The 127,302-nt window shown below is 35.5% G+C and overlaps 6 protein-coding genes, 1 long non-coding RNA gene and 1 pseudogene across 17 annotated transcripts; 4 read left to right on the forward strand and 4 right to left on the reverse strand.

Moving 5' to 3' along the window:
* Positions 1–23,224: 23,224 nt before the first annotated feature.
* Positions 23,225–30,278, reverse strand: LOC145604567 (protein trichome birefringence-like 41). The gene is made up of 5 exons (XM_081660456.1): positions 29,748–30,278; positions 24,744–24,915; positions 24,417–24,592; positions 24,098–24,256; positions 23,225–23,783 (listed from the first exon to the last, which is right to left on the reverse strand). Exons 1-5 carry the CDS (start codon positions 30,077–30,079, stop codon positions 23,498–23,500), a joined length of 1,125 nt encoding a protein of 374 aa, XP_081516582.1. The 5' UTR covers positions 30,080–30,278; the 3' UTR covers positions 23,225–23,497.
* A 19,401-nt stretch (positions 30,279–49,679) lies between these two features.
* On the forward strand, positions 49,680–61,364 carry LOC145605269 (putative LRR receptor-like serine/threonine-protein kinase At1g53440). 2 transcript variants are annotated; one of them, XM_081661317.1, is made up of 24 exons: positions 49,680–49,984; positions 53,459–53,654; positions 54,585–54,656; positions 54,790–54,858; positions 55,009–55,080; positions 55,176–55,247; positions 55,961–56,032; positions 56,111–56,182; positions 56,300–56,371; positions 56,569–56,640; positions 56,741–56,812; positions 56,947–57,018; positions 57,100–57,165; positions 57,292–57,351; positions 57,443–57,481; positions 57,584–57,633; positions 57,799–58,160; positions 58,282–58,477; positions 58,573–58,707; positions 58,937–59,049; positions 59,182–59,392; positions 59,497–59,734; positions 60,563–60,713; positions 60,836–61,364. In XM_081661317.1, exons 1-24 carry the CDS (start codon positions 49,888–49,890, stop codon positions 61,253–61,255), a joined length of 3,051 nt encoding a protein of 1,016 aa, XP_081517443.1. In that variant the 5' UTR covers positions 49,680–49,887; the 3' UTR covers positions 61,256–61,364. The 2 variants fall into 2 exon arrangements, with proteins under 2 accessions (XP_081517443.1, XP_081517444.1); XM_081661318.1 differs by lacking the exons at positions 49,680–49,984; positions 53,459–53,654; positions 54,585–54,656 and having other exon boundaries at positions 55,009–55,055.
* A 233-nt stretch (positions 61,365–61,597) lies between these two features.
* Positions 61,598–73,350, forward strand: LOC145605270 (putative LRR receptor-like serine/threonine-protein kinase At1g53440; annotated as a pseudogene). Its single transcript, XR_014105021.1, has 21 exons — positions 61,598–61,853; positions 67,148–67,343; positions 67,511–67,582; positions 67,716–67,784; positions 67,926–67,997; positions 68,092–68,163; positions 68,674–68,745; positions 68,822–68,893; positions 68,999–69,156; positions 69,241–69,306; positions 69,405–69,464; positions 69,551–69,589; positions 69,692–69,741; positions 69,926–70,287; positions 70,379–70,574; positions 70,657–70,791; positions 70,969–71,081; positions 71,217–71,431; positions 71,535–71,768; positions 72,469–72,619; positions 72,753–73,350. The product of XR_014105021.1 is annotated as a putative LRR receptor-like serine/threonine-protein kinase At1g53440 (transcript).
* A 7,283-nt stretch (positions 73,351–80,633) lies between these two features.
* On the reverse strand, positions 80,634–81,062 carry LOC145604187 (uncharacterized). Its single transcript, XM_081660129.1, has one exon. It carries the CDS (start codon positions 81,060–81,062, stop codon positions 80,634–80,636), a length of 429 nt encoding a protein of 142 aa, XP_081516255.1.
* Positions 81,063–81,656: 594 nt separating this feature from the next.
* LOC145604188 (wall-associated receptor kinase 2-like) lies at positions 81,657–86,163 on the reverse strand. The gene is made up of 2 exons (XM_081660130.1): positions 85,518–86,163; positions 81,657–83,050 (listed from the first exon to the last, which is right to left on the reverse strand). The coding sequence occupies exons 1-2, from the start codon at positions 86,161–86,163 to the stop codon at positions 81,657–81,659; spliced, it is 2,040 nt and encodes a 679-aa protein (XP_081516256.1).
* Positions 86,164–94,732: 8,569 nt separating this feature from the next.
* On the reverse strand, positions 94,733–99,738 carry LOC145604190 (subtilisin-like protease SBT5.4). Its single transcript, XM_081660131.1, has 10 exons — positions 99,690–99,738; positions 97,762–97,873; positions 97,166–97,652; positions 96,933–97,027; positions 96,729–96,814; positions 96,583–96,637; positions 96,377–96,482; positions 96,073–96,274; positions 95,514–95,979; positions 94,733–94,856 (listed from the first exon to the last, which is right to left on the reverse strand). The coding sequence occupies exons 1-10, from the start codon at positions 99,736–99,738 to the stop codon at positions 94,733–94,735; spliced, it is 1,782 nt and encodes a 593-aa protein (XP_081516257.1).
* A 2,588-nt stretch (positions 99,739–102,326) lies between these two features.
* Positions 102,327–107,048, forward strand: LOC145605593 (uncharacterized). Its single transcript, XM_081661665.1, has 2 exons — positions 102,327–102,510; positions 106,388–107,048. Exon 2 carries the CDS (start codon positions 106,397–106,399, stop codon positions 106,847–106,849), a length of 453 nt encoding a protein of 150 aa, XP_081517791.1. The 5' UTR covers positions 102,327–102,510; positions 106,388–106,396; the 3' UTR covers positions 106,850–107,048.
* A 3,278-nt stretch (positions 107,049–110,326) lies between these two features.
* Positions 110,327–117,800, forward strand: LOC145604884 (uncharacterized). Of its 9 annotated transcripts, none has more exons than XR_014104974.1 (7): positions 110,327–110,632; positions 110,753–110,801; positions 111,930–112,071; positions 112,846–112,951; positions 113,727–114,052; positions 115,394–115,606; positions 115,894–117,800. It is a non-coding gene; the product is annotated as an uncharacterized LOC145604884 (long non-coding RNA). The 9 variants fall into 9 exon arrangements; XR_014104971.1 differs by lacking the exon at positions 110,753–110,801 and having other exon boundaries at positions 115,894–116,017; positions 117,483–117,800; XR_014104968.1 differs by lacking the exon at positions 110,753–110,801 and having other exon boundaries at positions 113,727–113,803; positions 113,889–114,052.
* The last annotated feature ends 9,502 nt before the right edge of the window (positions 117,801–127,302 follow it).

The raw sequence follows: 127,302 nt of genomic DNA on the forward strand, positions 1-127,302 counted from the left end.
TGGAGTAAGTAGTCATAATTCACACACTGTGAATTTTGACATCATGGCAACCAATCCCAAAACCCTAATCCTCTCTCACATTCACGGCTCTCACTCCTCCCCCCTTTGGACTCACGGCCGGCCACCCCTTGGTGGCGCGTGTGGTGGTTCGTGGTGGTTCTTGGTTCGTATGTCGCTCTTCTCCATAGAAGGTCAATTGAAGGTTCAATTGCAACTAACTAGCATTAGTGGAGGTCTTAACTTGTGCCCGTGGATCAAGTAGAGGAATCACGCTTGGGGTTCTTTATCTCCCTTTGTTCTTGCTCGATCGCATGTGGAATCACGCTTCACAAGTACAATTATTTGTTCTTTATGTGTTATGCATTAGATCCTTGGATTAGGTACTGTATGAATATGATTCATGTTTATTTCCGCTGCGTAGTACCTATAAACTCCTACACTTTCCCCCTAACCCCAACCTCCTCTTTCCCCCCGTCGACCTCCCTTTCCCCCGTCGCCACATCTAGCAGGCCAAACCCTAACCCCCTTTCTTTTCGAACCACAAAAAAAACACTCGAATCCACGCAGCCACCATAGAACCCACCAAAACACCACTAAACTCACCCTTTTCCCATTACCAGACCCCGATAACAACCTCCCTACATCGGCGTGTTGTCCGTGTCATGGTGAGGCTTGTGTGTCGGGGGAAGGAAGCTCAGCCGTAAAGGTTGGTCGACCGTCGCAGGGGGGTGGGTAGAGGTTGTTCGCCAGGGAAGGGCGGGCTGTCGTGGTGGACTGATGGTTGTCGGGGGTTAAAAGGGGTTTTTTTCTTTTTTCTTTTTAAATCTAAAATTAATCATTTAAATAAAAAAAATTAAAATTTAATATTTAGACCAATTACTTGATGACACGTGCCATGGGTAACCGGTTTTAAAGGTTACAAGTTTTTGTCTTGTTTAAAATTGATCCCCCCCCCCCCAAAGGTTAAATTATTAAAAAATAATCCAAAGTTGTATTATTAAACAAAAATCGGCCAAAGGTTGTATTACCTCCGTTTTTTTATTAGTTGACACGTTTTGACTTTAGCACTATTCACACACTTCCCTTTGACCATGTTTTGTTATTTATATATAATGAAAAATATATTCATATGGGGTCTTGTTAGATTCGTCACGGTATATATTTTCAAAATATCAACTTTTTATAATTTTACTTATTGGTAACTAAAGATATTTACGTTTTGATTTGTGCATTGGCAAACGTGACTAAAGAAACGTGTCAACTAAAAAGAAACAGAGGAAGTATTATTTTTGAAAAATTTTCTTAAAGAATAAATTTTACTATACTTAATTAGCTATACTCGTATCTTCTATTTTTCAAGCAACTGTATTACATACCTGTTTTGTGTCTGTACATGACCCCGTACCCGTAGTATTTCATTTTCCATGGGTACCTCTAATTTCATCGTACCCGTACCCCGTACCGAACATGCAATACACACCCGTGTCCTTATGGGTACTAACTACTAAGTACATTGATACATAGTTTAATTATATTTGGGATTAAAATAATTTGGTTAAAACTTTGCTTTAAATTTGATGAATTTTTGAATGATTTTTTTTGTCCTCTTAAAATGAACATCATATAAAGAAAATTTCATCAAATATTATTGAAGATTTTATGAAATATTTTTTTACAGAATATATAATACCATACTTAATTAGTCGTACTCGTATCCTCTATTTTTTAAGCAATAGTATTACGTACCCGTTTTGTGTTCGTACTCGATCACATACCCGTTCTAGTACAACCTAGTATTTCATTTCTCAATTACATGTGTAATGAAAATACCGATCCAATTCTTGGTAAAGTAAGTATTTTCTCTTTGAAATTTCTTAGTATTGAATTGAGATTTTAAAATGATAAATATGTTATTTATGTTTTTATCATTTTTTTTCTTAATTTTGAACTAATGCATTAGATAATTATCAACTTCTATTATTTACTTAGAGGCATTATATTAAAAAAAATGAAACAAAAAATGTCAAAAGATTCACGTTTTATTTATTTTTTTATTTTTTTTTATTTTTTTTTTTGATAAGATGAAAAAGGATTCACTTACTATGACTTGTATCAAAGTAGTATTACTTACATATTCGACGTATTAAATTTCACCCTAAGTATTTGGTAAATTATAAAAAGTACTCCCTCCGTCCCTTAATACAATGCCTCTTTCTCTTCATTATGTGAGGAATAAATGCTCAAAAGAGGCATTGTATTAAGGGACGGAGTGAGTATAAAATATATTTATATTATCTCATTACATATAATTTTTGATTTTGTTGATATATATAGGGGCGGAAAATTAAGCGTAGAAAATTTTAGTTGACTAATATTCTTAATTATATTTTTTTAGTCATATATAGTGATGGCCTACATTTAATATACAATCAATAATATCTTTTACTAAAATGTAATATAACCTTGACTAAAATAAGTAGGATATAACTTAATTGATACATTTATGGGTAAAAACTTAAGTGGAAAATTTTAATCACATAGTGGCACGTATCTAGGTGTAGCTTGCTTACTCTCTATTTCAGTATAATAATAGATAGATAGATAGATATAATAGTAGTTCTATACATAGTAAATATAAATGAAAAGAACAGAGCCTAGTTGTAAAAAGATAACCACAAAAATCATTTAAAATAGAAGTAACACCAAAAAATTTACTATCTTAATAATGTAGTAATATTGGTAGATTAGCGTATAAGATCTTGGTAGATTCTCTTTAATGTAAACTCTCCAATTATCAAGTTTTTTACTAGTATAATTTTCATTTACACATCCTAAAATAGTCATGGTCAAGATGCACCTTGGAGATTGTGCAAATACAAAGTAAATCAAACTTTGAAAACTGGAAAAATACTTAAATATAAAATGATAACATGTATATATATAATAAATATATATACATATAATATAAAACATATACATATATACATACGTATATATATATATATATATATATATATATATATATATATATATATATATATATATATATATATACATATATATATACATATACATATATATACATATATATACATATATATATATACATATATATATACATATACATATATATACATATATACATATATATATATATATACATATACATATATATACATATATATACATATATATATATACATATATATATACATATACATATATATATATATACATATATATATATATACATATGGTTTAAATAAGAGTATTATATTAAATGTGATTATATATTATTGTCAAGTATGATAGTAATTTATTTAGGTAAATATCAATTATTGAACCAAAATATATTTTCTTAAGATTTATAGGAAAAAAAAATAGATGTAAGATAAATACACTATTAACATTTCTTTATTTATGATTAAAATTACGTGAAAATTTCTAAATTAACAAATTACATGAAATTGAACATAAATATTTATGTTTTCGAACAAAAACTAATTTAGGCTGTGAGGATTTGTTAAGAGGGACTTTGGAATTCTTTGGTTTGCATGAGAAGAAAGCGGATATGGAGCATTTAATGTATCATTTTGAAGATTTTTTTTATGTTGCCGACACACTTCTACCTCAGAAGCTTAAACATCTTAATGTTAACCTTTCATCTCCCACCAGCGTTAACCCGGATTCACAACTTCATTTTGATCAACTTGAGTTGGCAGAGACTAGTACCAAAGCTGCTATTGACACATTTTCCAGGTATAACGATGTGGTTTTTCCGGCATGTCTTACGAGTTGCATTCGGGAATCTTACAACGTTACTGGGGATGGACATTGTGGGTTTCGGTCCATTTCATTTTTTGTGTTTGGCCGTGAAGACAAATGGGCAAAAGTTAGAAGTGATTTGCTACATGAGATGAATACACATGCAGATCAGTACACTAATGTACTTGGTCTTCCCAATTTTAACAAGCAGCGTGAGAAAGTGAATTATTTTGAGGAATTTACTGATGAAAAACACCATTTGGAAATTGATGCTCTAAGGTTTGTCGTTGCCACTTTATATCATAGAATTGTAGTTGTTTTGAGCACTTTCGGATGCCTTACCTTTTTACCCTTATGGCTGACCTCGTCATCATCGTTGTCTTCTATAACAAATGCAGAAAAGGTCATCATGTTGCTGAAAGGAAACCACTTCTACGCTGTGCGGATGGATGATGATACCCCTTTGCCTACACTACACCCCTCTTGGAATACATATAGAGATGACAAACTTGCACCTTTGAAAGATCATTATACAGAATATTTTGAGAAGTTTAGTATGAGTACATCTAAGTAGAAGATGTAGTTCTCAATTTGAAGTTGTAATAGTGTGTGAACGTATGAAGTTGGAGTTGTTTATTATCTCACTTATCTGCTTTCTTCTTTTTGTTATGTGTTTATTGTTCATATAATTGAAAGATTGATGTGCTCAACAAAAAATTTGGTTTATTTTCAATCAATGATGCTAGATGAGTAGATAGATACTTTTGGTGATGTGTTTTCTTGTGCTAAAACTTTTTTAGAGGGTTTGATCAAGGAAGGAATATGTGTAGATGTCAGTATCATTTATGGATGGATTTTATGTGGTTGGTCTCTAATTGGGTTTTTCCGTCCCTTTGGCCTGTGTGACTTGTGGAAAAAGGAAATATGGATGTCTTTGAGTATGCATTAAAAATTAAGGTATTATTTAAATTTGTAAGAAATATCACCCTGTACAATCCATATTTCATAATTATTTCAGAGTGATGATGGTAACCATACACCTTGAACAACATATTAGCAACAGGTCTCCCTGGGATATATATCCAATTATGTATTCCATGATGATATTCAACCACGGTTGCTGTTTAAGACAATGTACTAGCTTCATTACAACAAATTTTTCCAGGGATCATACTTGATTTAAGGTTCATAAGGAAATACTAGCAATTATACCTGATTTTTAGTGGCCTGTATAATGCCCACAGGAAGGGACTGCTAAATGATTACAAATAATTAACAATCCTTTGTTATAATTCAGGAGAGTAATTGAACAATTCCTGTTGTCTTTAAACTCAATTTGTGATGAATTTTGACCATTTAAAAGGAAAAATGATGATTGACCTCTTTCTTCTACAAGGGAGGGCTAATCTCTGAAGACTTGTAGATAGTAGGTTGCATTTTGAATTTGAGGCACGCATTGCAACTACGTTATTAGTTCTGCTCTTATTTGGTGAAAGTGACTCCCTAATACAAGCAGTTCTAACAGACCCTGGATCGACTTCTTCAAGGTCTCTTTCTTTCTCCCCTCCTGGGCTGGGGCCGGTTAAGCACCCTTGTTTAGGGTAAAAATACCCCAGGTACGTGGCCCAATCTCATAGTGACACGTGGCCCAATAAACAGGTGACACGTGGCCCTATAAGAATGTGACACGTGTCCACTGGTCATAGTGACACATGTCAGCCATCTCTAAATGCCCCAATACAAGAATCAGAAAGAGAAAAGGGCCCTGATGACCTCAGGCCCAAATCCCGAGAAAACCTTGAAAGCCGTAAAACGGCGCCCTTTACGACACGTGGCGACTTCTGATTGCGCAGCCAATCATATCACGAAATTCTAGGGTATAAACCCTAGAGGGGTACATGTTCTCACCCCTATAAATACCCCAATCATTTATGATGGGAGGGGGATTTTTGCGACATAACATAAATATAGAGCATTAAAAAGCTCCAACTTCTCTCTACTTTCTCTCTCTAGCCTTTTACGTTTCCGTTCACTAACTTGAGCGTCGGAGGCGAATATTCCGTACACCGGAATATTCGTTATTTTGCAGGTGTCCGAGTCTCATTGCCAGCAGAGCGTGACCAGTATCCGAGGGAATCACAAAAAACCCCGAAACATTTGGCGCCGTCTGTGGGGATACTCGTCCGTTATGGCAATAGATGGTCAGACACCTAATTCTGGACCTCGTCCAGGCGAAGATGGATATGTAGAGGACATACATACTACCATACACTCAAGCAATCCTTTGACTGCCTCATTTGAAGAGGCCGAACAACCTTCCCCAGCTGCCTTAATGGCCGAGCTGACTAAGCTTCGCAAGGAGTTAGCGGCTGTCCAGCAAAAAGGGGGAGGAAGTACCTCTAAGAAAGCCAACAACAAGACCAATGCAACCGATGCTGGTAATACCCCATTCCGTCGTCCGCACGGAAGGTCTCCCCGAGTCCCTCGGACCAATTTCTCTGACCTGCTGGCGAAAACACAGTCGGCTGGGGGGAAGGGCAGACAGCCAAAAAGAGTAGAGGCTGAACCGTCCCAGCGTTTTAAGGATGCAAGGGACTACATTCGGCACAAACAAAGGGAGAGGGCCGCATACTCTGACACGGCCTCTACCCCAACCATGCCGGAGGGAGTCTCCAACCAATCTTTCTCCCAATACACCAACACGGCTGCTTCTAGCAAGAGTCATACTATTACTCCCCGACCAATTCAGCCGTTGCCATATCAGCCCCCTCAGGTACTCAATGGGTGGATGCAACCAACTCCCCAAGTATTTGGGCAAAATGGGCCGTATGGTCAGATGTTCGGCCAGACTCCCTACCTGGCTGGAACGTCCGTTCAGCCTCAGCCCATTGATTGGCAGATGCGTTTGTTGAATTTGGGAGATAAGCCGCCTCCGTTTTCGCAAGACATATTAGCATCTCCTCAACCAGCAAAAGTCAAGAGTGTACTAGTGGGTGCCTATGATGGTACGGGCAACCCAGAAGAGCATGTTACCTCGTACAGGAATCTGATGTACTTGCAAAGTGTAGATGATGCTACATGGTGTAGATGCTTTCCGGCCACTCTCAAAGGGGTAGCTCAGGATTGGTTTAACAGCCTCCCAGCCGGATGCATCAATTGCTTTACCACCCTCAGTTTGTTGTTTGTGGGAAACTTCTCATACAACATCCCACCAAGAAAGACAAGTCTCAACTTGGCTACGATTGTCCAAGAAAAGAATGAAGGACTACGCTCGTACGTCCAAAGGTTTAACCAAGAAAAAGCCCAAATTCATAATCTTCCGGACGAAATGGCTTACTCAGAATTTCTCCGGGGATTAAGGCATAATGGTTTTAAGTTTGATTTGGTAAGGAAAAAGATTCGGTCATACGCAGGTGTATTGCGGGAAGCCGAAGCCTATATTGAGGCCGCGGATTTTTGTTCGCTCACCAAATCAGAACAGCCGGCCAAGGGGGCTGAGAAGAAACAATCTTCTCGGCAAGACTCGGCCGGCCGAAAGAAAGAAAGAAACAAAAGAAAAGAAATCTGGGTAGCTGATGACCAGCAACCCAAGTCAAAGAAAACCAAGACATACGAGCCTCAGCATGAGTTCAACAAGGATGGGTACTCTATTTTGATGGAGATAAAAGAAAAGTTTGAGTTTGAGAAGCCTCAGCCTTTGAGAGGCTCAGCCCAATACAGAAACAAAAACAAGTATTGTCATTACCACAAGGATGTGGGTCATGACACGAATGAGTGTATTAACTTGAAGAGACTGTTGGATAAGTTGGCCGACAAGGGTCTGCTGAAACCCTATGTGACCAAGTCCAAATTCACCTTCAAGCGGACAGACAACACGTCCGAGAAAAAGCAACAAAGCGAAAAGAAGAATGACAAGGAAGATGATGGGAATAGCACTGATTCAGGTTTTGTGGCCGTCATATCAGGAGGCTTTGCTTCAGGCGGCCCTACCATGAAAGGAATCAAGCAGGACGCCCGAAACCTGTCAAATGTGATGCAAACGGACGTTGTTAAAGCCGAGCCATTTCCTGAAGTTATCATAAGTGAGGCTGACCGTGGTGAGGTCAGAGCTTTGCACAATGATCCCATGGTCTTTGTAATGAAAATAGCAAATTTGAAGGTGGGACGGATATTGATTGATACGGGCAGTTCGGCCGATATCATAAGTCTCTCTGCCTTGAGGAATTTAAGCTTCCCAGAGGATGCCCTCCAAGATATAACTCACCCCTTAGTAGGATTTGGGGGGAATATCATTCATCCAGTCGGACGGATTGACCTTCCCATCCGTTTCGGGCAGAAGGGGGAGGGAAGAGACATGGTCGTCCGTTTCCTTGTGGTAAAAGAATTGACTGGGTACAACGTAATCCTTGGCCGCCCTACTCTCAATGCAGCCAAGGCGGTCATAGTGCCCCACTTGATGTTGCTAAAGTTTGAAAGGTCAGACGGAAAAATCGGAACAATTCAAGGAAGTCAGAAAATGGCCAAGGAATGTAATCAGCTGGCCGTGAAGCCAACCGCACGCGGCCCAAAGTTGTCCGAGGTAAAGGAGGAAGGAACCTCACTCCCAGCATACCAGGTCGGCCAGAAGCGTAAGGCGACCAGGACAGAGGAAGCCTAGCAACTAATGACTGTCGGCCGGCCAGATGAGTTGAGGCCCCAGCCGGCCGGCAGCCACCAGGATATAGTGCTTGACTCCAACCACCCAGAACGGACGGTTAGTGTCGGCACTATAGCCTTGGAATTGCTTGGGGATGAGTTAGTGCGGCTGTTAAGAAAATTCAAAGATGTGTTTGCATTTGAAGTTGGTGAAATGCCAGGAATAAGTCCTGACCTGGCCGTGCACAAGTTGGCCGTGAATCCTTTGATAAAGCCCGTCCGCCAGAAGAAGAGAAATCACGGGCAAGAGAGGAATCAGGCGGCCGAAGCAGAGGTAAAAAGGCTGCTGGACGCCGGTTTCATTCGGCAATGCTTTTACCCAGATTGGGTAGCCAATGTAGTTCTTGTGAAAAAGCCGAATGGGACTTGGAGGATGTGCGTAGATTACACGGACATGAACAAGGCGTGTCCAAAGGATAGCTTCCCCTTGCCTAAGATCGACCGTTTGGTTGACTCTACGGCCGGACACGCCCTTATGAGCTTCATGGACGCATACTCCGGATTCCACCAAATTCCTTTGTGGGAAGAAGATCAAGAGAAAACAGCGTTTGTGACCGAGCAGGGGTTGTACTGTTACAAGGTTATGCCATTCGGCCTCAAGAATGCCCCTGCTACATTTCAGAGGCTTGTTAATACAGTCTTCAGAGACCAGCTCGGCCGGAACATGGAGGCATATATTGACGACATGATTGTCAAGTCAAAAGAGCCGGCCGACCATCTCAAGGATCTACGAGAAACGTTTGACGAACTCAGGCGGCACAAGATGATGTTAAATCCAAAGAAATGTGTATTTGGTGTTGAGTCCGGCAAGTTTCTCGGATTTTTGATTGACCAACGTGGAATTGAGGCCAACCCTGAAAAAATTCAAGCCGTCCTTGACATGAAGTCTCCAAGAACAGTCAAGGAAGTTCAAAGACTGACCGGCTGTTTAGCAGCCCTTGGAAGATTTTTGTCAAGGTCAGGGGATAAGTGCCGTTACTTTTTTCAAACCATAAAGAAGAAAGCCATGTTCGAGTGGACAGAGGAGGCCGAGAAAGCATTCGTACAGTTGAAAAATCACTTGCATACATTGCCTCGCCTCGTCAGTCCGCTCAAGAATGAAAAGTTATATATCTATCTTGCCATCTCCGAACACTCTCTGAGTGCCGTCCTTCTTGCTGAAAGGGACGGCCATCAGGTCCCGGTGTATTTTATCAGTCACGTACTTCACAATGCTGAGCTGAAGTACCCCCCAATTGAAAAATTTGGCCTGGCCTTGTACATGGCATCAAAGAAGCTGCGGCCATACTTTTTAGCACATTCAATCGTGGTCTACACGGACCAACCCTTGAAGAAGCCGTTCTCAACTTTGGAGGCAAGTGGCCGCATGCTCAAGTGGGCCTTAGAGCTCAGAGGTTTTGACCTTGTGTTTGAACCAAGGAAGGCAATCAAGGGGCAAGCCTTTGCGGATTTTTTGGCTGAAATGACACGGCCTGATCTTCAGCCGGCCGGGGACCAAGTTTGGAAAGTGTTTGTAGATGGTAGTGCAACAGCGACCGGGTGTGGCGCTGGTATTATATGTCAATCTCCTGAGGGAGACAAGTATGAGTACGCGCTGAGGTTTCAGTTCCAAGCGTCAAACAATGAAGCTGAGTACGAAGCATTGTTGGCCGGCCTAAGGATGTGTAAAGCGGCCGGGGCAACCAAAATTGAAGTATGCTCGGACTCCCGGCTGATAGTCCATCAGGTCAATGGTGGCTTTGAGGCCAGGGAGCCGGCCATGATGAAGTACATGCAGCTAGTTAAGAATGAGGCCGAAGGCCTAGAGCTTTTCTCCCTCAAGCAAGTTCCCCGTTCAGAGAATCATCAAGCGGACGCCCTCTCCAAATTGGCTTCCTCGGCATCATGTGATACTCCAAGATCAGTGTTTTGGGAAGTAAAGGAAAAAAGGAGCATTGATGCCGAGCCCGTTCATATAATAGATAGAAGTTCAACCTGGATGGACGGAATTATTTCCTACTTAAGGGATGGAATACTTCCGGACGATCCGAAAGAGAGTTGGCTATTGAAGAGAAAGGCGGCCTGGTTTGAGATGAAGGACGGAGAGCTATTCAAAAGAGCCTTTGTGAAGCCTTACCTTAAATGTATAACTCCCGAAAGAGGGCATGATGTGTTGGATGACCTTCATCAGGGGCATTGTGGTTCGCATATTGGAGGCCGAGCCTTAGCTGAAAAGGCGACACGGTTGGGATATTACTGGCCGAGCCTAAAATCGGACGCCATGAAAATGGTGAAAAAATGTGACAAGTGCCAGAGATTTTCAACCCTTATTCATCGTCCAGCAAATAGCCTATCAGCCATCAGTAGTCCACTTCCCTTTGCCAAATGGGGCATGGACATTTTGGGACCGTATACTCCTGCATCCGGCCAGAGACGGTATGTATTGGTGGCAGTAGACTACTTCACCAAATGGGTTGAAGCTGAGGCCGTCCGGGGCATTAAATGGACGGATGTGTCAGCCTTCATTTGGAAAAGCATTATCACTCGGTATGGGGTGCCTCAGTCAATGGTGTTCGACAATGGACCCCAATTTGAGACACGTCAACTCAAAGAATGGCTGGGCGACCAAGGCATTACCCATTGCTTTGCCTCGGTCGGCCGACCACAAGCCAATGGTCAAGTTGAGGCCTATAACAAGTTGATTGCAAATGGGATCAAGCGCAAGCTTGAAAAAGCAGGCGGCCTATGGGCAGACGAGCTGGTCAATGTGCTATGGTCCATACGGACAACAGCAAAGAGTTCTACAGGGGAGACTCCATTCTTTTTGGTCTATGGAGCTGAGGCCGTACTCCCAATTGAAATGTATGAGCCCACTTTGCGGGTAATGCTTTATGATGAATCGGCCAATTGGGAGGCCATGAAGACCGCCCTAGATTTCCTTCCGGAAGCTAGGGGCAATGCGGCGCTTAGGCATGAAATTTATCGCCTAAGGATGACAAGGGCATATAACCGCCGAGTGTCTAAGCGGCCGCTCAAGATGGGGGATCTAGTGTTGAGAAAAATGGAAGCTGTTGGCCGTGCCAATGAGGACGGCAAGTTGACTCCAAACTGGGAAGGACCGTACAGAATCAGGGAAGAAGTCCGAGACGGCACATATCGCCTTGAGGCAATTGATGGCCGACAGATCCCACGGACTTGGAACACTGATAACCTGAAGAAGTATCATGTTTGAGCTTAGTTTCTTTAAATACTTAGCCAAAAAGCTGTTTATACAGCTAGGTCTACTGACCGAGCCTTGTAATTAAAGCCGTACGGCCACAACAATGTACTTTTGACAAAAATTAATGAAGTCAGGCATTGTTGAATTATTTGTTGTTTTTATGATTAAAGGCCGAGTTAATAAGGAAGCAAGGTTGCTTCCAATATAGTAACACGGCCCACCATTCTTTTTGAATGGCCGAGTTAAAAAGGAAGCAAGGTTGCTCCCAATATAGCAACTCGGCCACACACAAAAAAAAAAAAAAAAGAGCTGATTTAATTCAGAGATCAATGCGTCCGCCCAAATCTAGGCGGACGATTGAGGCAAGGTATCTCGAACTTGTGTAGAGAACAAGTGTCCTTTATAAATAGGGCAAGGGCATACCTAGGCATTTAGCCCGGCCAATCAAGGAATCTCTGAGTTGAGATAATACTCAGGATTTCCAGGGTACGTCCGAGCGATAGATTCAACGGACCACTCGTACAATGATAGCCGAACGGCCGATTAAATTAATTCGGTGCTTCACCTAGCCCAAGGGCAATCATTACTATGATTTGATTAACCTGCTAGCCGTCATGCCCTTTTAAGGCATAAAAACTACCAAGTTAATCAAACCACTTAGAAAATGGACTAGGCGAACACCGAATAAAGGGGCATACCCCTAGGAACGTACGAAAGGGCATAATACTGAGACGTACGGAAAACTTGCAAAAAGCATAAAATTTGCAAAAAAATTGCCAAGTATGAAACAGAAGTAAGAGCCGCCATAAGGCGGACAAAGCTTTCATTAATAAGACCGCACAAAGGCGGCCGAAATGCTTACATAACCGCTTGTACAGGCGGCCTCAAAAAAAAAAAAAAAAAAAAAAAAAAAAAACTAAGTACACAGTAAGCTGAAAAGAAAAGGAAAGCTGAGCAGACGGCTGCTGGAGGACCTGAGCTCTACTTAGCCGTGTTATCTGTGGCAGGCTCCTCCGCTATCTTGGCGTCCTTGGCCGGGACAGCCTTTTTGTCCGCCTCCTCCTCCTCCTCATCCCCGTCCTCTCCGGACTCGGGGGAAGTAACTACTAGTTCTGGAGGAGGCATGCCGGCCTTCCTTGCCTCTTCTTTAAGGCAGACGTACTGAAGCCGCTTTTTGAAGCGTTCCTCGTAGTAGGCGGCTTCACCTTCGTCCACCATCAAGTTGAAGGCATCATAGAAGTATGCCTTAAGCCTGTCTTCTGCATTTTGCTCGATGCGGATGACTTCTTCAACGCTGATCGGCCGAGGAGTTTTAAGTTGCTCCTCATAGTCCGCAAGGGACTTCTTTAGGGTTTCCACCTCGGCCTTCAGCGCGTCCGCTTCATCTAGCGCAGACTTAAGGTTGGCTTGTGCCATCTTCAGTTCGCTCTTCAGGGCCTCGGACGCCTCGAAGCCCAACCGCCATTTTTCCTTTTCCAGGACGGCCTCGTCCCTCTCAACCCTCATGGCCTCCCTGGCCAAGGACTCCTGTTCGAGTGCCTGGCCCAGTTTGACCAGGTCCTCCGTTTGCCGCGCCGCTTTGTCGGACAGCGCGGTTATTTGGGTCTCAAAGTGTACCCTTTGGACGGCGGCCGTCCCAGTTACAGCGTCCTCAGCTTTCCTGATTTCAATCCAAGCGTTCTTCAACCGTTCATTCTCCTTGTCCTTCCAATCTAGGAAGGCGTTCAAACGGAGGAAGAGCTGCGGACAGAAGGAAGAAACTCAGTCAAAAACATAAAAAGTTGGCTAAGTGTTGGAGAGCAAAAACATAAGGGGATAGAAGTATACCTCGGCACTGCAGTTCAGCATGGGGCCGAGGAAGCCTTCGTTGATCCCCCGCAGCTTATCACGCTGCGCTTGTGGGACCGCGCGAACCATGGCCTCGCGCATGGCCTTCCTGTCCGCGCCAGTCAGTGACTGGCCGGGTACCTTCAACTGCATCTCCTCTGATATATCTGCGGACGACCGTGTAAGAGAAGTTAGCTGAATTTTACAACAGACTTATAAAAAGTGAGGAAAAAGATGGCTAACCAGTGGAGAAGGTTGGAGGAGAAAGGTTGGTGGGAGGAGGCGGTAAAGGAGCTTCCTCCTCCTCCGGACGGCTCCCTTCAGCGTCGCTGGACGGCGGGTTGACCAGCACCGTCCCGATCCAGCGACCGGTCATTTGTTCTGGGGTTAACCTATCCCCACCGTCCGAAGGGACGGACTCCTCACGGACCTGACCAGCAACAGGTTCCGTGGGCTTGGAGGCCCCGCTTTGTGTCAGCCGGGGTTGTTCTCCTTTAGACTGCGTTGTAGCAGTCTGCGACTTTGCCATGGCCGCTGCTTGAGAAGACGTCTTGGAAGCAACCGTCTTTCTCCTCTTGGATGTGTTCGCATCTGGAGTGGACGTGGCCGGCTGCTTCCGCCTGGCCTTCGGGGTGGAAGAGGAGGTCTGCAAAAACACCAAATTAGAACAATTTGATGGCGTCCGTGTGATTTGGGAAAGGGGCTCCCTGCCAGCATGCATGAACGGACATAGAGCGTCCGTGCAAACTCAGGAAGTAGGCTCCTTCCAATATAGCAGAACGGACGCATTAAGAAATGAGAAATTCAAAAAATAAGCTAAGTGTTTACCTCTTTGAGTTGCTCGTACATCTTGAAGCGAGCCTTGTATCTGGCCAAGTCCACCTCGGACATCTCAACCTCCGCTTTTTGGGCCGAGTCAAGCATGGCGTACGCCTCCGCTGCAAAAACAGAAAGCAAAAGTGTTAGAATATTTCTCTGAAGAATTCTATGTGCGTACAGAAAAGTTTATATATCTAGGTGCCCACCTTGGGGCATGTTCTGGTATAGGCCGTACGCAGACATGAAGATAGGGTCCCTAAGCCAATTGGCAAGTGGAACCCAATGGCTAGGAACCCGTTCAGTTTTGTTGCCCCGCCTGACTCGATTAACTTTGAAGTACTCGAGCTGGTGTTCGTGGCTTGGGTGGATGGGCGGCTTGTCAGGCTTGAGGTCTCCGCGTCCGAGTTGAATAGGCTCTAGACGGCACCTGTTCATGCGGAGGTTGAACTCCGCGTCCTGAGTTTTGATACGGTAGAAACGGTGCTTCCAGTCCCTCCACTTACTGACACGGTCGACCACGACCATGTAATCCCTGGTTGCGCTCAAGATAAGCCAACCATCCACCTCCTTTTCCAGCCGAGTGAGTGAGTGCATCTCACAAAAGACCGCAAAGTCTGGTGTAAATTTCTTAGCGATGCACGTCACTAAGTACCCAAAGATGTTCAACCAACTGTTTGGCGTCAGTTGGAAGAGGCCGATGTCATACTCGTCCAGGACAGTCCGGACGAATGGGTGAAGAGGGAAGCGGAGCCCCACATCAAAGGCGGCCCGGTAAACGCAAAACGCTCGTTTACGCGGCTTCTCCTCATCCCAGATAGCCACAGCAATGGCCTTCCTGGGGACTTGAATCTCGAATCCCTCCCCCAAATGGAGGGACTCCTTATACTTCTCAAAATCCTTCTTTAAAAACTTTAGGGCTGTCTCCCCAACCGTACAGGCGTACGGGTCCCTAAAGTTATCGATGTTGGCGACGGTCTCTTCGGCCGCCTCCTCGCCCTCGGCCGTCTCACCCACGGCCTCTTTTTCAACTTCCTCCTCTTCCACCTGGTGAGAAGGGGCACTCCCAAACTCTGAAGACAGCACTCTGTCCAAATCTGCTGCCTCGGCCGAGCTTCGGCCCCTTGAGCTTAGGACGCCCATTGAAGAAGGAACGTCCTCCTCGACCATTGGACGCTTGCCTTTATCCTTGGCAGCGTCCGCCCCATTTCCCGAAGGAGGGGCGTTGCGAATAGGCAGAGCGGACGGTTCTCGGATTGAAATTCCTGTTAAGGGTCTGTCCGCCCCACCCAGTTGAGGCCGAGGTTGAGAAGAAGGGACGGACGAACCAGAAGCGTCCGCCCCCGGGTTGGAAGGGTTGTCCATACAGGCTACCAGTTCAGCCCCATCCATGACTGAATTGGCAAATTGAGGGAACCTAAGTTCCGGAGCGGGTGCGGACGAGGCGCCTTCAGCTCTAAGGCGTTCCTCGAAGGAAGAAGTGACCTCCACGGCCAAGTGATGAGAGCCAGTGGAGGCGGTCGTTGTTTGGGCGGTGGAGTCAGTCTCCACCATTGTACTTGGATCACTAGGGTCATAAGGGACCCTAGGATGAACCAGACTTCCGTCTGGGTTCCTGGCCGCGTTAAGCTCATGCGTACGCATGGTTCTCGCCATTGCCTGTTGGGACAGAGAAAAATAAGTGGGGGTGAGTATGTACGCATCAGACATAGACTCACTCCAGGGAGGAGACAACTCTTCTCCGTCCACTCTAGATTCCTCAGTCCCAGGCGAACGGCCGGCCTCATGAGAAGAGTCGGACGAAGCCGAGTATGGATCCAGAATTGAAGTAAAAGAAAAAGAAAACGAGTAAAAGAGAAAATATAGACGGTCTACCTCTGTACGTTCTGAAAGTTCTGAAGGTGGTGGTGAAGTTCTTGAAGATTGACCGGAAAGCTCAAAAATGCCCGGAAAACTCAAACTCACGGCGGCGCTCTTGAAGATTAAGGGAAAAATAACTTTCTCTCACTAGAACGCTCTGACTTCTCTCTAGAATTCACAATTGGGTAAAGTGTGAAAATGAGAATTCACCTCCCATATTTATAGAGTGAATTCAGGAGGGCAAAATGGTAAAACCATCTTTCCCGCCTAAACACTCAAACGGTAATTTCTTAAGAAATCACTCGAAGAAAGGGCCAGGACGACGTTAGGGTTCTGTTAACTTGTGAAAGAGACCAGATGAACAATTAACACCTTCAGCACTTAGTCTCCAAAAATTGAGAAAATCTAAGAGGAAAAGCGTCCGCCCAGTTCTCAGACGTACAAAGCATGATTAGAAAGCCAGGAAGTACATCTGAAATCATGGAAGCCCAGATTACCCCAAGGAAGATAAGTGGCCGTTCTGGTCAGTTAGGAGATCAACTCCTCCCAGAGTACCAGAACGTCCAGTCCCATTAAAGTGGCCGTTCTGGTCAGTTAGGAGATCAACTCCTCCCAGAGTACCAGAACGTCCAGTTCCATTAAAGTGGCCGTTCTGGGTGGTTAGGAGATAAGCTCCTCCCAGAGTACCAGAACGTCCAGTTCCATTAAAGTGGCCGTTCTGGTCAGTTAGGAGATCAACTCCTCCCAGAGTACCAGAACGTCCAGTTCCATTAAAGTGGCCGTTCTGGTCAGTTAGGAGATCAACTCCTCCCAGAGTACCAGAACGTCCAGTCCCATTAAAGTGGCCGTTCTGGTCAGTTAGGAGATTAACTCCTCCCAGAGTACCAGGACGTCCAGTCCCATTAAAGTGGCCGTTCTGGTCAGTTAGGAGATCAACTCCTCCCAGAGTACCAGAACGTCCAGTCCCATTAAAGTGGCCGTTCTGGTCAGTTAGGAGATCAACTCCTCCCAGAGTACCAGGACGTCCAGAGTGCAAGATCAGAGGAGGCGGCCAGTAAGTGTACGAGCCACCCCCTCTGAGGGGCAAATGTTTAGGGTAAAAATACCCCAGGTACGTGGCCCAATCTCATAGTGACACGTGGCCCAATAAACAGGTGACACGTGGCCCTATAAGAATGTGACACGTGTCCACTGGTCATAGTGACACATGTCAGCCATCTCTAAATGCCCCAATACAAGAATCAGAAAGAGAAAAGGGCCCTGATGACCTCAGGCCCAAATCCCGAGAAAACCTTGAAAGCCGTAAAACGGCGCCCTTTACGACACGTGGCGACTTCTGATTGCGCAGCCAATCATATCACGAAATTCTAGGGTATAAACCCTAGAGGGGTACATGTTCTCACCCCTATAAATACCCCAATCATTTATGATGGGAGGGGGATTTTTGCGACATAACATAAATATAGAGCATTAAAAAGCTCCAACTTCTCTCTACTTTCTCTCTCTAGCCTTTTACGTTTCCGTTCACTAACTTGAGCGTCGGAGGCGAATATTCCGTACACCGGAATATTCGTTATTTTGCAGGTGTCCGAGTCTCATTGCCAGCAGAGCGTGACCAGTATCCGAGGGAATCACAAAAAACCCCGAAACAACCCTGGTTCTCTTTCCTCAGTCAATAACAGACCCTGGATCGACTTCTTCAAGGTCTCTTTCTTTCTCCCTAATACAAAATAAGTACGGTTTTTAAGGAGTATGGAAAAAGTAGAGGAATATTGTATGAAAAAGATAAAAAGTGAAGAATGTTGTATGGGGATAATAAAAAGTAGAGAATATTGTATGGAAAAGTTAAAAAGTAAGTAATGATTCTTTGGGTATGTGTGTATTTTGTATGAAAAAGAGAAAAAGTAAGTAATGAAATTTTAGGTATGTGTGTAATTTGTATGGAAAAGATAAAAAGTAAGTAATGATAAGGTGTTATTTTTAGTAATAGGAGGAACATTTTGAGACACCCAAAATAGTGTATTTGTCTGTAATTATGGGACAGAGGGAGTACTACATTGTGATTTTTGTAATCTATTGTTTGTGTTTTAGGCATTCATCTATATATACTTTGGTCATTTTTTGTAGACTGGAGTTTATCGGTTTTTGCAAATAGCTATATATAATTTTGGACATTGCCAAAATTTCAACTTTTAGATTATGTTGCATTTGTTTTTCTTTATTTTCTTAAAAGTAATTAAAGTCAATAGGATTAAACACAAAAACCCAGGCCATTACTTATTTGTTGTACATATGTTCTAGGATTTTCATATTAATTTTATTTGAAATTAAATGAAAATCTCTATTAAACTTCATTAGATTTTTATATTATTTGCTAGATTGGATGTATATGACGCATAAGATTTATAGCTCGGTATATTTTTATCTACTATGCGCCCCACTAATTGTTTGTTATTAAAATGAACCTCAATTACTTTAAGTTAAAATGTTTGTAATTAATTTAATATATAGTTAGGTAATATCCTGTTATTATTATTGGTTATATCCAAATTTAGTTACTCCCTTCGTCCCTAAATTGCATTCCTCTTTCTAGCATTTATTCCTCACATAATAGAGAGAAAGAGGAATGTAATTTAGGGACGGAGGGAGTACCAGATACAAAAATATGAATGGTTTTCACTACTTATATTAGTATATGCTTGAAAAAGTAAATAATGGAAGCTCATTGTCAAACCATACATATATATATGGAAAATTTTTCAGAAAGGTCCTTAAGTAGGTCTTGTAAAGGTCCTTTTATAAAAATAAAAAATAAAAATAAAATTAAAAAAAAAAGTGGCACAAAAGGTCTTTTATCACACTTAGGTTGTGGAGAGGATCCTTTGAACGGATTCCGACCATTGAATTTTTTTCTGGCCAAAACAAGTCATGGCCAAAACAAAATGCAGATATAGTAGAATATACTTTTGTGGTTTAACTTTTCGTATTGATCTACTTTGAATTGAACACAATCTCTATTAAACTTACTTAGATCAATTCTTTGTTACTTTAAATTCAGATGAATGTAATCAATAAAAATTGTAGGTAATAATCTATTATATTATTGGTTATATCCGAATTTATTATATACTTAATTTTGTTATTTGATTTTTTATATTGATTTTGTCAACATATCCTATGATTTTGTAAATTATTGATGTTTTTATCACGCCTAGCATTATGGTAATGTTTATCTTTAATAATGCAACTAGTGTGTAGCCCGGGTGTTGCACTGGGTTGCTACTTTAACTATTCTTTGTGATTATATGTATTTGATATTTATATATTTTTTTAATTAGATCTTGTAATAATCAATTAATACATCTATTTTCATGTTATAACATAGTGGATGATTGGCTTAGATGGTTAGATAACCATCCTTTCTATAAGAGGTTGGGTGTTCGATTCCCCTTATCATCATCTTTTTATATGAAGCAATATAGGATGATGTGGCATGAAGATTCAAGTTGATTGAGTTGTGATGATGTGGCATAATGAGAGATTGAATAAGTGACGTGACGTGGTCTACGTGGCATATAGACGTTCTTAGTAATGCCTTTTAATATATAAGTATAGATAAACATGGTATGTTTGATCAATAATCGTGTAAAATAAATTTAAAAAGAGGATAAATTTGGTAAATTGAATATTAATAGAGTCTTTGGATAATAACTGATTTACTTTCCCTCAAATTTTAGTTTAACCTGAGATTTTGTTTACTTTTTCATGCAATTTGGTAATATTAATAAAAGCTTAGGATAATAACTCACATACTTTCCCTCAAAAAATGATAAAATTTGGAAAAATACCATAATTTAATTAGTGTTTATGATTTTAAATCTATGTTTTTTAAGGAAATATTTTAAGTCTTTTTTTTCTAAAATAAGATCAGATTCGTTCAAAATTTTTCTTGACATGCTTATCGTAAAATAAAATCAAAATGTTGGTTTCCTGGCCTCCACGTCGAAAAAATCATAAAGTTGGAATTTTTACAATACTCAAATAACATATGGTCATTCGTCAAACACATTAAACTTTATTATTTAGGTAATAACAAAAGTACACATAAGCTAATTCCTGAGCTATAAACAGATCAAAAAATTTACACTTGTGTTCTACGGATCAAACAAGGTCTATGAGAAGAATTTTTTTAAAAAAAAAATGTATCTTCTTCCTTTGACCGATTTGCTCATTATATATCTTTGTACCTTAAAATTGCGTCTTCTTCCTCTGAACGATTTGCTCATTATATAGGTTTGGACAATAATTTTTTGTTTTTTGGTTTGTGTAATTTGAAATTCAATCCAGCTTTCTACAAGGTAAAAAAATCTTATATTTAAAACAACCAATAATCAAAATTGAAATTTAGATTAACAATGGAAGGTGTTTGATTTAAGATCTATTTGAAGAATATTGCCTATATGATGGCTGTTGATTGCTTATTTTTAGGAAATATTGTTACTAAATGATACATAAGTTATCCCATATAAATTATCGTCCAAATCTTTTCAAATATTCTATTATGATATCTAACGTATTGTTTAGGAAATAAATCAATTATATACAATATATAGTGTTTTTATCAGTTATTTTTTATAAATTTAAATTAAAAATAAGACTATACTAATTAAAAAACGATAGTCGTAGAGTCGTAATACCTAACCATTGGGTAAAATACTAGATACAATGAAATCACATTTAACATTATCTTGAGGAAAAAGAATATTTTTGATTCTCATTAATATAGCTAGATTACGTGTATATATAAAACAGAAGCATGATATGTCCTCATACAACTAGCAATAGTAACATAAATTAAGCCTAGATATAAGGATTAAAATATTAGCTTTCCCTATTTTATAAATACAAAAATATATTTACTATATTTAACAATTTTCCATTGTATTCTTTCAAAAAAAAAAACAAAAAAAAAATAAATAAATAAAAGAGTTTGCCGTGTAATTGATCTATCTCCACATTTTTTTTCATTTGGTTATTATATAGGTTTCGTCCGATATTAATTAGGATATGACATTACTTATATATTTAGAATTGGTCTCAATATAATCTCCTTAATTATTGTAAAGGTATAATAATAAACAAAGACGGTTCATTATTTTCATTAATAACAAACAAGTATCCAAGTAATCCAACCATTGGGTCACACGATAGATAAGAATAATCATCTAATTTGACAATTAGGTTGCCATTAGAATATCTCTAAAGGTGGTTTGATTGAGAGTTAGGGCTTGTTATCTTCAGCTTATTTTCAGTCCAATTCAGTTCAGTTCAGCTCCAATCAATTCAAATCAGTTTAATTCAGTTCAGTTCCTAATTTCCTTCTCTCATAAAATATTCAGTTCAGTTTAGTTTAATTCAGCTCAGTTTAGTAAATGAGAACATGCCCTTAATTTAATTTTGAGGAATATGCATACAGAAATCAAACCACAATAGCAAATATATAAGTGAACATTCATATCAAACTTGGTATATATACATTGTGACTTAGCTAGTGAATGAGGATTAAGGACCACGATCCTATCCGCTATCAATTAAGAAAAATATTATGATATCAATGCATGCGCAATATGACTAATAATTAGCAATGTCCAAAATAACGTATGGTCGTAGACAAAATAAACAATAATACTGTATTTTATAGGTAATGTCCTATTAGAATTTTGGTTAATGCCTTATATGCAAACATAATTGAAAACTATATCTTCTTTTTATCGGATCAAACAAGTATTCCAAAACAAAAATCGTTGTCTTCTCCAATTTGCCTCACAAACCCAGATTTCGAAAAATTGTTAATTTTTTTTTTATTATTTTTGCATACACATAATGACCGATTTTGCATTCTTTGTTTGCAATTATCCAATTAACATATATTATTTTAGGATTACAAACAATCCCAGATTCACACATGAATCCAAATTTCGAATGAATTCAAACTTCACATATAATATGTAGATCGATGCATATTTTCAATTTTCATTGATGTGCAAGTGTATTTACAGGACAAAGATTACCATAATGGTGGCTTATTTCATCCATAGATGAAGAACCTTGAGGAACTTTGAAGAACGGTGAAGAACATTGAAGAACAATTTTTTTTATTTACTTAATTTTACATTTTTGATTTAATTAATAATTGACTTAAATTAAATAATTTTGCAAATTAAAAAAGAATTTTCGGAAAATCAAAAATTATTTTTGGAAAAATGAAAAAGAAATAAAATTGGAAAATACTAAAAATAAGGTTTGACCAAGATTTTAAGAAAAAACATAAATCAGCCAATAATAATTATGTATAGTCATGGTAATGAAATATTATATATCATGATTGATATTATCGTATCTTCTATTTATGTGAGGATATATTTAGCAAATTAAATATCATCTTGAGCTATTTAGTTAATATCCTATTATTCTAGGATTTCTTTTGATTCTAGAGGAAATGATTACAAACAATATATATTCATATTGACATTAATTAGAAGGATGAGCTATTCGATTCTATTTTCCTCTCTAATTTATCACATGGTCATAGTGAGAGTGACCATACTAGAATTTTTATTCTTTTTTTTTTTTGTTTTTTTTTAATGTTATTCACTTTTTTGAATTGCTTCATAGAATGTCAAACTATCTTATGATAGTAACTAATAGCCTAATACTTTGTATAAAATTTTTAAAAATAGTAAAATTTTACACACAAGTATTCAACGCTATAGAACTAATAATTAAGTAAGAGAAGATGGATAATGAATTAAACTTTTAATTGTTGATTCCATGTAATGACTTAAACTATTATTACCCAATATCAAATGCTAGTTTGTTTTTTTTTTTTTTTTGGTGTTTAGAGAGCCACAAGGACGGGAGATGAGAGTGGATTCCAAGATCTTTTAAAACCGGGAGTGAAGCTCTAACCACTTGAACTATACTCCACTCTCAATACCAAATACTAGTTAATTAGTCAAACAAATGTGCAATACAAAAATAGTGTAAAATTAAAATAACAAATGAGAAGCAAAGAGAAAATGAGCTACAATTTATTGCTTGGATATCCAGAAAATAGAACTGTCTAGAATATATCTCAATCAAAATGATTTTAACTACTACAATGTCTACAAAAGTACAAAGTATATATATTCTGGATATGAAAACCAAAAAATGCAAATTACAAATGTAATAATTGAGTGTAAATATAGTCTAAGATAGTGGTATAGATCAAATGGCCGATAATCACCTCACCTAATAACAAGAATAATGTGTTGGGTATAAATGGGGTTTTTGTTAAAGAATGTAATTGTAAAGAATTTGGTTCCAAACATCAGGAACTCCAGGCAAACACCAATGACTGCAATCCATTGAAAAGAGCCCATAAATAGAAGGGTGTGCATCTTTTCTTAACAATGATAGTTGTGTAACATCAAGCAATGTCACCGGCGTCTTGATCTTGCTTAAGGCTCGCTTCACAACTGTCACGGCCTCAGGCATCGGTCCGGGGTAGTTGTACCCTATCACTGGTTGTGTTTGTCTTAAACAGTTTATAGCCCCTGGCTCATTCCAGTCACTCCCACTGGTTTTTACAAAGTTCATATTCCAACATTCATGGTCAGTTAGAAATGCTTAATTAGGAAAACTATGAAATGAATATACCAAGTACGTAGTATATTTCAATTGACAATCATTTAAGCTTATACACGAGAAAATACGTACAGAACATTGTTTTCTTTACCTAAATATTGTTATAAATATAAGTTTGCTTTTATGGGTTAAAAGTTGATTAACATATTATGAATTGTTTTTGTTGATTTCACTAGTGCTAGGTTTTAATTAAATGTACATAAACTATATAGTATTAATTTAGAGAGGGTTGATATAAATGCTTACTTGTAATGAGAGGGAGAAATTCCTTGAAAGAAGACTTTAGTTTTTGAAGGGTTGATGTTGGTATCTAACCAATGACCCCATGTACCAAGTGCTCTTTCAAAGGCAACCATGCGATTCATGTCTTTAAGCGTTACGTTTCCGATTCGGATAAAGTCCCATCTACACAACCCAAACATTTCACACATAAGAAAGTCCATACTAAAAAATGTCGTAAAACTCGTGACCTTGATTTATCTATTTAGCAGTGAATATTGCCTTGGAAAAATCGTTAGAACTTAAAACATAACGTAAAAAGTTAGGATCGAGTGGAGGGACTAACGGTTGTGTGGGTCCACGACGACCCCACCAATGCCAAGTGTTGAAGATGAGCATGTCCATGCCTCTCCATAATCTACCTCCAGTGATGGAATCCAAATCTAGAACTCTTCCAAATCTTCTCCTTACAACATCTACCAAATACACACTTCGGTCTATCATCACTCTAACTCCATAATCCTGTATCAATATTAGAAATTATAGACTATAGTCTAAACCACATTACATCTTTATGTGGCATATTACACCTATAATGCAAGAAATTTTTTAAAATAAAATCATATGTTGTAAATGTGTTATAAACATAATGAAATTGAAATAATAGACTTACCGTAAAAGTGAATGTAGAAATCATGTCTTGTCGTGTGAGAGTATATCTAGCTGTAGGTACACCCGAGACTAATAGGCATGAAAGAGATTGCCATTGATTTAGACTTAGTGAATCTCCCACAAACATTATGCTCTTCCCTCTGAATTTTTCTAAGAAATCTCTAGCATTGAATCTGCAACATCAAATATTTTTACACAAACTTGATTAGCTTGAAATTCCAAGCATTAGGTTTTTTTTTTTTTTTTTTTTTTTTTTTTTTTTTTAAAAAAAAAAATTATATTTATTTTAACGCAAACATTAGCTAGTCATTTTATAGGAGTACTAAAACTAGATAATAAAATGATACGTTTCTTTCATAATATAATCTTATTAAGATTTACGGATTTCTTACAATAATCAAATGCGGCCTAGGCGAATATAAACTATAACACTTGAGGGTGGAGGATGCTAACACAATTTCTGTTTCCATGACCTAAAACTAAATCATAGCTATAGGAAAAGCTCCTCCCGCTAGACTAAGGCAAGCTTGGTTAGGATGGGCATGTAGAATGCCTAATTTTGAGCTTTTGACTATTGGCATCCTTCTCAAATGATGCAATGCCATATCGACATACATAGAAATAGAATTAATAATACGAGTGACATATAAATCTTATGCACAATTTTTGCAATTGTAATAATTAAGTTCGGTTACCCCATACATCCATCAAGATCTGAAAAATCCAGATTAAAAGAGACTAGATTTTAAATCAATAAATAAAATTGACTCATTATTACTTAATTAAGAAGAAGATCACAAAGATTTTTGGGTTTTTTTATTGACCTAACACAATTATGTATAGATCTAATGTAAGGCACACACATAAAAGATTAGATTATAATGTGTTACATTAAAGTACAAAAAGAGAGGCCCATGAAATGGGAGACACGAAATAAGACATAGAAACACGGTTCCCAGCGTATAGCCCGTGAAAATGTAGCTCACATCTATGTTGGGCGTCGGTGGACTAAATTACATAAAAGAATCTCTGTCCTATCCAATCTATAATATCATATGATATGGTCCATTACCCAATGTGCCAGTTAACATCTACGACGTGTGATTTATGTAATTTTCTAACCTTGTTAAACTTTTTATCTGTCGGTGCATTATGCATATCATATGTTCTACTAATGTCTAATCTTTATGCTCCTAACACCCATGTCACTTTTTTTAATTAACTCCTTACGCTTAAAGTGTAATCTAATAACTCAGGCTGAATTGACTCATAAAGAGTGTTTTTCCGATAAGATTGTTATTTTACGTGTTGTGTCACACCATGACATATCACTACTCTCCGCACACATTATATACTACCTCCGTTACACATTATTTGCAACGATTTGACATAAAGTAGAGAGGAAAAATGTCCAATCATTGCAAATAATATGTAACGGAGGTAGTATTAACAATAATGAGAGCTCTAATCGTACGAATAAGGAAATTCCACCCCAAGCGCCCTCACTCGATCAGTCCCTCACTTGGCAAAATGCAAAGCTCATAACTTAAGGATCTACGGTAATACTGTAATAGATTTACCACATGAGCCAAACATTTCCTTTTTCTAAAATCTAATCTAATATAGATATATATATATAAAGGGGAGTTTTTTCCCGAGTTTTTAAAGAACCACGTAGGATTTAATTTTCTTAGAGCGTCACGTAGGATTATAAGTTTTAATCGTAGCCAATCAAATAAGAGATTAATATATTATTTTAGAATTAAATAATTCAAATAACACGTAAGTAAAATTGGCGAATGGGATTTTTAAGTTTAATCTAATTAAATATAAATTATTATCTTTTGATATAAAGAACTTTATCTAAATATGTAACAAATTTTAGCATATAAGTTAAAAAAAATATTTTAAAAATTTCAAACAAACCGTGTATCGCATGAGCTTCATCTAGTGAATATATATTTAGATGAATAATATACCGATAGATTACCCAGTCAAGAAAATAAGCTAAACCACTAATTTTTGGATGGAAGACTAATGACAACAACAAGATCCAACTTTTTCTTGTTTATAATAAGAATCATAAACTAAGACCAAAATTTATTTATTTATAACACATACGGAGTAAATAGTATAGAGGGAGTAACTATCAACTAACATTAATAAAGGTACAAATTTAATTATAGGGGAGTAAGGCCGTTAGGAGGCACAGGAAATTAATACAACAAAGTACATGTTAGATGAAGGGATTATAAAGGCAAACAAAGCATGGATAAAACTGCTTGGCATATTCTATGGCTAAATGATAGGGAAAAATATTCAAAATGTATAGGAGTAATCACTAACTGCACACCATTCTTACTGCTTGGAATGTTTTACCCGCCAAATCTTACTTAAAGAGTCTAAATGTCTAAGTATGTAGTAACTCTATCTATATGAATTTTTAACGTGCATGCATAACACACGTCGACACATATATAACACGCATTGCACACACCACTTTACATGTTCGTGAAATAATTTATTTGATAGGTATTATGTATTTTGTTATCTCAATTTGAGTAGCTTGTATGTTTTGGCATCGGTCTTCTCGTCTTTGAGCTTATTTTTTTCTATGTAATACACTTATCTTAGAGGGGACCAAGATGGACCCGATCTTGACCCGGTCTGATTTTGGGTGGCTATGGAGTATGGACATAATTACATAAACATTCAGCCGCCTCATGATCACCTCTATCTTATCAGTCATTCTCATTAAAATTTAATTTGAATAGCTTATTTATGTGAAGCAAACTGAGTAATTCTTAATGTCAGTCTACAATACTCTTTGAACAATGAAGACAATTGACTTTATTCTGTAATCAAAGAATATATTGTGATATTAGTACTTCATGAGTCCCATTTAAAAACAACACTTTAAACTAAATTCAGAAATTTCATTTTTATAATAAAAAGTTTAAAAATGACAAGATTGGGATGCATGTTCATAAAATGATTAAAATCAATTTTAAAAAAGTTACTGTAATTATAAAGAGTGGGTTGCAGAGTTTGTGTGATCTAATTGATTAATTGGTCACGTATAAATTGTTGCTACTTGTCAAAATCCTAGCTGCTCCTCTATTCTATTTCATTTTTACTGTAAAAGAATATTGTCAGGAGCACTTCATTCAAGGGTAAAACCCAAACAAAAAAAAATAAAAAAAAAAAAAAAAAAAAAAAAAATTCAATCAGTAATCAAATGTTCAATGTTAAGGAGCTCCTTTATGATGGAATTAATTTATACGAAAATTCAAATTGAGCTACTATGTATTTGGTTTGATTTATTTGTCGCTTACAACTTCACTTTCAAAACAGGATTAAATCGATTGGCTTCAATCTAAATTGACTCAAACAAGTCATACTCATCACCTCAATACTATCCAAACCGCAACCAATCACAACGACCCATTAGCACCTCTACTTATAACCCATTATGGTTTAGAACTCGTTTGAAAGTTAGGGGCGAAAAAAAGACTTGAAGAAAACGATATTGATAGTTAAAATAATTCATTGGGGTCAATTGTAGTTGGGTCTTGCTTGTTGTAAATTGTAAGCCATAATGGCTGAATGAATAAATTGTCATTTGCCAGTCTTTTTCTCAATTGGGGTACCAATACAACACAACACAACAATGCTGGTATTAACTGTCTATTGGTGTGCCCACTTCAATTTTATTTATTTCTCTTCAATTTAAAATCACTTTTCATCTTAGCCCAAAATTCATCATTTAATAAATTCTACAAAAGGTTTTGTGTGAGACCTGACTCACGTGAGACCGGGCTCAATAACAAAAGTCCAATAAAAAGGCGCGGGCTAACTAAAGCCGATCGTGAGGCCCGCAACACCAAAAACATGATAATGGACTCACGTGAGTCCATCTCACCCAAAACTTTACCTAAATTCTATGTCACTTTGTACTAATATTAAAAATTAAATAATTTTATTAAAACATATTGTCAACTTAGCCTATAAATCATCATTTAATAAATTCTACTCTATGTCACTTGGTACTAATATTAAAAATTAATTAATTTTATTAAAACATACTCGTATTATCAACTTAGCCTATAAATCATCATTTAATAAATTCTATGTCACTTTGTACTAATATAAAAAATTAAATAATTTTAGCTGTAAAGTTTAACTTCTTTTTCAATAGGTGTGAGTATGTGACCGACAAAAAGCCCGTGCTATATTCACCCAATCGCCGCACGCTAATTTACCAAAAAAGTGATCAATTGTTAAAATTAAATTAATAAAATAACAAATATTCCTCAACTTTGATGCGTAATTTTCCCTTCATCATAAGATGTTGAATCCTAAATACACCACGACATAGATTTGCCTTCATTAACCCCAATAAAAAAATTACAATCTCCAATGCCAAATTGCCAATCTTATTGGCATACGTGTTCTTAAGAGTGCACGTTAATTACTTTGTCACTTTGCACAATTATCGTCTTTTCGAGTTTATATTATCTGACCACTAAACTAATTTTTTATTCTACTCCATACAATATTTATCACTTAATAACACTTCAAATTAGTAGCTTTAGTTTAGTATAGTGTACTTATTGTTAATGTATTCCCATTTTAGAAACCCAATTGAAAGAAAATGATTTATGGTGGTATGATATTATTGATATAAGTTCATATGATTGATAAAGTTGATAATTACACTTACACCCACCAACTTTATATTCCAATAAATAAAGTAATTCCTTTAATATACTTTCTTGTTCATTAGCTAGATCAAGAAAGAATTTCAAAATGAACCTTTCAACAATGAAACAAAGTTCAACCTAACTTTGGCTTTCCAACAATATTCACATTAATTTTGGAATAATATCCAAATCTACATTACCCGCGTGTTCTGTTCACCTGATTTTTTTTTTCATCGAAACCAATTTTTACTACGAAATACATAAAAAGCAAGAACTTGCATCAAAAAAATCAGAAAAATTACCTGGCTAAATTGCAAGAAAGAGGCTTCCAACCATAATGAAGATAAAGTTGATCTCTTCTACCATTTTTGAGGCAATTGAATTCCTTCTGAATAAAAGGGCAAGCAGAGAAATTGTAAAGAGGAAAAGAGAAATCAGCAACCCATCTTCCTTTGAAATAATCACATCTATTTCTATTAATATTGTTGCTATTATTATTATTGTTACTAATAATAGTATTTCTTTTACTAGTATTGTGTTTACTACTATTTCTTCTGCTGCTACTTCCTCCTTCTGCTATCATGATTCCACCAATCAAGAGGAGAGAGATTATGCATTTCGCCCATAATCCCATTTCTTTCTCTCTCAACAACTAGAGAGAGAAAGAGTGTTTTTTTTTTCCTCTCTATTTTTGCTCCTATTATATTTGAGTTTGTTATCTTTAATTTGATGCGGGTGTATTTTGCATATATAGTGTGCTTAGGTTCGGAAGTTTGGTTTTTAAATTGTGTGTTTATTTTTTTATTGTAGAAATTGAATAAGGTAAGTGTGTGTGACAGTGTTTGTGTTCTGTTTGTGTTGGTGTGGACTGTGAGTCTGTGACCTTTTTACATTGTGGCCAACATATGTTTAGTCTTGTCGTTTAATCGATATAAGATAAATTTAACCATTATTTTAGTATAAGTTATTGTAAGTCTAAGTGTCTATTCTTTTCACCGTAATTTCATTTCAGTTCAGTTCAACTCCAATTAGTTTCTTTTAGTTATAAGTATTCAACAAGTAATGCTATCAAAACTTATCGCATTAGTTATTTACATTAAAATCAAGGGTATCGGGTTTAAAGTTACTCTCAATTTATAAGAATGGAACGTACTTCGAAATGGTTGAATGAAGAAATCTGGACTCGGATATGAAAAATGATAAAAGCCTTTTTAAAAGAAAGATTACATGGCCTATTATGATTGACTAAACTAACTTGAACTGGCCTGAATTGAACTGGACTTATTGGAACTTAACTTAACTTAACTAAATTGAATATTTTATGAGAGAAGAAAACTATGAATTGAACTGAACTAAACTTATTGGAATTGAACTGAAAATAAGCTGAAGAGAACAAGTCCTAAGAGCATGCACAATTCAAGGCAAATTTGTCAAAAAAAAAAAAAAAAAAAAAAAAAAACCCCTTTAGATACACCATTTTGTGGAAAAAAAAACATTTTAAAAGCTTTATCGGCACAAAAAAAAAAAAAAAAAAAAAGCTAAGTTAAAATTTTTTTGTTCAAAGAAACCTAGTATCTAACACTAATTAACTTAACTAACCTCTAATCTCTTCTAATTACTCCCTAACCCTCACTTAACTATTTAATAATAAAATTAATTTATAAATAATAACAATAATAATAATAATAATAATAATAATAAAACACACCACTCTTACCACCAGCCACCCTCCTTCCTTTCCCCCACCCCTGGCGGCAGCCCCTTCCCCCAACTTAGTCGCGCGCCTTAAGCCCTCCACCTCCGGCTAACCCCCTTCCAAAACCCTAAACCTAACAGCCCACCTTAAGCTTATCAAAACCTAAAGCAAAAAAGGAGAAAATCAACAACGAATTCCACAAATTAAGCGAGGAAACTTTGGGTTTTTTTTACGATAAAACTTTTAAAAGGTATTTTTTCACAAAATGGAGCATTTAATAGTTTTTTTTTGACAAATTTGTCCACAATTCAATTTACACATTAATCACTCTACTTTGATTTAACATGACACAATATTGCAATTCAATAACAACAATTATTTTTGAAATTAACAATAAAAGGAACACATCTATCTATCTACAACTAAGGGCCTGTTCATATTTACTGAACTGAGCTGAACTGAACTGAACTGAACTGATTGGAGCTGAACTGAACTGAACTGAACTGATTGGAACTGAACTGAACTGAACTGAACTGAATTGAGCTGAAATGAATATTTTATGTGACAGGGAAATTAAGAGCTGAACTGAACTGATTGGAACTGAACTGAACTGATTGGAACTGAACTGAACTGAACTGATTGGAGCTGAACTGAACTGAAATTAAGTAAATATGAACAGGCCCTAATACTAAAGTAGAAACCGCTGCATCATTAATTTATCCACATTGTACACATGTCAGCTTCTCCTTTAATTTTTCCCGCCTAAACTTTTATTCTCTTTCACATTTTTTTTATGGAAAAACTAAATATTAACTACAAAATACCCTTTTTTTTTTGAGAAAAAGCAGGGGAATTAAATATCACTCATGAGATGACAAATTGTCCATAAGTACATAAGGAGTTATGCCACTTGGACAACAGTTAGCCCAAAGTTGTTTACACCATATGGAATAATACGAGCTGTGCGCTACAAAATTCCCTTCCCACTTAACATGAGACCATGAAATATAATACTGTACATTAAACTCTTCACAATTTTTTTAATAAACCTTTTGGCAACCATTTACTTAATTACCCAATGAAACATTAGTGTTTAAATATTGTTTTCTATAGCTCTTTTTTTTTTTTTTTTTTTATTATATCCGTGTATCACACGGGAGCTAATCTAGTAAGAATATGAAAGTATATATATATACACACACGTTAGCATATATAAAACATTAAAAACACATAAAACTAATATTGTACTTCCTCCCCCCCCCCCCCCCCCCCCTTTTTTAGTCCATCACTTTCTGAAAATGGAAACCTCAAATTTAATGAATCACTTTCTGTTATAGTTAATAAAATCTCTATCTCTCCACTTATTTATTTCTTTCCATCTCTGTCATCTCCAAAATTTGTTTAAGAGTCCGCAATTTTGAAAGTGATGAATCCAAAAAATGGAGAGGTTGTTACATACACTCGGGTGTACCGTATACCCATAAGTATTTGTTCTCATTTTGATGATTGTTTTTCATTTGATCATTAAATGAAGAACATAAACTAAACTTAGGTTAGTTGGGTCACTTGGGTGTACGTACACCCGGGTGTACATAACAAATTCCATAAAAATGGAGGAAGTATTTAATGATAGAGTATTAAAACTTATTCATGGGCCTCAACCATTAGCTTAACTTTTTGGTTGAGATTGTCCACTAGCATGGTATCGGAGCCAGCATGACACAAAGGTCATAGGGTCGAATCTCATCCGTCCACCCCTCACTTTCAAGTGAAATATTAAGCGCATGGTATAAGGAAGACCCATGCTGCATCCACGCTTTAAAGCCCAAAATGCTCTCGTGTAAGGGGACGTGATAGAGTATAAAAACATATTCTTGGGTCTCAATCATTAGCTTAAGGTTGAGATGGTCCACTAACATTTAAGTGTTTATTTTAATTATACAATGTTGAGCCCAATAACAACCCACATGTGAGCATTCTCTTGCCCCACACTAATTCACTAAAAAGGGGGAGTGTAGTGGTAATGGAATCCCACATTAAAAGAATTCAAGAGTTACCATCACAATATAAGGCTAAGGGGCTACTCCCCTCATTGCCATATGGTTTTGAGGTGGAACCTCCTTAGTCTTGTGAAGTGGTGGACTTACACTCTCCTGTGACCGGTGCAGCCCGGACCTGTATTTAACATGGTATTAGAGCCAGACCCACAATCTCACAGTTGGGGCCTTAATGGCTAAACTATATTGGGCCAAAAATTATGGACAGTTCACATGTGATGGGAAGTGTTGAGCCCAAGAACAACCCACATGTGAGCATTCTCTTGTCCCACATTAATTCACTAAGAAGGGGAGTGTAGTGGTAATGGAATCCCACATTGAAAGAATTCAAGAGTTACCACCACATTATAAAGCTAAGGGGCTACTCCCCTCATCGCCATATGGTTTTGAGGTGGAACCTCCTTGGTCTTGTGAAGTGGTGGACTTACACTCTCTTGTGACGGGTACGGCCAGACCCGTATTTAACATATATACAACAATGTTATTGAGGGATCACAACTAGTTGTTGAAATTTTCTTATTAAACATGAGTGTAATACATTTGTCTTAGTTAATTAACAAATATAATAATTTAATAAGGTGATCATAGATAAGCCAAAAAGATTATATAAAAGGAAAAGATACATGTTGCATATAAGAAGCTTAATCAAAATGGAAACAATAGACAATAAATAAACATTTATTACATAGCTTCACTCGTAAATTATTGGTAAATTTTCAATTTAATACTAAAAAGGAAGTTGTAGTGAATATATCAAGCATTACCCCAAATGTGAACCCCACTGTGATCATACACTTAAGTACGGTGGCATCCAAAGGGAAAGAAGATAGAGCAAAAGAGTCGACAACAAGTTTTAGGAACTTGTAAACCGTTCACGAGATGAAGGTTACACCCCTTAACGATCCAGGAGATCGTTAACTCCAATAGGTCTGGAACCATGACTGGTAGTTCGGGGATGAGGGTACAAATCCAACCTAAAAGAGATTGAACCTGCCCTAATAATATGCCTCTACTTTATTCTGATCGTATTCATGTGCGCTTTCTGACTAACATGCAATCAATAGGTTTACCCTAAACCTGTTTATCTTTGTTGGTTGAATATAAATGCACAAATAAATCTATTATTGGCGATCACTTGAATTATAATCATATTACCCTAAACAAGATTATTAATCATCTTATTAAGCGCGATTACAAGTACAAATTTCCTTTAAACATACATAAAAGGCGTGATCTAGCAATAACAATAAATATATATCAAGCAACATAATAATAATCATAATTAAAATAATCATAATCATAATAATAATTATCATGTTAAAGCATAATAATAGTAAGATCCTAGGCATGATACTAACAAGATTAATAATAAACCCTAGCATGTCACTAAGCAATAAAAACCAAAGCTTAACCCTAACATGATATTAGGAAAGACAATAAAAGGCATCATAGAAATCACAATTGTCATATTTGATATTAGAAATTAAAGTTATTACCGTAAACATGGTACTAGGAAGATCAAAACATCCTAACATGACATTAGGAATCAAAATAACAATCTAAACATGATTTCTAAATCATAATATCAATAAATCAATTAAAGCACTTACTTGGATGCCTCGTATCTCTTTCTAATAGCAAAATACACACATTAGTAACTTCAAGGACAATAATAAAATTAAAGAATTAAATTAAATAATTGAAAGAGAGATTTGGGACCAAACCCTCAAAAATTAAAACCTTTCACGTCTAGGGCGAAGGCAACTTCGAACTTGGCTAGGTGTGTCTAGATCTTGTGAATGCGGAATTTTGTATGCAAAAAGGCTAGTATAGAAAAGAGAGAGAGAGAGAGAGTAATCAAGAACTTCTTGATGAAAGTTGGTGAGAAAAGAGAATTAAAAAATTGATGAAAAAGTTAATGATAGAAGTTTTAACGATTGAAAACAGAGGTTTTAGGAGGCTATTTATGGAGAAAATCAGCCGGATATGATAAAAAACGAATTAGAATTTCGAAAAGAATAAAACACGACCGCAGCGCCAAACACGCGCGTGTCGCCAGAGACGCTGGAGTGCAGCGCCAAACGCCAGGTCTGTCTCCATGCTCCAGGTCTGTCGCCAGACGCTGGTCCTGTCGCTTGACGCTGAAAATAAATTTTCACGCATTTTCTTAATTGATAAAATTTAGCCGTACGAGAGGGCAAAATCATATTTTTCTTAAAAACACTTCTTTTATTCTATCAAAACTCTTAAAAGTCAACTAAAGTCAATTTATCAATGCTAATTAAATTAGGATTCAAAAGAACCTTCTAGAAGAATCTAGAAGACTATAATCAATTCTAATCACGTTAGGAATGATAAATTAATATTAGGCCCTTCTCTAGATCATTGGGCCGCATATAAATATCAAGACGGGCCCAGTTTAGTAATTTGGCCATAACTTCCTCATTATTCATCGGAATTGGGCTTATAATATATCGTTGTAAAGCTTTTTTTGAACCCGACCCAACTACACTATTATTGAACCCTTGCCATGGACCAAACCAAACTGGATTGGCTATTTTCTTAAAATAGGTTTTCAAAAACAGAGAGAAAGAAAAGAAATTAAAACTAACCACAACTCTAGACTTTCCACACTTTCACTTCATTCGATTATGATTTGACGTGAAAGGTACTCATCAATGGGTTTGGTTTTGGGGAGACACAAATGGGTGTCTACAGAAGCTCCCACTTTGACTGAGTTTGTAGAAACGCAAGTTTCGAAAACAAAACTCAAAGTAGCGATAGGGACGGAGTGATTCAGAACGTTCTGCGATCCTAAATCATTCTTGTAACGCCAATACCTGCAAAACTAGTATTAGTTTAATAGATAAAAGAGTTAAGAAACGCGTATCTTGCACCGTCGAGCGCACGTCTCTGAATGTAACCGATTTGTTGTTGTATTGTTGTTGTTTGTGACAACCTTCCGCAAGCTAGGGAATGCTATCCTCCTGTTTTAACAATCTTCCCCAAGCTAGAGGATACCGCCTGAAGACTTTTATGCTTGTAACTGCCTCCAATTTTCGCCGTGATAGTCTTCTACAAGCTAGAGAACACTATCGAAGATTGCTTCTCTTGAAACGATCTTCTACCGCCTTGTGACCATCTTCCGCAAGCCAAGGAATATGATCAAAGATAACTTCGCTTAAAATCACCTTCAGTTGTTTGTGACAACCCTCTACAAGCCAGGGAATGTTATCGAAGATATCTTCGCTTGAAGTTATCTCTAGTGGTTGCGATAATATTCCGAAGAAAATTACCGAAGATCAACGCTTGTCAATCCTTAAAAGCTCGCTTGAACTTTGCTTCCGCTATGCTAGCACGTCGGTGCTTTTTTTGCTTGTGAACCATTATGTCGGTGCCTCTGCTGTTTATGAACCATTATATCGGTGCCTCCGATGAGCCAATGCTTAGGCGCTTTAAGCTAAGTGAGATGATCATTTATCAGGTCAATCACTTAATGCGATTGTAATCGAGTTGATTACTAGATCATATCAAGTTGCTTAGAGGGGCTAAATAGCGTACCAAGGAACCCAAACTGCTGCACGAGGTCCAAATAACCATATTACAGGGCCACAAACTTTGTCGCCGTACTAGCGCCTGCTGGAAGGACTTGTCGCCGTGCTTTTTGCTTGTCGCCAGGCGACAATTTCGTCATCAGGCATTGCACTCGAGATTTTTAGATAAATCCTCTTTCCTTATGCTGCTGCTGTTCATTGCCTGGTTTCGCTCCGAACCTTTAAGTTGGTTGTTTCCTTTCAACCAAATCTGCTTAAATTAAAGCTCTTCATCTCTAATTTGTAAGTTTTGCTTAATCCCCTCTTATCCTTTAAGGAATCTCATGCATTTATATTCGCGGTTTTTCGAAAAAAATCCGGGAATATTCTTACTCGTTTGCTCTTTGGATTGTGCCTGTATTTATACTTTTTACTATAGGAATTTGCTCATCTCTTTAATTATCTTAGGACTGTCCTAAGGCTCAATTAAGACTTAATGTGTTTTTAGCACATATGAATTGTCATGACTCGACTCAAAGTGTTTAACACATGCGTTAGAAAAAACTCGAGATGATATGACACAACATGACTCAACGTACATGACTCGTGTGTATGCACAAAAAAGCAAAAAATTTCCGTCATTTTTTGTGGAGGGTACCGACTTTTAAAAAAAGAAAGACATAAAAAGTAAGAAGTTTTTGAAGGTGCATGTTAAATGAGCTTAGCCAAGTATATGAACTTGATGTTGTCTCTCAAGGTGCAAAGGTTAACTCATCCTAGGCTATCCTAGTTGACTCAATAATGAAACTATAAATCAACCAAGGTGGCAAAATATTTTGAGCTTCCATAGCTCAAAATTTCGGACCCTTATGTAGAATTTTAGGAAATTATTTTGCTAGATTTAAGGATTAAAAATAATTGCGTAAATAATATATTTTGTATAAAATAAATAATTAGGAAAATACAAATTATTCACTATTTAATTTCACTAAGAAAATCAGATTTCCTTTACCAAGAAAATCCAAAAATTCCTAGTTAATTATTTAGGGAATTTGGCTCTTTTAATTAAATAATAAAATACAATTTTGTTTAATTAAAATATCCAAAAATATATAAATAATCCAGCTTTTAAATAAAATTAATGGATAATAAATATTTTCCAAAATAATAATTGGGTTTTAAAATACTTTTGGCGCCAAAATTTTAATATATATCATTTTGGCTCCAAAATTTAAATAGTAAAATAAATTTTTAAAATACCCTTTTAAGAGAATACTAATTAATTAATTAATTAGAAATACGTTTCAAAAATACGAGGTATTACACTACCAGCCCACCTAACTTGTAATACCACCCCATCAAATGCCTAACACCACCCACAACCCGACCTCAACACCCACCAAAGCCTGTAAACCACCACCATACACCACCACCAGCACCCACCTCACATTATCAACCCAAAACCTCAACACACCCACGCCCAAACAGACAAACCACAAATTGGAAAAAAACACCCAAAACGTACCCAACCCCACCAACCAGAAATCAGAAATAAACACCCAAATCGCACTGAAACGCCGCACAACTAGAAAAATTAAACTGAACAAAAAAAAAGAAATCAGGTCGATCCCCAATTAGATCCACTCAAACCACACCCAACTAAATCCACTACGACAACACAATAATTACTACAACAACAACAACAACAACAACAACAACAACAACAACAACAACAACAACAACAACAACAACAACAAAAAAAATAGCTTAAAACAAAAAATATTAAAAGCAAAATGAAAAAAATACCTTAATAGAAACTTGTTTGAATTCTATCTTGAATTTGGTTTACTAAGGCCAAATTCTACCATGAAAAGTCTAGATCTAGAGTTTTCATGGTCGAATTTAACTTTGAAACCCTTGAAAACAAAAATAAAAGGCTAATAAACCATGTGCACATAATTTGGGGTTAAAACTATATAAAATTAGGAAAGGAGAAGAAGAAGAGAAGGGAAATGAGAAGAGGAGATAGAGATTTCGACGAGAAAAGAACGAGAAGAGGAGATGGAGTTGAGAACAGAGGTGATAGGAACGAAAGAGAGGAGGAAAGGTGAGAAGAGGAGAGAGAAAGAGGAAGAGAAAAAGAAAAAAGAGGCGGAGTGAAAGAGGGATGAGGTAGGTTAAAATAAAGTTTAGGGTTTTGTTTTTCCATTTTTTTTTTAAATTTTATATCGACGGAATATTCTATCCAAAATTTCTGACGGATTTCCGACAGATTATTTACATTCATCGAAAATATTCGACGGAATATAAATCCGTCAGAAATTTCGGGTTTTCCACCGGAATTATTTGTCCGTTGGAAGCTGTCCGTCGTAATTTTACCCGATTCTAGTAGTGACCATATGAGATGTGATACATTCGATACTTTGGATTATATCACTCCCATAGGGAAGCTCTAATCACAACACTCATAGGAGCAAATAATGAAGTGTGTGGGTTATGGGACAATGACTTTAAAAACCTATAAGTCTCTTAATATGCCTCCATCCCACCTCCACCTTGTCTCCAAAACAAAATAAGTGGAACGCTTGATTGGGATCATTTCTCTAATGAATGCTCTAAGTACTTTGTCTGTAAGTACGGACACAACTCCACAGGATCTCGTTAGATTGCTTACTAGCGAAAAATCCGACAATTTAATCATCTTTACTAATGATGACTTTGTAGGAGTTTATAGGTACGGATTGGGAAAACATGAATCACATTCATATAGCACCTAATCCCAAGATCATGCATAAAACATAAAGAATTAGAATTAATACCTTTGTAGCGTGATTCCACGTATGATCGAACAAGAACAATAAGGAGAATAAGAACCCCACGTGTGATTCCTCTACTAAGTCCACGAGCACAGATCAAACCTCCATTAATGCTAGTTAGTTGTATTCAAACACTTCAATCAACCTTTGACGGAGATTTGAGTCATGAGCACACCACGACCCACCCAAACAACCACCACACGTGCCACCCAAGTGGGCCGACCATACGGACAAGGAGGAGAGAGAGAGAATTAGGGTTTTAGGAGTTTGTTGCTTGATTCACAATTAACTGTTAATTGTTATGTCTTACAACCCTAGTCCCTAGGCATGGATTATATTTATAGATCACATCTCTATATAAATCCATGTCAAGCACAAAACACTCTAAGCTCTTCTAACTATTCTAGCCCAACAACCAATGTGGCATGTCATAAACTCATGAGGCCCAATAATGGGCCTCTAACTTGTTTAACCCAAATACTCTTGTGTGTGACCTCATAGGATCCATTCTATAAGGATTTGGACTACTCAACTAGCCCAAAGATCAATTGTCATATCTAGCACCAAACATTGACGACCCTATAGAATGAAATAATTATCTCCATAATTGTGATCCTTGATATATCTAGTAATTGCACTTATCGAAGACAGATCTGCTTCAATCTCCCACTTGTCCGAGACAAGTGCGCAATATTCAAATTCCTTAAGTCAATGTGTGTAGACAAGTGTAGATTTGATAATATGATTGCATCTCATGTCGTGATCATATTAATCTACAAATATTTTCTTGAAAACTGAGTTAGAATTACAACACAAATGATTACTATGTAATCCATTTGAGCACGACCATGTATTTTCTGAATTCTCCCTCCTCAAGGGCCAAGACACTTTCATAATTATATAGATAGACTCAATCCAATCTTGTGGCAACCAAAGCTCCCACTCAACTCATGAAGTAACCGGGAAACATACTTTATAATCTCCAGTTACAGGAAGATATTTGAGTGTACCATAAATTGAATGGAATCAGTGTCCCACTTATATCAAAGGAATAAACTAATATATCCGGAACTTCTATACTTGAACTTCAAAGTAGATCTATAGTTCGATCATGCATCATTTATGCATACCCATGTGATTAACCGAGCATCATCACTATGCTCCTATAGCCCATGAAATTGCGCTATCCAAACAATCTTACATGCATGCGAGTCCATTTATTGAAATCATTTATGTCCACTTTAATGCTTCCGAACTAGGAACTCAAATAATTTTTTTGACATCTCCTCTGCCAACGAATTCTCGAATGAGATTATACTTCCTGTCAACATGTTTGGATTTGAAGTGTGACCTAGGATCCTTTGATTGAGCAATGGTGCCAGTGTTTTCACAATACAACTCGATTCCCTTTTGAGCACTTGGTAAAATGTCCATCTCAATAAGGAATTTCTCTGTCTGTTTGGAAAATCACATCCGTATAACCTTTAACAACCAACTCATCTTCGCCGCCACATACTAGAAACACTCATTTAGTCCTTCTCAAGTACTTAAGGATGTTCTTGGCAGCTGTCCAGTGTGCTTCTCCTGAATTTGCCTGAAATCTGCTACACATGGTTAGATCATATGAAACATCCGGCCTTGTACATATCATAGCATACATGATTGACCCTTTTGCCGAAATATAAGGTTTATCAACAATACGTCTCATCTTTTCTAGCGTTTTAGGGCACTGAGATTTACTGAGCGTAATGCCATGAGACATGGGGAAAAATCCTCTCTTAGAGTCTTTCATCGAAAATCTGTCAAGAACCTTATCAACATAAGTCTCTTGACTCAATCCAATCATCCTTCAAGACCTATCTTGATGGATCTTGATTCCCAATATGTACTCTGCGTCACCCAAGTCTTTCATGGAGAAACAACTCTTCAACCACTCCTTGACTGACTTAAGCATTGGTATGTCGTTTCCCATGAGCAGTATGTCATCTACATATAAGACTAAGAAAACAATGCTGCTACCACTAGACTTCTTGTATACAAAAGGTTCCTCTTCTCTTTTGAGAAAATCAAACTGTTTGATTGCTTCATCAAAACGAAGTTCCAACTAACTTCTTGATGCTTGCTTCAATCCATAAATGGATTTCTGAAGCTTGCACACCTTTCCAGGATTTTCTGGATCTTCAAAACCCTCAGGTTTTGTCATATACACTATAGACACCTAATTTTGGCCTCTTGCCCCGAAAGGAAGTGCGATGATGTTACAAAAATTCGTTCTTCATGTTAGATCAAAATTAAAATGTTTATGGACTATGAAAAGAATTATGAAGTAAGTTAAAACCCATATTTGAGACCAAGTTATCTTAGAGCCTTGTTTGAGTACTAATTGGGCCTAAAACATGTTAATACATGTTTAAATTTGATTAATAACGGACCCAAATGCGTCAAATGCAATGATTGGATCCAATGGAACCTACATTGTTGAAAACCGAGCCAAACAGATAAATCAACCATCAAATTCCCATGCAAGGCCTATACAGATGGATAGCCCTTTCAAGTAGCTTTCCAACGGTATATTATAAGCCCAATTCCGAGCCAAAACGTAGAAGTTATGATCAAAACACTAAACCAGGCCCAAAACCAACACCCTTGCACTCCAACGGCCATAACTTTTGGTCCATAACATATTTTAACCTAATTCTAGCTGAATAGGAAAGTAGGCATTCAGATATTTCCAATGATATCTCACACGCCTTAATCTGTCTTTTGAATCAAAAGTTATAGACGTTTTAAAAACGCATTTTTGTATAAGGCCAGCCTTAAACCAGCGCTACTCAATCAGGCGCGCACAACTTATTGAGATGCGCGCGGCACCCAGCGCGACTCAGAGAGTTGCGCGTGCCATATGACGGCGCGGCTCTAAAACCCTAAACCTAGATCCCTACGCCTATAAATAGAGGTCTTCGTTCAGCATTACAAGGGCCGAAAAAATTCAGAATTAAAACCCTATTATTCTCAAAACCCTAATCTCTCTACTTCTCTTACTATCATACTACTTTTCCTTCTTTCTTCCCAACTACTCTTCAACTATAATACATCCATACATTGAATCTCTTGAAGGTACGAAGAAGAAATAAAGTCCATAAACACATTAAACGGAGATTTAACATAACAGAAGAACGGTTAGTTTCCTGAGCACTTAGATAAATCACTTTTCTTTTATTGTTTAAATAACTTTAATTGATTAATTAGTGTTATTTGTTCACTTTAAACAAACTTTTTATTAATTAATTCACATAGTACTTTTTCGTTAAATAACCCTTGATGATTCCTCATAGTCTGCTTCCCCCGGTCCACCCTACAAATAAATATAGCCTTAATTAATAACCCTTGATGATTCCTCATAGTCTGCTTCCCCCGGTCCACATAGAAATCCGAAAAGAATCCTCAAGTAGCTTGATAAAAAACACCCTACAAATAAATATAACCTTAATTAATATAAGGTTAACAAATAATCACAAATAATTAAATTAAAACCTCCCAACTATATGTACATGAACCTTTTGAATTAATTCAACATAAACAATACTAAAATCTGATTTTATATAATTAAAGCTACTCATAATAATTTTTATATAAATCTCCCATAATAATAATAATAATTGAATAAGAGAAAAAGGAGAAGAAAGATAAGAAACCAAGGAGGAGTGGAAGGAGGACGTGTTGGCAAGGGTGGCTGCCGGTGGTGGCTGGTGGCAGCAGGTGGCGCCGGTGGTGGTGGCTGGTGGCGGCAGGTGGTGCCGGTGGTGGAAGATGGTGCATGGTGGTGGTGGTTGGCGCAAGAAGAAAAGAAAGAGAACAAGAAATTAATTAGAGAATTTGAGAGAAAATTATGAGAATTTTGTGTGAGGTTTGATCATGAATTAAAGGGGTATTTATAGGCTAGTATGAGCATGAATTATGGCAGGAAAAATGTAGGAAGAATTATGGTAAGTAGGGTTTAAGGGATTACTTGGAGAAGTGAGTAAAAGAATTAAGGAAAGTTTTGATATTAAGGCGATTGTGTATAATAATCTGGAAGGTATGTATGTCATGAAAAATATTAAGGAAATTGGAATTACTTGGGGAATAATTAAGAAGAATGAATGGCAAGAAAATATGATGATTAGATATTAAAAAGATGTAGAATTAGAATTAAGAAAATAAGAGATTTTGGGAGATAATTAAAAATATAATTTTACCAAATAAATTCCCCCAAAATAATTCATGAAGGCCAAAAATATTGAGTTTACCATTGCTCAAATTTTCGGATTCCTCTAGATGTATTTAGGAAGATTTTGCTCGATTTTTAAGGAATAAAATAATTGTAAAAAAAATATAGAATAATTAATTAATTAATTAAATACCAATAAATAACCAATAAAAATCAGATTTTCCATTCATGGAAAATCCGAAATCCTAGCTAGTTATTAGGTAATTTTGTCCATAATAATTAATTAATTAAAATATTATTTTTTCTTTAATAAAAATATCAGAAATATGTAAATAATCCGGTTTTTATAATTAGATAAATGGATAATAAATCTTATCCAAAATAATGATTAGTTTTCAAAATACTTTTGGTGCCAAAATTCATATATTATTTTGGCTCCAAATAATAAATTTACTAAAATACCCTTTTTACAAATTAATTCCTAATTAATTAATTAGGAAAATACGGGGTATTATAACGCAGTGCAGCCTCCAGTGATGCGCCCATGGGAGATTTAGAATTTAACGAAAATACTGAATCGAATCTTACCATAATACCACTCGCATGAACATCAGTTGCGCTGCAAGGGGCAGCGCATCCAAACTACTTCCGCACAGGCGCGTGTGACCATTTGTGATGTGTGCGCCACCTGTAGCGACAAAATGCTCAAAACTCTAAACGCATCCATTCCCTATAAATAGGGGCTTAATACGAAGCTTAAACACATAGAAATTAACCCAGAAAAACTAGCAGGAACTTTTGTGAACCTGTGTACTATCAACCTTCTTGTCCTAAACACTCACCCCTCTTATTACTTGTCCTTACGGTGGAGGTTCTCGAACAAGAAGGAGTCCATAAGGGTTCTAAACGAAGATCTAGCAAAGAAAAGTGGTTAGTTTCCCAAACACTTAGATAAATTACCTTTCTTTTTATTGTTTAAATAACTTTAAATCAATTATTTAGTGTTGTTTGAACACTTTAAATAAACTTTTAATTTATTTATTTCACATAGCATTCTTGCGTTAATCAATGATTAGAATTGGAATAATTAATTGTTGTTTTATCACCTAAGAAAAGACGAATCTTGTTTATTTATTGTTCCTTTTCACGAATTTGAATTAAATAAAGAATAACGACTTTGGAATGTAAGTCCTACATGATTAATGCTTGTAAATAAAATCAACTAACTTAGTTTTAGGTATCATGTGCATATATTGTTTGGTGATGAAATTGTGAAAAAGAAAGAGTTAGTAGAGGCTGCAGTAGGGCTAGAATAGGGATTGCCCCCTAAAGGAAGCGTTATTTTAGTACCCTCGCTCCCGAACTCATTTCTGGTACTAGTAGACCAATTTGGGCATGGGTAAACTTATGATTCGTGCTAAATATCCCTTGAACTCTACTTGGGAGAAAGGCATGAACGAAGTTTATGAGTTTTCAAAAAACTCATTGGCGACTCCTTACTAGTTTCTTACAAAAATGCATAATGATAAGATGAACTCTAATTCAAGGTCCCCAAAACAGTCAGGAATTCAAATCCTAATACACTATAACAAGTGTATAATCCTAGGCTTTTAGAGGGCTATGAGTATAAAGGAGAAGGATCCCCTACGATGGGCATACCCTCCTTACAGTGGTGCACCTAATTCTGTGCACCATGGTGTATATAATTGGGCGTCCCCAAGTTGCTCTTCTTGAGAAACAAGAAGTGTTTCTCTAGTGGCAGTTGTGTAATATTTGTGCTTTAGGAATTGTAAACAAATATTATCCTCTGCTGACTGTAATAAACACTGAAGTTCCTGATGTGGGCATTGGGAAGACGAATTTAACTCGTAGCAAAAACTTCCGTCAGTTCTGTTTTTCCAACAACACCACGATCGGCAGCCTAACAATACAATTACATTATTTTTCTTCTTCCTCCTTTTCTCAAATTAAGCTCCATTAATGGAGCTTGAACTTTCATCTTCACCCATCCCCCACCACACCGCCATTTTCGGCGGCGAAGCCGCCGAATTAAAAGAAAACCCTAATATAAAGGGGAGAAAATTAGGGCAAGATCAACCCCGAAGGGTAAGGGTGTTGTCTTCCTCCATTGAAGTAGCCTTTGAGCTTTTGAAACTCCATTGAAGAGAAGGATGAAAGTTGAGAGAAGGGGGTAACTATTGGAACAGTGACATAACGTTTTCAAGAATATTGGTTTCTTCCGTCAAATTATTGAGTTAACGGCCTTAACGCCTGTCTATTCTAGAGTTTGAAAATAGTCGGTCATACCCTTACCTGCTCATGGGAAATTCCCAATTCACCCTCATGAAAAACACTTCTTGTTTCTCAAGAAGAGCAACTTGGGTTATCCCGTATATAATTACTATTGATACTAATATGGGAAAAATTTATGTAGATTAAGATAATGGTGGCACGGAGATGAATAAGGCCCTAATAAGAAATAGTTGAGGGTGTAGGGTCTTCTAACTATAGCAGTACAACCCCATGCAAAACGATGTCGTTTGATTCCACTCCTCCACTAACCACTAACCTCTAACCTTCATTAATCTCAGTAAGCCGTTTAGTGGATTGCTATATACCGCCGGCATTTTTTTATTAAAACGCCAATAAAAGTGATGTAGGGACAAAATTAGCCTTACTCATCCGCACTTTACTTTCTCTCTCCTAAGTCCATTATGTTTAAACTCAATAGTTAACCACCACAAAACAACCACCATTGCCGCCACTATGACACTACCATGCCACCACTGCAACAATGACCACCACCACCCATTGCACCATCACTGCCCACAACTACCACCACCCACTGCACCATCACCGCCCACAACAACCAAGAGGGCAAGAGGTATCAGGATTTTTTGTGTTTCCAAACCACTAATAGCTACAGTAGGTCAGCATTCATCAACCATTAGGAAACGACGACCCACCACCGTCCCTTGTTGTATGGGAAGGTGGTTTTTTAAATTCCGGCGACCAGCACAATCGGCACTCAAAACCGGCCATCTAGGACGGTAATCGGTTTCCAAAGCCGGTTGACCACCGTGATCGGCGTCCAAAACCGTTTACCGTCCCAAGTGACTGGTTTTACACGCCGATTGACCATGGTTGACCGGCATGCAAAACCGATTACCGTGGTGTTTAATCGGTTTTGGGTGAGGCTCTGCTTCATATCAACACAAGTAGCTGCGCATACGTAAACAGTAGCTCATGAAGACAAGTAATTCATAAAGAAGTGATTTATTAGGTGTATAAATAAGTTTATATCCAAAAGATGTATAAAAAATCTGGCAGCTCTTAATAATTTCAATAGAGTACTGTAATTTATTATAACAATAAACATATTTTTGCTTGTTCATGTTTTGTCAGAATGTTACTATTGTACTTCAACAAGGGAATTTTTAGTTGACTTGAACATTTTGAACACAATCAACGCCTAAATTGGGTTGCTATCTAAATTATTATATAAGGTTTTTGTTGAGAATTTCTAAAGGGCCATGAGTATAAAGGAGAAGGATCCCCTACGATGGGCATACCCTCCTTACAGTGGTGCACCTACTTCTGTGCACCATGGTGTATATAATTACTATTGATACTAATATGGGACAAATTTATGTAGAGTAAGATAATGGTGGCACGGAGATGAATAAGGCCCTTATAAGAAATAGTTTAGGGTGTAGGGTCTTCTAACTACAACAGTACAACCCCATGCAAAACGATGTCGTTTGATTCCACTCCTCCACCAACCGCTGACCTCTAACCTTCATTAATCTCAGTGTGTTGTTTAGTGGATTGCTATATACCGCCGGCATTTTTTTTATTAAAACGCCAATAAAAGTGATGTATGGACAAAATTAGCCTTACTCATCCGCACTTTACTTTCTCTCTCCTAAGTCCATTATGTCTCAAACTCAATAGTTAACCACCACAAAGCAACCACCATTGCCGCCACTACGACACTACCATGCCACCACAGCAACAATGACCACCACCACCCACTGCACTATCACTGCCCACAACTACCACCACCCACTGCACCATCACCGCCCACAACAACCAAGAGGGCAAGAGGTATCAGAATTTTTTGTGTTTTCAAACCACTAATAGCTACAGCAGGTCAGCATTCATCAACCATTAGGAAACGACGACCCACCATCGTCCCTTGTTGTATGGGAAGGTGGTTTTTTAAATTCCGGCGACCAGCACAATCGGCACTCAAAACCGGCCATCTAGGACGGTAATCGGTTTCCAAAGCCGGTTGACCACCGTGATCGGCGTCCAAAACCGTTTACCGTCCCAAGTGACTGGTTTTACACGCCGATTAACCATGGTTGACCGGCATGCAAAACCGATTACCGTGGTGTTTAATCGGTTTGGGTGAGGCTCTGCTTCATATCAACACAAGTAGCTGCGCATACATAAACAGTAGCTCATGAAGACAAGTATTTCTTAAAGAAGTGATTTATTAGGTGTATAAATAAGTTTATATCCAAAAGATGTATAAAAAATCTGGCTGCTCTTAATAATTTCAATAGTGTACTGTAATTCATTATAACAATAAACATATTTTTGCTTGTTCATGTTTTGTCAGAATGTTACTATTGTACTTCAACAAGGGAATTTTTAGTTGACTTGAACATTTTGAACACAATCAATGCCCAAATTGGGTTGCTATCTAAATTAGTATATAAGGTTTTTGTTGAGAATTTCTAAAGCAATTGTGTTGCTTATTCCAATTCAATGTTTCAGTCCATAAATAAGTATCAATCATTGTATCGTCGACTATGAACACCAGGTATTTTTTTAAAACAAATTGGAGGTAAACAACACTGTTATACCAGTTCATTACCTCTGATCGTCGCCGCCTCCAGGCCCGACGCTATTTTCTTCTCCGACGTACAGCTGCTGTTGTGGTGGGAAGTGCTTGTTATGGGCCTTGTGGGTGATGAGAGAGAATAAAATAAAAGAGAAAGAGGAAGATGGGTGGGGGTATAAGTAAGGCTATTGTTGTCCATTCACTTTTAATGTTGGTGATTTGATAAAAATTGTTGGCGGTATTTAACAGCCCCCATTGTTTAACCGTCCCTACCACATATATATATACATAAAAAGAAATAAAAAAATAAAAAAATAAAGCCATTTTGAATTGTCTTCTCTTTCCTCACCCATTTCTCTACATTTTCTCTCTACATCCATTTATCTGCCATTTTCTCTCTTAAAAAACTTTAACTGCAACATTGTTTTAAAATTATCAAAATAAATTATTTATTCACTTTGTGTTTCTCTAAACTCAAAAGAAAGAGAAAAAAAAAAGAGAGAGAGAGAGAAAGTGATAATCATTTTAATATCTAAGTTTTGTTTAAGCTTTACTTTAATCAATTTATGATGTAATAAAAGCTATGAATTGAAGTAATTGCTTGAATGTGAATGTAACGGTCACGTTGTCACAAGTCATTACCATATGGCTGTCTCAATTACGACACTTTTGTAAATATGGGGGAGTCCTCACTTGAACTTTATCATAAACAAAAATCGTTTATTTAGTACGGAGTACTATTTTAATCTGTATTTAAATTAATTAACTATCTCAATTAACATGATACTATTGTAAATAAATCAACATTTGTGGATCTTAGGATCTACATTCAATTTGATAAAAGTTGTTGACATAAATATCACTAGATAAACATTGTTTTATTCGAACACCCAACCGTTTATAAGAAAGATAGTTACTTAATCATCTAAGCCAATCATAAACTATGTTATATAAAAATGAAAATAAATGTATGTAATTGATACTCACAAGGTCTAATTAAAGTAACAACCGGTGCAACGTCCGGACCACACACTAGTTTTCTCTTTAAATATCAGCCTTATTTAAAATTTACCTGTAAACGGTAATCAAAACCCCCAATCATCCATTACATTCCTCCAAACCTTTCCTGAAAAAAACTGCTCTCTATTCTTTCTCTCTCCTCTTTTCACACTCTCATTCTCTGTTTCTCATCTTCTCTGTTCCTCACCTTCTCTGTTTCTTCTCCCTCATAAATCTTCATTTCAATGGTTACTTTGTAAACTAAATTCAATTATTAAAATGGTGCCTTCATTTTCTACTTCTTTAATTTTCTTCCTTTTCTTCAATTTCTTCGTAATTTTTGGAATCAACGCTCAACTTATCCCTCCAAATGAAGGTAACACTATAATTTTACATATTTATACTGCGTATCATGCGAATTTCCAGTTTATTATGTAAATATAGTTGTTTTTTTTTTTTTTTTTTTCGGGAAAATGATTTGTGAATGTTTCGTCAATTATTGATTCATTTTTCGACTTATTTACATCATTAATTGATTATTTGTTTTATTTTTTATTTTGTTCTTTTTGTTTTTAATTACAGTAATATTGAGTAGACTGGGCCATTTATGTCGTTTTTTTATTATTTGGTTGTACCACATTCGCATAATCTCATTTTAACTGCTGACAATTGACACCCATGAAAAGTATTTCCTTCATTCCTTTATTATATGTCTATTTCTCATTTTGCACGGGAATTATGAAAGTTAAAGATTCCTTAAAACTAAAAATTGGGATTATAAATATTGAGAATTGATGTAAAGTACAAAAAAAAAAAGAAAAAAAAAAATGACGACAATTCATCAAAACAAGAATAATATTAGCAAAAAGTACAACCTATAAATAGAAACAGACACTTAATTTTGGTCACCCTAAAAAGAAATGCAGGCATGTAATAAAGGGACGGAGGGAGTAGATCTTTTTGGATTTTCCCAACAATTCTATTGTTAGAATTTCTAAATTAATTTTTGTTACAGTATTAATCACATCTTATTATATGAGTTATGAATGTAACGTGAATAATTCTATTGAACTTACACTTAAATAATAATGTTATGGGTTGGTTCCACTTGGTTTAGTACCTCGGGTTTGGTGATTGATACATCGGGCACAAACGGCCGATTTTTATTATTTGTAACTTTTTTGAGATATTATTTGTATTAAAAGGTAGTATACACTTCCTTCGTTTCTATTTCAGTGACGCGTTTGATTTAGTCACATATATTAAGGAGGGAAGAGATAGTGAGAGAGAATGAAAAAGCAAGTGGGATACCTTGTAAATGCAAGGTAAAAAATTTATTCAAAAGAAAACGTGTCAACTAAAAAAAGTTCCTAAAAGAAATATGTGTCAACTAAAAAGAAACGAAGTAGTATATTTTACTAGTAAGTACTTTAGTATTAAGAGAAATACATAAAATAGGTGATCAAATTGCGTCTATATCTTTTTGTAATTATTTTTACATGGACCAAAAATTGTTGTGTCATCACAATCGTTCTTTCAAAAAAAGGGAATGAATGAAATAAAAGTAGAGGAAGATTCTTTTGACTCATTTGTCGACTCTTTCACAAGATAGAAAAGCTAGTTAAGTAAGTCGACGTTGTAGACGGCTAAAAATTCAATTCTAATGTCCTTTAATTGTAATTCGTACCAATCTTGATAACAATTTTGGTACGACATTTAACATAGATAGTGACTTCAAACAATAATTACTTTTTACAAAGTACATATTATTTTCTCGACTATCAATTTGTTTTTGCTTTTTTTTTTTTAATGTTACGTTGTTACGTAAAATAAGCTTCCTCATAAAACAAATTTGAACCTATTATGTGTACGGGAATTGATTGAGTAATACTCCCTTTATTTCATATTGCAAAGTATATTTAAATTTTATCACGGGAATTTAGGAGGTTGTAAATTGTTTGATTGAGTAATACTTCCTTCGTCTCATTATACTGTTTGAGATCCAATTTTGTGATTAATCTCTATGGTTCTCTATAGACATACTCGTATTGAAATTAGTAGTTATATTGTATGGAGTATAAAATCATTTCATATAATATTTTGAGAATAAATTGCTTTATTGTTAGCTTTAATTAAAGTTTAGGGACTTTGGACAAGTCAATGCAAATTTGAGCTTTTTTAGATTACAAAGACAGCTTACTATTACACCTACACCGTCGCAAACCGTGTGCATTAAAAGTTTTTACTCCTGGTTTAGTACATACTTTGAATATGTTGAATATTGTGGGGTATTGTATGAATGCAAGTAGTGAAAATACTTGCTAAGACATATCACAACATGACAATAACATGGCATCCTAATTTTTGATAAATTTTATCCTTTCGACCTTCTATTGTATAATCTAGTCATAGCATATATGAATATATTTATGGAAATAAAATTAAAGAATATGTATGTTGTCCAAAATTCTAAATGACTGAACAATTCGTTGACAGTATGAGCAATAACTTTAGAGTTTAGAGTATCTATTTCATGCATCAATAACTTAATTACATTAATTTGAGTAACTTGATTTACAAAAACATCTCCCGACAATAGGCTAGGGAGGATGACATAATTAGTAGAAATTAGGAAACAAATTTGTATCATATTACTTATTACATAAGAATATATCAACAATGAAAGAGGGGGCAATTAATTATTTGATGGTTATATTATTATTAGCCTTCTGCCCGTGTAGTGCAATCTCAAAGGGAGGGAGTATTGCCAAACTCGAACAATGAGATTTTTCTTAGGGAAACTTGATTGTATGATTTGGAATGTTACTTTGTATAGTTGTATTTGTTATATTTGGCATGTAATATTGGAGATTTATTATTTAATATATCTTGCTTATGTAATGTGATAATGAGTTTTGGAATGTAAAAAACAATTAGGTTCGGGCTTTGATGTTAAAATTCATATGTTAGACACCAATCCTTATAGAATAGAGATTTATTCTATAATGATGTCTAGTAAGTTTGGGAAAATAGTTATAGTTTTTGTTGTGCTAGAAAAAATCACTAATTGATATGGAGTCTTAAAAAAGAGTTGCTGCAATATTAACGGTTTTAGTAAAATTGCTACATAATTTAGATAAGTGCATGGTTTAGTGGTTGGCGGTTGCTTTGGTGGGGCTAACATGGAAGTTTAGGGGACGAGTTGTCATTGAGTTGATTTTGGAGAAAGGTGGATGATGGACTGATTTGGTGAGGCTAATGTGGAGGTTTAGGGGACGAGTTTTCATTGAGTTGAATTCGGAGAAAGGTGGATGATGGACTAGGGCTGTGGTGGAAATTGGAATATAAATGACTACACCATAAAAAAGTACAGGTTAGTACTTTGGATGATTTTTAATCCCATACAATCATATTTGATACTAAAATTTGTTAAACATATTGTCTCCTTGCTCTTCAGTGTCAAGAGTAACATATTTCTAATACTTCGTATAAGTTACCCTCTAATATAGAAGCTAGGCTTAGACAAAACAATTAAATCAGAAATGTGATGTGAAGTTCATGTTAAAATCATCCTTCAACTAGATTTACCTTAATTTTGCGGATGAAGGGAAAAACTTGTACAAGGAAAAGACTATCAATTTTTACAGACTGTGACAATTAAACTACCAGTAGTTTTTTTCTTTTATGAAGTCAAATTTTCACATATGGTTTTTAGTTTTGTAAACTTTTAATTACCAGATCTGTTAATCGAAGTTTAATTTTTTCATGAAAGCTCTGAAGTTGTTTGTATCCCTTTGGATTAGGGCTTTGGTTTTGTTGTTGTTTGACTGTTTCACTTGTGGGTTGGCAGTGAAAGCCCTGCAAATAATATCAGACAAATTAGAGATCCAGTCAATTCCTGCAGTACAGACATATTGGAAGGTCACTGACAAATCCTGCAATGATGGAGGTCGAAGCTTCAATAGAAATCTTGGCGTCAAAATTTTTACCAACGTTACTTGTGATTGTACATTTAACAGTGGCACTGTTTGCCATGTCACGAATATGTATGTTCTTCATTTACATCTTATTTGTCTCCATTTTCAGATTAGTTTATCTATAGCCTCTTCCTTCATTATCATATATGCATTTTATATGTTACTTTTCGTATTTATAATAGACTTGTCTTCAATGTACATTATTTTAGGAGATGATGATATGCTGTAAGGAGCACTTCCTAGTTCATAACTTGGGTTGATTGGGTTGGTAGATCATATTGTATTTCAGTCCTTGATAAATTTGGGTCAAACTTTGGAAACTTGTGAGAGGATGGATGGGGTATTGAATGGCTCCTTTTTGGTTTCCACTTCGTATTAGATCTCTAAATTTGCCATTGAAATGTATATACAAAGTACAGGATTTCAAACACTACCTTTTAGAATTATGGTTTTAAAAGTCACCGTGTTTAAGGAATTCTTTGCTTATACTGCCAATGCCAAATTTTTAGCTCTTTAAGGTGGGTAATATATTAGTTTCTTACAATATAATTTGATTCAAGTCTAAGAATACACACATCTGAACTGCAAATTTGACTTGAAATTGTTTTTATTTTTTGAAACCGGGCTTGAAATTGTTAAATGGAGCATGGAGGTTGTGAAATGTGCTGTTGAATTGTTAGATCCTTTGTTTCATTATATAGTTAACTCCACTCAAAGCATCCTCAAAGATTAGTGGTGTCATCGAATATAGTTAATCTGAACTGCTCTTTATTAAACATGAGAAATATTGTTTTTATTGGCCAAAATGCTAATTTGACGCCATACTGCTCCTAATTAAACAGTGACAAAATCAAAGCTGTCCCACTATCCATTTTTCTGTTGTCTACAATTGCATGGGCTGTATGTTTTACTGGCTATGCTTTTATGGTGAATACATGTGCATTGGTTTGGCCTTTTGATTCTGTGTTGTAATGAGATTTTTTTTTCTTCTTTTTGCAGCCAATTGAAGGGTCTGAATCTTACTGGATACTTGCCTGAAGAATTTGGGAACCTTACTCAGCTGCAAGAAATGTAAGTAGGATGCTCTTTTGCAGTGAAAAGTAGCTAAATTATCTGTTCTTTTATGACTCTCTTCATTTATATTTGATGCTTTAATTATCAATATTTAGCATTGAAGATCCTGATGAGTTAAGCATTAATGCAGTGATCTTTCTAGAAACTATGTTCATGGAACGATCCCTAAAACTCTATCGAAGATTCCACTTGTTACTTTGTAAGTATGACACATTCTAACTATATTGAATTTGCCTGGTGTTTTTTGTAACAAATTTGTAACTGTTTGTGCTCAGTCTCTATTGTTTAAAGACAACCACCATAAGAATATACTGTTCATGGTTGTATCTGAATTCTTTTTGCTTTGCAGATCACTTGTGGTGAACCGGATGACTGGTCCCATTCCGAAAGAAATTGGTCAAATTTCAACCCTGGAGGAGTTGTAAATATTTTTAACTGACTGTTCCTATGCCGTTGATGTTGGCTATCAATAGTCCTGATTTGATCCTTTATCTGTTTTTACATGGATTTACTCAGAATGTTGGAAGATAACCGACTAGGAGGTCCATTGCCTAAGAGCCTTGGAAATTTGAAAAGCTTGAGAAGAATGTGAGTTCATTTTCTTCAAAGCATTTTAGTCATTGGAATGTTTTTTTTACTAGAAATGAACCCATATCATATTTAACTTGGTTGGTTATGTGCAAAATGTTACTCCCTCTGTTTTTAAATACTTGCTCCATTTCTCCATGCACGGAGTCTTAGGAGAAACTGGAGAAAGTAATAAAATTTTGAGGTAGTGAGGTTGGTGGAAGAATTAAAAATTGTAAAAAACCAAAAGTAGTTGAGAGAATTGAAGGAGAGAGAATATGGAATTAATATTGTTGGGTCCACTTGGTAAGAGAAATTAATTAAATATTGTAAAAGCTTTTCAAATAAGGAAATGAAGCACCTATTTTAAAACGGCCGGAAAAAGAAACAGGATCAAGTATTTAAAAACAGAGGGAGTACATTTTATTAATTACGAGTAGTATTGAATTTTACTTGTCTTCAATCTATGATTTTAAGCTGCTAGTGTTGAAGTTCCTTTGTTCTCCACTTCTGTGATCTCCCTCGTTGAAGAAAGAATAGAGTATATACCACCTTATAAGCTAGAGGAGTACCACCAATAGGTTTTAGTTTGGAAACTCCTTTGGGTTTATAAATGAATCAAACTCTCCTCATATTTTTTTTAGCATGTTGTATTCGTGATATTAGATTTTTATAGTTTGATATTTGTATCACTGTTTACTTAGCGCATTTAACACACCTTTTCTTTTCTGTAGGGTGCTTGCTGCAAATTTTTTTAATGGAACAATTCCCGAAACATTTGTCAATTTGAAGAACCTCACTGAATTGTATGTTCCAACTCCATATGTGAAGTTTAATCAAGCTACACTTCTGTTTGCTAAACTATTACTGTGTTCTACTTGCAGAAGACTTAGTGGGAATTTGATCACTGGGAAGATACCTGATTTTCTTGGTACTTTAACCAACCTTAACACATTGTGAGTGTACTAGTTTTGATTTAACCACATTATATCTGGTAGAAATATTATTTCCTGGCCACAACCAATATTCAGCTTGTATATCTTATTTAATGTAGTGTTTTATAAATCTTACAGTGATATTCAGGGAACGTCTTTGGAGGGGTCGATTCCGTCTACCTTTTCCAGTTTGAAAAATTTGACAATTTTGTGAGTGGCCTATTACTTCAAGTGTGCATGATAGGCTCACATGGCTAACTTTGGTTGAAGAAACTGTCAATTCAGTCTATTGTATATATAAAGAAAATATATACTAGTGTATAAATTAGGCCACTAATTAGTGAAGTTGGAAACAGCATACCAAGCATTAGTTTTTGATAAATCTTTGATTGTTTTCTAATTTTCAGGAGAATTTCTGATCTAAATGCAAGAAGTATCACTTTCCCAAACCTGACAAATATGGAAAATTTACAGTATCTGTGAGTTATTTTGTATATTTTATTTTATTTTATTGTTTCAGCAGAATTTGGCATTTTTTTAGATGTTAATTTACTGATTCTTTTATTAAATTGTGTACAGGGTACTCCGAAACTGCTCAATTACTGGTCCAATCCCCGATTTCATTGGAAACTTACCAAATTTGAAACTTCTGTGAGTTCTCGCATCTATCTGCCATAATTTAGAGCTTACAACTTGTACAAAGAACACTGCGTTGTAAATTGTAAAGTGTGTGGCCTATAGGTATTATATATAATGATTGAAATGTAATTGTATCTTATTTGTAGAGACCTGAGCTACAACCAGTTGAGTGGTCAAATTCCCGAATCAATGCAGAATTTACAAAAACTTGGATATCTGTAAGTCAAAATACATTCATTTTGGATCATCCATTTTAACTACTACATTAGGTTGAGCTTCAAATCATATTTTCGACGTAGGTTCCTTACAAACAACTCATTTTCTGGACCGTTGCCAGTTTGGATATTGTATAGCAGGCACAACTAGTAAGGTTTTTTGGTTTTTGATTTTTAAAATTTTTCTGTTGTCTTTCCTCTTTTATAGCTTATTGTTTATAGCAGTGCTTTTTTCTGAAAATCTTAAATCTTCTAATTCCAATCTTATTGTTGCAGCGATGTGTCTTATAACAATTTCACTGGTTCATCTCCAGCTAGTTGTCAGCAGTCAAATGTGTAAGATCATCTGCAATACTTTGCTGCCTTTTCTATTAAGCTTTTTGCCTAACTATATGATCCCATTTTTTATTAATCAATTATGAAACAGGAATCTTGTCGCCAGCTATTCGTCTGCAAAGACCAACAAGTAAGCTCTGTTTACTATTGATTCTTCATATATTGAACCTTAAAAAGTCATCAATGCTCACATAAATTTGAGTCATTATGAAAGTACATTGTGATTTTGCAGAGTAAGTTGGTGCTTGAGGAGGGACCTTCCTTGCTCCAATAAGCCCCAATGTAAGAATCTACTAGATTTTTGTAGATTGTAACTGTAAACGCGATCTTTTTGACATGAATATTCTATATCTTGCTATTAGTTTACCCTAGTATTTCTTACTATTATCATAAAAAAACTAGAAAGAAGAACAATTTATTCTAGCGAGTGCTCTCATGTTTCTACAGATTATTCTATGTCTATCAATTGTGGTGGAAACAAGATGAGTTTCCGAGGGAATGAATACAACGAGGACAGTACTCTTGGAGGCCCTTCCACTTTCTTCGCAAGTGGAGAAAAGTGGGCTTATAGTAGCACAGGATCTTTTCTTTACGATGACCGAGCCAGCTTCTTGGCAATGGAAACATCCAACCCTAATGTGACGGGTATTTATCAAACAGCTCGTCTGGCACCTATATCACTTAAATATTATGGCCTTTGCTTGATACCAGGAAGTTACAATGTGAAGCTTCACTTTGCCGAGATAATGTTTGCTGATGACCGAACTTTTGACAACGTTGGCAGGCGCTTCTTTGATGTAGCAATACAGGTGATTCAACAAAATTTCCTATCCTCCTCCCCCCCCCCCCCCCCCCCCAAAATTATATATATATATATATGTACTTCATATTTAGTATAAGTTTGTCTTCTTGTTTATATTGGTTTGACAGGGGAATATAAAGCTGAAAGACTTCAATATCGAGGCTGAAGCTGGAGGGGCTGGAAAGGAGATAACCAAGGCCTTTGATGTCTTTGTCAATGGGACCACCCTTGAGATCTTCTTATACTGGTCTGGAAGAGGAACAACAGGGTCTCCTAACAGAGGTGTATATGGACCTCTTATATCTGGGATTACAGTGACGCCCAGTGAGTCAACGTCGTATTACTAAGCACTGTTTTATCGTACTTCATTTGTGTGGCTTAAATTATCTGTAAATTTGAACGTATCACTTTATTTGTAGATTTCAAAGTCAAAAAAGGATTGTCTGTTGGAGCCATTGTTGGAATTGTGCTTGCTTCATGTGCCATTTTTTTATCTATCCTGGTAATTCTATGGATGAAGGGTTGCTTTGGTGGAAAAAGCCAGGAAAATGAAGGTAATCATGTGTTTTATTCTGCTCTAAATTGGCCATTTACTTGTGATGGCAGTATTGAACATCGGGACTATAAACTTATTATAAATTTGTTGTAATTTCCTTCGAAAAAAATAAATTGTTGTTGTAATTTTTATAAAGATTTTACCACTTATTTTACAGCTTAATGATAATAAAGTTTGGAATGTATTACCACTAATTGGGTATGTCTTATCTAATGTACATATGGCAGAACTCCGAAGGCTAGGTACGGGATATTTTACTTTGAGGCAGATTAAAGCAGCTACCAATGACTTTGATCTCAGAAACAAAATTGGTGAAGGAGGTTTTGGGCCTGTATTCAAGGTAATTATGGTTCATAGTTTTCTTACCTTTGTTTTGTGTTTAAAGAAACAGACGCATGTAACAAGCATGTCTTGGCATTCATTCTTAATTTTTACTATTGAGATTTTCTAATATTAATTTTGTTTTTGTTAGGGTGTACTACCAGATGGTAAAGTGATTGCCGTCAAGCAGCTTTCTTCCAAATCAAAGCAAGGAAATCGCGAATTTGTCAATGAGATAGGCATGATCTCTGCTTTACAACACCCAAATTTAGTGAAGCTTTATGGGTGTTGTATTGAAGGAAAAGAGCTATTGCTTGTATATGAATACATGGAAAACAACTCCCTTGCCCGTGCACTGTTTGGCAAGTGCCTTTTTTAGCATCTTGTATTAAGTTGCTTCTTTTACTAGAAAGCTTGATTTCTATCCAATCTATGCCCTTTTTAAATTTTATTGCCAACTTTCTAGGTAAAGAGAATCAGAAGTTGCACTTGGACTGGCAAACAAGAATGAGGATATGCTTGGGAATCACAAGAGGATTAGCATACCTTCATGAGGAGTCAAGACTCAAGATTGTTCACCGGGACATTAAGGCAACAAATGTGTTGCTTGATAAGGCCTTGAACGCTAAAATTTCAGACTTTGGTCTGGCTAAACTTGATGAAGATGAGAATACGCATATTAGCACTAGAATTGCTGGAACAATGTGAGTCAAATACTTCTTCTTAACAAAAGAAACATTAGGTTTCATATGTAGGATCTGGACCTAATATTATTATTTTCCATATATCTAGAACCATGAAGAAGTTACTTTCACGAACAAGTTTACAAAAATGGAAGAGAAATGATATCCTATTTTGATGTATACTGCCTTTCTCAAATGCACAAATAGAGTAACACCACACCACTAAAAGTCCTTTGCTTGAAAAAAAAAAAATGGAAATTTAGCATTCCCATTTTCCTTCGTTTGGTTTTACCTTTCTTGGGTTGAAAATTGTTTTTAGGTGGAAACAGATTTTACAGAAATAAGTATTCATCTCAATTTTATGTACCATCCTTGCTTCCCATATCCATTCTTTCTTTCTTACTCCAATTTTTCTAGCATGAAACCATACCAGAGTTAAGCTGTTTTGATGTTTAGCGTCTGCTACAATTTTTTTTCCAATGAAATGTTTGTTTAAACTGCTTTCCTTTAAACCAAACATACCTTACTGTAACCGTACTAAATACCTTAATTTATCTTAGTGGTATAGCCTATAGAGAATTAAGAAACAGTGGAATTGTAGATAGAATTCAAATCAAATGATTTTATATCTTTTTTTTACTCTGTATAATAACATTAATTATCAGTGAGTCTGTTCATTTTCATACTGCAACTCTGTGTATTGTTAAAAAAAAACTATATATTGTTGATTTTGAAGCATAATGTTCTGCAAGAAGGTTATAAAGTTTTTTTTTATCATGCAGTTTAAAATTTTAATACTTTGTAATAATTTTTTTGCGAATCAATTCTTATCTTTCATACTTTCTTCAGAGGTTATATGGCCCCTGAATACGCAATGAGAGGCTATCTCACAGATAAGGCAGATGTGTACAGTTTCGGGGTTGTCACACTTGAAATTGTGAGTGGAACTAGCAACACAAGTTATAGGCCGAAGGAAGAGTTTGTTTATCTTCTTGACTGGGTAATAAACAGCTTCTATGTACAATCTACTTTTCATGTCTAATTATATGTTATGTAAAGATTTTTAGTGTATTTCTACTTTAGGCTATTCTTTTAACTTGTTATCCATCTGGGATTTTGAAGGCCTATGTTTTACAAGAGCAAGGAAACCTCTTGGAGCTTGTGGATCCAACTCTAGGCTCGAGTTACTCCAAAGATGAAGCATTGAGATTGCTGAACATAGCTCTTCTGTGTACCAATCCATCTCCTAGTCTTAGACCCTCAATGTCTTCAGTTGCAAGTATGATTGAAGGCCAAATCCCTGTCCAAGCACCAATTGTCAAACGTACAGGGACGAATGATGAATTAAGGTTTAAGGCTTTGGAGAGACTGTCACAAGACAGTCAAACTCATGTTTCAGGGAGCTCGATGTTTAGCCAAGTGCAGAGCATGTCCATAGATGGGCCATGGACGGATACTTCGATTTCTATGCAAAGCAAGGAGATTAGTGAAAAATCACCCTCAAGATCAAGGTTGCTTCCTGATGATGTAAAGCCAGAGTAACATGACCAATTGTTAGTATAAACCCTAATTTGCTAGTGTCAAGGTTAAGTAGTTAATGTCGTTACTAGAGTTTTTATTACATAAAACAAGGAAATTATCTGTGCTATTATTTACCAAGAAATAAAAAACAGCTACAATAAGTAGCAATCCCTATTATACAGCTATTGTATAATTATGAATTTCAATCTATAAAAATTATCCAATTAAGCTATTACTTGAACACGAGATGTCAAGATATTTTGTTAGTCCAGTCCGACTCAAATGTTAAATCACCTCTATGACAGCGTCATAATTACACCCATTGACCCATATGACTATTGACTAGCCACCTGTGATAATTTAATTAGCGTTGATTTATAGTTTACTAGTAAACGGTAAGACCCCATGCCCCCATCCTACATTACATATTCCTCCTTATAACTGCTCTCTATTCTTTCTCCCCATAAATCTTCATAAGTTCATTTCAATGGCTTTCTTGTAAAACTAACTTCAATTATTATTATGGCGCCTTCATTTTCTACTTCTCTAATTTTCTCTCTTTCTTTCAATTTCGTCGTTAATCTTGTAATCAACGCTCAACTTATCCCTCCAAATGAAGGTAATGATATTTTTTACATATTTATGTACATTTAAATTTTATTTTATAGTACTTTATTATATACATAATGCATGTATCATGTCATTTTCCAGGTTTTTATTCCCTCCGTGTTTTAATTAGTGTTACACTTGCCAAATCCGACCGTGTTTTAATGAGTGTTACACTTCCTTTTTTTTTTTGGTAAAAAGCTACATAAAAAATATTAGGGGGTGTTTGGTTCAAGCATAATAGGTATAAGATATGGGTTTAGAATGACCAAAACATATACCTTGTGTTTGTTTTTAGAAATTTTATTTTTCAAACCCATACCTCAAACCCCCAAAGTATGGGTTTTTGAAACCCAAGGGGGGAGGTGGGTATGATTCATACCCATACCTTTAGGTTTAAAATTAAAAGAATAACTATCATTCCTACATAAAAACCAAACACATGAAATCAAGTATCAAGTTCCAACCCAATACCATCCAGGTTTCATTCCTCATTCCAAACCCATACCATTGTTTGAACCAAATGCCCTCTTATTTCTCTCTCCTCTCATAGTCCCCACCCAAATCCACTACTACTTTTTTATTATATGTTTTTTCTCACACTCATTACTTTTCAATAAACTATATTAATTTCCCAACCAATATTGTAACTCTTGTGGGCAATGATCTTCCCGTGAATGAGAATTAGTTGCTCTTTGTGAGCTTTCTTCAAAAAAAAAAAAAAAAAAAAAAAAAAACTATATTAATTCCACTATCTTCTTTTATAATTTTTTAATATTCTAATTACCCCACTTACCTCTTATTTTATTTACGTCAATTAAATTGACTAAAACTATGTGCCGGTCAAACTGGAACACTTAAAAAAAACACGGATGAAGTATGTAAATATAGTTGTGTTTTTTTCCCCTTGAAAATGATGTGTGAATGTTTCGTCAATTGTTGAATCATTTTAAGATTTATTTGCATCATTATTTGATTATTAGGAGTAATATTTAGTTGACTGGGCCATCATTTAAGTCGTTCGGTTTTTATTTTTTATTTTTTTGAGGTCCGTTCGTAATTATTTTTTGTACTGTACTAGATTAGTACCCGTGCATTGCACGTTGGTTGATTAGTAATTTTTCTATTTTTTTATCTTTTGTTGTTATAACTACCTTTCAAATATGATTTGGCTCATTATTTTTTTAAGAAAATAATTGGTTATACTCCCTCTGTTCCTATTTTTTTGCCCCATTTGACTGTGCGCGGTCTCCAAAACGCGTATTAAAAAATCTATATCTTTATTTCTATAAACGTAAAAAATATAAAAACATGATATTTATAAAATATACAATGAGACAAATCTAACAAGATCACTCATGACTATACTATCTTTTATAGATTAACGGTAAATTATGGTTAAAGTTTTTAAAGTTTGACTCAAAAGATGGCAATGGGGCAAAAATAAAGGAGCAAAGGGAGTATAAAAATTAAAAAATACATGTGCATAATCTTTTTTTTTTTTTTTTTTTTTTTTTTTAAATGTTTATTATTTAATGCTGCATCATAATGTAATATATACTACTCGTATGTTATTAAAAATATACTAAAATGATGGTTAGATTAAATACATTAATGTTTTATAAATGTATAATCATTAAGCTTATACATTTAGAGTGGAAGCTAAATATATGTGTACTTACTATTTAAAAAAAAATTTAAAAAAATTTGTTAAAAAAAGAATGAGTATAATTAGATACCAATATCTATGTCTATTTAATATTGTTGTATTATGGATATTCAAAAGTAGTGTGGATACAGCAATATTGATATCAAATTCAAACTTCAAACATAATTGGTCCTATTTTCTAGCTAGAAAAGGCAAAAAAAAAAAAAAAAAAAAATGATGACATCATATGTAAAATTTGTAGGGAAATTTTGTTATGAGAGTTTGACACGTAACCACTTTAAGAAATTGATGACATCATCAAGGTTTTGTTTTAGTAACAATTAATAGATTTCGAATAATCTTTTTTGAGGTCCGTTCGTAATTATGTTGTTGTACTGCATTTCGCATAATCTCATTTTTAACAGCTGACAAGTGACACCCATGATAAAAAATTACGGAATACTAGTTTACTACCTTCTTTGGTTTTTTGACAATTAATCTTAAGAAATTTTAAAATGAGTTTTTTTTGCTGTTTACATAATTTCATATTAATGATCTAAATTTGTCAAAGAATACTCTCCCCGTTTTGTAATGATTGCAACACTTTCCTTTTACACCCACTTCATAATAGTTTCAAGCTTTCAACACTTTCTATTTTAATAAGAACCCATTATTTCTCTCTCTCACTTATCCTACTTGCATAAATATTTAATTATTTATCTTATTTACAAATCCCATTTATACTACTTCTTTTTTTTATTTTTTATTTTTATTATTTCTCTTTCCTATTAACAATAAAATATATTTCTATTAACTATACTTTATAATATAAAATTCACCCTATGATCTCTACCTTATAAATTTCCTAAAACTTTGTGCAATGCCTATGGTTGCGATTAATATGAAACGGAGGGAGTAAGTAATAAGTGTCTGAAATAAGTTAAAGGGAACAAGTCCTTTACATAGTAAGTGACTTCAAACGATAATTATTTTACATTATTTTCTTTTTTTAAGTTGACAGATTTTGACTTCAATGTTGTTTATACACTTTTTGACCGTGTTTTGTGATTAACAAGTTGTGGAAAATATAATCATGTAAGATATTATTATTTTCGTCATGATATATATTCTCAAAATATCAACTTTTATAATTTATGATAATTAGTAATTAAATATATTAATAGTTGAATTTGAGCATAGACAACATGACTAAGAAAAACGTGTCAGCTAAAAAGCAATGGAAGAAGTACAAAGTACTCCATATACTTAAGGACCCTTAAATATAATTTTTAATTAAAAAGATAAAGTAAATAACTTAAAAATAAAAAATAAAAAACTGAAATAAAAATAAAAAAATCCCTCCCCTACCGGCAAACACCCCACCGCTGGGTTCTCCCCATAGCCGCTAGCGGCCAGAGACCCATACCCGACGCCGGCATCGGCGCCCGGCGACACCCCTCCTAACCTAAACCCCGACCACCCAGCCACCTCCCGAAAGTCGAAAACCTTAAAACCACCACTCGATTTTGGGGTTTTAGAGTTTTTGGAAGGTGGTTCAAGAGGGGGGGGGGGAGTAGAGACGGTTGTCGAAGGGGCAAAATGGGTCGCCAGCACAGGGGAGGTAGTTTAGGCGCCGACCGGTGGGGAGAAGAGGGTTTGCTAGGGGAGGGAGGGGGTTTTAGGGTGGAGGAAGGTGGTTTAGGGAAAGGGGGGTACGGGAATTTGGCTGCCGACGCTGAGCACGAGATTCTGACCGTCGGCGTTTATTGGGAGGACCCGGTGATGGGGTGGCTGCCGGTAGGGAGATGAGGTTACTTTTTTAAGTTTATGTTTTTTTTAAAATATTAAAAAAAAGTTTTATTTTTATTTATTTTTGATTTTTAAAAAAAAGTTTTTTTTTTTTGGGACAAAAGGTTCCATTAGAGAAAAACAGTATTACAACCTAAACACAAACTAAAACAAGAACACATAACAACCTAAACACGCTAAGTACCATTACATGAAGATCGAAGCGAACACAATACTGAAAAGGTCTTGCAGCAACCCAATGCAGAGCACGAACATCCAAGAAAACCGAACCACATCCAAACTGTGGACCAAGAGAAGCCGAATGAACTGAAATAGTCGTGATGGACTAATAGCGCAGATCACAAACACTGAAGAGAACCCAGACTGGCATTGATAGTGAAGGGAACTCAAGATGGAAATTGTTGGGAGATGAAAGAACCCGAAATAAACGACCTGTTGCTGAAGAACGGACCTGTGACACCATTCCACTCCTAGGGATCAAAAGCATAACTGCATCCTAGGAGTCTGGGAACAAAACCTATGACTCTATGAGAAACCGTGCATCAAAATGCAGGTTCTCCTCTTACAACTCTACCAACAAAGAATGCAAGAAAATGAAGGGCTTTACTTAACCCAAACATTAAATATGGGTAGCCTCCTTCAAGATATAGATTAATAGTGATGACTGACCTTGTCATCACCCAAACTAACAAAGGGATGATAGCAATTGTCTGAATTCCCATATCATCCCAAAACCTAGAAACAAGACCTGCAAACCAAACTCTTCCCTCAAATCCACACTCCTCCTGAAAACTCCATATGCAGGGAAAACCATCCATTTGCGCAACTAACTTACCCCCCTGAAACACTATTTTAGTTACTGGGGGAACACGTTCACACCCCGACAAGGCTACTAGTAGGACCACCCACCCGACACTTTCAACCCTCAACACGCACCAACAAGGCTCCAAAGACCATGAAGGCTCCAAAGACCATGAGAACACTTCGAAAACTTCCAAAACTAGAACTATTCTGCGAAACTCTAACTCATGACCAAATAGAGAACGAGATCTATTTAAAAACAACAAACCCAACAACAAAACATACCACTTATACAAAAACAACATAATTAAACAAAGCAAATTAAAACCAAAACAACACTTAAAGAAAATAAGCATGCAAACTAGCGTGAGAACAGAGGAGCAACTTGATAACACTACTTCGGCAGCAACCCAACCAACACTAAGGACAATCGTCAACGGCAATGTAAAGAACCCCTCACCGAACCTAACCTTTGGATACGCGAGGAAACCCTAACCTTAACTTCACCTTTACCGTCGGGAATTAATTAACGAAATTTCTTTCGACGGCGGCGTTAAGACTAGCCTTTGGTTCTTGATTCGTTGAAGCAAGCCGCAAAACACTCGACGATGAACTCAGTTAGTGAAACCACTATCGAAGAGGAGCCCCGAATTCTACACAAACTGGCCTAAAAAAAGTTGTCAAAAAAAATTGTGACATGTGTCATTAGTAACCTATTAAACAGAATACCAACCGGCTACATTCCATTCTTGGCAAATGCGTGCGTGTCAAAAGTTTGTTCTATTTTGAAATTATCCGAAGGTCGTTACATTTATGGAAGATCGGTAAAGTATTATTCCTGGCAAATTTCCAAAAAATTACAATTAAACTAGTGTTTTTCTTGTTTGAAGTCAATCTTTACATATGTTACTTAGTTTTGTAATTTTTTTTTCCTAAACTATCAATTGAAAGTTTTACTTTTTTGTGAAAGCCTTGAAGTTGTTTGTATCAGTTTAGATTAGGGCTTTGGTTGTGTTGTTGTTTTAACTGTTTCACCTGTGGGTTGGCAGTGAAAGCCCTGCAAATAATATCAGAAAAACTAGAGATTCAGAAAATTCCTGCAGTACAGACATACTGGAAGGTCACTGACAAATCCTGCAATGATGGGGGTCGAAGCTTCAATAGATATTTCGGCGTCGATATTCTAACCAACGTTATTTGTGATTGTTCATTTAACAATGGCACTGTTTGCCATGTCACACATATGTATGTTCTTCATTTACATCTCATTTGTATACATTTCCAGGAACAAAATTCCACTATTTATTTTCTGGTGTCTGCAACTGCAAGGGCTATATGTTGTACTTATGACTGAATTGAACGCGTGTCTTCTATTAATTTGCCTTTTTCGTGATTTGATTCACTTTTTGCAGCCAGTTGAAGGGTCTGAATCTTACTGGATATTTTCCTGAAGAATTCGGGAACCTTACTCAGCTGCAGGAAATGTAAGTTATGAAGTCCCTTTGTAGTGAAAAGTAGCTAAATTACTTATTGTTGTTTAACTGCGATCATTTTAATTGCTGTCTGATTAATCAATGTTAGTATTGAAGATGCTGATGAGTTAAGCCTGTAATGCAGCGACCTCTCTAGAAACTATGTTAATGGAACGATCCCTAAAACTCTGTCGAAGATCCCACTTGTTCATTTGTAAGTATGTTTTTTTTTTTTTTTTTTGAGGTTGTGAACTTGTGAATTTTTTTGTTTAACTGGTTAGTTACTATTGTTTGAAGATAATCATCATAGAAACTTACTGCTTATGGTTGTATCTGAATTCTTTTTTCTTTGTAGATCGCTGCTGGGGAATCGGAACACTGGTCCCATTCCGAAAGAAATTGGCCAAATTTCAACACTTGAGGCGTTGTAAATACTATAAAGTCATTGACAATACTTTTGATGATGGCTTTCAGTAGTCTTGATTTGATCCTTTATCTGTTTTTAATGTGGTTAATTTCAGGATCTTGAAAGATAATCAACTAGAAGGTCCGTTGCCTAAGAGCCTTGGGAATTTGAAAAGCTTGAAAAGAATGTGAGCTCATTTTTCTTACTGCATTAATATTTTGCTAGTCATCATAATGATATCCTCCCCTAGAAATGGACCCAAATCAATTTAGCACAAATTTGTCCATTGATCCATTGACCTTGCTTGGTTATGTTAAAAAAGTCACATTTTAATTAATGAGTGTTGAAAAATTTTACTTGTATTAAGATGATGGTAGTAAGCTTCTAGTGTTGAAGCTCCTACTGCTCCTTTGAACTTCACGTGTGACTTGTCCCACGTTGGATAAAGTGAAGATAAAATACTACCTTATAAGCTAGAGGAGTCATTCTTACTGCCACCACTGCAACCTCCTTTGGGCTTGTAATTGAACCAAACTTTCCTCCTCCTTGTTCGGTTAACCAGTGGCTTAATTATGATTAGCAACTAGTTTGTTAAGCATGTTGTAATTGTTCTTCATGATAGTAATTAGATTTTTATTGTTTGATATTCATAACACTGTTTACTAAGTGCATGTAATATGCCTTTTATTTTCTGTAGGGTGCTTGCTGCAAACTTTTTCAATGGAACAATTCCCGAAACATTTGTTCTTTTGAAGAATCTCACTGAACTGTGAGTTTCCTCTGCCTATTTGGAATTTTAATCAATGTAGAATTCTGTTAGCTAAACAACTATGCTCTACTTGCAGAAGACTTAGTGGAAATATGATTTTTGGGAAGATACCTGATTTTCTTGGCACTTTAACTAGCCTTGAGATATTGTGAGTGTACTAGTTTTATTTTGACTAGCATTATATTATTTCATGGCCACAACCACGGTTTATCTTGTATATTTCATTTGATGTATTGTTTTATGAACCTTACAGTGATATTCAAGGCACGGCATTGGAAGGATCTATTCCGTCTACCTTTTCCAGTTTGACAAATTAATGTAATTAAGTTTTATTTGTAGTGACCTGAGTTACAATTAATTGAGTGGTCAGATTCCTGAATCAATTCAGAACTTACAAAAACTTGAATTTCTGTAAGTAAAAAATTAAAAAAGTGTTTTGGATCATCCATTTTATCTACTATCATTGGAATGAGATTCTAATCATATTTGATGTAGGTTCCTTACAAACAACTCACTTTCTGGATCGTTGCCAGGTTGGATATTGAACAGCAAGCAAAAGTTGTAAGTTTTTTTGTCTCTCCTATTTTTAAGTTTATTGTTTGTAGCAGTACCATTTTCTGAAGAATATAAATCTTACTATTCCTATCTTATTGTCGCAGTGATGTGTCTTATAACGATTTCACTGGATCATCCCCGGCTAGTTGTCAGCAGACAAATGTGTAAGATCATCTGCAATACTTTGTAGCATTTTCTTTGAAGCTTTTTCTTAATGATATGATCCGATTTTCTATTAATTATGAAACAGGAATCTTGTTGCCAGCTATTCGTTTGCAAAGAGTAACAAGTAAGCTCTTTTTACTACAGATTCTTCTTATATTGAACGAATAAAGGCCATCAATGCTCACATAAATTTGAGTCATAATCAAATTAAATTGTGATTATGCAGTGTAAGTTGGTGCTTAAGGAGGGACCTTCCTTGCACCAGTAAGCCCCAATGTAAGAATTTACTTTAGATCATGAGTGCTTGTAGATAGTAACTCTAATCTCAATATTTTTAACATGATTACTTTAGATCCTGCTATTAGCATCACCTTATTATTTCCTACTGGTATCATAAAAAACAGGCAATAAAAAGACATTATTCTTAGAACTCTTTTGTCATGCTCCCATGTTTCTACAGATTATTCTCTTTCTATCAATTGTGGTGGAAACAAGATGAGTTTTCGAGGGAATTATTATGAAGAGGACACTACTCCTGGAGGCCCTTCCACTTTCTTTGCAGATGGAGAAAAGTGGGCTTATAGTAGCACAGGATCTTTTCTTTATGATGACCGAGCCAGCTTCTTGGCAATGGAAACATCCAACCCTAATGTGACGGGTATTTATCAAACAGCTCGTCTGGCACCTTTGTCACTTAAATATTATGGCCTTTGCTTGATACCAGGAAGTTACAATGTGAAGCTTCACTTTGCCGAGATAATGTTTGTTGATAATAGAAATTTTGACAACATTGGCAGGCGCTTCTTTGATGTTGCAATACAGGTAATTCAACAAATAAAATATCCTTTCCTCACCCCCCTGGCCTATGTGTGTTTATCGTCTGTTTGTTTTCTTGATTTTATTGGTTTTGTAGGGGAATATAAAGCTGAAGGACTTCAATATTGAGGCTGAAGCTGGAGGGACTGGAAAGGAGATAACCAAGGCCTTTGATGTCTATGTCAATGGGACCACCCTTGAGATCTACTTATACTGGTCTGGAAGAGGAACTACGGGGTATCCTGACCGTGGCGCATATGGACCTCTTATATCTGGGATCACAGTGACGCCCAGTGAGTCAACGTCTTATTATTAAGCACTTAATTTGTGGGGTTTAAATTGTCAGTAAATTTGAACGTATCACTTTTTTTGTAGATTTTGAAGTCAACAAAGGATTGTCTGTTGGAGCCATTGTTGGAATTGTGCTTGCTTCATGTGCCATCTTTCTGTCTATTCTGGCAATTCTATGGAAGAAGGGTTTCCTTAGTGGAAAAAGCCAGGAAAATGAAGGTAATCATGTGTTCTTTTCTGCTCCAAATTGGCCATAATACTTGTGATAGTAGTATTAAGCTTGGGACTGTAAACTAATTATAAATTTGCTGGTGTAGTTTTTTTAAAAAATGATCATAAAGTTTTGGAAAGTACTAACACTAATTGGATATGTCCTATCTAATGTACATATGGCAGAACTCCGAAGGCTATCAACGGGATACTTTACTTTGAGGCAGATCAAAGCAGCTACCAATGACTTTGATCACAGAAACAAAATTGGTGAAGGAGGTTTTGGGCCTGTATTCAAGGTAACTATGGCTCATAATTTTCTTACCAATGGTGTGCGCTTAAAAAAGAAACAGACGCATGTAAAAGGCGTGTCTTGGCATTCATTCTTAATTTTTACCATTGAGATTTTCTAATTTTATTTTTGTTTCTGTAAGGGTGTACTACCTGATGGTAAAGTGATTGCTGTTAAGCAGCTTTCTTCCAAATCAAAGCAAGGAAATCGCGAATTTGTCAATGAGATAGGCATGATATCTGCTTTACAACATCCGAATCTAGTGAAGCTTTATGGATGTTGTATTGAAGGAAAAGAGCTATTGCTTGTATATGAATACATGGAGAACAACTCCCTTGCCCGTGCACTGTTTGGAAAGTGCCTTTTTTAGAATCTTGTATTAAGTTGCTTCTTTTACCAGAAAACTTGATTTGTACCAATCTATCCCCTCTTTAAAATTTATTGCCAACTTTGTAGGTAGAGAGAATCAGAAGTTGCACTTGGACTGGCAAACAAGATTGAGGATATGCTTGGGAATTGCAAGAGGATTAACATACCTTCATGAGGAGTCAAGGCTCAAGATTGTTCATCGGGACATTAAGGCAACAAATGTGTTTCTTGATAAGGCCTTGAACGCTAAAATTTCAGACTTTGGTCTAGCTAAACTTGATGAAGATGAAAATTCGCATATTAGCACAAGGATTGCTGGAACAATGTGAGTCTAATACCCCTTCTTAACAAAAGAAACATACCGCGTCATGTATAGGATCTAGAACTAATTTATTATTGCCATATATATAGAACTATGAAGTAGTTAATTTCACGAAAAGTTCATGAAATCGGAAGAGAAATGTTATCCCATTTTGATGTATACTGCATTTTTCAAATCCTCAAAAAGAGTAAACACCACACCACTAAGAGTTAAGCTGTGATGGGTTGGGGCAAAGTCCTTTGCTTGAAAAATAAAGAGGAAATTTAGCATTCCCATTTTCCTTGTTTGGTTTGTTTAGAAAAAAGAACACTTTTCTTGGGTTGAAAATTGTTTTTTTACGGTGGAATGAGATTTTAGTATGAAACCATCCCTTGCTCCCCATCTCCATTCTTCCTTCCTTCCTCAAATGTTGTAGTATGAAACCATACAAGAGTTAAGGTGTTAAATATTGCATGTGCTGCAATTTGTTTCGCTGAAGTGTTTGTTTAAACTGTTTTCCGTTTAACCGTATAATACCATCGACTTTCAGTGAGTCAGTTCATTTTCCTACTTGTGTACTGTTAATTTTGAAGCCTTGTGTTCTGAAAGAAGGTTGCATTTATTTATTTAGTTATTTATTTATTTATTTAAATCTTGCATATTATGTTTAGTTTGATAATAACTGTTGTTGGGAATTAATTCTCATCTTTCATACTTTGTTCAGAGGATATATGGCCCCTGAATACGCAATGAGAGGCTATCTAACAGATAAGGCAGATGTGTACAGTTTTGGGGTTGTCACACTTGAAATTGTGAATGGAACTAGCAACACAAGTTATACGCGGAAGGAAGAGTTTGTTTATCTTCTTGATTGGGTAATAAACAGATTCTTTGTATCATTTACATTTTATATGTCTAATTTTTTGTTATGTTGAGAATCTTCCTGTATTTCATCTATCATCTATATAGTATTTTTTCTAAGACTGTCCATTATTTGGGATTTTAAAGGCCTATGTATTACAAGAACAAGGAAACCTGTTGGAACTAGTGGATCCAACACTAGGCTCGAGTTACTCTAAAGATGAAGCATTGAGATTGCTGAACATAGCTCTTCTATGTACCAATCAATCTCATAGTCTTAGACCTTCAATGTCTGCAGTTGTAAGTATGATTGAAGGCCAAACCCCTGCCCAAGCACCAATTGTCAAATGTACAGGGACAAATGATGTATTAAGGTTTAAAGCTTTTGAGAGACTGTCACATGACAGTCAAACTCATGTTTCGGGGAGCTCGATGTCTAGCAAAGTGCAGAGCATGTCCATAAATGCCGGGCCATGGTTGGAGACTTCGTTTTCTATGCAAAGCAAGGAGATTAGTGAAAAGTCACCCTCAAGGTTGCTTCCTGATGGTGTAAAGCCAGAGTAACACGACCAATTGTTGGTATAAACCCTTATTTGCTAGTGTCATTGCTAGAGTTTCTAATTTTCAATTACAAAGAACAAGAAAGAACTTATCTATGCTATTATTTACAAGGAAATAAAGAAAAACAGCTACAAGAAGTAGCAATTCATTATTATTCAGCTATTATTTCATTATGAATTTGTCATACTATAAAAATTATTCAACTAATAAACTAAAATGAAATTACTTACTAAACAAATAATTAAATCATCAGTTAGTGTAGGGAATATTTCAAGCACTATGATCCCAAGCTTGAACCCCACTGTGATCATACACTAAAGTATGGTGGCGTTCCAAAGGGAAGAAAGCTAGAGCAAAAGAGTCACCAACAAGTTTTAGGAACTTGTAAACCCAAAACGATCCAGGAGATCGTCAACTCCATAAGGTCTTGAACCAAATAGGGTTCGGGGATGAGGGTACGAATCCAATCTACAAAAGAAAGGACCCGCGCTATAAAAATAGGCCTCTACTTTGTTCTGCTCGTATTCATGTGCGCTTTTCGACTAACATGCAAACATTAGGTTAACCCTAAACCTGTTTATCTATGTTGGTTGAATATTAATGCACAAATAATACTATTATTGGCGATCACTTGAATTAAAATCACATTAGCCTAAACCAAATTATTAATTATCTTATTAAGCGTGATTTCAAGTACAAATTCCCTTTAACATGCATAAAAGGTGTGATCAAGCAATAACAATAATAAATATCAAGCAACATAATAATAATAATAATCATTATAATAATAATAATAATAATAATAATAATAATAATAATAATAATAATAATAATAATAATAATAATAATAATAATCAAAATCATGTTAATAATAAAGCTTAATAATAGCAAGATCCTAGGCATGATACTAACAAGATTAATAACAAACCCTAGCATGTCACTAAACAATAAAGATCAAAGCTTTAAACCTAACATGGTACTAACATGATATCATGATATTAGAAATAATAAAAGGCATCCTAAACATGACGCTAGAAAGCATAAAAAAATCCTAACATGATACTAGGAAGTATAAAACAATAATAAACATGCTTTCTACATTGTGAAAGAAATAGAGAGTAAGCCAATCTACTTACTTTGAAGCCTCGTACCTCTTTCTAATAACAAAATACACAAGTTAGTAAACTTCAATGAAATTAATAAAGAATAATTAAAGAATTAAATTGAAATCAAATTAAATAAAGTTTAAACTAGATTTGGACGAAACCCTCAGAAAATATTAAACCTTGCACGTCTAAGGAGAAGGTAACTTCGAACTTGGCTAGGTGTTGCAAGATCTAATGAGTGCGGTATTGTGTTTGTAAAAGAGGTTGGTTTAGAAAAAGAGAGAGAAGAAAAGAATTAAGTAATTCTTAATGAGAGTTGATGATTGTTGATGAGAGTTGATGAAAGTTGATGAATAAAAACAGAGGTCGAGGACCCTATTTATAAGAAAACAGTCCGGAAAATCATAGAATTTGATAAGGAATAAAACTCCACTCTTTCGCCAGAAAACTAGACCTGTCGCCTGAAACTCGACCTGTCGCCAGGCGACAGGCTTGTCGTTTTGCGACAAGACAGTATTTTGCAGATTTTGTTTTTATCATATGTTTTGATCTAGAAGTCCAAATAAGTCATATAATATGTCGTTGGAAATCTCTTGAAGTCTACTTTCTAATGCAATTAGAATCAGATTAAAATCTTTTGTAGATAAAATTATATGGCCGAAATAGTAGGACGGTGTCAGTTTTGGATAGAGTTTCGTATTCCTTTCATATCTTTTTTGTTATAGCTCGGAATTAATATTATAATATATCATTGGAAAGATAATTTGAAGATCTATCCAACCATATAAAATTTGGATAAAAATTATAAGGCACGAAAATAAAATCTGACTGTCTTTGAACACCTTTAAATTCGAATAGAATTAGGAAAGTTTTAAAAAAGGAAAGTTTTATAAAAAGGAAAGTTTTTATTTAAATCAAATTCCTTAATCTTCCCTTTTCAAAAAAGGATAATTAAGATGTTTTAGAAACTTATAAAAGATTCTAATCAATCCTAATTAGTTTAGGAATAGGATTAAACCCTTGGACCCTCCTCATGATCATTGGGTCGTAGGTAAAATCTGGTTTGGGCCCAGTTTAGTATTTTGGTCATAACTTCCTCATTATTCATCGGAATTGGGCTTATAATATATCGTAGGAAAGATCTTTTCAAGCCCCATCCAGCTACACCATTATTGGACCCTTATCATGGATAAAACTAAACTGGATTGGACGTTTTCATAAAATAGAGTTGGTTTTCGAAAACAGAAAGAAGGATTTTTAATAAAAACTAACCGCAACACTAGACTTTTCACACTTTCACCTCATTCCATTATGGTTCGACATGAAAGGCATTCATCACTGGGTTTGGTTTTGGGGAGACACAAATGGGTGTCTACAGTTAGTAATTAAAAATAGTAATTGCAATAGGGCTTCTAACAAAGTGCAACCCATCTGACCAAAGTAACGCACCAAACGTATGCTGCTCATACCTTCCAGGTTTCACTTTGGTGAAACTGATATTTAACTTTGTTTCTTTTCCATATTTCTCAAACTTCAACACATTAGGCTCCACTGTGACAGAAGCTCTTGTTTGGTGGCGAACACGAGCCACGTAAACTCCCGGTGAATCAACGTTAGCTCTTCAAAGTCATGCTGACAGTGTCATTCAGATTGTTGATCATAATTGAAGGGTAGTTCAAGTTCCTAACGCTAGTCAAGGCCTTTGCTGCGTCTGGACATGTGTGCGAACCATTGGAAAAGAATCCAAGGTTAGTGTTGTTGAAGAGAACAACACATAAGTAGTCCAAATAATCATCTTACAACCTCACAAAAATAACAGCATTTGATTTAATTCTTGGAAAATTTGTCAAGGACAACCTTTTATAAAAAAATTTTTGTCTGGGACAACCTTATAAAATTTTTTTGGCAAAGTCAGACCACTTTAAAAAAAATTTTTGTAAAGGAAGACCAACCCCCACTTTTAGGCCATTGACCACCGGATTCCGGCGTTGACCCCCACGTGACAAGCATGTGCTCCACTTTTCTTCTATTTACACCCCTTTTCCCTCCAATTTTCCCACGAAAAAACCCCTCTCTCTCTCTAATTTGCTCGTTCTCTCTCTCATCCTTTGATTTTTGCAGAAATGTCATCTCAATTCCTCACTCATTAATGGCAGAGACAATTGCTCTATTAAATCGTCAACCACCAAGTAAGTTCAAAATTTAATTTGCTCAGTGTTTGAATTGGGAAAGTTTTCCTTTTTGGGTAGGTTTTCCTCCATCTCTAATTTTCTTCTTTTTGCCATGGGAAAGCAGAGGAAACGTGCTGGTTCATCAAGAAAAAGGAAGAAGAAGAACACTAATTACATTATAATCGACAAACCCAGGTACGAATTCAACTGTAATCATCGAAATTTGTAGTCGTTTTTTGGGGATAAAAGTACTTCTGTGGTTCTGTTGCATGTGTAGTTTATAATTAATTAATTGTGTTGATTAAGCTTTTGATGATGCATGTGTACTGTTGTTTATAATAATTTATTGATTAATTAATTAATTAATGTTGAATTTGTGTTGGGAAATTTCTGGCAAACCCTAATTTCAAGGTAGTGAATATTGTGTTTTGGTTTGTTTTAGGTTTAATACTAAATACACTGTGATAAGACTGATGGAGCCCATAGATATTAGATTGTATTATGGAGGTCAGTTTGTGACCAAAAATAAGAAAACCACTTATGAGAGGGAGAGCAGTGATTACTTTGGTGTTTCTTTGCATCCTAATGTAGAGGAAGTATGCTATTTTGAGTTTGTGGAATGGATTAAGAAGGAGTTAAAATATAGAGATGTGGGGAAATATGGTTTAGGAGACATGGTTGTATCTTGAGTAATGGGAGGAAACAAATTAAGGGAGATGCTGATGTTCCTGAGATCTTAGATGCTCCTAAAAGTGATGGTTGGTACCATCTATACTTAGTGCATCCAGTGAAGGAGAAAGATAGTGCAGCTTTGGGGGGTCCACAACCTAACATAGTCAGCACCAACGTGGAAAGTGTGGGGGGGAGCAATAGTGGAGGGAGAAAAAGTGGAGATTTAAGTGGGCCACACACCTCAAAGAGGGGTCCACAAGCCAAAACACTCAGCACATGTGGTCAAAACTCTCAAATTGAAAAGGGTGGGAAGCTTATCACTTTGGAATCTCAGTCCAGATCTGAAACCCCATCCAGCTTCTTTTTCTATCCAAAAAATTACTCACCTCTCAAAAACTTTCCCAGCCCTTCCCCTTCTTTTCTGAATGTTGCTCCAAATCAAGACAACTCACTCTCAATCACCTCACCCAAACCTCAGGCAGTGAACAATCCTGGTTGCAGTTCACACACTGGTAGGCAAAAGCTACCTACAACCTCAGCCACAAAGAAGAGACCTGGAGAGAGATCTAGACCCAGTGAGCTGAACATTAGGGCATCCTACTAACACAGACCAGTCTTTGAGGAGTGGGGAGGTTGATGGTGAAGATGATGGTCTTGGGTTAAGGACTTCTGACACTGATGACAATAAAGACAATGATGTTCTTTTGAGTGAAAATGATTATGAAGATGATAGTGATGATGATATCTTCCTTGAGCATGTTGATCATGATATAAGTGAGAAGGTTACAAGGAGTTTAGGTGGTAGAGTAGGTAGTACTGCTAATTTGGGTGGGGATGATGATGAGGAAGATGATGCTGAACCAATTGGTGTGGATAATGATGCTGAATTGATTGATTCTGATGATGATTTGGATATCATAGTTGGATCTGATGAGGAGGGGCCAAATTACCCTACATTTAATCCTCAAGTTGACTTCAAAGGGAAGATTGTCTTAAGCAAGGGTTTGAAATTCCCTTCAAACATTATTCTAAGGAAGGCTGTGAGGCACCATGCTATAGAAAATGGGTACAACTACTACTTTCTACATAACAACAGAAGCAGGATGACTGTGTTTTGTGCAAAGAGGTGTGGCTGCCCTTGGAAAAAGGGAAGGATCTTGCAGTGCACATGCAAAGAAAAGAGGAAGTGTAAGTTCAAGATACATGCTAGAAAGCTCAAAGATGAGGAGATATGGCAGATAAAGAGGATAAGGGCTGAACATATATGTGGCCATCAATACTACAACCCTAGAGTGTCATCTCAGTACTTGGCTGAGAGATACTTAGAGGATTGGAAAGATGACCCTAGTTGGAAGTTGAAACACTTCATAAAAAGGGTGAGAAGAGAAGTGAAAGTTGACATAGGATACTACAAGGCATATTATGCAAGAGCAAGGGCTCTGAAAATGATTTTTGGTGATGCTAGTGAGGAGTATAAGAAGGTGTGGGATTATGCTGCAACAATCATCAAGTATAACCCTGGTAGTACTGCTGTAGTGAAGGTTGATGGGATAGAAAAGCCACCTCCTTTGTTCCAAAGGTTGTATGTCTGTTTACAGGCATGTAAGGAGGGTTTTATTGCTGGTTGTAGGCCCATTATAGGGGTTGATGGGGCTCACCTCAAGGGCCCTTATCCAGGCATCTTACTTACTGCAGTGGGCAAAGATGGGAATAACAATATATTCCCTGTAGCATGGGCAGTGGTGGAGACTGAGAATACAGAGACATGGTCCTGGTTCTTGGAGTTGTTTAGAAATGACATCATTTTTGTTGCTGATTCAGTTACCTGGGTGCATGAGGATGATGAACTTACCTATATGTCTAATAGGCAGAAGGTAATGTCCTTAATCCTTGTCTTTTATGTTTTTTGTACTTTGTAGGTGACTGAGTTGTAATGAAATTTGGTGTCCTATTGTTGCAGGGATTACTTGAAGCATTCAACACTTTTATGCCAGATGCAGAGACAAGATATTGCTGTAGGCATATCTGGACAAATTTCAAATCCAAATTCCCTGGGGTCATATTCAAGGAGTACTTCTGGATGGCTGCTAGATCAAGCACAAAGGTAATGGGCTTACTCTTGTATTTTGTTTTTAGAGCTTGCATTCAAACATGGATAACTTTTTGTCACTTGCATTCTTACAATTTAAATAATGTAACAACATCATTTCAATGCTCACATGAACAAAATAAAAGAGTTGAACCAAGAGGCTTATGAGTACTTGGCTGCAATTCCAACCTGTCACTGGTCTAGGCATAGTTTCAGCTCAGCTTCTAAGTCTGGTATGCTGTTGAATAACTGTTTTGAGTCTTTTAATAATGTGTTGAGGGAGGCAGGATCAAAACCAATTCTGCAGTTAATGGAGTGGATAAGGAGATATGTTATGCAGAGGTTCTGTTCTAAAAAGGAAGGAATAAGGGGTTATGAGGGTAAAATAATGCCTTCAGTGATGAAGATGATTGACAGAGGGTATGATGAGGTGTCCAATATGAGAGTTATGCAGGCTGACTTGTATGAGTTTGAGGTTGACCATGAGGGGGACACTTTTGTTGTTAACTTGGAGAACCAAGAATGTGGCTGTTACAGATGGAAGCTGATGAGCATTCCATGCTGGCATGCTTTAGCATGTATTAGGATGTTGAGGTTGAACCATGAAGACTACATTCATCAAGCATATCATGTGGAGACATATAAAAAAGCTTATGCACCAGCATTTAGGGCTATGCCAGGACAGACTCAGTGGGAGGTCACACCATACCCTGCTCCCTTGCCTCCACCTTACAGAAAAATGGCTGGCAGACCAAGCAATAAAAAAAGGATGAAGGAGCCAGGTGAAGATGCTGAAAAAAATGTTAAAAGGGCCAAAAAGCCAAACAGGTGCAGTGGGTGTGGTGGCCTGGGACATTATGTGAATAAGTGTTCTAAGCCAGTTGATGGACAAGGAGGGACCACATATGCTCAAGCTCATGCAGCAGCAAAGAAGGCAGCAGCAGAAGCAAAGAAGGCCCAAGCTCAACAAAGTGCACCAGCTCCTAGAAGAAGTGGCAGGAAGAAAGCACCAGCAGCAGAGCATGATGAAATTGTGTTAACTCAGCCAACACAACCTTCACAACCTCAGCATGATGAAGCCTAAATGTAGTTTTGTCCTAAATTTTATGTAGTAGCTTTACTTTACTAAACATTAGCTTATTTTGGATACTTTTGGTGTATTTAAAGGGTGTGGCCACCAAAAATATTTGTGTTGATATTGTGCACACCTATGTATGGTGTTTGACAGATTTCCATACATCTATTCAAGCTAATGTTCTTTTGCATCTTAATAATGTGCTCATCATGTGTCAAAAACTTGTGCTTTATGTGTCAAAAAATGGAAAATTTTGCAACAAAATAAGGATCATCATTTCATTCAACAACTAATAAAGGTTCACAATACAATATTCTAAGCAAAATGCCATTATACCAAATACAAGTTCAATAACTAACCAAAAAGCTTAACAATACAAAAACTAACAACAACTGACACAATCACACATGTTACAAGTAGCTTGTTCCTTGAATTTTCTTCTTCCATTACCCCTATTTCAGCCCTGTTCTTCTTGTTCTTCAGCATATTTAGTTCAGAAGCAAGGCGCCCCTTCTCATGTTCAGTACATGCCAATCTTGTTTTGAGAATACTCAGATCAGTGGAAAGCCTATGCTTTTCTGCTATGAGCACATTAGTTACATCCCTCTGCCAATCTAGAATTTCCTCGTCCACCCATTCAAATGTATTACAACCTCTTTGCCCTGTTTCGTGGTTGAAGAACTTGCAAGCAACAAATTTTCGTCCTGGATTGTCATGGGTCCATGAAGTCCTTCTTGCAACTGGAAACCCACAACCACATCTCTTCTCTTCAAATCGAGCCATAGTGAGTACTAATTCCCTGAACATTAAGCAACAAACAAACCCCCAATCAAAACCCTAGAATTTTAACTTTATGCAAAATTGAACAAGGGTTAAGGAATTACTCACCTAATTGAGACCAACATTCGATTTGCGACCTTCGAATTGCTGATTGACAAAGTCAAATCCGAAATTGGGGAAGAAAATCAGATCTGGAATCAATTAGAGAGAGAGGGGTTTTTTCGTGGGAAAATTGGAGGGAAAAGGGGTGTAAATAGAAGAAAAGTGGAGCACGTGCTTGTTACGTGGGGGTCAACGCCGGAATCCGGTGGTCAATGGCCTGAAAGTGGGGGTTAGTCTTCCTTTACAAATTTTTTTTTTTAAAGTGGTCTGACTTTGCCAAAAAAATTTTATAAGATTGTCCCAGACAAAAATTGTTTTATAAAAGGTTGTCCCTGACAAATTTTCCTTAACTCTTTATAGCAAACTTAACACACCTTACAACCACACAAAAATAACAGCATATGCAAATAAACTGGAAATCGACAAAAATGAAAATAACATAATTTCTTAACAAACTTTCCCGCCAAAAACAACACTCTCAAGTCCAGCTCCTCATTACTCTGTACCACTGCAACACTTGGTATTAGATAAAAAAGATACTTCAGCTGATCCATTATAATGTGTTTCCGTACTAGATGTAGAGGAAGCTGCAACATTGTCATGGTTTGATTCGTAAGTTGTTCCAGCAGTCAACACTTGCTCGAGTTTTGAGCTGGTTTGTTCTTCATCGGTTTGGGCCAATTTGAAATGACGAGACTCTTCTGTCTCTAGTACAAGTAGAACCTCTTTCATAGATGGTCTTCTCTTACCTTTCTTATTCAAGCATTGTGTTGCAAGATCAGCAACAGTGTAAAGCTCTTCCTTGGAACTCTCTTTCAGCAATTTAGGGTCCACAATGTCAAGTAATTGATCAGAGTTTTTCATATGTGAAAGAAACCATGAAACCAAACTTCTATCTTGTTCGCACATAGCACGTATGGCCTTTTGTCCTGTTAAAAGTTCTACAAGGACCACGCCGAAACTATAAACATCACTCTTCTCAGTATATTGGCTTGTCTCAAAAAATTCAGGATCTAAATAACCAAATGTTCCCTTAACATCTGTGCTTACATGGGTTTGATCGGGAGCCACATTTTTTGATAACCCAAAATCCGATAACTTTGCCCTGTACTTATCATCCAATAGAATGTTGGAAGATTTGATGTCCCTATGAAGTATAGGAACATAAGAAAATGAATGAATATAAACAAGTGCTCTAGCTAAATCGGAAGCAATTTGCAAGCACATTGTCCATGTGATTCGAAACTCTTGATGTAGATGATGGAGATGATTGAAAAGAGTTCCATTGGGGATAAACTCGTAAACTAGTAACGGGACTTCCGATTCCAAACAGAATCCTAGTAACCTGACTATGCTCCGATGAATTACTTGAGACATGATAACAACTTCGTTGATGAAATCTTCTTGTTGGCTTTCATTCAATGTGGTAGATTTTTTTACAGCAATAAGTCTCCCTTCACCTAGCATTCCCTTATAAACAATACCTTGCCCTCCTCGTCCAAGTATCCTACTCTCATTAAAGTGGTCTGTGGCTGTTTCCAGCTCATCAATGGTGAAGAAATATGCTCTTTCCATTAAGCGTTCATCAGACGACATACGACGTCGCAACAACAAACCACCATTTTTCTTGAAGTTGTTAGATTTTTGCTTGACAAGCTTTCTTTTTTTGTTGATAAAATACAACCACCACCCAACTGGAGGCAAAAGTAGCAATCCCAATGCTGCACTAATATATACAGCTACTTTTGGAAAAGAATTGACACACCGTGTTCCATTCTTCCGACCATCTCCATGATATCCTCTTGGACAAGAGCATTTGTAGCCACCCTCCGTGTTTATACAAATATGAGAACAATGAGTACTTGAAATATTTGTACATTCATCAATATCTGCAAGGAATTTGTACCAAGAGCTTTTATTAATTGGAATTTATACCAAGATGTTAGGGCCTATAATTAGTGTTTGTATTGTATAGTTAACGGGCCTATTTCTTGAGCCCTAATCACTTGTATAAATACTCTACTCTACACTCTAATGAAACTACGGAAAATATTTTCGTGACATGGTATCGGAGCCAATCAATTACTCTACTCTACACTCTAATGAAACTACGGAAAATATTTTCGTGACACAAGAGCTTTTATTAATTGGAAAAAAAACCATTATTCCCTCAATCCTTTTATTATATGTTGTATTACTTTTTTGGGTCATCAAAATTAAGTGTTTGTTTTTATTTATAAGTTGTACTTTTTGCCAATATTATTCTCTTTTTATGATTTGTGATCATTTTTCTTTTTCTTTTTTATACTTTAACATTAATTTCCAATACTTTCCCTCTCCTAATTCTCAATCACTTTTTCTTTCTCTCTATCTCTCTCTAACCCCACATGCATATTGTACTCCAAACATTAGTTTTAAGCAATATTTAACTTTCTTAATTCCCGCGTAAAATGAGACATAAACATGTAAAAAAAGGATGAAGGAAGTATTGTATTGTAGACAATCCATTCACATGCCCATCCCTAGGGCAGGGCATAAGCTGTCGTCGCCCTAGACCCCAGGCCAGGGAAGAAGCCCAATATTGTTAAAACTTGGGAATTTTTTTAAAATATCCTACTTAATGATACACAGTACAGCTTTATATTTTCCAAATTTCAACTTTCAAGCAATACTAATATAAATCCCGTGCATGCACGAATAGTAGTAATATCTTTATTTAACTTATTAATTTAAAGATTATCCTAATTAAACTTTAATAAAATTAATTTACACATAAATATGTCTTGCTTTTTGAATTTGTAGTACTTATATTAATTTTATAAGAAATTATTATGTTTAATATTTTTTTAAAAAAATTTAATTTTCATTTATACGTTTTTTTTTTTGAAAGAATTTGTAGTACTAACGTTTTCCTTATTCGTTGATTAATAAGAATTTTATCAATTAGTGATTTATTGAATAATGTTATTTCAACTATAGATTTGTTGTAATATAAAAAGGAAAATTATTGCTATAATAAGTAATGAAATATCATGTATATACTTATCCTTTAAAATGATAAGTTTTGGTAAGATTTAGTAACAACTGTAATAAAAAAAAAATTTGGAAAGTAAAATTAGGCATTAAATGATTTCACCAACTTATTTTTACTGAATTGAAATTATTTTTACTGTAATTAAATTATTTTTACTGATTTTCTATTATAATTCTTCTTTAAGAAAACTGAATTTTACTGAACTGAACTTATTTTTACTAAACTGAAATTATTTTTACTGTACTGAAATTAATTTTACTGAACTGAACTCATTTTTACTGAACGGAAATTATTTTTACTTAATATTATTATTTTAAGGTGAAAAGAATAGGGCCAAAGTGACACATGTTATTTGAGATTCGCCTTTAGTATAGGTTTATTGATGATTATTGATTGATTGATTGATGATTGATGGATTATTTACTATCTAACTTTGCCCTTAATTATTTCCTCAAATAATTTTTGCCTTGGTTGTTCGATTTCCCTATCATATCCTATAAAATTATTTCATGTCATACTATAAAAGTCAATTTGATAGAAATTTTTATTCATGTGAAAATATTATTTATTTAAAAAACTTTGACCGATGAACATTATCGTAAATGTCCAATTGAAAAAGTTTAAGACTAAGGTAATAAGGGATACAAAAATTAGCTAAGAAATATAGTTTCTTTCCTTGTTGTTTTCACATAACGCTGGATGCTCATTAAGGATTTTGGATTATTAACAATTTTTAGCTAATGAATAATTTGGTTTTTAGACCATGTACTAGTATACTACAATAACATTTGGGTGCTGTGAATCTGTGATTGATATATACTCGGTATAATGTTATCCATTAAAGCTAAATGCATTAATTAGTGATAGTGACCCTAATTTTAATTAATGATATTTATTTTTCTTATTGACCATTATATCAATACTTGCATTACAAAGTACTCGTATATTAGTTTTTAATGTTTCAAAAAAAATAAAAAAAGTATATTAGTTTTTTATGGCCTTTATTATAACCCATTAACTTTTATTATTTTAATATAAGGAAAACCTTTTTATTTATATGTAACAACCTCTTTTCTTTTTATTAGCAACACTTAACATAGTGATCCTAATATGATAGTAATGTGAATTAAATCTGTTTAACAGTTTGCATGGTAATCAAAGTAATTTAATAAACAAATAAGATTATAAACTACTCCTAAAGTACTATATGTCTATATTATATAACGATTACCATTTCTTTGTAGTATTTAAAGAGTCTTCCATTAAATAATACCCAAAGCCAAAATGTTAAAAAAAAAAAGTAGTAAGTACTAATAACTGACCTGTACATCCGGGACGAAGATAAGGATTACCCTGGTAACCAGGAAGACAACTACATTGTTGGCCATAGCCACCGCGGCCAGGCTTATAGTCGAGACATTTGATGTTAATGTGATTAGTAAAATCGTTATATGATACTGTTGGATAATTGGACGAAAAAGTATCATACCGAACAAACCAATCGATGACGACCGGAACAGTGTCTCTTGTTCTGTTGGCGAAGTCAGGGTCACCAAGATCAGCAACGTTGAAGTTGAACTCACTCGGTTTCCCTATGAAAGCGTAGCCATATGGGTTACGCTTGTCAACCGTTGTGTGGTTCTTAAAACTACCTAACATTAAGTTATATTTATACATACCGGTTGGGATGGATGTTTGGCAGCAACCAACCCCTGAACACGACCCGTTTACCACGTCTGATAAGTCTTTACACCCTGCAATGCACCCACCTGTGAAAGCATATTCCTCAGAGGCCCCAACCCTGCCAAGTACGGCATAATCGTCACAGCCAATGGTGATAAGCTTGTTCTCGGTGCAGGAATATACGATTGGATAATCTGATAAATCTGCTTCATCTTCTACGGAAGTTGAATTTACAACTTCTCCTTGTTTGTAGATTGCAGTTGCCACAAAGCTCTTAACAAGCATCTGCCCGTTAATTGATATGTTAAGAATCTCAATGTTTTTGTCTTTTAAAAAGGCTTTAGGAGGATGATGGGCTGATTCGACGCAACTTATGTTGTAGAATTCATTTAAGAAACATGCATCTCCGTCTTTGCTGCTGCCGATACCATACGGGTAGGGAATACTTATGTTTCCGCAGCTAGGTTGGCAGCCTGGTTTCGCAATGGGGGTTGCCGAACTTAACCATACCAGTGGGAAGAGGAAGCACAAGACTCGTACCTTTAACATTTTTTTTTTATCTTCTAACTTGGCTTCTCATTTGTGGTTTATGATATTGTTTTATAAGGTGAATTGTGAAATATACACAATTCTTGTATTTATAAACAAAGCTAATACAAGATGCATTGACTTGAGTCAACCTAAAGATGACTTTGGCCAATATACTTATATACATATTCAATGCCATGTTACGCGTCCGGTCCCATATTCTCCGTGTATTATTGAAAATACTCTAGAAGTTGTTTTATATTATTGCTCATTTTATCATCAAATGAACAAACATATACCCTTGGGCGTATCGTACATCCAGTTATATATAACAATCTCTCAAAATACTCCATCTCTATTTTATTACTTTATTCATTTCTCATGATACGGGTTTTAAGAGGAATAGTAATTTTCCTAACATGGGGTTTAAAGAGGAATAGTAATTTTCCTAACATGGGGTTTAGTAAGTCACGTGACTTACACGTGCAAGTTCAATCACGAAAATTAAGTCAACTGTCAGAATCTGGGGCAGGTGGGTCTTAACAAATAAAATTTTAAAACAGGTGTGCTTTGACAAAAAAAAAAAAAAAAAAAAAAAGAAGATGATTTTCAACAAAATCTGTATTTTATAAGATGGTTTTCAACAAATTTTTCTTTTTATTATCAATAATTAAATATATTACGGAATTATGGTTGAATTTGAGCACCGACAAACGTGACTAAAGAAATACATCAACTAAAAAGAACGGGAGAAAATATTATTTTATAGGAAATTTTGCAAAAAACCACATTTTATAAGCAACTTTTTGCAAGAAACCACCTAATAAATTTTTTTTTTTTTGCAATGACACACCTTAATCAAAATTTTTTTTGCAAATCAATACCTTTATGTCGGAAAATGAGGTTTGACCCCATTTTCCGGCGTTGACTACCCCAATCTACCCACGAAACCACCTCTCTCTCCAGCCCCACCCACGAAACCACCTCCCTCCTAAGCCCCTCCCACAAAACCACCCTTTCATGGCGTTGACCACCATAAACACACCCCCTTTTACGGCGTTGACCACCCTAAACACACTCCTTTAACGACGTTGACCACCCTAAACCCTCCTCTATAGCCCTAGCCACCCTTCTCCCCTCCACTGTTAGTTTTGTGGGTGCAAATGGCGTAGTCAACGCCGGAAAATAGTGTTTGACTCTATTTTCCGGCGTAAAGGTATGGTTTTACAAAAAAAATTTGATTAAGGTGTGTCTTTGCAAAAAAAAATTTATAAGGTGGTTTCTTGCAAAAAAATGCTTATAAAAGGTGGTTTTTTTTTGTAAAATTTCCTATTTTATAATAGAACTTAAGTTAGTTGAAAAACTAAAATAAGAAGGACAAAAACAAAAGTGAGTATAGTGGAGAGGAAATAAAATATGAAAAATATTAAAATACGATTATTGTGTTTTTTTTTGGTAAATAGTAAAATGTTGTTAAAAGTTTCTAAAAGAATAAATGGAAAAAGTAATTAAATACAAGCACAAAAGAAAAATGTGAAGCAAGTAACAATATACGGAGGAGGTAACAAATTTGCAAGTGAAAATATCACATCTATTCTATTGACTAATATTAAGACAAAACAAGTTAACATCATCCCTTCCCCAAATTGTTCACACACTCTCCCATGAATTTAATTCCGCCAATTTGCTATGATGACATCAAAATTTTTTTTTTAATTGTTTACTTTTTTTTATTTTTTTTATCCTTTTACCTTTGTTTTTTTATCCTATAAACTTAATATTTGAATGTTTAAAAGTATTCATTGTGAGTTTCTTTGGTATATTTTACAAGTAATATGCTACAATAGAAATTATTAACCACGTAGATAGTAAATTTATGTGGTAGAAAACTTTCTTAATTTACATTATAAACAAACAGACCTCATCACAATGAGTTTATTAAATATAACCATACATCACGATGATTCACGAGAACTATATTAGTTTAATTAACATTTCTTCAAACACCCTTTCTCCATTCTTATGACGTTTCAATTATTAGTGAGCAATGTGATAATCTTTCATAAACAATGATTGTTTTGCTGCCCTTCAATAATTATGGTACCACCGCGGTTTGTGACTATAAAGTGCAAACTTTTAGAAAACTAAGGTAGAAAAACTTTGAAAGAGAAAATTAGTGGAAATAGCTAGATAACTTTTTAATAAAAAAAGACTTAAAAAGAAAATTCATGGAGAGTCTGAAAAACAAAATTAATAGAGATTAACCAATTCGAAAAGAATTGATCCATGTACTGATCTTGCATATAATATGCACCGAATGAAAGCAGTTTAAGAATAATTAAAGTAGGCGGCGGGCTACAACAATATGATTATATAAATGAAGGAAGCTTCCATTATAGTCGGTCGATTATTATTTATTACCATCGACTACATAATATGTTAGATCTAGAGCTGTCAAAAACCGAACTGTTTCGAACTGTTCCGAAAAAGAACAGAACCGCTAAAAACCTGTTATTATGAAGCCGTAAACCAACCCAACTTGATTTTTTAAAACCTGAAACTGTACCGATCCGAACGTTTGAGAACCCTTAATGAACCGTACCCGTTATCAAGCCGAACTGATACAACCCGAAACCGAGAACAACCCAAACCGAGTACTTCTGAACCCGATAGCAACCCAACTCATTGTAAACCGAAATCAACCTGACAAAAACCCGATAAATCCAAATCGTTTACAACCTGTAATTGGTTAGGATTGAATCGTTTATAACCCATAATAAGTTATGACCGAACCGTTTATAACCTATAAACGGTTATAATCAAGCCGTTTATAGTCCGTAAGTCAAAAGCTAACTCTAGTTTGTTATTATTATTTGATCCTGAAAATCATTATACAAAAAAGGGACATAAAACTAAACATCTATTTAATACTCCATATGATCTACTAGAATAACTAATTAAAAAAATGTTGAGAATATACTAGAAGATATAAGTTAACGAAACCCGTTTAAAATTGGCAAAACCAGTTGTCAAACCGACTGAGTTCAACTCGAACCGATTATGACCTGAACCAATTACAACCCGACCCGATTATGACCCAATGTGTTAACCCAAAACCCGCTTTAAACTAACAAACCCTGTTTTTAAACCGACTGAATTTCACCCGAACCGATAATGACCCGAACCAATTATAACCCTACCCGATTAGAATCCGACCCGAAAAGAAACTGTAATAAAAACAAACCAAACCAAACCGACACGAAATTATTTAAAACCAACCAAACTGACCCGATAGTAATTCCAACCCGTTAAAAACCGACCCGTTACAAACTGAAAACTAATAAACCGAACCCAAAACCGAACCGCAATCCCGATCGACACCCCTAGTTAGATGACTTAGATCTACACCGTTGTAATTCTAATTAATTGTAAAATCTTTATCGCCTAATCTAATGCTTGGTGTTAAATACGGGTCTGGGCCCCACCCGTCATGGGAGAGTGTAAGTCCACCAGTTTACAAGACCAAGGAGATTCCACCTCAAAACCATATGACAATGAGGGGAGTAGCCTCTTAGTATTATACTAGGTTAGGCCTCGTGCTATACACGGTAATTTTCAATAATTATTTTTTAATTAACGCTATGTTTAATTATTAAAATAAAATATGTCAAGTTATTACTTGGTAAAATGGGTGTCAAAAAAAATATAACTCGGTAAAATGAATTTGTTATGAAAGAGTATTATTAGCAAAGTAGATATATTAAAATACGCATGTGTATATATTTATATTTATTCACCAACAAATGTATATCATTTTAAATATCTTAACAATACGTAATCAACTTGTAAAAAAAAAATTTTTTGAAAAAAAAAACTGTAAATAGATTTCATTTTTACATACTATTATTCATCTCTCTTACCTAGTATTTTTTTTCCTCAATAATCAACCGATTTAAAATATTTTTTATACTCGTATCTTTCTTGGCAAGCTCATAATTAAATACATGCAAAAATCATTACAAAAAATCGTTGTTGTAATAAAGGTATAGAGACATAACATATTGTTTACAAAAAAAAAAAAAAAAGAAGGAGAACACGACATTGTTATGTATGTCACAAATTATGTTAAAAATTTGAATTTTTTTTATTTTACTTAATTTTATGGTATCAATATATATATATTATGGGTCTTTTTTGACTATTATTTCTGTATATAATTTGTTTCCTAAATAGTTTTTTTTTTTAATAAAATAAAATAAAATAAAAAATTAAAAATAATTGAAAGACACACTAGGAAATGACAGTGGCGGATCCAGAAAAAATATTTAACGGGGTCAAAATATATTTAGTTAATTTTAATGGGGTCATTTGATATAAAAATAACTAATTTTATTGAAAAAAAATTAATTTATTAAGAAAATTTCTTTTTTTTTTTAAATTCAAGTGGGGTCATGGGACCCCACTCAAATGGCCTAAATCCGCCACTGGGAAATGACATGTGTCATTTTTGGTGTGTCTGTTGGTATATAGTTATTGATATTGGTGATAACTCTTGAATTCTTTAAATTGTGAGATTCCATTACCACTACACTCCCCTTTATTCTTTTAGTGTGGAACAAGAGAATGCTCACATGTGGGTTGTTCATAGGCTCACACTTGGGCAAAACATGTTGGAGTGTTCATCTCAAGTTCCACATGGAAAGATTAATGAAGTGAAAAACTCCTTATAAGTAAGAGCACATTCCATTACTGTGAGGCGTTTTGGGAAGGGGTTTAAAAACAAATTCGTGTGGACTAGCCCCAAAACGGAATATAATACTAATGTAGACTAGAGTGTGCATGCGGTCCGTCAAGGTGGGTGACTCGGCCCAACATGTGATATTAGAGCCAGGTTCGGCGGGGATAGACACGGGCGCTATGTGTGTAGGACGTTCCATCAAATTAAATGTGTGACCTGCCATTGTAGTACCTTGCGTCGAAAGTTGTCCTAATATTGTGGCTCATGCGGCGCGTCCTTTGGTGATAGTGGCGGTGCAAGATAATTTCGCTGGAGGGGAAGCCGAAGTTAAGTGTAGTAGTAGTATGATTGATCGTAGGGGAGTAAGAGACTATGGTAACACATGACTTAGGGCCTGTTCTCATACGCTGAAATTCAATTTAGTTCACTTCAGTTCACTTCAGTTCAGTTCAATTCAATTTAGCTCAATTCAGTTCAATTCAGCTCAGTTCAGTTCAGCTCCTAATTTCCTTCTCTTATAAAATATTCATTTCATTTCAATTCAGTTCAGCTCAGCTCAGTTCAGTTCAGTCGAGCTGAGTTCAGTCACTGAGAACATGCCCTTAATCCAATAAATCCAAGAATGACTAAGACGAAGGAAGCAAGAGTGGTCCATACGAAATCCCACTTGATACGGTCATAAGTTTTCTCCATATCTAATTTAAGAGCTAGTCATCCTTGCTTATTTTTAGACTTAGTAAAGAGATTCAAAATCTCATGAACCAGCAAAATATTATCTTTAATAGCATGGTCAGGGGCAAAAGCATTTTGGGTTTGTATTGGAAGTTACGGAAACTAAATGGTTTCCTAATTTAAGTTAAGCCTTTCAGCTGCTTGTATACTACTTTAAGTTAGGCCTTTGAGTTGCTTTTTGTGCATTCTTTAACTTCCATTCATTTAGTATTCCACTTAGGATTGTATATAAATACTCCTATAAACTTAATGAGAAGACCAAGACATTCACATTCAATATATCTTTTATCATGGTATCAGATTTCCAAGGTTAGCGATCCTAAACATTTTTTGTTACTAATACTCAACACACACGACACCATGAGCCCACAAATGCAACCCAACCACCTCCTATTTACAACATAGTGCACCAAGTGAGCATTCAAAATCAGCAGTCAGTAGCTCATCTCTTGATGCATCCAACTTGCATAGCTCTCCTATTGATTCCAGAGAACCTGATTCAGTTGACGAAAGTCCAGTGGTCGATTTACCACCTCGTGTTCGTCGTCCGCCATCTTGGATGTCAAATTATATATGTCACTCTGCCCAATCTACACACCCCATTTCTACATCAGCAACTCTTCATTCCTCTTCGGCTTCCTCAGGTATTCGTTTTCCTATTGCCAATTATGTTCAGAATAGTAATTTCTCTAACACACATAAAAAATATTTGGCTGCTATATCTGCTAATGTTGACCCCAGAACATATAAAGAGGCTGTCCGTGAGTCTAGATGGAGAAATGCCATGCAAACTGAGATAGATGCACTTGAAAGCACTCATACATGGGACATCACTGATTTACCTCCCGGTAAGAGAGCTATTGGATGCAAGTGGGTCTATAAGACCAAATTTACAGACAAAGGGGAAATTGAGAGAGATAAGGCACGTCTTGTTGTCCTCGGAAATCACCAACGACCAGGCGATGATTTTTGCGATACTTTTGCTCCAGTAGCCAAGATGGTTAGTATCCGCACCTTTCTTGCAGTTGCAGTCGCCAAAAATTGGGAAATTTATCAACTTGATGTCAACAACACCTTCTTACATGGTGATTTACACGAAGAAGTGTATATGAAGCTCCCTCCAGGTTTCTCCCCATCTTCTTCTCAAAAAGTATGTCGTCTTCGTAAGTCATTATATGGACTCCGTCAGTCCCCTCGGAATTGGTTTGCAAAATTGACATCCGCTTTGCGCAAGTATGGATTTCAACAATCTCATGCCGATAATACATTATTTACTCTTCGAAGGGGGATGATATTTTGTCTGTGCTAGTGTACGTTGATGATATTCTTGTGGCTGGAAATAACCTTGTTTTTTGCACATCCTTTAAGCGATATTTACATGATTGCTTCAAATTAAAGGATGTGGGTCCCCTTAAGTACTTCTTGGGCATTGAGTGTGCTCGGTCGCCAGAAGGCTTGTTCTTATGTCAACGTAAATACGCCCTTGATATTCTTGAGGAGATGGGTCTGACATCTTGCAAACCTGTGGACGATCTCATTACTGCAAAACCACAAATTGGCCCTTGCATGCCAAAGGTGCATTGTATTCGGACCCTGCTCAATATAGACGTATCATTGGACGTCTAATATACCTCAGTATCACTCGGCCAGATATTTCTTATCCTTTTCATATATTGTCACAATTTATGCAAGCACCTTGACAAGAACATTATGATGCTGCTATTCGTGTTTTAAAATATCTTAAAACTCATCCTGGTCAAGGTGTCTTACTTCGTGCACAGTGATTTACAACTTTATGCTTATTGTGATTCGGATTAGGCGAGTTGTCCTATTTCTCGTCGTTCTGTTTCTGGATATTTTATTATGCTTGGGTCTTCTCCTATTTCTTGGAAAACCAAGAAGCAAGCTATAGTTTCCCGCTCTTCTGCTGAGGCGGAGTATTGGTCTATGGCTTTTACATGTGCTGAGATCAAGTGGTTGCGCAACTTCCTTGCTTGTCTAGGCGTGTCTCATCGTAAACCTGTTCGTTTATTTTGTGATAATCAAGCTGCTCTTCACATAGCTGCCAACCTTGTTTTTCACGAACGTACAAAACACATTGAAATAGACTGTCATTTTGTCAGGGAACTTCTACTTGCTCGTGTCTTTGCCACAGTCCATGTTCATACGTCTCTTCAATTGGCCGATATCTTTACTAATTCACTAGGGGCTGATCAGTTTCATTTTTTACTGTCCAAGTTGGGCATTCACGATCCTCACGCTCCGACTTGAGGGGGAGTATAGGAAGTTACGGAAACTAAATGGTATCCCAATTTAAGTTAAGCCTTTGAGCTGCTTGTGTACTACTTTAAGTTAGGCCTTTGAGTTGCTTTTTGTGCATTCTGTAACTTCCATTCATTTAGTATTCCACTTAGGATTGTATATAAATACTCCTATACGCTTAATGAGAAGACCAAGACATTCACATTCAATATATCTTTTATCAGTTTGACCAATAATTTTCTTAAGATAGGGCTTAAGACGAGCAACTAAAATTTTCAAAATTGCCTTTTACAGTACATAGTAGTATAAAGACTAATAGGCCTATATTGACTAGGTTTAGTAGGATTATCAATTTTAGGAATCAAAGACCATGCCTAATTATTTGCTATGTTGAGAATCTTCCTGTATTTTGTCTATCATCTATATAGCATTTTCTTAATTAAGACTTGTCTATTTGGGATTTTGATGGCCTAGGTATTACAAGAACAAGGAAACCTGTTGGAACTTGGGGATCCAACTCTAGGCTCGAGTTACTCCAAAGCTCGCTGAAGCATTGAGATTGCTTAACATAGCTCTTCTATGTACCAATCCATCTCATAGTCTTATACCTTCAATGTCATCAATTACAAGTATGATTGAAGGCCAAATCCCTATCCAAGCACCAATTGTCAAACTTACAGGAACGAATGATGAATTAAGGTTTAAGGCTTTCGAAAGACTGTCACAAGACAGTCAAGCTCATGTTTTAGGGAGCTCGATGTCTAGCCAATTGTAGAGCATGTCCATAGATGGAGCATGGACAGATACTTCGATTTCTATGCAAAGCAAGGAGATTAGTGAAAAATTCACCCTCAACATCAAGGTTGCTTCCTAATGATGTAAAGCCAGAGTAATATGAACAATTGTTGGTATAAAGGTATTTATTTTTTTAAATTCTAACTTGCTAGTGTACAAGGTTAAGTAGCTAATGTCATTATTAGAGTTTCTATTACAAAGAACAAGAAGGAAATTATACGTGCTGTTATTTACAAGGAAATAAAAAACAGCTACAAGAAGTAGCAATTCATTATTGTTGGATTTCGAGAATCCTCAAATTGGAGTGTGTACCATTGATCAATATATATAAAGGTTTACAAGAGTCGTAATCCTATTTTAATTAGGATACGAGGTATAACATAATGTATACAATATAATCCTAATCTGTGACAAATATTATCATAAACATAATATCTATCAATTATTATTCAGCTTTTGTATAATGATAAATTTGTCTGACTAATCATCATAATAATAAAGAGTAATAATTGCAATAGGGCTTCTAACAAAGTGTAACCCTTCTGACCATAGTAACTCACCAAACCTGTGCTGCTCATACCTTCCAGGTTTCACTTTGGTGAAACTGATATTAAACTTCTTTTCTTTTCCATATTTCTCAAACTTCAACACATTAGGCTCCACTGTGACAGGAACTCCTACTGGGTGGCGAACACGAGCCACGTAAACTCTCGGTGAACCAACGTTCTTCAGAGTCCTACTGACAGTGATTGTATCATTTAGATTGTTGATCATAAATGAAGGGTAGTTTAAGTTCCTAACGCTAGCCAAGGCCTTTGACGCGTCTGGACATGTGTGTGAACCATTGGAAAAGATTCCAAGCTCGGTTTTGTTGAAGAGAACAGCACATAAGTAGTCCAAATAATCATCTGTGGTTATGTCATAGACTAATCCAGGGTCCATAGCACGGTTTGGTCTAACATGTCCTGCTCCGTAGCTGAATGGGTTGGCCTTTGTGAGATCTAACTCCTCCTTTATCGAGCTACCCGTGTTGTCTCTAGTTCTAGCTATTAAGAATAAGAAAAAATATATGCATCACAAACTAATTGAAAACTGTTGAAAATATTAAGGAGGTTTGTAGCAAAAACATAATTAATTACCAGTAGTCATAATAGCAGCAGCACTCCATGTAGGGTAGCGTGCCTTGAAAAGACCCACGATACCAGCAATATGGGGACGTGACATAGATGTACCAGATTGAATCATGAAAGCTCTACTAGTACTGGGTTTTTCTGTTGAATCTATAGTCCATGCCCCTGTAAATGCCGCGACCACATTCTCTCCTAGTGCCGTGATATCAGGCTATCAAGCAATTCAGTAGACTTTAGCGTATTACAATACCCACAAAGAGACAGATTATATTTAAACTTCACTCAACGATCACTAATAAAGCTTAGGACAAACCTTCAAAATGTCCATACATGGGCCTCTGGAGGAGAATATAGCAACACGAGGAGCAGGTTTATCACCATACTTTATAGTTGGGGAAGTAATGTAAGCCATGGGTTCACTGCCAATACAATCCAACAACATATTAGCAAAATAACTTGTAAAACAAAACTTCAATAATAAATGGAGAGAAATCATAAATGGAGAGAAATCATAAGTACTTTGTGGAATTAATGTATTCAAATAGAGCTAATCCATCTTTATAATTGATATGTACTGCAGTAAGGAAATCAGGATCAGCCAAAACTTCATTGCCATCGGATTGCTCGTTGCAAAGAATCATGCCAACTCCTTCAACAAGTCTTACTTGCCTCTCCTTGTCCACTCTTGTATTGTCTCATCCTATCATACATACCAATATCTTGCCTTTTGCCCTTTTCAAATCCAGTGTTCCTGCCATACAATTTATACTGCTTGCATAACACACGAATCAGACATGCAGTACAAGTTATCTATGAGTAATTGATTGTTGAATCTTACAAGCATATACATAAAAATCAATAGTTCTTACGCATCAGTGGCAGAAGCATATGGAAGTTTCGCGTCTGCTGCAGATATAAGTGGATATAACTTATATTCGTTCGAACCTTTTGACATGCTCAAACCCTATCATAAACTAAATTTCTTAACAAATGTCTAAGAAAATAAATTTTTATGTTAAAACAGTTGGAGTGAAGAATACAACCTTAAGTTGGAGTCCATTATTGAGCTTAACAATGCTCTGAAACTCTCGGTCTATAGTACTAGCGTGACAGTAATAATCCAGGGAGAAGTATTGGTAACAGTACCTCCATAAGGTCCTGAATTTCCAGCAGGATACACAACAATACCTTTTTGAACTGCATGAAAAGCTCCAATTGAAATTGCATCTCCAGAATAATCATAACGACCGTCTGAAAATCCACCAGCTCCAATTGATAGGGACAACAAATCAGCACCGTCGTAAATGGCCATATCAAGAGCTGCCATGATATCAGAAAAGCACTCTCCACCGGTACTAACTGTTGTCCAACAAACTTTGTACGCAGCAACTTGTGCTCGAGGTGATCCACCTTTTGCAGTACCAAGTTCATTGCCATTTATGGTTGCTCTTTTGACAAAGTTTCCTCCTGCTGTTGAGAGGGTGTGTGTTCCATGACCATCAAAATCGCGAGCTGATTCCATGGATTCTGTCACATTTTCTCCTTCGGCTTTATATCCTTTGTTAAAATACCTTGCTCCAATCAATTTCCTACAAAAAATAAAATAGTTTATAATTTTAAGAATATGAAATAGAAAATAATTTGAAGATTTATTTATCAAATTAGTCATGAAGCAATAGTATGGCTTTGAATTTGAACCTGTTGCAATGCACACCACCAGTCATGTTGCTATTTTCGCAAGTACCCTTCCATTTGGACGGTATAGATCCATACCCTTTGTCGTTGAAGCTCTCAGATTCAGGCCAAACACCTTTATAATAGCATGATCACCATTAATACAATAGGAAGTGCTACTAAATATGTTTTTAATAACACTTCTATAATACTAGCTAAAGAGCAACCAGTGTCGGAGTAAGGTACACGTATTTAAAGATCCCCTAGATGAATAAAGTCTAACAAAACTCGTACACAAAAGATTAAAATATATACTAGTGTGTGTGTGTATTTGTGTGTGTGTATATATATATATATGTATATATATATATACATATATATATACATATACATATACATATACATATATACATATACATATACATATACATATACATATACATATACATATATACATATATATGTATAGATTATTGACCCTTATGAGGTTTTAATGATGATGTTAAGAATTGAGCAAACTTCCATCTAATAAGGATTTTCTAGTGTTGTGATGTTTGCAGGTTCAGTAAGCGTTGGGAGCTGAAGTAGGAACTGAGACAAAGGAACTTTAGAAGATCCATGAGGACAAGTAAAGACAGAAGAAGAGTTCCAGAAATGGAACTTCCCGAAGTTTCTTAATAAGAACTTCAAAACGGGTTGTAATGACCTGGTTCCGGTGTAATGCTGGGGCAAGCCTCAACAACCAAGGATCAGTGCAAAGATCGAGATATCAACCGAAAAAGATGGACTTCATAACTTATAGTTGTATAAAAGATAAGTTTGTTTTGTAAGTTGATGTAAACATATTAATGGTTATTATGCATGGAACTTATTAGAAATCAGATAAAGCTTGGCAAGCTAATCAATTCGTAAAAGATAATTATCAGTTTAATGAAAAAGTATTTATTTGATTTTATCCTTTAAAATCTGTTTTAACTCGGTTTTATCTTTTCATAAAATTCTATCTTTCAACTAAAACGAATTTGATAAAATTTGATTTTCAAATAAAGTGAAATTAAATCTGTTTTGGTTTCGGTTTTAAAGAGATAAGGTTAGATTTCTGTTTAACTTATCTTATTTGCAAAAACCCTACTTTGTGAGCCGAGGAACCTCTATAAATATAGAAGTAATTCAACAAAACAAAATGAGAGTTTTAAGCGTGAAAACCACTTAGTGCTTAAGAGTAAGTTTGCCAAAGGTTTAAGCTTCATCATTTTGATTTCGGGTTTCATGTGTAGCTTTCTATTTATGTGTTAGAGTGTGTCTTTGTGTTGTAATTGGTTTTGGGGTGAGATTGTGAATTCTCTACAAATTCACGTTTGAGTGTATGAGTTTGAATTCTCTAAAATTCAAGTGGTAGTTAGTCACCCCAAGTGTGTCTTGGGTTGTACAGTGAGAAAAAGGAACCTGAGTGTGTCTTAGGTCGAGAAAGGAACCTAAGTGTGTCTTGGGTCGAAAAAGGTGCCTAAATGTGTCTTAGGTCTGATAGGATAGGTTCTTATCAATTGACAAGTGTCCGTGGAGGAACTTGCAAAGCAAAGGTCATAGGTTGTATTAGGAGAGTTGCCTATTATAGTGGAATTTGTTTATAAGTCCCAATAGGGCCGAGGTTTTACTTCCTGCTAGGCACTGGATGGTTTCCTGGTAAAACTTGATGTGTGCTTTAAGCTCCTTTACGTTTTGTTTTTAATTTCCGCATAAGTTCCGCGATTGGAACCTACTACTATTCACCTCCCTTCTCGTAGTAGTTCATCTAAACTAACATAGATAGATAGATACAGAGAAATACCTTAATCAAGATTGGCAATGATAACATCTTCACCAAATCTAGCCTCAGTCCATGACAAATCTGGTATATCTTTTTTTTTCCAACATCATGTAATCCCAAGAATATGTTGTATGCTTTTTCAAACCTTTGTTGCGGAACACTGATATCACATCTTGATGTTCTGATTTACACATAATTTACCAAATAAGACATTTGTATTATATATAAAGTGATGCATAAGGTATATAAATAACAAAAACGTATCTTCTAGTGTATTTCAAGTTTTTGGAGGTAATTTTGAACTCATTATATTTTAATTAATTATTAATATATCTTGAAAAGAATTATATATTTATCAACGCATCTTGTGTGTGGCTAGTCACACTATCTGGCCGCTAGTAAAAATTTAAATTAACCGAGTAACTCATGTAATCCCTATAATGCTAACGAAGTAACCCCATAATAGCTGATGTGTGGCCAACATGGCCGTTCCTAGTATTTTGGTGGCTGTAGACACCTACATTTGGCCTCAAGTCCCTAAAGGAAGTGCGATGATGTTACAAAAACCCGTTATTCATGCTAGATCAAAGTTGAAGTGTTTATGGACTACGAAAAGCATTATGAAGTAATTTAAAACCCATATTTGAGATCAAGTTATCTTAGAGCCTTGTCCGATTACTAAGTAGGCCTAAAACATGTTCATACATGTTTAAACTTGATTAATAACGGACCCAAATGCGTCAAATACAATGATTGGATCCAATAGAACCTACATTGTTGAAAACCGAGACAAACAGATAAACCAACCATAAAATTCCCATACAAGGACTATACAGATGGATAGCTCTTTCAAATAGCTTTCCAACGGTAAAGTATAAGCCCAATTCCAAGCCAAAACGAAGATGTTATGATCAAAACACTAAAAACCGACACCCTTGCACTCCAACGGCCATAACTTTTAATCCATAACAGATTTTAACCTAATTCTAACGGAATAGGAAAGTAGACATCTAGAGCTTTCCAATGATATCTCACACGCCTAAATCCGACTTTGCAATCAAAAGTTATGGAAGTTTTAAAAACGCGTTTTCGTATAAGGCAAACCCTAAACCTAGATTCCTACGCATATAAAAAGGGGTCTTTGCATAGCTCTAAAGACACAGAAAATCAGAATTAAAAACCCTAAATTTCTGAAATCCCTAATATCTCAAATTCTCTTACTATCATACTACTTTTCCCTCTTTCTTCCCAACTACTTTTCAACCCTAATCCATCCATTGAAGCCCTTGGAGGTACAAAGAAGAAAGAAGGTCCATAAACATCTAAGACGGAGATATAAGCATACATAGAAGAACGGTTGGTTTCCTGAGCACTTAGATAAATCACTTTTCTTTTTCTTGTTTAAATAACTTTAATTGATTATTTAGTGTTGTTTGATCATTTTAAACAAACTTTTAACTAATTAATTCACATAGTACTCTTTCGTTAAATAAAGATTAGAATTGAATTAATTAATTGTTGTTTGATCACTTAAGCCAAGGCGAATATTGTTTATTTCTTATTCTTTTCACGAATTTGATTAAATAAGAATAACGACCTTACGATGTAATTCCTACGTGAATTAATGCGTGTAAATAAAATCAACTAACTTAGTTTTAGGTATCACGTTGCATATATTGTTTGGTGATGAAATTGTGCAAAGGAAGAGCTAGTAGAGGCCGCAGTAGGGCTAGGATCGCGATTCCCCTCCAAAGGAAACGTTATCTTAGTACCCTCGCTCCCGAACTCATTTCTGGTTTCTAAACCAATTTGGGCATGGGTAAACTTATGATTCATGCTAAATATCCCTTGAACTCTACTTGGGAGAAAGACATGAATGAGGTTTATGAGTTTTCCTAAAACTCATTGGCGACTCCTACTTGTTTCTTATAAAAAAAGCGTGTATGATAGAATCATCTCTAATTCAAGGTCTCCCAAACAGTCAGGTATTCAAATCCTAATACACCCTAACAAGTGTAAAGTCCTAGGCTTTAAAGGGCCATGGGCATCTAAGGAGAAGGATCCCCAACGATGGGAACACCCTCCTTACAGTGGCCTATGGACAAAGTTGCAAATTGAGACCCTTATTTCACTACAAGAAAAAGGTGAATTAGCAACGGAATTTTGCGACTACCATAATAATTAGTTGCAAAAATAATTTTAGCGACTGAAAAAGACGAGTAGTCGCAAATTTTGCAACCGAATTTGCAGTAGTTGCTATGCGGTCGTTAATTAGCGACTGATTTTTGCGACTACTATAATAATCAGTTGCAAAAAATATTTTTGCGACGAAAAAAGACGAGTAGTCACAAAATTTGCAACCGAATTTATAATAGTTGCTATGCGGTCGCTAATCTGCGACGCTCTTGTAATAATTTGCAACTAACATGGTAGTCGCTACTATTATTTTAAATATTTATTAAAGAAATTAAAAAAAAACCCTTAGTATAATAAAAATAAAAATAAAAAAAACCCCTTATTCCTAAAAAAAACGGAAAAAAAGGTTATTGCCGCCAAAAAAATAAGAATGTTCAATCAGTCTTATACTCTTATTCACCGTCAAAAACAAGAACTATCATACTCTTCCTAAAAAAAAATCCTTAATCATTTAAAACAAAACAAAAAAAAGAAAAAAAAAGAATTAATCACTCAAGTCTCAAGATACACGCAGAAGAGTTTTTCAAAGAGAATCAACCCTCAGCCCTCACCGTCGTTCTTCACCTTGTGTGTGTTGTTAGTTGAGGAGTGCGTTTTCGCAGTACGGCGATATCGAGGATTGTAAGGCGGTTACCGATAAGATCTCCGGGAAGTCGAAAGGGTACGGGTTTATACACGTAGAAGGGTTTTTCAAAGAGAATCGACCCTCAGCCCCTCACCGTCGTTCTTCACCTTCCTTAGCTCCGCTGCGCCATCACGTCTCTTTCCAGGTAAGTGTAAATGCCTTCCACCCTTCGCTTATTGTAATTTGTCGACTATGAATTTTAGGGTTATCATTGATTTTTCTTTTTTGGGTCCAATTATTGATTTTAATTTGGTTTCCATGGTCTAATTGAAGTCAATTAATTAAAAATCAATCAAAATTGATTGAGTATGCAAAAATCCCGAATGATTTGTTGTTAATTGAATTCTCGTTTTGCTCTGAATTCCTGTTCATTAGAGGGTATTGAGGCTCGCTAGTTATGATTGAATTCTTGTTTGCTCTGATTTTATCATGTTTTTGAGCCTAATTTGCTGCTGGTTGGTTGTCATGGCAACGGTTGTGGGTGGTTGCTAGAATAACAGTATGTTAATTGAGTTTGCTCCTAATTTAAGTACGGTCTGATGCTTCGACGTTGTACGGAGTTGCTGCGATTTTTTTGCTGTTGATTAGTCATTTGATTTTTAATGGTGTTACTAAGTGTCTCTGTTTTGGGAAAGGTCTTGTTGGTGGGTCCACTACTTGTGCCATCTTCTTCTTCATTTTTTCATGGTTAGTTTGCTATTCTTTTCAATTTATTTCTAATTTTAGTGATTTTTGATGATTTCTGGTAATGCCCTTTTGATTTAGTTTGTTAGGGTTTTAGGAATTTGAATTTGATATAACTATGTTGTGTTGTAAATTGGGATTATTGATTTCTGTTGTTTATTGGAAAGGTAAGAAATTAGTTTTACTAGAGTGCTTTCAACTATGATTGATGGGTGGAATCCGAAATGCAACCCGTTTCGTGGTGTTGTGTTGGGGGTGATAATGTGAAGGTAAAGCATGGTTTTTGTGTCTTAGAGTACCCCTATTTGCCTTAGGAAAAAGACGTGGATTGTCGAGATAAATGAGGAATGTGTGTTGCTGAATTTGCTATCAACTGCTAGTATGTATTCTGGGTTGAATATTATCAGCTGGTTTCGTGGTGTTATGTAGATTGATGTGCTGATTACTAAGAATATAAGATAGATTGTACTGGATTGTCAAGCTTCAAGCCTTGTTCTTGAGTTTTTATTCCTTTCAGGGGATGACTAGGTAAGGACGCAAGGGGTGGTTCAATTTGGTTTTATTTTAGGTGATGAATTTAAATTCATCAAGTGTTTGTTGGATATAAAAATTTACCTTGACCCGGCATCGAATGCATAAATGCATTCACTCATTCTGTTTTCTGAGTATCTGCTTGGTCTGAATTGAATTCACTTCACCTCTATATAATGTGTAATCATGGATCACTTATTTGGAGAATTGGAGTTGCTTTTGGATTGGAAATGTGTTTGGAGTTATTATGAAGTTAAATATATTAACAAATCATTAAAGCGAATTGGTGCTGGAGTTATGCATTTCAACTTCAGGTTTCTTAGTGAACATTGATCAAGACGTGACCCACAGGATTAAGTCAGGGTGGCTTAAATGGAGAGCGGCCACGGGAGTGCTATGCGACCGCAGCATTCCCTTAAAGTTGAAGGGAAAATTCTACAGGACTGCCATAAGACCAGTGTTGCTCTATGGTACAGAATGTTGGGCTTCTAAGAAAGAGCATATTAAAAAGATGGAGGTTACGGAAATGCGCATGTTAAGGTGGATGTGTGGAAACACTTTAAGAGATAGAATCAGAAATGAGGTTATTCGCAAGAAAGTAGGTGTGGCGGGCATTGTAGATAAATTAAGGGAAAATCGTCTGCGTTGGTTTGGACATGTAAGACGGAGACCCGAGGGTGCACCGGTGCGAAGAGTGGAAGAGTGGGACCATGGAGGGATTAAACGAGGAAGAGGGAGACCAAAGATGACTTGGTTGGAAGGAGTGAGGAAGGATATGAAGTGCATGGATTTACGTGAGGATGAAGTTTTGGATCGTAAGGGATGGAGGAGAAAGATTTATGTTGATGACTACACGGAATAATCAAATTTGGTTCATGTTAGCCGACCCCACTTTTGGGATTAAGGCTTTGATTGATTGATTGATTGGTTTCTTAGTGAACATATAGCTGGTGTGAGTTGTGCAAACTACTTGGGTAAGGACTCAGGGAGTCAGGGGTGAAGAACTTGTAATTAAGCATGCAAGTTTCTTGGTCATTCACTGTTAACTTGACTAAGAAACTTTTAATAGTGTTAATTACATACTACGTATGTTGATTTTGATATCCTCACATTACCCACTACCCTCATATTCTTATCTAGGTTGAATAAGGTGTATTCACTGTATTATTGTCATTGTCAAATTCGGTTTTATTTCCCAACATCTATGTGACATCAACCTTGGCCATTAGATGAGGATACCATTAGATGAGGATAACCACAATGCAAATTAGGCTCAAAAACATAATAAAATCAGAGCAACTTAGGGGCAGCAACTTAGGGGCTAGAATAACAGTATGTTAATTGAGTTTGCTCCTAATTTGAGTTGTGGGGCAGCAAGTTATTCCTTATTACGCTCTTGTAATAAGGTGTTAGTTAATTGAGTTGTGTGGGGCAGCAAGTTAGGGGCTAGAATAACAGTATGTTAATTGAGTTTTTTTTTTTTTGTTCCTATTAAGTTTCTTTTTTTGGTTTCTCTATATATATGTTGTCCCACCAAATGAACAATCTGAAGTTGGGCTGCTTTATGTTAAATAAATCAGAAATAAAATTATTAATGTATAATATGCTATTTTGAGTTAAAATAATTTACTTTACTTGTTAATTATGTGCAGCGTACATATACTTGGAGAGCCGAGTTCGATGCTAAGGCTAGGAGAGAATTTGACAAAAAAGCTGGGGACCGACTTAGGGGTACATTGAACCAAGTTTTCAAAATGGTTCTCCATAAGCAAGCTAGTTTCATGACAGACACTGTTCGAGCTGAATTCATAAATAAGCGTAAGCATCCTGATTTTGTGAAATGTTCTAACCAAGCAAGAGATAATCGGTTATCTGGCCAAAAAGTTTGACCCTGGCCACATATCTACTCCTCAAGTGGTTAAAAAAATGGTAAGTGTATGATTTTAGCAGCAAACTTATGATTTTTAATATAAGATTGAAGCAAGTAGAAACTTTTTAGCCACTAATATAGATGACTATAACTGGTCTTTATTACAATTGCTCTGTAGTCTATGTCCCCCTATTTTTTGTTGTTTTATTTAAGTGCTAACAACTTCTTCTAATACAAGGCAAAGAAAAAGGATGGAATTTTACCAACTGCTGCTGAAGTCTATGAGAGCACTCATTCTGTTTGTGTGGGCAATGATGAAGTTGAATTGATGGGTGATAAGTCTCAAAAAGTCATGGAATGATTATACTTCTATATTTTTCTAAGATTACAAAAAGATATATGGTAGTTAATGTTTGGAGATATAATGGATTGTTTATTTGTTTGTGTGATTGAGTTGGAGGATGAGAATGATTTGCCGGCATTAATCATATGATTAATGTGGTATGGCATAATGTGAATTGAAACAGGTTTATTTTGAAGCCATACCCTATAGGAGGGAATTCTTCAATTTACAAAGGAGACTCTGCCGAAATTTTTACTAATAACAGCTTGGACCCTCACTGCCATCAATACCATTTGCTTAGACCATCACCTAACTTTTCACTTTGTAACCAAAATCTGATGGTATCTAAATAAATCAGATGGTATCTAAAGGCAAGTTTTTACTGCTATGTACTGATCTGATGTCCAAAATGAAAGACTATAAGATAACAATTAAATTAAATTGTGTTTTAGAAGTCCAAACAAGTTTTTATCCCAGACGATGTCCCGAGTCATTGCTTGTATTTTTATTATAGTTGTTTTTTTTTTAAATGTATTTAGTTTATTTAAGTTTTAACATTTGAGATCATAGTTACTAATACATATCTTAATGCAGGGAGAATATATGGAAAAACTTGAGGAATATAAGAACAAAGGAATTGAGATAAACCCCGACAAAGTCTACTTGGAGGTTGTAGGTGGGCAAAAGAAAGGAAAAGTCTACGGTTTAGGGAGTGCTTCACAAATGTATTACAAGAGCGATCCTACTTCTCAATCTACTGCATCATCTTCCACTCCTTCCATGATTTCTCAATTAAGTTCTCAAGTTGAAGAACTAAAGAAGATGGTGGAAGAAAACCATAACAAGGTGGAAGAAAGCCAAAAAATAGCGGCAGAGAGCTTAAAATGTGCTAAGGAATTCGTCGAAAATCATGAGATCGAAAAAGCTACATGGAAGAAGGAAAAATTAGCTATGCAAAAAACATTGCAGGAAATGGCATCATTTGTAAAACAAGTTTACCGTCCTTATAAGCCTCCTACGCCTGCAGTCACCCGCTCTCGTGATACAACTAAGTGATTTTTATTTTATTGGTGGTAATTTTATGAACAACTGGTCTTTTACATTGTCATTAGTTCTTATTTGAAGCAACTTTTTTTATATGGGAGGTGACTTTTGGAACAATTAGTCATATGAGTTAAATATTGTTTTTTAATACATTGATACAAAATTGATTATGTTTTGGATATTTGAATAAAATTAACATTTTGGTTATTTGAATTTATGCGTGGGTACCATTTTTTTGTGATTGATATTGGTTGTCGCTAAATTATGGTCTCAAATATTGATCACCAGTCGCAAATATTTAGCGACTGCAAATTTGGTTTAGAGACTGATTCGTTAGTTGCAAAATCATTAGTCTCAGTAGTCGCTAATTTGTCACAAATAATTAGTTTTGTAGCCGCAAAAATTTGTTTCGTAAGTAGTTGCTAATCCGTCGCAAAAAACATTAGTCTCAGTAGTCGCAAATCCATCGCAATTAAACTAGTCTCCGTAGTCGCAAAAGTTTAGTCTCGTAGTCGCAAAAGTTTGGTCTTGTAGTCGCTAATCCGTCGCAAAAGTAGTCCTAAAACATTGGTCTAAGTAGTTGCTAATCCGTCGCAAATAGTTTACGACGGATAATAATTTAGTTGCTAAAATTTGAAAGTTAGTCGCCAAATGGTAGTTGCAAATCCGTCGCTAAATTTGCGACTGTCCAAAAATTAGTCGCAAAAAAGGATTTGCGACGAGGTCTTTAGCAACGAACCAAAGTAGTCGCAAATCAGTCGCAAATCCATTTTTGCGACTACATTGGCTGTCGCTAATTACCCTTTTTCTTGTAGTGTTTATCAAGTAAATTAGAAATTTTAAAATTGCAAAAAATATTTTCTTTTTCTTTGAAAAGGTACTATAATTTTATTATCGAGCCTAATAACAAAAACATCAAATTTGATACTAAAAAAAAAATTATTGTGTAAAATTTAAAATGCATACTATAGAGCAAAAGTTTTCATAAAAATGTTCTTGTACTACATGGCGCTCTCTGCTACTTAATTTTATAGTTTTTCATGTCATCAACCTATGTTAGAAATTTATAAGAATTAATAATGTGGTTCATAAAAAATTTCAACCATGCAAATTCAATTTTTAATAATAGAGGTTATAAATAAATAAATAAATAGAAATATAATAAATGACAATATAATAATTCAAAATATAGATTATTAACAAACAAAAGATTGAGTCATAAATTTTATCCACCAATGTTAATTAGTTCCATAAAATTTCTCAAATACCACGAGTAGCTAAGTATTCAAATCAACTAGACAAAAAAGTATTCAAATCAACTAGACAACAAACATGATCATTGATAGGAAAAAAAAAATCAAGATATAATAATATAACTAACAAAATGAAAATAAGACTCATGATTAATTTACACATGCATAAAGTGGGTTTATGTATACCAAAAAGAATTTAAAAACTTTGTACAAGAAAATTGATAAAAATAAATTATAGTACTCAAATTGTTTAAAAATTCGCACGAGTAAAAAATAGACTACTCCGGAAAACCTTTTATGCATATAAAAAGATACTTCACTCATATTGTTAAAAAATCCTAGAGCCTACATATAAAAAGATAACAATTTAACAATAAATCCTAGAGCATAAAATATTCCAGCCACTTATAAGATATTGTTAAAAAAATCTTAGAGCATACATAACATCAATAAATTCCATGTCTTTTTCAGAGAAGTTATTATTGTATTATTTTAAAAATAACAATTGATGACATGTTTAAATGGACTAAGGGTCGGTTGACTTAAGTTTAATTTTAGTTCAGTTCAGCTCCAATCAGTTCAGTTTCTAATTTTCTTCTCTCACATTCAGTTCAGCTCCAATTAGTTGAGCTCAACTCAGCTAAGTAAATGTGAACATGTCCTAATTAACTAAATTTCTAATCAAAATAAGATATCTCCCATCTCAAATCACCAAACTTTGAAACAAAAATATACGTTTTGATTTTCTTTATTAAAATCAAATTGCACATCTTAAAAAATTGGTTGTGAAAATTTCTAAATCCTAGTCAAGTTCTAACCACCAAAAAAAAAAACACAAAAAAAAAAAAAATATTACTTGCTATTTCCGCAGCATGATGCTCTTCAACGTTGGCCGAAAATCCATTAATAACCCTTGTACATGAGTAAATTATCGAATCTTTTGCTTCCTCAACGCTACATTAAACCACAAAACCATAGTACGTGGTAATAGTAATAATACTCGTAATATGTAGTACTATTGAAAAAAAAATGACCTTTAAGTTTTGTTATATACGTACCTTCCTAAGGATGCAAGGAAATTATGATAATCCGTGACTCGATTAAAATCCTCAATGGTAGCATATGGACCATGCGAATGTGCTCGCATATACACTATGTACGACTATATATCTATAACCATTATAAAAGCCCCAACCACCCTTACTGCAGCAAATTTACTGTTCCTTATGAACAGGAGATTGACGATTCTGCCCTCCCTTGCCCTTAGCACCCTTCCTTGACCGACCAGATTGACAGGGGTGGTTCGGTCTTTTCGCTTTGCCATTTCAGATGTTCTCAGTGGGCTGACGCGTGGCCATTTCCCCATTTTTATCTCAACTGCTATTCGTCGCTCCCATTTTACCGGGTAACGCTCCTTTTTTTTTTGAAATTACCACTATGCCCTTTATGCAATATGGGTTATAAAAATGACCTTGTTCCCCATTTGGACACCATACATGAAACGGTACCCTTACTTCACGACACTGTTGTCCCGAGCTTCCCAAAATCGGTCCCCACGACCTTGCAACCAAATCGGTCCCCACGACCACCTAAAATTTCTATTTTCAAAAATCATTAAATTTTCCGACGGGTCTTGGGTCATGGACGGCGAGTGGAACATACGTACGCCGGAGAATGCGTCGGATCATTCTGTAAGTATTTTTTTTTTTTATTTTCGGTAAGTAGGACATCCGCCTAAAATTTCCGGATGTCCTAGGTACATCCGCCTAAAATTTCCGGATGTACCATGGAACATCCGGAAATTTCAAGCGGAAGATGGGATCCGCCTAAAAAATCCGGATGTTCCATGGTACATCCGGAAATTTCAGGCGGATGTACCTTGGCACATCCGGAAATTTCAGGCGGATGTACCTAGGCACATCCGGAAATTTTAGGCGGATGTACCTAGGGACATCCGGAAATTTTAGGCGGATGTCCCAAATTTTTTTTTTTTTTTTTTTTTTTTTTTTTTAAATTGTTAAGTACGTTTATCAACATATGTCTTGTGATTATTGTTGTGATTTAGTATTTGATAATTAATGTAATTTTGTTGTATTAATGTGGGTCGGGAAGGAAAAAACCGTATTTATATATTAAGGGTAAAATTGGAATTTCAAGAAAAAAAGGGAGCGTTACCCGGTAAAATGGGAGCGACAAATAACAACCCCCATTTTTATTGGCATTCTTTTCACTCATCCTCTCTCCTTTCATTCACTTTCTCTCTCCTCAATTGAATCCTTATTTGTTTGATCGTGATTGAGTTTTGTATCATTAGGGTTTCAATTAATTGTGAAATTCGGGTTTATTTCTTGGTTGTGAGGATAGATCATTGAGAATTTAGGGTTTGGTCTTGGGAATTTGGGTAAAATTTTGAGAGAATTTTGTTGAGTGAAGAAGGATGGGGAGTACAGAAGGATTGGTGAAGCTACTTGGAGTGACGAAGCCGATTTCTATGGCGGGACCTTCTGCTATTGAATTTCAGAAGACTCGGGAATTTGAGAAGGTTTGTTGATTTGATTCTTGAATTTTTAGTTTAATTTTAATTAGGGATTCTTGTTTATGGTAATTGGTTGTTGTTGATCGCTCGTTTTGGATTTTTGGTTGATTCTGTTTTGTATGAAAGTAATGACGAGGTGGCATTGAGTGAAGCGGTTTTGGCTCGCCTTAGAGGGGTATAAGAACTAAATTGGTGTGTGTTGAAGTTATGTTCTTATTTCTGACATGAATTTTAGCTGATTTTGTCGAATTTGGGAATTTTGTCGGTTGACTGCTGATTATAATTGTCAATTAGTTGACATAATTGTATGAATGCCCTAGACTAACTGAATTTGTAATATAAACGAGGTTATCAGTATTCTGTCTTTTTTCAAGCTTCATGGGACATTACCTATTATTGTTGGTAAAACTTGAATTTCCATGACACTTGTTAGAATGCCTAATATAGTGCAGTTAGGTATGGTATGCTTCATCTTTACTACTTCGTATGATTTTCAGCATTTTTATTCTTTTTTATTGATTGGTTTGATTTCTGAATTTTATCTTTGCTTATTTTATTTATTGCTTCTTTGTGGCATAGGCGATATTGTATTCATACTCCCTCCGTCCCCAAATGATAGTCCCTTATGACCTATTTTTAGTCCCAAATTGATAGTCTCATTTGTTTTTTTCAAGTACCATTAATATCAATTTTTTATCAAAATTTCCTCCAATTACAACAATATTTGTGCAAATTTAACTTTCCCATATAAATTTTGTTTTTCAATGTACTTTTATTACTTTCTCTCTCTACTATTTTACATACCCAATGTAAATTTATCTTTTCAATGTAATTTTACTACTTTTATTTAAGTTTCTTAATTCCCGTAATTTTTGCCCATAAGGGACTATCATTTGGGGACGGAGGGAGTATTAGATAATCATCAATAATGCTATTTTGTTTTGTACTAATCAATGTTTATGCTACTAATTCACATGTAAATTGGTTGCAATTTGAACCGTAATTGTGTCAGTATGATGTGTTGTATTGGCAAGTGGGTCACAAATTTCTGTCATCTCTAAACAACCCGGATTGAGATTGGCCTGTAAATTCAAGAGAATGATAGCTGTCATAATGTTAGAAGATAATTGCCTTACACAATCAAGACTTTATAAGCCATCACTTTTGATATTTCAAAACTAGATGCTTGATGAAGTTTTCATTTCAACTCGATCTAGATTCTTATTTTTGTTAGAATAAAATAGTTTTATTGAGTGATTGCTCAGCGTATTGTGAATTAATCTTTTAAATCTTTTCTATGTAGGCATAGTGATTCTAAAAATGCAATGAAGCTCGTTGGACGTTTTTCAGCTGGTAGTGTTGATATATCAGATGTCTATCCTTTACAACTCAGGCTCTCTGTTTTGCGAGAAGCAAACTTATTAGGTGTTAAAATTAGTAAAAAGGTGATTTCCTTGAACTTTTTCTTTTTTATATTTTTTTCTGTTCTTAATTTATATGGCAACTAAGTAATGATTAGGCTAGCTTGACATCTGTGTGTATCTAAATTTTTTATTATAAATTTTTTGATGCCATGTACTCCACTTGATTGTATGTCTCACAGCTCAATTAAATTACCATGCTTTAGTCTCGCTGCATTGCACTATCTATCCCAGTGTTACCTAATTGACAGGACAAAATGGAGTATAAATCACTACTTTTTATTAAATTAAGCCAATATGTACCTCATTCATGTGTTAATTTGCGTTTCTCAGTTCGTGCTTTGTGTGCGTGCGTGCGTGCGTGCGTGCGTGTGTATTTTTTTTTAAAAAAAAAAACTTCTGCTAACTCATCCTACCTGAAGATCATGCCTCAAATCCATCCCCTTAATGGTCAATACCTCTTGATTCTGTTCTCTATGGATTTAATGCTAAATTTCCATTTGTTCACTTGAATTCTTCCCCTTTTATCATAGTCAAAGCTTAAAATTCAGGTATTATATGTTCTTTTCTTAAGATTGTTTTGTTTAATTTATTACATTATGAGTTGTATATTGTAGAAGGTAGGATCTAATTCCAAGCTAGGGAGAGTTGTAAAATAGTTCTCAGAGGATCAGGCATTGGTAATTCTGGTTCCTTAATACAAAGTGACTGTGACAAGTAATCAGCTCATCTATTTTGATAATTTGTCAATATTAAAAGTGTTCTTTTCATAATATCTTTGTTTTATGCTTTGATTAGGACAATGCTTCTGAACTCTTTAGACGAGCTTGCCCCTATGTGAGTCATATATTTGCTATGTTGTAGAAGAACCTCCAGAGGATGCTGACAACAAACGCACCTTCGAGTAAAACCCTTTTTACATCTTAACTGCATTTTTTATATGCATTGGTTGATAGCTATTTTATGAGACAGTATGTAGTTTAATTTATTTTGTGAATTTGACTAAATGTTCCAATTTAGCTATTTCTCCTGTGATGCTTTAATCCCTTGAATTAATAGGTGAATAAATCATTTTATAGTCACTAACTTTGGAGGAGTAAAGAAAGTTATTGGTTTCCAAACTCATATATCCTTTTCAAATGTTAATCTTGTTTGTTTGAACTAGCTGTTACTGTAGCTAATTTAGTGTTGTTTCCTGTAACCTCAATTGAAGCTCCTTTGATTTTTCCTTTTCTTGCCTTTTGACTTTTAAAGTTGCCCGATCAACTTTCTTGGGCTTTTGAAATTATATTAGTGCTGAAAATGCAGCCCTAAATTGCAAGTGAAACTCAGTTCGTTTCATGGTAATTTATTTGATGTCTAATTGTCTACCATTGTTGAGAGGAAGTACTTTGAGGGTATGACCAACAGATTTTGGATGAATGTTGTGCAATGCTTTCTTTAAAAGTTTTAAAATGCTAATTTGGGTAACTGAGGTATAAGCTGATACTTGATAGTTATTTTAAGGGAAGCTCTTTGGTTATTCTTTGAGCCTCTTAACAATAGTTATTTTTGGATGAATGATGTGCAATGCCAACTCCCATTGCATGGTTTGATCCTTAAAAATTTTATATGATGTGTTATAATGGCCCTTCTGAAAACTCATGAAGCTTGTATTTTGCTGTTGCTTGGTATTGTAGGTACCCATTTGTGGCTTCAGCGGTTTTTACATGTGAAATTGTTGTTATATTTGAGGACATTAGTGGAAGAGGAGGAGGTATAGCTTTTGTTTGTTCATCATGGTCACAATATGGGTTGCTCTTTGATTTTTTATGGGTTTGTTTTGTTTTGATTTGGTGAAGTGAGGAGAAAGAAAGTTTCCAAGTGTTTATACTTTATAATGGTGACCTTACCACCTTCATCTGCTCCAGATAGTTCTGGATCTTGGCAGAAAGCAGAAATCTTTGGGTCTTTTGTGAAAGGGAGATCTTCTTTATTCACACAGCCGCTATTTCAACCGTCTAAGGTAAGACAGAGTAGCACCTCATTTACTTCAGAAAAATACCATGGGTTGAGAGCTCAAAGCTACTCAAACATATGGCTTTCTCAAATTATCAAATTGCTCTTTGAAACAATTTGTTTTCTCAACTTTATGGATTAAATCTCTATAAAAATAATAAAGTTCAATTTTTTCCCCAAAATTGACTGGTTGTTGGTATTGTCAATTTTGTGAAATAAAACTTTTTTTTTTTACTTTCGATGACTTCTTGTTGATAATCTTTATTAAGAGTATTATCTATTTTGCTTGTATTTCCCTACAAAGTTATGGGGTTCTTGTCAGGTGTTATCTTCATGAACCATGATTTAGATTGATATTGTTTGTAATCTTTCAATGTAAAGGAGTATGAGTTTTATTGATGAAAAGATAAAAAAAAAAAATTATCTACTGCTATAGCCTTTATTACATTAGTTTTGTGTCACTCTACACAAGCTGACCAGACAAAACCTTTCTCCTCTTTGGGACTTTAGACTTTGGATATCTAATTAATTTAGATTTAGATTAAATGTAAAGATAATGAAGAAAATTTTGCTTGTGTTTATGGAGGAATATGAAACAACAATACAAGAGAAGTCTCCCTGTTCAATTTGTAGAATCCAAAGGCAGAAGATTGCATCTCACTTGTCATACTTGGACAATGTGTATTACGGCTCAACTAGGGATTTGATAATTGGGTATATTATTTTGGAATATAACTTTTAGGAGCGGCCATTATCTTCAGTTTAAGTGTTTCTAATGAACTATGATTGAACAACATATAAGATTTGAGTTTCTATAAGTTTTATTCATGTAGTGTGTCATTGCTTGCATCAACTGTCTTAAGGTAAGACAATACTTCTTCATCTGCTTCTAATTACTATATAATTTGATTTGTTTTTTCCTAATATATTTTGACCGGAAAATTTGATGGCTGTTGTCTTAAGATACTATAAGTATCTAGCAAATACGTATTCTAACTCATTGCAAGGTCGGTTATCTCCTTCCTTATCTTGATAGAAGATATATCAGAAATCAAACCATAATATATGCAATATAACGTGTTCCGTACAATGATAAAGTTGATATATTAGCATGATATTATAATGCACTAGCATTTTCTCAAGAGCAAAATTGTTTTTCTCCTGCCTGCTAAAAAATTGTGGCATGAGGTAATTAATTCTACGATTTAGAGATTGTGAAATTTGACTTTGAGGTTTCTATACTATCTCATGCATAAAGTTATACCTTTTTTTTTTTTTGGTTTGGTTTTTTCACACTGCTTTCCTCAAATATGACATTTATTTATTCTGTATGGATTTTCTTCAGCAGATTCTTCGTTTCACCTTCAATTCCCTGTTCTGCTGTGGTGGATATATTTACATGTCACGGCACAAAAGTAGTTATTATCTCGTCTGGTGTGTTCTGTAAGCTAAACTTGAGTCTTCAGCCTCTCATATTATGAATAATTCTTGCAGCATGACTTGATGCATTGCTAGGGATGACCTATTCATCAACGCTGTTACAAACTGCAAGTTCTAAGCAGTAAGCACTCGTACTCCCAATTTTCTTTAATTGTAGACTCGTAGTTGGCAAGCTGTTACAAGTTTAGTTACATAACCTGATATGTGAGTAGCTGATATAGAATATAATATGACATTTATATAGGCTAAATCTTAAAATTATGCTATAATGAGGTCGATTATCCTACTCTTTTTTGCCCATTTGTTTTTCTTTATATAAACATAGTTGTCTATCTTTATTTTGTAAGCTATAGGGTTTTTCTTAAAGGCTTTTCTTTAACTAGAGCTGTCCATCTGTATTTTCGCCAGAGAGAAGCTGAAATCAATAAAGTGAATCAAGATGTAGGGGAGATTTTTTTTTTTGTGTTTTTTTTTTTAAGGAAAATGCAGGGGAGAGATTAGTGAAACTAAGAAATGATGTCAGTTCGAGCAGGTATACATTACATCATTTCTCTTTTATATTGTTAGTTCTTATTCTTACTTGAAGCAAAGTTGACTTAAAACCCTTCTGGACATTGTCACAAAGTAAGATAATTTATGTTTTAGTTTTGTTTTATTACGTACATCATTTTATACCATAAGAATTTGTGAATGTGAGTTGCTTTAGTAAATTGTTATTATTAAGTCATTGATCTCCGTTATAGAAATTAACATTATGCATATATTACATCACTTATTAGCTAATATTAAATTTACAAAATGGCATTGATTATCTATTTTGTAAAATCATGCCAGATATCCTTAATTATGAGTTGTATGCCACGTCGATGATGTGAGAATAGATACTTAATGGACTGATGAGACACCATTTAGATTAAAATTATTTGGTAATAAAACAATGATTCTCTACAATAAAATGAGGGGTTTCAAAACAAAGTCTATAATTAATGAAATTTTATAGTTCGGACTTAACAGAATCTTTGATCCTTTGACATTGACATATGCATTATTAAAAGATACAAAATGAGAATAGAAGCTTTATTATTTCTAAGAAAAGAAGATAGAAGCTTTAATTAAGAATAAGTGTATAATATATGATCCGATACAATATTATTAAATAATAAAAAGCATCATATTTATATATAAAAATTGTGGTAGAAAGTAGCAACGGTTTTTGATAAAAGCTAAGGTATGTTGTTTGTTAGTGATTAGATTAGTAGTTTCTTAACACCAATACAAGAAATCAATGTGGATTCTTATGTCCTTAAGATCCATCAAGAAGACAATAATATTTTTGATAGTTTCCTAATTCTAATTCTAATTCTAGGAGACATTTAGTTTAAACAAATACATCTATTTGGTACAACAAAAGTAAAGCTGAGGTGTACTTATCTTATGCCATTATTGTAAATATTTCATGTATACATAATCTAAATAAATTAAATTACTCTGAACAAATGATATTTTTTTAATTTTATCTATCTAATTATTTGAAATGGAAATGGGAGGGCTAGCCAAGTGAAGATTTTGAAATTGAAATAGTTAATCGAATAGGACACGGATCATTTAAACAAACAAACAAAAAAAAAATTATTATATTGGTAAATCCATTGATATCTAGATTTTTGAAAAGTTAGTAGATTATTGAAACTTGAAATTATATTGAAAAGTACTCTATATAAAGGGTAATACCCTGTATTAGTTTATTGATCAAAGAAGCATATTTGCATCACAAATACACATGTTGATGGGCTACATGGGTGGTTGCAAATGTTTAAATGCACCCCATCATACACTCCTGGAAAACACAGTTTCACAATAAAAGAATATTTAAGCTTATTACAACTCTTAAATAAATACTACGTATAGTTGTGCAAGAGAAACAGCTGCAAGCCTGCAAATAGAAGGGAGAGAAGATGATGGTGATATGCAATTGACTCAACTGATTAATTTTACAGAAAAATCATAACAATGGATTCTCCAATTGTAGTTACGAAAGATAACAAGCTATTTAAGGGAGTTGTTGCAGGCGGCGGAACCATGGTGCTCTCGTCATCTATGGTGTTTTACATGTAGTTTAAACCCTAATTATGGCCGATTAATTTGTAAAACCGTTAAATATTAAATGGTTTCTCATAGATAAATTCAAGTTGGTGTACTATTCTAAATGTAGTTCTTGCCCTGGTTCATATCGCAGTTGGGAACTATTTGTCATTGTTTTAATCAACTTTGATGGTCTTTTTTTTTAAGTTAAATGTTTTAAAAATTGTATCAATTGATTAGTGCATTTTGTAGTATTTGAATTTCTTTCAGAAGAACATTTCTGATGTTATTGCTTTGCTGATGTCATTTTACAATATTTTGTACTTTCTTTCTTTGCTGATATGATGGTAAAAAGAATTAGAAGCATCAAGTTTATTAAAATCAAACATGTCTTTTGTTTATTAAAATCAAACATATCTTTTGTTTATAGATATTAAAAGTTTACCTTTGATGTGGATGTATCATTCGACCTTACGTGTCTAGAACAGTATTGTAGAAATGTTAAAATTGGGTATTGAAGTGAATGTCTATGCATTTTTTTTTCCATTACAAAAATTGCTGGATTTTCATTTACCAAGCCTACAATTATTAAGTGCCAATTACCACCAAAAAAACTCGCGGTTAATTAATCACACTTAAAACGAGTCTTAACACATTAAAAATTAGTGATACCTTGGTACCACGTGCAACGCAAGTGTTCATCAATCATGAGAAAGTGAAGGATCCCATGATCCTGAACCGATCGTACCTGGGATCTCAAATCCCAAGTTTGTCTATGAAGAGCGGATCGAATTAGCATGATATTGGGAAATCTCATTGCTATTACTCCTGCTTAGAAGTAGCTTTAAAATTAAAATTTAAAATTATGGTAGAATCGTGTTAATTTCATGAATAGGTGTTTTTATTTTAATTTTATACGACCTTAGTAGCATATAGTTTAAGAGAGGGGGTGGAAGGGAAGCATACGGAGAGGGAATGGGGAAGAGAAGAAGGAAAAAGATAAAAAAAGATTAAGGGGGGAAAGTGAAAATGAGGATAGAAAAAGATAGGACATGGGAGAGAGAAATAGAGAGAGATGCGTCTAGAGAGAGGGGGAAGAAGAAAAAACGGTTAATGAAGAGAAAGAGGGCAAGGGAGATTGGGTGGTTGGGAGAGTGAGAATGAATAAGTCAAGAGAGAGAGAAATAGGGCAGGCCAAGAGATGGGATGTGACTTGGAAAAAAGTAAGGGAAGGGGAGAGGAGATGAAGAAGAGAGAGAAAGGAGGGGGTTGGGAGACAAAAAGAGAAAGATAGAGGTAAGGGTCTAATTTAAAGAAAGATATATATATATATATATATATATATATATATATATATATATATATAGGGAGAGAGGGGTCAAGATAGAGAAATAGAGTGAGATGGAGATAGATACGTCGAGGGAGAGGGAAGGGCCAAGAGGAAATGAGAGAAAAAAAAAAGCCAGAAAAAAGATGGAGATTGAGAGAAACTGGGATAAATAGAGGGGTTCGTGCGTGGGAGAGAGTGCAAAAAAGAGGCCTCGGGGGAGAGGGAGCATGAGCAACTTATAATTTTTAAAGCCTTTAAAAAGGATAGAACTCACAGGTCTGGGACAAGAAGGATCATGTAAAAAAGAAAGAAAGTGAGAGACAATTAAAGAGTTTAAGTCAAAAAGGAAAGAACGAGTAATAAGAGAACAAGTTCAAGTGTGCAATCTAAATTTAAATGTCATTATAAAAAAAAAGAGAAAGAGTAGAGAGACAAGGTTGAAGGATAAAGGGAAAAATTGAAAAAGAGGTTTCAAGGAAATAGAGGAAGAAGAGATGTGAAACACTTCAAGAGACCATTTTAGTGTATAATTGTGAAAGAGACTTAGAATGTTAGACGAGATGGGGGAGCAAATGGAGAAAAAATAAGATTGTGAAATGCAGGGAAAAAATGGTAAGAGACTTCAACGAAGAACAAAGAGATCGATGCAGAAGTCTTTACAGAACCAACTTATTAGTATGTAATCAAGGAGTTGTAAATAATACTTTAGTTTTAAATTTTGTAAAACCATAAAAGTCAATTGTTAAAATAGATAGATAGAGAGAGAGAGAGAGAGAGAGAGAGAGAGAGAGAGAGAGAGAGAGAGAGAGGGGAGTTAGGGAGGAAAGCAAGAGGAGGGGGAGAGAGCAAAAGACGAGGGAAGAAGAGAGGGAGAAAAAGAGGAAGATATAATAGGAGAATGAAATGGAGAGAAAAGGAGTAAGAGAAAGAGTTAGGTATAGAAAGAGGAGAATGGGATGGAGAGAGAGAGAGAGACCTAATGAGAGGAAATCAAGAAAAAAAAAATGGTTTGAAAGAGGAGTAATGAAAGATAGAGATGTCATGTCGAAAGAGAGAGAGGGCATGTCAGGAAAGGAGAGGGAGGGCATGCTGAGAAAGGAAAGGGATTGAGATAGAGGGGGGCAAGAGAGAATGTAAGAGAAAAAAAGGATGGGAAGGTGATGAGAGAGAAGAGAGAGGGGAAAGAGGCCGGTAAAAGATAGAGAAAGAAAAAAAAAAGGGATGGCTGGGAAGGTTGGAGAGTAAGATAGAAAGAAGGAAAGAAAGAGAAATAGGTCTAGGTGAGAGAGAAAGGGGTCGAAAGAGAAAGAAATAGGGCGATAAATAAAGAAAGTGGCCGAGAAAGAGATTGAATGATAAAGAGTGAGAGGGATAGAGAGAAGGACCAGGAGAGAATCGAACGAAAGCAAGAGAGGGACGTTGGAAGAAAATTAAAGATAGAGATAATATGAGAGAGAAAAATCAAAGGGACTGCAGGACAAAAAGGGGAAAAAGAAGCAAGTGCAACCTATAATTTTCATAGCTTTTTACAGGATGTAATAAGGAATAGAAGGAATAAAAAAGTGAGAGAAAGAATATGAGCCATTAAAGGAAGGATTATGTAAGGAGGGAGCAAGTACGACCTATAATTGTCAAATCCATTAGAAAAGATAAGAGGGAGACAAGACTTGGGGGGGGGGGGGGAGAGAGAGAGAGAGAGAGAGAGAGAGAGAGATGTTATAGGGCAATGGAAAAAGGAAGAGGTGAGAAGCAGTTTAAGAGACCATTCTTAGTATTTAATTGTGAAAGAGATTTAAAAGCTACAGTGGAAGGAATCAAGGAAATGGAGAGAAATTAGGAATGTGAAATGAAAATATAAAAATCAAGAGGGATTAGACTTCTAAGAAAGAGAAATAGATAGATGAAGGACTCTTTAGTGGACCATATATTTAGTATGGATTAGCTTTGAAAATTTTCTATATCATAAGTTAAGGAAGGTGGGAGAAAGCAAACTAAGGAGAGTTATAATGGTTATTTATAATATCTTTTACCCCTAAACCTTTTAAAGATATTTGCAATCTATTTCGTTTTCATTTTACGAAAAGTGAAGTTACAAAGTATCCAAATATATCTACACAATATCTTATCCTTAATGTTAACACTTAAGGCATGGTCACATTTACTGAACTGAGCTGAACTGATTGGAGCTGAGCTGAATGAACTGAACTAAATTGAATAGAGCTAAAATGAATATTTTATGAGAGAAGGAAATGAGGAGCTGAACTGAAATGATATGATTGGAGCTGAACTGAACTGAAATTAAGCTAAAGTGAACAGGCCTTTAGATAATTATAGCTAGAAAAATTTTACTTTTTTTAAACGTATTGTTTTTGTGTACCTTTTTTCTTTATAAACCATTGTTCTTTAACAAAAGCCAAAAAATACTAAACACCTTTTATAATCATCATAACTATTAAAATGTTAATAGTCTTGTAAAACTTAATTTAACAATAATAACAGAATTAACTTTATTATTGTCATTAATAATATAGTTATTATAATTAAAGCATAAGAAACTACAACTTAAATCTTTCCATCAATTTAGTAATAATAATCAATTTATGTAATTATAATAAATTAAATTTCACTAATAATTGGGAGACCACACACTACTACATTATTAATAATCAAAACACATGATATCATCTAATATATAATTATAACAAATTAGAAATTGCCAAATTTGGGGATCACGCACTAATTGTAGAAGAGACACAACCGCCATAGAGGAGATAAATGAGAGAAATTAGGAATGTGAAAATGAAGAAAGAAAAACAAGGAGGGGATTTAAGGAAGGAGAAAGAGATCAAAATCACTTTAATTAAAAATATACTATTTTTTAAGATTATAATCAAAGAAAGGAAAGGAAAGGGGTCGATCGAGAGAGAGAAAAGGGGAAAGGAAGAGACAGAATGGCCATGAAAGAAAGAAAGCGAGAGAGGCAGGTCGTAAGAAAGATGAAGATATAGTGAAGCCGAAAAAGAGAGGGATCGAGGGGAAGGGGAAGAGAAAGAGAGGGGCCAACGGAAAAAGGATTAAGTTTAACCTATATTTTTCAAAGATTTTTAGAGGATGGAACATTGATAGGAAATAATATATAGGAAAGCAGAAACAAAAAAAGTGTGAGAGTTTGAGCCAATAAAAGAAGGATTAAGTGAAAGGAGAGCAAGCGCGGCCTATAATTTAAAATCCATTTTAAAATTAGAAGAAGTAGGGGGAAAATCCATAATAAAGGGGAGATAAAGGGAAAGAGAGAGACTGGGAGATGTTTTAGGGTAATAAAGAAAGGAAAAGATGAGAGACACTTTAAAAGCCCATTCTTAGTGTTTAATTAAAGTAGAGACTTAGAGGCTATGGAAGAGATAAATGAAGAAGAATTAAGAATGTGAAGTGAAGAAATAAAAATTGCAAGGGGCTTCTGGAAAAGAGAAAGGATAGATGAAAAACTCTATAAATCGAGGATCATCTTTAGTATGTAATCAAGGATTAGGTAAATGACCCGGTTTGAAAACATTTTAAATATTGTAAAACCATATAAGTGTAAAAATGTAAAAGAAGATGGAAAGAGGAGAACTATGAAGAGGATGGGGATATGGATTAACTATGTCAATTTTATTGTATCATTAGATAACGAAGGAGAGAGGGAACAAATTAGGGAAAGTGATAATGATTATCTACAAGATCCTTTGCCTCTATACCTTTTTATAAATATTTGCAATTTATTTCATTTACCTTTTCCGAAAAGTTAAGTTACAAAGTATCCAAAGAAATCTACTTTTATTGTTAATTAAAACCTATATTATCATAGCCAGAAATGTTTCCTTCTTTAAGGGATTTTTTCTTCAACCTTTTTTAATAAACCATTTTTCTTTAACAATATCCCATAAATAATAAACAATACTTTTACCCTTATTATTAATTATTAAATCATTATAACTATTATAACTATTTAAATGCTAATAGCCTTTTATAACTCTTTCAAAACAATTTAACAGTAATAGCAACAACTTTATTATTTTCATAATTAATATAGTTAATATAATTAATGTATAAGAAACTACAACTTAATCCTTTCAATCAATTTAGTAATACATAGCACAATATACATTAATCAACACACTCATATATTACATTAATTTCTTAGCAAAACAATTCATTCCATCAAATTTCATCATTGATCAACGCTAACAACTATACCTAATTTCGTTACCAATAAAACGTTAGAAATAATCTACGCATATAGCATTGACTAATTACACAATAATCACCAAGTATAGATCACCAAATTGGGGGACCGCAACATTCTCAGCAATACTCACATCATGTGCCTTCTACGTGCCATCCAATGTAATAGTAAACAAAGCCATCTTGCTTCCCACTCTAGCCTCTATGCCTACATTATTATTTACTATAGCTAAAGTGATCATTGGCCAAATTAAATTTAAGGTTGGCCACATATAATAATATGCTAGCCAATCAGAGCATAAGAAAATCGACAAACAAAACGCAGCCAATTACATTAACACATAAACTACGACTACTTATACACTAATCACCGAGACGAAATCACATTGGGGGACCGCGCGCGTAGAGCGCGGGCCAACAACTAGTGAATAATAAAAATCGCAATTGATTTCAATTTTAAGTTGGATTTCATATCTTTAATTATAAATTTTTGTTGGCAAAGACAAGCGAGTTTTACCTATTTAACTACAAAAGAAGGCACATTGAATATGAAAAAAAGAAGAAAAATTAAGGCAATCTTCATGATTTAATTTTGTAGCACCTTAAACGCTTGAACAAGATCGATGGAACAAAAATGTTAAACTGATGTATCACCTTGGTTTTTATATGTCATTAATCTTAAGGTATCTAATAAGCTGAAAATCAAAATTATATCTATAGGGAATATTTCAAGCATTATGATCCCAAACTTGAACCCCACCGTGATCATACACTTAAGTATGGTGGCGTTACAAAGGGAAGAAAAAGAGAGCAAAAGAGTCGCCAACAAGTTTTAGGAACTTGTAAACCCAAAAGACAATCCAAAAGGACCATCAACTCCATAAGGTCTTGAACCAAACAGGGTTCGGGGATGAGGGTACGAATCCAATCTACAAAAGAAAGGACCCGCCCTATAAAATAGGCCTCTACTTTGTTCTGCTCGTATTCATGTGCGCTTTTCGAATAACATGCAAACATTATATTAAACCTAAACCTGTTTATCTATGTTGGTTGAATATTAATGCACAAATAAAACTATTATTGGCGATCACTTGAATTAAAATCATATTAGCCTAAACCAAATTATTAATTATCTTATTAAGCGTGATTTCAAGTACAAACTCCCTTTAACAAGCATGAAAGGTGTGACCAAGCAATAACAATAAAAATATATCAAGCAACATAATAATAATCATAATCATGATAAGGCATAATAAAGCTTAATAATAACAAGATCCTAACATGATACTAGGAATATTAAACAATAATAAACATGCTTTCTACATTGTGAAAGAAATAGAGAGTAAGCTAATCTACTTACTTTGAAGCCTCGTACCTCTTTCTAATAACAAAATACACAAGTTAGTAAACTTCAATGAAAATAATAAAGAATTAAAGGGATTAAATTGAAATCAAATTAAATAAGATTTTGACTAGATTTGAACCAAACCCTCAGAAAATATCAAACCTTGCACGTCTAGGGCGAAGACAACTTCGAACTTGGCTAAGTGATTCTAAGTCTTGTGAATGCGGAATATTGTTTGTAAAAAGGTTGGCTCAGAAAGAGAGAGAGAGTAAGAATTAAGTAATTCTTGATGAGAGTTGATTATTGTTGATGAATAAAAACGGAGATTTGAGACCTTATTTATAAGGAAATAATCCGGAAAAGTATAGAATTTGATAAGGAATAAAACTACACGTTGTCGCCAGGAATTCACTCTGTCGCGATGCGACAGGGTTTGTCGCGAGGCGACAGCCTTGTCGTTTGGCGATAGCCTGACTTAGACGCGTTTTTCCACGCGGAATCCGATCTTTAATCAACTTGATCTACGGAATCCGTACAGAAGATAAAAACGTGTTTTTCAAAGATAATAATAATAATAATAATAATAATAATATTAAAACAATAATAATAATATTTTATTCCAAATAAAAGTCCACTTTAAAATAAATAATTATTAAATCTAATAATATTAGAATTAAAAGGAACCTTCTAAAAATTTCTAGAAAGTTATAATTAATCCTAATAATTTTAGGAATAATAATCATTGGGACCTCCTCTAGATCATTGGGCCGTATGTAAATAATTAACCGGGCCCAGTTTAGTATTTTGGCCATAACTTCCTCAATATTCATCGGAATTGGGCTTATAATATATCGTTGGAAAGGTCTCTTCGAACCCCATCCAACTACACTATTATTGGTCCTTAATTATGGACCAAACTAAACTGGTTTGGTTATTTTTAAATAAATAGAGTTATTTTCGAAAACAGAGAGAAGAGAATTTTAAATAAAACTAAACCACAACACTTGACTTTTCCACACTTTCACCTCATTCGATTATGGTTCGACGTGAAAGGCATTCATCACTGGGTTTGGTTTTGGGGAGACACAAATGGGTGTCTACAGAAGCCCCCACTTTGACTGAGTTTGGAGAAACCTAGGTTTCGAAAACATAAGTCAAAGTAGCGATAGGGACGGAGAATGATTCAGAACATTCTGCGATTCCAAATCATTCTTGTAACGCCGATACCTGCAAACTAATCATTAGTTAAAATAGATAAAAGAGTTAAGAAACGCGTATCTTGCACCGTCGAGCACACGCCTCTGGAGGTAACCATCTTTGTTGCTGTATTTCATTTTGATGACCTTCTACAAGCTAGAGAACGCCATCTTCATCTTCAATATTTCTTGGTGACAATCCTCTACAGTATCTCGGAACATCGCCGAAAATAACTGTACGTTGTTATCTCCAGGGTTGTGGCAGTACGTCGCCACGGCAGTGCGTCGCCGCTATAGACAATCTCTTCTTTATCTCGAGGGACTATCGAAGGTGACCATATCTCTCCATCTTCAGAATTTGTGACAACTCTCCACATCCTAGGGAACGCTGTCTATCATTGCTGCTACATCTTGAGCTTTTCCTTGAATCATGGTGACAACCTTCCCAATCATAGCGAATGTCGTCGAAGACCGCCTCATCACGAACCGCTCTTCTGAAATCTAGGTGACAACTTCCACAATCTTAGCGAATGTCGTCGAAGACCGCCTCATCACGAACCGCTCTTCTCAAATATAGGTGACAACTTCCACAATCTTAGTGAATGTCATCAAAGACCGCCTCATCACAAACCGCTCTTCTGAAATCTAGGTGAAAACTTCCATAATCTTAGCGAAGTTCGTCGAAGATCGCCCATCTCGTGCTATCTTCTCAAATCTTGATGACAACTTCCACAATCTTAGCGAAGGTCGTCGAAGATCGCCCATCTCGTGCTATCTTCTCAAATCTTGATGACAACTTCCACAATCTTAGCGAAGGTCGTCGAAGATCGCCCATCTCGTGCTATCTTCTCCAAATCAAGTGATAACTTCCTCAATCTTAGCAAAAGCTATCAAAGACCGCTTCATCTTGAATCGTTCTTCTCAAATCTAATAATAACCTCCACAATCATAATGAAAGCTATTGAAGGTCGCTTCATCTCAAACCGCCCTTCTCAAATCCAAGCAATAGACTCTTTTTAATCTTAAAGCCCCCTGTTGAAGGCTTCGTCTTCTTGAACCTTCAAATCATCTTCCATCCTAAGGAAATCATTGTGAACCGTTACTTCGGTGCTTGCGATGAGCCAATGCTTAGGAGCTTTAAGCTAAGTGAGACGATCTTTTGTCAGGTCGATCACTCATTGTGATTGTAATCGAGCCGATTACTAAATCATGTCAAATTGCTTAGAGGGGCTAACTGGCGTACCAAGGAACCCGAAATTTCTGTAAAAGGTCCGCATAATCCAATATGGGGCCACACATTCTGCCGCTGCACTGGCGCATGCCAGAACCTTTTGTCGCTGCGATATCGTTCTGTCGCCAGGCGACAAACTTGTCGTTTGGCGACAGATTCCTTTTCCATTTCTACTGCTGTTGCTGCTGTTCATTGCCTGGTTTCGCTCCGAACTTTCAATTTGGTCGTTTCCTTACAACCAAATCTGCTCAAATCTTTTGCAAATTAAGGCTCTTCACCTATGATTTACTGATCCATATAATTTTTGCTCGAACTCCTCTCATCTTGGAAGAATCTCATATATCTATATTCGCGTTCTAAAAAATCCGGAAATATTGTTGCTCGCTGGAATGTACCTGCGTCTATATTT

This window comes from Chenopodium album, chromosome 22 (genome assembly GCF_948465745.1).
Source record: "Chenopodium album chromosome 22, dcCheAlbu1.1, whole genome shotgun sequence".
In the NCBI taxonomy this organism is placed as follows: domain Eukaryota; kingdom Viridiplantae; phylum Streptophyta; class Magnoliopsida; order Caryophyllales; family Amaranthaceae; genus Chenopodium; species Chenopodium album.

What these genes read in the sequence shown, in the direction of transcription:
- LOC145604567 (XM_081660456.1), bottom strand. Translation starts at nt 30,079, where the DNA reads ATGGGATTATGGGCGAAATGCATAATCTCTCTCCTCTTGATTGGTGGA. An exon ending in CTTTCTTGCAATTTAGCCAG is followed by an intron (nt 24,916 to 29,747) that starts GTAATTTTTCTG and finishes TTGATGTTGCAG; the next exon opens with ATTCAATGCTAGAGATTTCT. An exon ending in TTTCTACATTCACTTTTACG is followed by an intron (nt 24,593 to 24,743) that starts GTAAGTCTATTA and finishes ATATTGATACAG; the next exon opens with GATTATGGAGTTAGAGTGAT.
- LOC145605269 (XM_081661317.1), top strand. Translation starts at nt 49,888, where the DNA reads ATGGTGCCTTCATTTTCTACTTCTTTAATTTTCTTCCTTTTCTTCAAT. An exon ending in TCGTCTGCAAAGACCAACAA is followed by an intron (nt 57,482 to 57,583) that starts GTAAGCTCTGTT and finishes GTGATTTTGCAG; the next exon opens with AGTAAGTTGGTGCTTGAGGA. An exon ending in ACTAGAATTGCTGGAACAAT is followed by an intron (nt 59,735 to 60,562) that starts GTGAGTCAAATA and finishes TACTTTCTTCAG; the next exon opens with AGGTTATATGGCCCCTGAAT.
- LOC145604187 (XM_081660129.1), bottom strand. Translation starts at nt 81,062, where the DNA reads ATGGCTCGATTTGAAGAGAAGAGATGTGGTTGTGGGTTTCCAGTTGCA.
- LOC145604188 (XM_081660130.1), bottom strand. Translation starts at nt 86,163, where the DNA reads ATGCTTGTTAAGAGCTTTGTGGCAACTGCAATCTACAAACAAGGAGAA. An exon ending in TCTTCGTCCCGGATGTACAG is followed by an intron (nt 83,051 to 85,517) that starts GTCAGTTATTAG and finishes AATTCCTTGCAG; the next exon opens with ATATTGATGAATGTACAAAT.
- LOC145604190 (XM_081660131.1), bottom strand. Translation starts at nt 99,738, where the DNA reads ATGTGTAAATCAGAACATCAAGATGTGATATCAGTGTTCCGCAACAAA. An exon ending in GAATACATTAATTCCACAAA is followed by an intron (nt 96,483 to 96,582) that starts GTACTTATGATT and finishes TTGTATTGGCAG; the next exon opens with TGAACCCATGGCTTACATTA. An exon ending in ACCAAAGTGAAACCTGGAAG is followed by an intron (nt 94,857 to 95,513) that starts GTATGAGCAGCA and finishes GTCTTGTGACAG; the next exon opens with TCTTTCGAAAGCCTTAAACC.
- LOC145605593 (XM_081661665.1), top strand. Translation starts at nt 106,397, where the DNA reads ATGGAAAAACTTGAGGAATATAAGAACAAAGGAATTGAGATAAACCCC.